Source organism: Pogoniulus pusillus, chromosome 5 (genome assembly GCF_015220805.1).
Source record: "Pogoniulus pusillus isolate bPogPus1 chromosome 5, bPogPus1.pri, whole genome shotgun sequence".
Lineage (NCBI taxonomy): Eukaryota > Metazoa > Chordata > Aves > Piciformes > Lybiidae > Pogoniulus > Pogoniulus pusillus.
The window spans coordinates 17923076-18030377 of NC_087268.1; the positions used below are offsets into that span (position 1 = coordinate 17923076).

Here is a 107302-nt window from a genome sequence, read left to right on the forward strand (position 1 = left end):
TCAAGAACTTTCATAGGGTGTCCCTGCCCATGGCAGGGGGGTGGAACTAGATGATCCTTGTGGTCCCTTCCAACCCTGACTCAGTTTATGATTCTATATTGATTAAATATTCGCCAGGACACCACCTTCTCTGGGCTGTGTATTTAACCTTGCTCATGAGTTCCTTCTACCTTTTACACGGCGGAGGAAACTTCTGCAACATGATGCCAGAAGCAGAACAGTTTGGTTTGTAACACACATGTTGGTCTGCCACAAGTAGGCTCAAAAGCAACGCGATTCGGTGGCTCCTTCAGAAGTCTCACCTACTCTTGGTTTACTCAGCATATGTCAGATCTCATCTGTTTCCTGGCCATGAGGAACCCCATTTTTAACATTTCCAAGTCTACAAGGTTTCTACTTACAGCAATACCAGAACTGAGAAGTCAGCAAATAACAGACAGACAACTGCAGAAATAGAATTTTTGTTTAGTGTTTGAAATTTGTTTTACAGCTCATCATGAAATACTGTTAGAGATATTCATACAGTTGTAGCAAAATACAATTTTGAAAACATAAGGCACTTTGAGACTTCCAAAAACAAATGTTCATGGTAAAAAAACAAAAAAATCAGTGAGAGGAGCTGGATGAGAATCCCTCTCTGCTTTCAAATGTTCAGATCAGTAAAAGATCAATCCTCTAGTCAGACAGGTAAATGAAATAATCAATAGAAAAAGGTTTCCAAGATAAGAGTTATTGCTGTATTAGTGCATAGTCTGAAGCAGTCTGCTTGAAGTGTCTTCAGCTGGGGAGGGAGGGCACGGTGTGAATAAAGATGCATTAAAACTGTGCTTTGAACTGTGTAACAAAGACACATTGCAGGGATTAAGTCTCATTACTTACATCGGATTAAATTTCTTCCACCCATTATTACCAACCAGAGTAAGGAACCAAAAAAAAGGAGCTGTTTCTCCCCTCCCATTACAATTCAACACAAGATTTCGGACTTAAAATGACCAGGACAGAAGCCCATGAAAAAAAACAAACCAACAACTTCAGAGTATGTTTAAATATTAATTACTGACTTGCTCAAGTCTCACCTCTTACTAAAGAAAGAGAACCATAAAGAACTGGCAACTGTGTTGCTTCCAGTCAAATTGATATTTTGCTTCTTTTTAACATGACCCCACTGTTCATAGGAAGTACTTGCATTCAGAAAGGCACCAGCAGCTCTCCTTGGCAGAGAGATGGCTGGGCAGAAGATGAATGCAGGCAGGGCCCCTGGCACCGTGGGGAAGAGGCAATAAGCAATTTTGCTTCACACACTTGTGTCTTGGCTTTAAGAAATTTCAAACGCTGGACTTGCTGGGCTGCTGTAGCAACAAGGGGACCGATATCAAAACACTGACCCACTGTGGAGACACATGTGTAAGAACTGAAGCAAGCTAGTTAAAACTGACAAAACAAGTGATAATGCTGGCAAAACCAGCACTTCTCAAGGCCCCTAAGGAAGGGGGAGCAGGAATCAGTCTCTGCCATCCACCAGTGTATTAAGGTTATGTCTTACCCATTTCATTGCCCAGTACTTCCCTCCACTCTTGTTGGGGAACAACTGCTGCAAAACTTGATTCCTGTTAGACACTACCATACAAAACTGCATCCCTAGTCCTCTCAAATCCACCTCCAAGGAAAAAAAAACCCAAACCTAACCAACCATCCATCTCTTTTTCTTAGAAGTCCTTGATTGGTTTAAATTCTGAGTTAATTGAATTACACTTTAAAGCCCAGCAGCAAAAAGAAAACTTGGTAGCTATATTCAGGAGTTAAGAGGTGAGACATTTTATCAAGTGTAAAAATGCAGAGATGTTAACTGCACAAGCTGTCAAATTTTGGCCTGACTACAGTGAACAAACTGTGAAAAAAGATTAGCCTATTAGCCCTATCAGAATTGGGGCAGAAATGGGATGTCTGCTCAAGAAGGAACTTAAAGATCATACTGAATTAGAACCAGCCACCACTGGTCTTTACCTACAACACACAGAGGTGTCCTATGCAGACAGAAAACTGTAGCAAAACCCAACTTCAGTGATGTGAAAAGATTTATGACTTCAAGACAGTTGCTGCTGAAGGGAAGAAAGGAAGGTGAAAGGTACCTCATGGCCCTGAGCTCAAAAGATCTTGGGATCTCACTTTGTGTGGCTCACTTTCACTAGCAGAAGAGTCAAGGTCTACAGCATTTAATTGCTCACTGTCATTATACTAACAGCCAATTTACAACTGTGACTCTGCAGCCAACATACTCTGCAGCAGCATGACAATGTTCACTTGGGACAGGAAATAGCATCTGAAAGAGGAGATGAAGAACCAACTACAGGCCACTCACTGATCTTGATTTAACAGCATGTAGTCACTTTCTCTCAAAATGTTCAAGAAAAGCCTGGCTGAGACACTTAGTGCCATGGTCTAGTTGACTGGCTAGGGCTGGATGCTAGGTTGGAGTGGCTGATCTTGGAGGTCTCTTCCAACCTGGCTGATTCTATGAAAATCTGTAGGCTCTTCTTCCCAGGCAAACCTCCCAGAGTTTCCTAAAGTGACATCCTGTTGCTTTTGCATATCTTGGTTCCTTTTAAAATATACATTAAATATACACATACATATTTGGAAGGGAACAGAGCACATTTGGTTCCTTGTGAATCTGTGTGCGTGTGGAATCTTCTGTGATTAACAACAGACAGGGTGCTATTTTACAAACAGAATAGGTTTTTTTCTCCAATTCCAGTTCAGTCCGAAGGAAAGGAGGGAAATGAACAGTGGTGCCAAGGAAAGGCAAGTTCAGCCTGCACACTGAAACAGACTGGGAGATACAAAACTTCACAGACCATGTTCTTTAGGTCACATTAAAGAAAAAACAACACATATTCTAATTAGAAAAAAACCCAAATCACTAAAGCTAGTTCCAAAGAGTAGAATTATCAAAGTGCTTTAACATATAAGTGTCAAATATAATTAAAAAGGACAGAGGTGCTAGATGATTTCAACTAGGCACGTGTATTTTTCTGAATGCAGGAGAGAGGAACACAGGCTTTTATTTTCTCCCACAGGTCCAAAGTGAGCTAAGAACAGTTTTTTCTTGTTCATTCAAGCTTCTTAGCACAATGAATTTGCTCTGCTCATGCGTTTGAAGGCACGGCTGGGTTTTCTCTATCTGAAATTGCATCAAAAGGACTGTCTGCCATGAAATATTAACAAAGGGGTAGCTCTCACCGAGTAAAACACACAACAGCCCCATAAAGACTTATAGATACCCGTCAAACTCTAATACTAATTTTCATAAGCAATTTAGTCTTTAAAATTCTGAGCTATTTTCTGCAGCTTTCCTTTAAACACAGTTCAAGATGACTGAATGTCAACAGGAGCCAGCAGTGTGCACTTGCAGCACGAAGGGCCAACCAGATCCTGGGACTGCATCAGGAGAAGTGTGGCCAGCAGGGTGAGGGAGGTGATTCTCCTCCTCTACTCCACTCTGCTGAGACCCCACTTGCAGTACTGCATCCAGTTCTGGAGCCCCCATTACAAGAAGGATGTGGAGATGCTGGTGCGTGTCCAGAGAAGGGACACGAGGATGCTCAGAGGGCTGGAGCAGCTCTGCCATGAGGAAAGACTGAAAGAGTTGGGGCTGTTCAGTCTGGAGAAGAGGAGGCTCCCAGGTGACCCTCTTGTGGCCCTCCAGTATCTGAAAGGGGCCTATAAAAAAGCTGGGGAAGGACTTTGCAGGATATCAGGGAGTGACAGGACTAGGGGGAATGGAGCAAATCTGGAGATGGGTAGGTTCAGACTGGATGTGAGGAGGAAGTTGCTGAGCATGAGAGTGGCAAGAGCCTGGAATGGGTTGCCCAGGGAGGTGGTTGAGGCCCCGTGCCTGGAGGTGTTTAAGGCCAATCTGGATGAGGTTGTGGTCAGCCTGCTCTAGGGTAGGGTGTCCCTGGGCATGGCAGGGGGGTTGGAACTGGATGATCCTTGTGGTCCCTTCCAACCTTGACCGATTCTATGAATGTGTTATTTGAACAAACCAACAGGCTGCCAAGGCTATTATACCAAGAGCAAGTGCAAACAAATAAATAAGGAAGAGGTTTCAAAATGACCTCATGCAAGATGCTCAATGTGCCTCAGCCTTCCTACCAGCTTTTCCTCTCAATGCAACAAATGAGAGAAAAAAACCCAGCCAACCTCATTCTCCATGACATTTCTCTCACTACTTCTAATTCATTAAGCTACTGCCTACTTTGAGTAAAATGACCTTAAAAGACAGAAAGTAGCTCTGTATCCAGCACAACAGAGCTAGCTGCAGCAGGGGGCATGGTCATTTAGAAACAAGAAATGTCAACCGAGACCTTTCCTGCAATTCAGAGAGATATAAAAGCAGATTTGCTCCAATAATCTGAGATTCACAAAAACCCACATAACACAGAGCACTCCCATGGTCTAGTTGATTGGACAGGGCTGGGTGATAGGTTGGACTGGATGATCTTGGAGGTCTCTTCCAACCTGGTTGATTCTATGATCTGCTCCTTTGCACTGGCCACAAATTTGAAGCAATACCTAATCTCAGTAGACTAACTTGTTTTCTGAAGGCACCATAAAGACAGAAAAGCTTCTTGTAATGGGAAAAGGGAGTTAATATAGCAAACAATAAGAAACACTAAGAGCAGCTTGGTATAACAAGGGAGGAAAAAAAAACCCATGGCTCAGTTCTACAGTGGCTGCAACACCTGTAACACCACAGCAACCTCTAGGCAGAGGAACTTTGGAAAAAATTTACTCCTGAATAGAAAAGAAAAAAACACCCAACAAACCTTAGCTCTCTCTTTTTTCTTTTTAGTAGATGGATGTAAAAATCTGTAACTGAAATCAGAAATAGCAAAAAAAAATCAAAAGGCTATATTATAAACACTGGGCTCCACACACGCTCCCGTGGCATCCTTAGCCTGTTCTAGATTTGCCATAGTGTTAACAGACCTGGACAGCCTCCTTTTGCTCTGCAGAGTAACTGAAGCCCAGTGAAGTGTCAGATATATTTAAACCCATCTCAGTGAGAACAAATTCTCCCCACCCTTTACAAAGGCAGAAAGAAGCCTCCTGAGCAGGAGTTCCTAACAACCTGGGCAGTTGTTTCTAACAAGTCTAGACACGCTACAGGGCAGGATGCTACCAAGTTAGTTCTCCCAAGTAGCACTGCACCAAGCAAGTCTACATTTGCTAAGATGTTCTGCCCCTTTTGTGGAATTTAGGACAGTTTCTTGTGAACCCTTCATGCTTCACTGTTCCATTATTGCTTTACAGATAAGTTTTCTTTCCCATCCTCCCCTGTTATCCCAGGAGGACTTTCTGCATCCTGCGAGCAGCAACGCTGGCTTCATCCTCAGAGTCAGACTCACTCTGGGAAGTGGAGCTCTGGGAGGCAGAGCTGCAGGGAGAGGAGCACTCTGGGGAGCACAGGTAGTGCATGAGCGGGAGGCGATACTTCCCACAGAAGTCAACAAACTTGATTTGCCTGACGCAGCTGTCGAAGTAGACACCTGTCAGGGCAGAGGGAACAGTAACAACACATGAGACTCTGCACAGAGAAAGGTGTAAGCTCTGATAGTTGCTGCAAATGCCTCAAACTAGGATTTAACTGACACAACACTGGACATAGGCGGACAACAGGAAACTAGAGGAAGAGAAGGAAACCTATAAGGTCTATAGGAAACTTATAGAAGGGTGAAATATCTTCACTTAGTGAAAAAAACAACAATCTACCAACAATCAAACCCACCAAACAAACTGTACTTGGTAGGTGATTCAGAACAGCACACTACATAAAAAGATACAAGGGAGCTACTTCCAAAGAATCTGCCCATTTCTTCTAACCATTAGGGAGAAATCTCAGGCTGGCAACTCACAAACTTCTTAAATGTCAAATTAATTCATCCACTTTGTTTTCAAACTTGTAAAACCTCTTCTACCAGCCAGCAAGAATGCATTTGCAAATAGACCTTCATAGCTCTACTTTTCTTCTGCTTGAGTGAAGTGACCATGCTGAGTTTGGATGCTACTATTCCCTGGCAACAGTATTGCTGTAACACACAATTACATTCCCTTCCTGTCACAGCAAGTGATTTTAGACACTGACATTTTCAGAAGTTTCCAGTGGTGTTTTAAGTCCTGGCTGGTATGGAATAAGCTTTTCTCCTGCAGTGCTACAGCAACAGCTGCAGCACTGTGCTGGTTTACAAGTGAAAATGAGCAAAATCAATCCACTGCTATGCAAAGCTCTTAAAAAAAGGGAAATGTTTCTTTCCCTTCCAACACAAGTTCCAATTCTGTCTTTGCTCACAGAGCGTGCTTTGAATACTGCCCTGTAAGAAGATTACAGCCTGCATGATGACCACAGGGTAGATAGTAATTAATGACTTTTCCACCCCCCCCTTAATTTTCTAAAGGCTAAACATGCAGATCACTTGCTCTGGATATAGCATAAGCATTGAGCCAAATTAAGGCCAAGCACTCCAGGCTTTACTACAAAGTCCTCTTCTTCCAGGAACTACATGCTAGTGGTCCCAAGCAAGAGGTAAACAAGTTGCTCTTGGTAAATGCCCGGCACTACAGCCTCTCTCCTCTTTTCCATCCAGAAATAAAGCTCGCCGTGTAGCAAGAGTGCTTGCAAAAGTTGTCCTTCTCATTACTTAGCCCGAGTCATTTCAGGGCAGATGCATCGGAAACTTCAGACCATAAAAGCATACTGGAATGCTGGGATGAGCTGCAAAGGCTTTAACAGAAATGCTGTCTTACACTCCCATGCAAATACAGCAAACCGGCACTGCAACTCTGAACATAATTCCTAAGTGAACAAGGTTCTTCAAAGACAGCTCTGCGGGAGACCTGGAGCCAGTGACATACACCTTGAATTTGGGTGTAACAACCTATCTAACCTGAGCTACTAAAGCCACGACAAGTCAAAGGGAAAGAAAACCCACCAGGTAAAAAGGAAGCAGCACAGCAGTGAAGGTGAACTTACCCCCACATTTAGGATTGGGACAGTTGCTGGCCAAGCTCAGGTACCGGACAAGATTCTCTGGGAGATCGCTGGGAGCGTAGGCAACATTGCGAGTTTTAATCGTGCGCCCAGCCAGTTCCAGCAGGCTTGGGGGGTTGTATGTCAGGTCACGGACAAAACGAACCACCAGTGGGTTCCCACGTAAGCTCAGCTCTTCTAGATGAACCAGGTTAAGGATCTCTCGAGGAAGGTAAGTCAGCAGGTTATTGTGCAGGCTAAGGGAACGCAGGGAATGCAGCCTGAGGATGGAGATGGAAACCGAGTCAAGATGTGCAAACAAGATCATTCCATGACTGCATCCCACACACCTGTGTTACTCTCCTCTCTCCCAGCAATTTCTTTTTCTCTAGACTTTTCTTCCTTTAAAACTACAAATTCATGCTAAAAGATCTGCTTTTACTCCAGAACACACAGTGCCCTGGAAAACTTGGCTCAGATCTTAACTTAAAAGTCTTAACTATGCTGCTGTCCCTTTTAGTACTGCTTCCCTCCCAAGCCCCCAGAAAAGGTAGCACAGAACAAAACTATACAACCAGAGTGCTTTTGGGGAGATAATGCCTCCTTGTATGCATCAAGAATGGGCCCATGCAATATTCTGAACAAGTTACCTGCTTTCCCTCATGCATTAAAGATGACTGCTGGAGGGCAGACAGCCCTGGAAAACCCCATGTTTTCATTGCTAGAGGCTGCAACACCTTGTGCCGTGGTACTACCAGATCGCAAAAGCTAAGCAAGGTCAGGTGGGGCTGGCACAGGTGGCAAGCAGGTTTTTGGCTTTTTGGAGCATCACGTAGTCAGCACTAGTGAGGCCACACATTGGGTATGGGGTTCAGTTTTGGGGATCTCATTACAAGACAGACATTGAGGTGCTGGAACAGATTCAGAGAAGGGCAACAAAACTGGAGAGAGGGATCTGGAGAACAGGTCTTGTGAGGAGCAGCTGAGGGAACTCGGGTTGTTTAGTCTGCAAAAAAGGAGGCTGAGGGAAGATCTTCTTGCCCTCTAGAACTACCTGAAAGAAGGCTGGAGCCAGGTGCGGGGTCAGTATCTTACCAGGAACAAGTGAAAGGAGGAAAGGGAATGGCCTCAAGGGCCGGTTTAGGTTGGCTATTAGAAGAAAATTCCTCACTGAAAGGTTTCTCAAACAGAGGAACAGGTTCCTTAGGGAGGTGGTTGAATCCCCATGCCTGGGTAGAGTTCAAAAGATGCAGAGATGTGGTGCTAAAGGACACTGTTTAGCACCAGACCTGATAGCTAAACAATAGTTGGTCTCACTGATCTTAAAAGTCTTTTCCAACCAAAACAATTCTATGATTCTATCAAGGAGACATTCTATCTTAGGAAGAACTAAGCAGTGCTCCAGTACAGTGTCCAGGGATGCTCTCAAACTAGCGCAATTTACAAGACAACAGCACATTGTACATCAATAATAATTTCATTACACCATCAAATCCCAGTTCAGAAACCTCTGTGCCATCACTGAATTGCTTTTGGGGTTACAGGTACACACCTGAATTCTTTATATTGCACCTTAGGCTACCTGTACAGAGTATGAAGTGTCCTCTCTCCCCATTATGAAACAGAGCTGTGCTGTAGTAATGAACACTAAAATAGACTGAAATCCTAGAATAAGCAATGGCATGAGGGGACCACAAGCAATAGCACAACAAAAAAGCTCACCCAGTGTTTCTGTGTGCAAAACAAAACAGACCGTCACTAAGATTATGGCAGGACTTTTCAGGACTTTCTATTAATTCACCTTCAAGTGTGTACTTGGTGATTTCCCCCGCCCCATAACCCTTTGATTGAGTTTTCCATGTTATATATGCATGGTCTGCTGCAGTGCACCATGCTGAGGATCTCATTTGAGTCCAGCCACATTAAAAAAGTGAAGGACAGATAGGTCCTCACAGGTACTTTTATCCACACACCTGAAGTTCAAAGAGTTAATTACAGCTGGTGGATGATGACAGTAAATACTCACTGTGCCAGCTGAGGTGGAATGCTCTGGATCTTGTTGTCACACAGAACTAGATAGCTAAGAGAAGGTAGGTTTGCTAATTCAGGTGGAATTGAAGTAATGAAATTCCCTCCAAGGTATAGAAACTCTAAACTGAAAAAGAGAAAGCACTACATTATTTCATTAAGGTCATCTCCAGTTTCATTTAACACCACATCCTCTTCTGTATTTCTTGAAGAAAACTTACAGACGACAACGTATGAGATACTTTGCTGAGGGGCAAAAAGCCAAGTTACACATCAAAATTACAAGAGAGCTGCTGTTTCACAACTTTGATATTTACTTCCATCCCCCTACAGCCACCATTACATCTGTAGCATAAGCACTAGTTTGCTCTTTATGGTATAACCCAAGCCCAGTGGCAAACTGCAACCTTTCAGCAGAAGTCAGAGGTAGCCAGTCCTGCTTTGTGACAAGTCACATGCCAACAAAACCATAACTGCAACAGCACAGAGTGCAAAGTCACACAAGTACATGCATGCAATTTCTCTGATTGATTTCAGTACACTGAAGTCCTAGAGCCTCAGAAGAGGAGCTAGGCTTATCTGCTGTTTGAGTCTAAATAAAAAGCACTGGATGTCCTGCAAAAACTCAGCTGATGTGAGACAGGAATAAAGGCCCTAGATCCCTTCACCTAGATGAGACAGTCAGTGTTTGCTGTGCAATCTTGCCCTTCTACGATGAAAAAATGGCAAAAATGGCAAGGACTTTTCTTTGACATAACAGCTTCAAGTCCCCATTTCACAATCAGTTTCCCTCCTCTGTTCTCAGATACTGTCTGGAAGAAGAGCAAAGGCTCAGTTTTGATACTTCTGCTTGGGAAGACACCATTGCTAATCACAGTCCCGACAACACTCTTTCTGTGCCTAAAAATGGGTGAATCCCAGAGTCCTGTATGCAGGTGCTGGGTAAGCATCTCTGGCACATACTCAGGTTAGTTGCCTAATGACAGTACACATTGCCCCCCTCTGACTCATACAATAATAAAATGCTTTAGGTCACAAGGAATCCTCAAAGGTCGTCTATTCCAATCCCTCTGTAGTCAATAAGGACATCTTCAACCAGACCAGCATTCCCTGCAGGTCAGGAAAAAGAAGATGTTCAGGATTCATCAGCCTTCAGAACAACTTACAACCTCCTTGGAATAGGAGACACCTTCACTTCATGCCAGCAATTGAGAAAGGCTGCAGATACAACTGGCAAAGAAAACACATGACCGCACCACTCAAGGAACATGGTGGTCAACCTACCCATCTGAACCCTGCAGTTGTGCTACAGCATGTGTGGAATTCTAGAAAAGCTTCTGCCTGAGGCTTCCCCTGGGACAGAGAAGAGAATAATGGTAAGAGACTGTTTCTGTTCAGTTCCTGAAAGAAGCCTGAACCCCAAAAATCTGACAAGAAGATCTGCTTGGGCTACTGGGGCCACTAGCTCAGTACTATTTAATAGTGAATAGCAAAATGACAGACTTCTGCAACACACCAGGAGATATACTCACTGCTTAGCTTTCCCTGATTTGCTCCTTTTTGGAGTGTATCAGAGGCAAGCTTCAAAAAGTGGGCACAACATTAAGCCTTAGACTGAATATGACTATATCATAGAAATCATAGAATCAACTAGGCTCCAAGATCATCCAGTTCAACCTAGCACCCAGCCCTACCCAGTCAACTAGACCATGTCACTAAGTGCCTCAGCCAGGCTTTGCTTCAACACCTACAGGGATGGCAACTCCACCACTTCCCTGGGCAGCCCATTCCAATGGCAAATCACTCTCTCTGTGAAGAACTTCCTCCTAACATCCAGCCTTGACCTCCCCTGGCACAACTTGAGACTGTGTCCCCTTGCTGGTTCCCTGGGAGAAGAGACCAAGAAACCTCCCCTTCAGGTAGTTTTAGACAGCAATGAGGTCACCCCTGAGCCACTTGCTTCAGCTGAGAGATCAAGGGGCACAGCACATTTGGAGGTTATTCTGGACACACAGAAAAAAAATCCCACACCACCAAAACCCCCCACTGTTCAAAAGTAGCCTATCATTTTACATGGACAGCCTGCAGGCAAGGAGCTGGACAGTGACCACGTCGAGGAAAGATTATCTTTAATTAAAATTTGATCCACTAACAAAGATCTGAGTTTTAACCAAAGTTCCTCCTTCAACCTCCATTGTTTCACAAAGTGGATTTGGGCTGCTTGGCTTTCATGAGGGATTTAAGAAATCGTATGATCAGCAGTTAAGACATATTTCTCCACGCTGCTGCTGGAGCCCTCACAGAAAGCTATTGGGCAAGGGAATTCTAGAAATGTGCATTTCAATGTTTAAACCAGGTTGACATGGGTACAAGTTTCCACTTACTAGGAAAAGTGAATAATTAACTCCTCACCTTCTATGTTTGAAGGCAACAATGCCCACAAAGTACAAAACTGCATACTACCAAGGAAGGGGATGAGGGGTGCAAAATACTGTACCCAGTTCTGGAGCCTCCATTACAAGAAGGATGTGGAGATGCTGGAGCATGTCCAGAGAAAGGCCATGAGGACGACCAAAGGGCAGGAGCAGCTCTGCTATGAGGACAGACTGAAAGAGTTGGGGCTGTTCAGTCTGCAGAAGAGGAGGCTCCCAGGTGATGATCTTGTAGCCTTTCAGTATCTGAAGGGGGCCTACAAAAAAGCTGGGGAGGGACTTTTTAGGCTCTCAGGGAGTGACAGGACTAGAAGAAATGGAGCAAAGCTGGAGGTGAGTAGGTTTAGAGTGGAGGTGAGGAGGAAGTTTTTCAGCATGAGAGTGGTGAGAGCCCGGAATGGGTTGCCCAGAGAGGTGGTTGAGACCCCACATCCCTGGAGGTGTTTTAAGGCCAGGCTGGATGAGGCTGTGGGGAGCCTGCTCTATGGTAGGGTTTCTCTGCCCATGTCAGGGATGTTGGAACTAGATGATCCTTGTGGTCCCTTCCAACCTTGACTGATTCTATGATTCTAAAATGCACAGCAAAAAAAATGTGGGTTTGGTATTAATTTCAAGGTGTGAAATGCCTTCAAGATGTTTCAAGAGTAGCTTACTGCACAAACAAAACATTCAAAACCACTGCCCACAAACTACTTTTGGCTTTCAAACTGGTCCTCTCTAAATTCTGTGTAAAATAACACTCATTTATACTATTTAGGATGTAAAGTCCCAATATCAAACTGTCTCCAACTAAAAATCCACCAAGTAAGAGAAGTCCTCCAGGAGCAACAAAGAGTTTCTTAAAAATTGGTTTATTTTCACCCATCTTCTGAACCACTTTCCTGAGGTCAGTAGGCTAAGATATGGAGATCTCTTCCAACATGGTTGATTCTATGTTGTGCTAAGCTTGTACCTAGGGGCCAAGGGAATGCTGGCTCTCGAGCTGTCCTCCTTACGGAGCAGTTTGCTGCTTGGTAAGATGAGCAAGAGCACTGCTGAGCTATGCTGTCCTCGCAGAAGAGCCTGTACGAAGGTAATACACAACATTTATCAGTTTTTCAGAGAAGGGCCATAGCAGAGACAGGGCTGAGCTCAGGGAGTAATTCTAACCTTTCACATCAAGACTTGTTTTTTTCTGACAAATCATTAATCTGTGTAGTCATTGGGAGCAGCCAGCTAAGGTCTCATGCATTACTGTGTACACAGAGGGAGAGCTGGCAATTTTTTTGTACTTTCCAAAGTCACTCCTGTAACTTGGTAAAGTCAGAGAGGCACCAGCCTCAAATGAACATAAGCTCAGTTCCTGTATTTCACAGAAACACAGAATTTCTTAGATTGGAAAAGGCCTTCAAGATCATGGAGTCCAATCATTAGTTTCACACTGACAAGTCCTTGACCAAAGCAAATCCCTCATCACAACATCTCATCACTATGAATTACTATGGTGGGAAAGGACCACCAGGATCATCCAGTCCAACCTTCATCCCAGCATCCTTCATCACTAGACCATAGCCTCCAGTGCCACATTCACTCTCATTTTAAACACCTCCAGGGATGGTGACTCCACCACCTCCCTGGGCAGCCTGTCCCAGTGCCTGACCACCCACTCAGTAAAGAACTTCCTCCTAACATCCAACATAAACCTCCCCTGATGCAACTTGAGGCCATTTCCTCTTGTCCTATCATTAGCAATTGCGGAGAAGTGACCAGCGCCAGCCTCACTACAACCTCCTTTTAGGTAGCTGTAGAGGGCAATAAGGTCGCTCTCAGCCTAAACAACCCCAGCTCCCTCAACACTCCTCATAGGTCATGTTTTCCAGACCTCTCCCCAGCCTCATTGCCCTTCTCTGCACCCGCTCCAGCACGTCACCCTGCAGCTATTAAAATTATGTACTTCCAACCTGTACAGACTTTGGCCAAACAAGTTTCAAGAGAGGACAGACACTAAAAAAAAAATCCAGCTCAACAAAACCTGAAAAAAAAAAATCTCATTTGACAGAGTAACAAATGGGGGGAGGGTGTTGGGGGTGGGGGTGTGTGATGCTTTCTCTCTTGCCTTTCAGAAATGCATACAGATAATCTAATGAAAAGCCAGAGTCTCTTTCAGCCTCACATCCAGCAGGCCCCTTGTTCAGCACAGGCAGCATTAATTGCTCCAAGCTGTAGCCAGCATAGCAGGGCCAACTGTGTGTCACTCCTCTCCAGCAGCAGGTTTCTTCACACTACCAGGCTGTAGCATGGTTGTGCCAATCCTTTTACACATGGGAAAGGAGTGAGGAAATACTCAAATAACTACAAATCGATGCAGTTGGTGGCAGTGAAATTTAACTCAAACCAGAATGTACAGTGCCTTAGTATGCTATGTCCTTGAGGTTTCCAGGCCATTACGTAGCACAAAACAAATCATCACTGTGTCCAGCTCTGGGCTCCTCAATTCAAGAGAGATGTTGAGGTACTGGAACATGTCCAGAGAAGGGTGATGAAGCTGGTGAGGGTCTGGAACACAGCGCTGTGAGGAGAAGCTGAGGGAGCTGGGGGTGTGCAGCCTGGAGGAGGCTCAGGGGTGACCTCATTGCTGTCTCCAACTACCTGAAGGGAGGCTGTAGACAGGTGGGGGTTGGTCTCTTCTGCCAGACAACCAGCAAGAGAACAAGGAGACACAGTCTCGAGTTCTGCCAGGGGAGGTCTAGGCTGGATGTTAGGAGGAAGTTGTTGGCAGAGAGAGTGATTGGCATTGGAATGGGCTGCCCAGGGAGGTGGTGGAGTCACCATCCCTGGAGGTGTTCAAGAAAGGTCTAGATGAGGCACTTAGTGCCATGGCCTAGTTGATTGGCTAGGGCTGGGAGATAGGTTGGACTGGATGGTCTTGGAGATCTCTTCCAACCTGGCTGATTCTATGAAATCATAAAGCCCCAAAACAGTAAGAGGAGCCCACTCTGAGCACTAGAAGTATTTGTGATGCCCTATCAATTACCATTATGCTTTCACTGTCATGTTTCAAGGGGAGAATGGCTTCTGGCATAGCAAATACCAGAATTTTCAATCCACCCTGTTTAAATTTTATCCAGAGAAGCATCTGGGTAAACAGCTGACATCAAACAGATGCATCCTAAATAAGCAATCTGAAAAGGAACTACAGAGTCTGAAACAGCTCCAAGTCCTTTTAAGATAAAACTTTCTAACAAGAAATTTCCAGGGCATTTTTGAGGCTCATGCAAGGGAGGAATTTGAAAGCAGCCCACAATACACTCCTGTTAACCCTGTTCTACAATTTGCTAATTCCTGAGAGAACTGCAACAGCCTTTGCCGACACGCAAATTTAAGATCAAACAGTCGTCTGAAAAGTATTTGCAAATCGTTTGAAGAGGGGAAGAAAAAGGCAGGCAGCAGGCACATTTCCTAATGCTCTATCTTTATCAAAGCTTCACTGGGTGTTTTTCCCACACTGTAGCAGCCCTTCTGATGCTTATGCTTGTCTAACATGCTTAATAGTACCCACAAATAAAAGCAAATACTACGGGTTTTGCTGCATCTAAGCCTTTACATAAAACTTGGGTGAATCGAGTTAGGCATTTGAGGCCTTTGATCCCAGCCCTTGCACAACTGGGTTTTACTAGAGGAATCCAAGCAAGAAGGAAAAGGAGCACACATGGCAAAAGCCTGTAAAGAGCCTGTAACTTTTCCAAGCTTTGTACTGCTGTTCCTGGTGCTCTGCCAAGTGCCAGAGTACTCACTGGAAGAATAGGACTAAACTTGAAATTCACATCAATTGCATCTCACTAAGATCTTGATATTTTTTCCCTTTACAGGACACTCTGAAGACACAGAATCATAGAATTCATTTCCCCAAACATGCATGCCGACAGGAGCAATCCATGCAACCTTAAGCCAAAAGCCACAGCTGGACAGCGAAGATCAGAAACGTGTTTTGCCAGACACACCAAACAAATTATGTCCAGAATGGGCACAAGTGTCTGATCTGGAAAACAGGTCTTCTGAGGAGCAGCTGAGGGAACTGGGGCTGTTTAGTCTGGACAAAAGGAAGCTAAGGGGAGACCTTCTGTCTCTTTACAACTGCCTGAAAGGAGGTTGGAGGAGAAGAAAGGGCCTCAATTGCCCCAGGGGAGGTTTAGGTTAAATGTTAGAACAAAATTCTTCACTGAAAGGGTTCTCAAACGTTGGAATAGGCTCTCCGGGGAGGTGATCCTATCCCCATCCCTGGAGATGTTTTAAAAGAGGCAGAGATGTGGTGCTGAGGGACACAGCTCAGCACCAGCCTTGGCAGAGTTAGGTAACAGAGGGATTTGACGATCTTAGAGGCCTTTTCCAATCAAAACAGTTCTATGATTCTAGGACCACATTTCTAGCTCACCAGCATTAATACACATTGCCCCTTAGCACGTTCCTTGCTGGATCAGCACAGAAAGGAAACACACAACCAACACATATTCCTGTTCTAGAGCTGCTGTGGGCTGGGAACCCAGTATGAGTGACTGACCATACCACCTCGCACTAAAAACACAACAAGGGCAATGCTGAAGGGAAAACTGCAGGGAAAAAAAAACAACAAAAAACCAAAACCAACACATCTACTTATGCTAAGCTTGTCTTTTATCTGTCAACAAATGGGAAGGCAATGCAAAGAGAGCTGTTCTTACCCACCTAGTGCATGTTCTGCTCCAAATCCAGAGCAACAGCCAATGCTGCAATTCAGGTGGTGTATTATATTAACACTGCTAGCTGAAAGTAACCGTGGGCGACAGCTGAAAGTACCTGTGGGTGATGGGCATACAGAATGAGCTGGCACAGCCTCAATATGATTCAGAGCCCTCTGCAGGGCCCACTCTTACCTCAGAAACCTAAGGGGCTCTTCCAAGCCACCACAAGCACTTAGAGTGGCATTAGGAGAAAGGAACACTGCATCTTCCTAAAGGAAAACATGAAGCAAAGACTATTCATCCCTGGTGCCAGTATGCTATCTATGATCAGCTGCTATGACCAGAGCAATCATGACGATGCACTTATGAAGCTGTATGAAGGAAGCTTCAAGCATCAGGACATCTATAGTTGGAATTTCTACACTGGTCTTGAAGGATAATCAGGTGAAATGCACTCACTTTTTGTGCAAGATCTTGCACTGCACAGAGATTTGTGTGGGCAAGGATAGGGCAGATAGCTGAAGCTGGAAGGACTACGACAAGACAGCAACAGGTCTGTCATCACTAGGATGATGTTAAGGAAATTTCTACAAAGTGTCTGACTCCAGCTCGCTGCAGTTGTAGATTTACTGTCTTCACATGAGTAACAACACACAGTACCTGTCTCTTATTCCAGGGTCTTTGCATCTGTAGTTGTCCAACTTCAGCAGATCAGACCCATCAGCTTTCTCTTATTTCACCTTTAACAATCACATAGACTTAGACTCCTTACCTGCTGTATTCTCGGCCTGCACTAAAACTGTTGTGCTACCTCTTCAAAAAACAAACAGGTAACTATGGGTTGTAGAGCAAAGACTAAGGCTCAGTTATCAAAAATGTCTTTAAAAAGATCTTAAGAGAGTTCAGGTATTTCCTGGAAACAAAAGAAACATTTCTAGATCTCTGCAACTCTGCTCAGCTGTATAACCAATGACTGGGGCAAATGGGGAAGCTGCTAAGGTTGACCAGGTACGAACCACTGGCTGCAGGAACTCTGGTACCAGAAGGAGGAGCACATCCTGTGAAAGTGCTGCCAGCATTTCTCTGTGGTCTGACAGCACAAGACATGAGAACTGTTTCTTTTATGTGAAGCTGGAAAAGGGCTCTAAGTCTTCGCTTGCGAGCAGCAGCAAGACAGACACTTGCAACTTGAGCTGCGATGTAACCAGAAGACCAAATACCTACACCAGACCCCATCTGCCAGCCCACCCAGAGTTCAGAAATGAAGGTGTTCCTGTGTTGCCCTACCACAACAACTAGCTCTATCTTGTGCTCAGGCTCGTTTTACTCCAACACTGTGCACTTAACGCTGCCAACACCTCTCCTGTTAGCAGGCAGGAAGGTCTGGCAATAGTTCCTCTCCAGTATGTCTTTTGACAAGGGTGTCAGGTCACTGGTTATTTGGCTCCTAGTGAGCAGATTCAGGATTCTCTCTGGAAGAACATTAGATTATATTTTCTCCAAACTCTGGCAAGCAAGTGTGCCGCACCCTTTTGTTGCTTGAGCAGTCTCAGATACAGAAGCCACTAATGGCAAGGTGGTAAAGAAGCTGACAATCCTGGTGGAGCATGTATTCACTATCTTGAGCTAAAGTTCAATTGTATAACAGTGACACATTAGAAGAGGTTCAACGAGTTGACAGTGATTACACATGTGGAAGACACAAGCTGGGTCTAGTCTAGTTTTGTTACTTGACACACCACTTTGCAATGATAAACACACAGTTCAGTAGCCTCATCCACATCTGCCCTCTCAGAATTGTCATTCCAGGGATTGAGCATCACCATCCTAAGAAAAGCTGCATAAGAGAATAAACAAGAGCCCTGCCTCATGGCAGGCCAGAGGAACAAAGCAGAGGATCCATGCAGCAGCAGTTCGACAGTGGTGCAGCACAAAGCACAGAACTCAGCCCACTGGGGCACCCCATACAGTGCCACGCAGCCTGGTACCTTCCCAGGATCAGTTAGCAGCATAGTAAAAACCACAGCTAAGGTTTGCTTTCTTGGGGGCAGGATGAGAAAGAGAGAGAGAGAAACCACAAACACAGATTGAAGAGCATGTAAGCAGCAGAAGGGAACCTCTGTCTCAGAGATAAGCACAATAATGCCCCAACTACATCCTGAATATAACCAGACATATAATGGAGGCAACGTGTATCACCTCCTACACACACTTGCATGCCTACACTGGCCTACTCTCCTGTGAAGTTGCCACTGGCCTCAATTACTTCATTATCCCTAAAGCAACTGCTCCTGAATGGAAAGCTAAGGTTTCTCCTCCTAAAGGCAGTCCCATCCCTGGAAGCATGTGAACTACGCTAAGGAGGACACGGGCATGCTCTAGCACTCAAAACGTCTCAAAGCATCTTTCAGACTTAGCTTAACCCAGAATTGCTCTAGATCCTCAACAGGTGCATGTTGCGCCATCTGGGCAAAAGCTGCACACCCATTTTCAGCTCTGGTACCTCCAACCTAGGGCCACAGGAGACTGTGCCCCACATACCACACACACTGTGCTTCTGCTGGATGCAGCTCTGTTGAGCCATTAGGGTGAATCCAGCTACTTAGGGTCAAGATTGCTAGAATTTGCATAACAGAGGCTGCCTCTAGCAAGTTCCTTCGAAAAGAGCTGGAGTGAAGCAAGTTCAGATCCAAGGTCTTAGCACAGAACCACAGAGGGCTAGTCTGCGGCTTGAGAAACCAGCAGAACACAGTGAAATGCCTGCATGTAACACGTGAAAGAACATGGACTAAAGCATGCCCAGGAGGATGCAGGCTTCAAAACTACCTATCCCAGGTCACTGCAGGCAATCAATACCCAGTCTTACCCAAGATGCGTTGTCACTTCTCCAATCCCACCCCATCAGTGTTCCTAGCTGCTGTGGTGTTCCTAGGTGCTGTATCAGCCATAAGTTTCTATGTGGTTTAATCCAGCTCCAGAGCCACCTGCATCCAGCACCACTGCACCAGAGCACAGCACAGGGTTCTACGCTTCAGAATGCTTGTCAGCTGATCCACCAGCTCTTCATAAGCTGTATGGACAAGAAGGTAAAAAGCCCCCAGTCCTGTCAGCAAGCACTCTGATGAGACTGGAGTTGTATCAGATCTTATTGTTTGTGTAACACAACCAGACCCATATTCCTCTGTGCAGTTCATCATGCAGCCAAGTAGCTGCATGACACCAGGGGTTTATTCTCCTCATGCCACAGCGTGCCTTCAGCATGCCAACGCTCACACCAACCACACTGTCATCGGAAGGGCCTCCCCTGCACCAAGGCAGCCCAAGGACCGAGAAATTCTAAACAAGTTGCCCGTTTGGTGAATGCAGGAGGCTTATAGTCCACCTGAAGGGTAGCTTCAAGTTTCAGCACCTCAGCAGTAGCAATGCTTCTTTACAAACGCCTGAGGCCGGAAAAAACTTACTCCCCAAGCAGGAGAGACATAAACATGCTGCTCTGCAGTGCGTCGCTTCTCGGCTAGAAAATCTGGCTGGGCTTGCCTGGCAGCCACTGGGGCTTTTCTCTTCTCCGTTCCCCACCCTGGGGGCAAAGGCCCAGCCCCAAAGGCGCGCAGGGCCTATCCCACCCGGCGGGCTCATCCCGCCCGGCGCCCAGCCCTCACCTGCAGAGCTCCTGGATGTCGGGCGGGATGCTGTGGAGGCGGTTTCCACCGAGGCTGAGGCTCCGCAGCCCATGTAGCCCAAAGAGGGAGGGTGGCATCTCGAGGAAGCGGTTCCCGCTGAGGTTGAGGACGCGTAGGGAGCGGCCGAGCGCGGCCTGCCCCAGACCCTTGGGCAGCGAACCGGGCCCGCCGAGCCGGTTATTCTTAGCTAGAAGCGTGTGGAGATGTGGTAAGGCCAGCAACTCCGCACCCAGCTCCGCCAGCCCCGTCCCGCTCACGTCCAGCACCTCTAGAGCCGGGAACCACTGCGACAGCCCCGCGGGCAAAGGGCCTGACAGCCGCCGCGGCGACAGCACCAACCGCCGCGTCTCCGCGCTGCGCCGCGCCGCCAGCTCCGCCGCCAGCTCCGCCGTTTCCTCGCCCTCCTCCGGGCCGCGCCGCGGTGGCTCTGCCTCCAGCTCCTGGGCCGCGCCGCCCGCTGCTGCCGCCGCCGCCATCGCGCTGGCACCCACAAACGCCGCCGCGCCGCCGCTCGTGCGTCATCCCGGGGGCTCCCGCGCCCCGCCCCGCTCCGCCCCGTCCCGTCCCGCCCCGCCCCGCCCCGTCCCGTCCCGCCCCGCCCCGTCCCGCCCCGCCCCGCCCCGCTCCGCAGGCTGAATGCCCGCACCGCCCCCTCCGCGCGCCCGGTGGCGGCCCCGCGGTCGCGTGCTTGCTCCCGGGCTCGCCGCCCAGCCGCTAGGGGAGGGCGGCCGGTGGAGGCGGGGCGAGCGCTCTTCATGCAGGCTGCGGGGCTCCCGAGGGCTGCGGCGGCCAGAGCGCCAGCTCCGCCCGAGCCCCGGAACGAGCATAGGCGGAAAGCGCGGAGGCGGAAGAGAAGGGGGTGGCTGGGGCACAGAGGGCAGGGTGTGTTCCGCCCAGCGCAGCTGAGGGGGTGTCTCGGCTGCTCTGTCGCCTCGACACTGGGAATGCAGTGTGAGAGGGAATGATAGCAAGCAGTGTATAAGCATTTGACCTTCATTCCCGCAGCTTCAGGATGCCTCCCACGGGGGAGGAAAGAGTGGGATATCTGGCTAAGGGGAAAAACAAGGTCTGGTGTATGGAAAAGACTGGGCTGTACTCACCTAGGTTATTCTAATGTGTGGGTGTGTGATCTGTGTTCAGTACTATAAAAACAAGGTCACAACCAACAGTAAACATCTCCGGTGGGATTCACATTGAATCGTGTGGAGTCTGTGTTGTCTCTCCGGCATTGCGGGACCCTCGGGTCATAGTTACAGCCCCCTCCGGCAGGTCTGGCCAGCCGTGCTACTGGAGAACAGCCTGGGTGCCTCTGATGGGGTCTGGATATGGCACCTACTCCTTGCAAAGGGTTGTACACGGAGCTCGCCAGAGTCAGGCCACACTACGGCTCTGGAGCCCTCTGGATGAAAAAAATAAGATTCTTTCCATGTTTTTTGCTCATCCTCAGGCGCTACGTGGCCTGCCTGTGCTCCAAGGCCTGTCTTTTGTGGCTGCTGGAGACAGGGTCCGGCCTTTGGTCTTGGGATTAGCCAGTGTTTTGTCCAGAGGCTGTCAGCTTTGGGCCCTGCAGACCTGCTGCTGGTGAGGTATCAAAGCTGAAGTGCCTCCACATAAGTATCTTGACATATCTCCTTGTTGGAATGTGAAAAGGTAACTTTTAAGGGAGGGGTGACACCTGGATGTGTTCCTGTATGATACATTCTAGGTGATGCTGCTCTAGCAGAGAGGTTGGACTAGATGATCTTCAGAGGTCTCTTCCAACCTCGAGTCAGTCATCAGCAAGTCTGCAGATGACACCAAGCTGGGGGCAGATGTGGCTGGGTTGGAGGGCAGAAGGGCTCTGCAGCGGGACCTTGTCCGCCTGGACAGATGGGCAGAGTCCAATGGGATGGGGTTCAATAGCTCCAAGTGCAGGGTGCTGCACTTTGGCCACAACAACCCCATGCAGAGATACAGGCTGGGGTCGGAGTGGCTGGAGAGCAGCCAAACAGAGAGGGATCTGGGGGTGCTGATTGATACCCGCCTGAACATGAGCCAGCAGTGTGCCCAGGTGGCCAAGAGAGCCAGTGGCATCCTGGCCTGCATCAGGAATGGTGTGGTCAGCAGGAGCAGGGAGGTCATTCTGCCCCTGTACTCTGCACTGGTTAGACCACACCTTGAGTACTGTGTCCAGTTCTGGGCCCCCCAGTTTAGGAGGGACATTGAGATGCTTGAGCGTGTCCAGAGAAAGGCGACGAGGCTGGTGAGAGGCCTCGAGCACAGCCCTACGAGGAGAGGCTGAGGGAGCTGGGATTGTTTAGCCTGGAGAAGAGGAGGCTCAGGGGTGACCTTATTGCTGTCTACAACTACCTGAAGGGTGGTTGTGGCCAGGAGGAGGTTGCTCTCTTCTCTCAGGTGGCCAGCACCAGAACGAGAGGACACAGCCTCAGGCTGTGCCAGGGGAAATTTAGGCTCGAGGTGAGGAGAAAGTTCTTCACTGAGAGAGTCATTGGACACTGGAATGGGCTGCCCGGGGAGGTGATGGAGTCGCCGTCCCTGGAGCTGTTCAAGGCAGGACTGGACGTGGCACTTGGTGCCATGGTCTAGCCTTGAGCTCTGTGGTAAAGGGTTGGACTTGATGATCTATGAGGTCTCTTCCAGCCTTGGTGATACTGTGATACTGTGATACTGCTATTCCATGGTTCTGTAATTCTGCATCAGGAGAAGTGTGGCCAGCAGGGCGAGGGAGGTGATTCTCCCCCTCTACTTTGCTCTGCTGAGACCTCACCTGGAGTACTGCATCCAGTTCTGGAGCCCCTATGACAAGAGGGATGTGGAGATGCTGGAGCTTGTCCAGAGAAGTGCCATGAGGATGATCAGACGGCTGGAGCAGCTCTGCTATGAGGGGGTTGGAGCAGCTATGCTGTGAGGACACACTGAAAGAGTTGGGGCTGTTCAGTTTGCAGAATAGGAAGCTCCCAGGTGATCTTCTTGTGGCCTTCCAGTATCTGAAGGGGGGCTCCTGAAAAGCTGGGGATGAACTTTTTAGGCTGTCAGGGAGTGTCAGGACTAGGGGGAATGGAGCAAAGCTGGAGGTGGGGAGATTCAGAGTGGAGGTGAGGAGGAAGTTGTTCAGTTGTTCAGTGGTGAGAGGCTGGAATGGGTTGCACAGGGAGGTGGTTGAGGCTCCATGCCTGGAGGTGTTTAAGGCCAGGCTGGATGAGGCTGTGGTCAGCCTGATCTGGGGTAGAGTGTCCCTGGGCATGGCAGGTGGGTTGGAACTAGATGATCCTTGTAGTCCCTTCTAACCCTGACTAATTCTATGATTCTATGGTTCTAATCCAAAACACCTAAGTCTATCAGGCAAAGAGGCCTTATGCAGGTTACACACTGAAACAAAGCTGACCTTGGTTGTACAACATACCGACAGGCAGGCTTAGATTTGTAATTTCAGTTCATTCCCCTTTGGACACATGTTAATATTGGTGTAATCAGTAATGTCCTACTGGAAGAATCATGGTGTAGTGGAGGTTGGAATGGACCTTGAGGGATCATCTAGTCCAACCCTCCTGACAGAGTAGGTTTGTCTGGAGCAGTTTTCACTGGACAGTGTCCTGACAGATTGTGAATGATTCCAGAGAAAGAGACTCCACCACCTTTCTGGCAAGCCTCTTCCAGTGCTCTACTACCCTTGAAGTAAAGAAGTTCCTTCTCATCTTTAGATGACGCTTTCTATATTCAAATTTGTGCCAATTACCTCTTGTCCTGTCACTGGGCACCACTGAAAAAAGATTGTCTTCATCCTCTCATATCTGTCCTTTAAATATTCATAAATATTGGTAAGATCCTCCCTCATAGAATCACAGAACGGAACCGTTTTGGTCAGAAAAGATCATCAAGTCCAACTGTTAACTAGCACCACCAGGTCACTACTAAACAGCATGTCCCTCAGCACTGCATCTACACAACTTTGAAACCTCACCAGGGATGGAGACTCCACCACTGCCCTGGACACACTTGACAACCCTTTAGGGGAAATAATTGTTCCTCATGTCCAACCTAAATCTTCCCTGGTGTATCTTGAGACTGTTTCCTCTTGGGAGATCAGAATGTTAGGAGTTGGAAGGGACCTCCAGAGATCATTGAGTCCAACCCCCCCACCAAAGCAGGATCACCCAGGGCAGGTTGCGCAGAAACACATTCAGGGGGGTTTTGAGTGTCTCCAGAGACAGAGACTCCACAAACTCTCTAGACAGCCTGATACAGTGCTCCATCAACCTCACAGTAAAGAAGTGTCTCCTCATATTGAGGTAGAACCTCCTGTGTTCTAGCTTGTACTTGTTGTTCCTTGTCCTATCACTGAGCACCATGGAAAAGAGACTGGAACCTTCATTTTGACACCCTACCCCTCAGATATTTATAGACATTGCTAAGATTAGCACTCAGCCTTCTCTCAAGACTAAACAGCCCCACTTCTGTCTTTCTTCATAGGAGAGAGGCTCAAGTCCATTAATCATCCTTGTAGCTCTCCACTGGACTTTCTCCTGCAGCTCCCCATTTGTCTTGAATTGGGGAGCACAAAACTGGACACAATATTCCAGGTGTGGTCTCATCAAGGCAGAGTAGAAGGGGAGGAGAACCTCAGACCTGCTAGATATGCTTTTCTTGATGCACCCCAGAATGCTGTTGACCCTCTTGGCCACAAGGGCACATTGCTGTGTCATGGATAACATGCTGTCCACTAGAACTCCAAGGTCAAAAACCTACCTCATTCCAACCTCCTGTCAGATGTAGACCCAGGTCACCCCTCAACCTCTTATTCTCCAGGCTAAACACCCTCATAACTTCTTCCACTTCACTCATAGTGTTTCCTAGGCAAAAAACGCCGAAGTCCCTCAGTCTTTCTTCATGCTGTAGTCTCCTAATCTTTGTAGCCCTTTGCTGTACCCTCTCAAGCCGTTCCCTGCCCTTGAACTGGGGAGCCCAGAACTGGACACAATAATGCCTCGCCAGGGCAGAGAAGAGGGACAGGAGAATCCCTCTTGACCTGCTTGCCACACTTTTCTTGATGTACCCTAGGATGCCATTGGTCATCTTGGCCACAAGGGCACATTTCTGGTTTGTCCATCAGGACTCCCAGATGGCAGAGCCACTTTTCAGAAGCAGCAGCTATGTGTGATGACAATGAGAAGATTCACAGCCTTTTTCCCCAAACGAAGTCCAGGCTTAAGAACCTGACTTGCTTCCTTGTGATGCATAGAGGAACCAAAAAGCAGGGAGCACCAATCTCCCACCTGCTTAAAACATTTACTCTCCACAAAAGTCTCTCTCAGAGTGGAAGAAAACAAGCCATGGTTGACTGGGACCAACTAGGAGTTAGAAAACAGTGCATGAAACGGTAACAATCCTGGGTTTGAAAGTATCCAGCATTATGTGGATAAAACCCTAGGTTCACTTGTCCTTCCTTTGGTGCTTCTATTTCTATTTGGTTTACACATCTGGAGATTCACAAGTGCAATGCCTATTTTCCATCCAAAGACAGCTGCATAACAGGGAGCTGGGCTTGTTTAGCCTGGAGAAGAGGAGACTTGGGGTGACCTCATTGCTGTCTACAACTAACTGAAGGGAGGCTGTAGCCAGGTGGGAGTTGGTCTCTTCTGCCAGGCAACCAGCAAGAGAACAAGGGGATGCAGTCTCAAGTTGTGCCTGGGGGAGGTCTAGGCTGGATGTTAGGAGGAAGTTCTTCCCAGAGAGTGATTGGCATTGGAATGGGCTGCCCAAGGAGGTGGTGGAGTTGCCATCCCTGGAGATGTTCAAGAAAGGTCTAGATGAGGCACTTAGTGCAATGGTCTGGTTGATTGGCTAGGGCTGGGTGATAGGTTGGACTGGATGAGCTTGGAGGTGTCTTCTAACCTGGTTCGTTCTATGATTCTAAGAGCAGATACTGGACCAGTGTAGTTATTCCTTTTCAGTGTAATTTTGCCCACTTATCAAGGCTGTGCTGTTTAGCTGGATCAAGACAGTTTGTGGCAGGGTTTATGTAAGTACAAGAGTAAAGTCACCTGGGCTTTCCTTGTCTCCAGCAGTGTTCTGCATCAAAGTTGTGTCCTCATAACTGGTTGTGTTTTGTTCAGGAACAGAATCATGCGATAGATGAATTTGTTCCCATCTTCAAGGCTAAATGACTGACAAATTAAGCTCAGAGTCTTGATTAGCCACTTCAATAGTATTTCTCAGTTTGAAGTATAACAGTGCTGGAGAAACGTGGAGTGCTTAAGCACATGCAGTAGTTACGCAGCACAGTAACTCACTGATAATCAATGTGATTAACTTGACAGACAGGCTGGGGTTTTCACCAGGCTTCTGCAAGAGGTAGACAACAGCCTTCCTGCTCTTCCTCCCTCACCCCAAAATAATTTCCCATTGGTAAGTGTAGCCATTTGAGGTAGATTTCTAGCTCAGACATAAAAATATTCAGAAGCGAGAAACTGAGAAGTGGAAGCTCTGAGGGGAAAGGTGAACATTCTAGGGATAGGCCATATAATGGCAACAATGGATAAGTTAATATAATTTAGACTCATAGAATCAGTCAGGGTTGTGTTGGATATAGTAATATTAAATGCAGTGATTTTATAGAATTGTGTGGCTGGGGTGCAGCTATTGTCCAGCCGTGGACAGGAGAGAGTTCCGTAAGCGCTGATAGAGGGTTGGAATGACCTTAAGAGACTGGTGTAGCAAATGTAAACAAGTGTAAGCCTGGAGTCTGTGGTTTTCGCCTATCTCTGCTGACTTAGAATCGCCAGACACAATATACGTATTGTTGAGAGAATATGAAGAATGTCTGTGCCAAGTAGTGTGTGATACTAACGTAGTCCTAATGCAGGTGTGTATAATCAATCAGAATCTAACATGATGTTGTAATTCTTCTTACGTGGCCTTCTGATAAAAAAGTATATAACCCTATGCTTGGGGTGCAACAAAGGGATTCAGATGGGATTTGGATTCGGATTGGATTTGGATCAGATTTGGATTGGCTTGTATCAGATCTATGCCCCGTCTCTTATTACCCCCTGACACTATGGTATCACAGCCTGTGACAGGGTTGGAAGGGACCACAAAAATCATCTAGTTCCAACCACCCTGCCCTGGGCAGGGACACCCTGCCCTAAAGCAGGCTGGCCACAGCCTCATCCAGCCTAGCCTTAAACACCTCCAGGGACAGGGCCTCAACCATCTCCCTGGGCAACCTATTCCAGGCTCTCACCACTCTCATGCTCAACAACTTCCTCCTCACCTCCACTCTGAATCTCCCCACCTCCAGTTTTGCTCCATTCCCCCTATTCCTGTCACTTCCTGAGAGCCTAAAAAGTCCCTCCCCAGCTTTTTTGTAGGCCCCCTTCAGATCCTGGAAGGCCACAAGAAGGTCACCAGCGAGCCTCCTCTTCTCCACTCTGAACAGTCCCAACTCTTTCAGTCTGTCCTCATAGCAGAGCTGCTCCAGCCCTCTGATCATCTTCGTGGCCCTTCTCTGCTCCAGCATCTCCACATCCTTCTTGTAATGGAGGCTCCAGAACTGGATGCAGTGCTCCAGGTGGGGTCTCACCTGAGCACGGTTGAGGGGGAGAATCACCTCCCTCGCCCTGCTGGCCACACTTCTCCTGATGCATCCCAGGCTCTCGTTGGCCCTCCAGGCTGCAAGTGCACACTGCTGGCTCATGTTGAGCTTCTGGTCCTCCAGCACCCCTAAGTCCCTCTCCTCAGGGCTGCTCTCCAGCCACTCACTGCCCAGCCTTTTTGCTTGGCATTGCCCTGACCTGAATGCAGGACCCAGATGCATTTCCTTGGAGCATCAAGAGTTTTATGTCTAGAAGCACAGCTTGAACCTTCCCCTTGCTGCTTCTGCCACTTCAGCTGTGCCCACTCCTATCTGCCACCACTGCTGTTTTGGTTGCTGCTGCTTTTGCTGCTTCACCACCACTTGCCCCCTTCCCCATCTTCCTCAAGGTTATTATATTTCTCTAGTAGTTTATTTCTCCTTATATTGCTATATTTACACTATAAGAAATACCATTTCATTTTCCCCTGACTTTTCAAACAACAACAAAAAAAAATCTGTGTTGTGAGTTTATTCTGCCGGGGGTGAGATCCACCCTAACCTGGGACAGTAAGTAGGCATGATGCACAAGACAGTTTTTATAGTGCCATCTAGCTCAACTCGTGGCTGACACTTCCTTCCATTTGCTTAAAATCCTGGGAAATTCTAGCAGTAGACAACAAAGTAACAAAGCATTCTCATGGCAGCTGAGCAGTGACTGGCAGGGGACACCACCGTTAAGGCTGCTTGTACAGCAACTGGTACCTGCTGATGGGGTATAGGGTGTGTAAAGTGACATGTAAGAGGCAATGTTTGGTTTGTCTTCCTTTTTTTAGGTGGCTTTGGAAGGAGCACACCAAGTGAACCAAAGTAATCATACGATCATAGAACCACAGAATCAACCAGGTTGGAAGAGACCTCTAAGATCATCTAGTCCAACCTATCACCCAGCCCTATCCAAGCAACTGGACCATGGCACTAAGTGCCTCAACCAGGCTTTTCTTCAACACCTTCAGGGACGGCGACTCCACCACCTCCCCATTGTCTCTCCTGGCCACCTGGGCACACTGCTGGCTTATGTTCAGCTACTCTCTACCAGCACCCTCAGGCCCCTCTCTGCCTGGCTGCTCTTCAGTCACTCTGTCCCCAGCCTGTAGTGCTGCTTGGGGGTGTTGAGGCCAAATTGTAGGACCTTGCACTTGGCCTTCTTAAATCTCATCTCATTGGCCTCTGCCCACCCATCCAGCCTGTCAAGGTCCCTCTGCAGGGCTCTCCTACCCTTACTGTAAGGAGCAGTCCAAACAGCATTATCTGTCTCATCATTGTTGTCAGGAATTAAAATCCTCATGCCCCAAAGACTTGGACAGCATGAGTTTTGCAGCAGCCTACTCCATAATATCTTTCTGAGCCTTTACCATGTAATGTGGTCTCCATGGATTTGCAGGTGCAGGAAAAAACGTGCCAGGTACCAATGGTCCATACTTGCCAAGTAGAATGGATGATTCTACTGTCCACAATTACTGCTTTGGAATGAAGGAACGGAACTGCTGCCGTGAGAGACTGAAGCCTTGGTGTTGCTAAGGGAACTATGAACTTTAGTGAACTTTACTTATTATAATGTCATTATAGTACCAAATACCTCAGTATAATACCTCCTGGATGAAGGCTACGCACATCCAAGGCAGATCATGGCTTGCGTACACCTTCTTGGGCCAAGACCACGCCTTGGACACTCCTCTTTGTGCATGCATGGAAGCCTTGCCCATCGAGGGGCACAAAGGGCAGAGAGAGGCAGATTTTGGACATCATCAGGTGTGAAATTGATTATAAAATATGTCTCACTATCAATGGGACTATTGGTGGAACAAGAAGAAAACTGGAAGAAGAAAAGCTGAGTAACAAGAAAAAGCAGAGGAGTTTGAAGGAAAGCCTTCCTCACTTAGATCAGGAAAAGATCAGAAGAACCAGCAGGACTGGACCTGGGACCAGAGAGACATCTAGGGACCCTTGCATTAGTGGTAGCTTTAAACCTCTTTCTCTTTTCTCTCTTCACTTTACCTTTCCTCTTTCTCCTCTCACTTTAGCTCTCACGAGCAAACAATAAAGTTTTACTATTAATGGAAGTGAACTCTCTGGAGCAGTCACCTGAATTTTTTTACACTTTGAGATCACACGTCATGAGTCCACTGCTTGGGCCGTGACACTTACCCACTTATGTTACTCCCTTCCCACACTACTATCTTTTCAGGGCAGAGCAGCCAGACCACCAAGGTGCTGTGCTGAAATACAAAGTCCCAGACATGAGTTCATGAGAGGCGGCCCTTGCCACAGGTAGGCAAAAGGCTCCAATCTCCAAGACATGCACCTATATATTAGGGAGATGCTTACATGCTTTAACTCCCTTCCCACAGCCACCTAACCTTCAGATTCAGTCTAAAACATGCTCCTCTCACTCTAGCAGGTGGTTTCCCACCTGCTTATTACCCATTCTCAGGATACAGTTTTTCACTATCACTTGATTTTCGTATCCATTCCTATATGAATCCAAAAGTTGGCCAAAATTCTTATTATCTACTAGCCCTGGGTTCCCACATCCACCAATGTGGTGACCTCAGCATAAAAAGCCACCAGATTTGTCAGGCAGAATTTGCCCCTGGTGAAGCATTGTGGCCAGGAGAGCCAATGGCATCTGAGCCTGGATCAGGAACAGTGTGGCCAGCAGGACAAGTGAGGTTATTCTGCCCTGTCCTCAACACTGCTCAGGCCACACTTTGAGTCCTGTGTCCAGTTCTGGGATCCTCAATTCAAGAGAGATGTTGAGATACTGGAATGTGTCCAGAGAAGAGTGACAAAGCTGGTGAGGGGCCTGGAACACAGAGGCTGAGGGAGCTGGGGGTGTGCAGCCTGGAGGAGGCTCAGGGCTGACCTCATTTCTGCCCACAACTACCTGAAGAGAGGCTGTAGCCAGGTGGAGTTGGTCTCTTCTGCCAGACAACCAGCAACAAAACAAGGGGACAGAGTCTCAAGTTGTGCCTGGGGAGGTCTAGGCTGGATATTAGGAGGAAGTTCTTGCCAGAGAGAGTGATTGGCATTGGAATGGGTTGCCCAGGGAGGTGGTGGAGTCGCCATCCCTGGAGGTGTTCAAGAAAAGACTGGATGGGGCACTTAGTTCCATGGTCTAGTTGACTGAATAGGGCTGGGTGCTAGGTTGGACTGGATGATCTTGGAGGTCTCTTCCAACCTGGTTGATTCTATGATTTCCACTTCTCTCTGCTGTATCTCAGGTTCCCCAGCTGTAAATTAAAGACAGCTATCTTTCGTGTCTCTCACACACATTGAGATCCATGCACAAATGTGCAAAAAGACAGATATTGTGATTTGGGGTGTTTTTGGTTGGTTGGTTTTGTTTTTGCTTAATGCAAGAGGAAAACAAGGAATGTAGCTTGAGAGAAACAAACCAAAAAGTGTTATGTTTTCAAACGTTGTTTTCATTTATTTGGCAGTAATATCCAACCCCCCACCCCCACCCCACTTCAGAACAATTACAAAATCAAGTAAAATAAGTGCACTAAGGAAACCTACAGAATACTGATAAATTTCACACACACAGGGATTACAGAGGGAGGAGTGGGACTTCTTTGTTTGTTGCTTAAATTTGGCTTTTGAGGGGGGAAAACAAAACAACATAAAAAGGCTTCCCTGCCCTTTGCAGCCTGCACAGCAAATGTCCAAGAGGGCAATGGCTGGAATTCTGCACTTCAGGGACTGGCCAGCCTGCTGTGGGGTACTGCCTGGGCATTGCTCACCCAATGGCTGCCTATCTCCTGGGTGTGGAGAGGTGAGACAGTTTGGCTCCCTTTGGGTGCCATTGCCCTTCAAGGTGGAATTGCTCCTCACAGTTGCACCATCCCTTGAGGGCATGAGGAAATGGCTTCATGTGTTGGCAGCCCTTTCCATAGTGGAGGCATGGTCACTACAGTCCTATCCCACTGCCCCAGGATGTCCTAGGATATGCTGTATGGCTTTTTCAGGGAGCTCCACTCATCCAGCCTGAGACAGCAGCCTACCCCTTTGCCTCCAGTGCAAGTGCAAGCACAATCTCAAGCTCTGCAAACCTCGAAAGCCACCACCTACCTCCCCAGCTGTCCCCAGCAGCCATCCTCATAGACTACAAATCCACAGAAAGTGGACTAGAGAATATAATGCATAATGTGGTCTATAGAAGCTCTTCAGCTGTGGATTTGCCTCCCCTTCCTGCACATGGTCTGCTTCTTCCAGTTGGAGATCTTCCTGACTAGACAATAACATATCTCCATCCAAGGAAAGCCATTAAGGCAAAACGTTGTGTTTTCTCTAAGGCACTTTAATGATCCAAGCTGGAAGGGAGTTGGGAGTCACCTTTCAGAGTGACTCCGCATCCAGCACGTGAATCTGTTTCACCCATCCCAGTGGGAAGGAACAAGGATAAGTCCTAATACCACCAACCACTTTCAATTCAGTGCCACCAGAACACAATGACTCAGTCCCTGAGCAGCATTGTCCACATTATCCTCAGTTCCTATGGTCTCATTCCCCACACCTTCACAGATGACAGCTTCTCTGATCATTATGGGAAAAGAACCAGCCTCCTTCTGTACAAATTTTGTGAGAATCTCCAAGAACGGCAGATCAGAGTATGATTCTAACTGGAAATGTGGCACTGAGTCAGTCAGTGGAAATTCTCTGGGTTCACCTCAGGGAAACAGCTCAAAAATCAGACAGCCTTTAACAAATCTGGCTCATTGGTGAAACCACGGCAGGGATCATGCTTTCTTCTTTTCCTACACTTGTTAGGTAGCAGCTCAATCTTCCTTTCCAGGGAAAGCACTGTGCAAAAAGGGAAAGGTTGGGACAAAAGTCCTGCTGATCTTCACTCAAGCAGAATGTGATTTTTCAGATGCAAGACACCTGGCAACAGCTGCTCACAAATGCAACTGCTTGGGATGCACAGTAGGGGCACGAAGGGAACATGGAAACTGGATGTAGGAGTGCATGAAGTACATTTGACAACTGCAGGAGAAAAATCATCTGGGCTTGAGGCTACAGAGGCAAATGTCAACAAAACAGTATTTAATTTCTATCTAGGACCAATGGTCTGAGCAATGTATCAGACAAAAATGACCCATGAAGGGATGTGAGGGTGATGAAAGGTAGTCTAAGTAAAGATACCTTGAGATGTAGAGTAATGAGGCTTCCAGCTCTGACTCCAAGCTCAGACTTGGAGTCAAAGAATAACCCTACTTTCTCTTCCCAGAGGGAAATGGAAAGTCTAAGATGCTGGCTAACAGCCCAGACTCCAACTAAACAGTTTTCTATGTAGTGAAGCCTTTTAAACATACCCTACTAATGGGATTGTCTGGTTCCTGTCTCTAGACTACTTGGCACTTCCTTCTGGGCAATTTAGAGAGGCATGAGCATGGACTCTGACCACATGGCCAAGGGAGCAAGAGCTAGAGTTGCAGTGTTGATCTGTGTCTGGTCAAACTAATTACAATCCACCCCTGTCTCTTCTTCCAATGAGGGGCATTGCTTGTCCCCATCTGAGAAACATCTTGTAGAGCAGGGCTCACAAGCTGCTTGTGGTGTTTGTGGTGGGTGAGTGCTGGTGCGATCCCAACTGTGCATGGGCATGGCACTGTCAACAACAAAACCACAAAGGCTGGGTTTCCATGAAAGATCTAGAACTACAAAACATATAAAAGCTGAATTACTACCATAGGAAATAAAGTAATAAAAAAACAAAACAAAAAGGGGCAGTCAGCATGTGAACATTGTAAGAAAAGAAAATATAATAGCACCTCGAAGGAGGGGGCAAGGAGAGTAAGAGTGAGATGAGGTCAAAAGGAACCATGTTGTGTTAGAGCCCACAATGTACTGGAGGAACTGCTGGGAACAGTCCAGTGGAAAGCAAGGAGGAACATGCTAGACTCACACCAGCAGCATGGTACCACAGCTTCCAGGTGTCACAGCAGGCTGACCAGTTTTGAGGAGCTTGAACCAAAGGGGAGGGTAAGCACACCAAGGTTCTTGGCTAATGATGCCCTGCAGCACATGTGCTCAGCCACAAAACTGCCAGACCTGTATTTCTGCAGTCAAGGCTGGTGCTGACAATTGATGGATTGAAGATACCCTTTTCTATCCAGCACTGACCTCTGTCCTTTCCCTCAATCCAGGGGAACAACATATCCGTGTCAGTTCTTGGAGCGAGCAGCTGTCTACTCTGAGAAAGGGTTCCAGAGGCTGCTGTAGGTCCCTCCCAGCCTTCCAAGGCCCCAGCAATGAAGCTCCCTGAACAGGTGGGCTCTGCTCCCCTTTCCTGGCCCCATTCTCTGTGTATTACAAAACAAATAACCCATCGCTATACAATGTAAATATCTGTGACTGGGCAAGCGTAACAGACACTTCCACATACTGAGATCAGCACTGGAGGACAGGGTAGCAGGTTGGGCCCATCCTCCTGGGCTCCTCCAGTGTGGAGGCCCCTTACATTTCCTTGGTGCTCATTCTCTTGGTATTCTCAGCGGTCTCCTAGGGAAAGAGAGCACAACAGTGAGGCTCTACAATGATAGAGGAACCAGCAGTACCCTGAAGCCTTTGGACCATCCACAGGAAGTGCTAACATTGGCTTGTACTTCAAAGCCTCACATCTGTATTTGTCCCCATGGACAAGAACAATGCCCCTCTCCTCTGCTGCCCTTTATATTAGAATCTCCAAGTGACAGAGCAGAAGGAACTCCTATAGCAAGGAGAGCCTTAGAAGGAGCTCCTCTAGCAAGGAGGGGCTTAGCAGAAGCAGACCTTCCCACACTAACCTGATGTTTCTGCAGTTCTTGAACGTATCTAGCCAGCTCCTCCTCAGTCAAATCCTGATTAGCTTGCTGTCTCAGAGTGGGCATCTTCTCATTCTTCCCTGCAAACAGAAAGGAGTTCAGTGTTATCACAAATAGGGGATACAAATGGTTCAGGCTCTGAGATGGTAAAACAAAAAGAGGCAGGTTGACTACAGCATACCTTAAGCTTGGGGAGACCTTGCTGGAAGGTGTGGACTGGCTTCTAGAAAGAAAATGGACCATGTAGCTGCCTGGAACTTCAGAACCTGGATATGCAGTTTGTCCTCATCTCTCTCCTCCATATGTTGTGGAAGGCTAATAGGCCTATTAGATGTCCTGGCTTGCCCCACCCTTCTGCTGATGGGGGATGCAACAGCAGGAGGAAAAAAAGGCTTGGGCCATTATGTCCCCTCCCAAAGTGATAAACGTACCCACAGGCACTTTTTAGTGTCTTGCCTAAATAAGGGTAAGCAAGCCCTAGTTCAACCTAATCTGGTGAGTTTTGCAAGTGTCATTCTGATTGGTGAATCTCTGTGGCCAAAGGAGCCAGTGCACTTGGGCAAATAGAACCATAGAATCAATCAGGTTGAAGAGACCTCCAAGATCATCCAGTCCAACCTAGCACCCAGCCCTGTCCAGTCAACTAGACCATGGCACTAAGTGCCCCAGCCAGGCTTTGCTTCAACACCTCCAGGGATGGCGACTCCACCACCTCCCTGAGCAGCCCATTCCAATGCCAATCACTCTCTCTGCCAACAACTTCCTCCTAACATCCAGCCTAGACCTCCCCCAGCACAACTTGAGATATATAACTAATATAAATAAATATATAAATAATATAAATTGTGTTAAGTTGCAAGCAGTTGAGCTGCTTCTGCCTCACTGTGTGGTGCTCTGCTCTACATGCGGCTCTGCTCAAAGTGCTCTGCTTCACTGCTCTCAGCTTGGACAATATGTTCTGCTCTGCCTTGTGCTCCTGACCAGCGTAACCCTGATGTTTTGGGCTTGAACTACCTGGAAACATAACTACCTCAAGTTGTGCTAGTTTGAGGCTAACTAGGATATTTTAGTGAGAGAAATTAGATGCTAGGCTGTGAAAAGGAAACAATGGTGATGTCTGCTGCACCCACAGGCTTGCTGAGATGTATAAGAACAAGAACACAAACACAGGTAACAGAGTTGCTGTGTGTCTCTGACTGCCTGCACTTTTCTCCCTAACCTGTTGTCTGTGTAACTAATCCTTCTGCTTCCTAACCCCCTGGCCGACCCTCCAAACTCACCTTGAATGTAAGGCAAAGTCTGGGATAAGGGAGAGGGGTGGGGAAAGGAAGATGGAAGGTTGGTTGGGAGCTCCTCCTGGGGACTCTGGTTTCCAGGAGGGCTGTTGTGTTTCTGTATTACTTTTTAACTTGTCTATTTCTGTCTATAGCTGCACAGATTGTAAATACCTGCTTGTATATTGTGCTAACTTGTAAATATAAAGCTTCATTCCTTAATTTCCATCCCGTCTGAGTCTAGTCTGGGTGATTTCATAAGAGTGGGGGGGTGGGTAACACCCAAACCATCACACTAAACCTTTCCAATTTTCTTATTCTCCTGAAGTACTAAATTGCCCATAAGCACCCTTGTGAAGATTTTCCTAACTGAATTAGAACCCGAATTCAACTAGTTTGGATATAGTTTGTGGGCAGGGCTTTTTGGAAATAAGATAACTACATATTTTTTAATTCCTGCCTCATTAATTGCCACAACTAAATCACTGTGTGATAAAGAAAATGCAGCCACAAGGAAGACACTGAGTATTACTTAAAAGAAGCATCTACAGTTAACTCAAACATCTTGACCTCTTATACAGAAAAAATGGAAGCTCAGTGCTTTCCAAGAAGGGTAGCTGATGCCTCATGAAGAGGTTATTTTGCTCAAGGGAGATGCCTCTTGCTGATGTATCTGATCTGATTCTTGGGTTTCATTCCTCTACCTCATAGCCTGTAACCCCTCTGCTGCTCTGCTACAGGCACAAAATCAAGGAGTTGTCTCACTCTGTGCTTCTGCCGAGGAAACAGGGAACGAAGTAGGCAGTAAGACCAGGATCTGTATATGAACTTTGAAGGTTGTTTTGAGGGAGACAACAAAAAGAGTCTGTCATTAATCTCTACCCACAGCTCCACTGGCAGCTCTGTTAGTATTAGCTGTCTTTTCTGTGGTGAATTTCTGCCATCACAGCCCAGTCTGGGACTAGGTAATCCCAAAGCCTCTACTACAGAAGGCCAGATGAATGTGAAAAAATACCTCTTGCCACTGTCCTCTTCCCACTGCCCAAGCTATTGGCTATAGATCTGAACCAACATACTGCTGACAGCTGCTGCATAGCACTGAAAACAAACCTGAAGCATAGCTCTGTTTCTAGGGAAAAATGCCATAAAAAAATGCAGTGCAGTGCTGACAAGGCAGCCATGGCTCCTTGAAAAGGACTGGGATGTTTCCCGAGGCCAGGTAAATCTAGCTTTCCTCTGGCCCTGGGCTGCCTGCAAAGTGAAGAAGGGTTGTTCACAATTCCACTACCAACTTCTCACAAATGTAAGCCAAGTGTCAAAGTTTATAAACTCCCTTCCAGAAGAAGCACAGACACCAAGACCCCTGTCTTTTTGTGATCACCATCTCCCTTCATTTCAGTTGTTTTTATTTTCTTCTACTGTTTTTATGGCAAGAAGCTAAAGTGCTTTCTTGGCCCTACTGGATGAAGTCTTGTATCTCCCCTCTGGGGTAAGACAGGACTCTAGCTCCTGTTGCACAGATTAGTTGAGGACACTGATTCACATACAGGAAAGTGTGTTTGCTCATACCTGCATGTATAGTTGAAGACAGTGACCTCTCTACATGCCCCAGGCCATCTGGATGGACCAGTGTGGCCAGTAGGACAAGGGAAGTTATTCTTCCCCTGTACTCAACACTGGTCAGGCCACACCTTGAGTGCTGTGTCCATTTCTGGACTCCTCAATTCAAGAGAGATGTTGAGATACTGGAATGCATCCAGAGAAGTGCGGCGAAGCTGGTGGGGCCAGGAACACAGTCCTGTGAGGATAGGCTGAGGGAGCTGGGGGTGTGCAGCCTGGAGAAGAGGAGGCTCAGGAGTGACCTCAGTGCTGTCTACAACTACCTGAAGGGAGGCTGTAGCCAGGTGGGGCTTGGTATCTCCTGCCAGGCAACCAGCAAGGGAACAAGGGGACAGAGTCTCAAGTTGTGCCAGGGGAGGTCTAGGCTGGATGTTAGGAGGAAGTTGTTGTCAGAGAGAGTGATTGGCATTGGAATGGGCTGCCCAGGGAGGTGGTGGAGTTGTCGTCCCTGGAGGTGTCAAGGAAAGCCTGTCTGAGGCACTTAGTGCCATGGTCTAGTTGATTGGCCAGGGCTGGGTGCTAGGTTGGACTGGATGAGCTTGGAGTTCTCTTCTAACCTGGTTGATTCATTGATGCAGAATAGCTGTGGTCTGGAAGAATTTTCATGACATCAAATCCAAACAACAAAGTCTCAATACCATTACACATTTTTTGACCTCTAGAACAGAACCAGCTCAGGTTTGGCCAACCTAGAGCACAGGAGGGAGATGTAAATATCACCCATATCTGAAAAGTTGGAGAGAGAAGGAATTTGGATAGCTGGTGCCCTCAGAAAGACAGAAAGCAAAACTGCCTTTTGTACAAAAACCAAATAGAGTAATTGGAAAGCATACAGACCCTCGCACGTCATCGCAGTGCACACCCAGTTCCCACAGGCACAGACGCAGCGGTTGCACTCCACCTGGGTCTCTGCTCCATCCTCATAGGTGTCATCTTCCAGGGCACACTCTAAGAGAGTAACAAAGTAAGGGCAGTGGTTGTGAGATAGTGAGCAGATGAAAGACAACATACTTTGGAGATGCCTTGAGAAAGGACAGAGGGCTGGAGCAGCTCTGCTGTGAGGACAGACTGAAAGAGTTGGGGCTGTTCAGTCTGGAGAAGAGGAGGCTCCCAGGTAACTTTCTTGTGGCCTTGCAGTATCTGAAGGGGGGCTCCAAAAAAGCTGTGGAGAAACTTTTTAGGCTATCAGGGAGTGACAGGACTAGGGGGAATGGAGCAAAGCTGGAGGTGGGGAGATTCAGAGTGGAGGTGAGAAGGAAGTTGTTCAGTTGTTCAGTGGTGAGAGGCTGGAATGGGTTGCCCAGGGAGGTGGTTGAGGCCCCATACCTGGAGGTGTTTAAGGCCAGGCTGGATGAGGCTGTGGGCAGCCTGCTCTAGGGTAGAGTGTCCCTGGGCATGGCAGGTGGGTTGGAACTAGATGATCCTTGTGGTTCCTTCCAACCCTGACTGATTCTATGATTCTAAGTACAAAGTTTTGGAGACATTCGTCATTCTTCTAACCACCAGAAGTTTCATGACTAAAATATTCACGCTGGATTTGGTGTGTGAAATCAGCCAAAAAAAATTTTGGGAAGTCAGACTTAAATTTGCTTCCTCAAAAGAATACATTTCAATTTCAAATGAAACCTCAATACTGGATCTGAATTTCCTAATTTGCTACATATATAGGAGAGAACATCTGAAGTCAAAGTTTAGGTTATTGTGAAACAATTCCTGTTACAGGTGGGAAGCTGGACAACAGATTTCTGTATTTTCTGTTGCTCTGAGAAAGAGAGGAAAAAACCAAAGGTTTCTCATTTCAACTCACATTTCTTCTCACAACTCCATTATATAAGTCCAGGTCCTCAAACCCTGTATGGCATTAAAGTCAGCTGACTGTGTTTTCTGGAGGAGGTGCAGCTGTCCTAGCTTACCACTGAAACAGGCCACAGAGATTTCAACTTAATACTCCCTAAGCAGCATAGCCTCTGCCTTCTCCTCAGTGGAATGTAAGTCTGACACCTTTGGACTGGCACCCCTGAGGAGACAATTAGGTGAATGGCTATGCATGACAGGTCAGCAGAACACTAAGCTGCTTCCACATTAACTGTTGCACTAAACAGGATTTGGAAGGATAGTGAACTTTGAGATGTACATCAAGGAGACTCTCTGTGTGAAAGGCAGAGCATAGCAGGACTTTGTTCTGACTTTCCAAAGTTACCCAGATGTGAAATCCTCAGGTGACTCATCTCTGCACTGTTAAATACAAGCCTTGACCTTCCAAGAATACCATACCCATTTGACCTATACTCTTGCTTCTAAAATCCAAACCTTTTTCATTAGAGGAGCCGTTGGAGCTGTGGCATAGAAAAAGCAGTACTTCTGACAAAGCAGGGAGAAGGGGTGCAGTCAGATGGGAGGCGAGTGTGTATCAGCATTATCTCTGGCAGTGGAGTTGCAGCATCTAACATTTCACCCAAAGTTGTTCTCTTTCCTTTCCTCTGTTCCCAGGACCCCTGTGGTTCCCAAATACAAACGAGTTCTTACTTTTCTCTGGTGGTTTGAAGGATGGGCTGAGGCACTTGAGAAATTCATTGAAGCTGAGCTTCCAGTCAGCATTTTCATCTGACAGCTCAATGAGGGCATCTACACAGAGTCCCCTGAAAGAAAAAGTAAAGGCACATTCTGCACAGGGCTGTGCTAGGCTGATCCCTGCTCTGTTGTTTTCATAGTACAGATGGGTAAAACCAATAGTAAGTAGGAAAGCTCTGAGATGCCTGGCAAAAGTGGTTCCTGTAAGGAAACCTCACTGGATACAGATAGAAGAAAAAACAGTCACAAAATACATCTTGTCTGGCAAAGGGCTGGGATACACATGCTATGCTTGTACCAGCCCCAACTGCAAGCTGCCTGTAATCAGGTGAGCAGTCAGTCACACCTCTGTGCCCAGTAAGATCATGGAGCAGATCCTCCTAGAGGCACTACTGAGACAGGAGAATAGTGAAGAGATGATTGGATACAATCAACATGGCTTCAGCAAGGGCAAATCCTGCCTGACAAACCTGGTGGCCTTCTAAGAACCATCATAGATGAGGGATGAGCAACTGATGTCATTTACCTGGGCCTGAGCAAGGCCTTTGACACTGCGACACATGGGTTTGATGGGTACAGCACTAGATGGATAAAGAACTGGCTTGATGGCTGCACCCAGAGTGGCTGTCAATTGCTCTATGTCCAAGTGGAGACCAGTGAAAAGCGGAGTCCCTCAGGGATCAGTCCTAGGACCAATCTTGTTCAACATCTTTGTGGGTGCCATGGACAAAGGCACTGAGTGCAGTCTCAGCAAGTTTGCTGATGACACCAAGCTGTGTGGTGCAGCAGACAGGCTGGAGGCAGGGATGGTATCCAGAGGGACCTGACAGGCTGGAGAGGTGGGCACAAGCCAACCTCATGAGGTTCAACAAGACCAAGTGCAAGGTCCTCCATCTGGGTCGAGGCAATGCCAAGCACAAACTGAGACTGGGCAGCAACTGGCTGGAGAGCAGCCCTGAGAAGAGAGACTTTGGGATGCTGGTGGAGGAGAAGCTCAACGTGAGCCAGCAGCATGCACTTGCAGCCTGGAGGGCCAACCAGAGCCTGGGCTGCATCAGGAGTGGCCAACAGGGCGAGGGAGGTGATTCTCCCCCTCTACTCTGCTCTGGTGAGACTCCACGTGGAGTACTACATCCAGTTCTGGAGCCCCGGTTACAAGAGGGATGTGGAGATGCTGGAGTGTGTCCAGAGAAGGGCCACGAGGTTGATCAGAGGGCTGCAGCAGCTCTGCTATGAGGACAGACTGAAAGAGTTGGGGCTGTTCAGCCTGCAGAAGAGGAGGCTCCCAGGTGACCTTCTTGTGGCCTTCCAATATCTGAAGGGGGCCTACAAAAAAGCTGGGAAGGAACTTTTGAGGCTATCAGGGAGCAAAGCTGGAGATAGGGAGATTCAGACTGGATGTGAGGAGGAAGTTGTTGAGCATGAGAGTGGTGAGAGGCTGGACTGGGTTGCCCAGGGAGGTGGTTGAGGCCCCATGCCTGGAGGTGTTTAAGGCCAGGCTGGATGAGGCTGTGGGCAGCCTGCTCTAGGGTAGGGTGTCCCTGGACACGGCCAGCGGGTTGGAACTAGATGATGCTTGTGGTCCCTTCCAACCCTGACTGGTTCTATGATTCTATAAGCTGTGTTTCCCCACAACCTTCCTTGCAGTGGAGCTAGCTAATTTATCAGAACATTTTTCAAGGGCAATTTTTCTGTCCCCCAGCTCACCTTTTGGCTGCACTTCTACTAGATTTAAGGCAAAAGAGGGATGGAATATAAGTGATGTGAAGGGTAGGGGTAGAACTGCTGCTTTTGGTGGTATTCACACCTGAGTGCAAAGCCACTTCATACAGTTACCCTTCTTGGTGTAAGCCCTAGGTGATATTTTCCAGAAGTGAATTTTCATGGCCCACTCCCTTATACCACATCTGGTCCTTTGCCCTTCTAGCATCCTGTTCACTGCCCACCTGAGCAGCTTGTTGGTCTCATGGTCCATGTAGGTGGTGATGTTGATAGCAGTCTCATTCTGCTCCACAAACTTCAGGAATTCAGTGGAATCCAATCGAGAATCACCATCATCAAAGCTCTGCAGGGAAATATGGGAGGATGTGAGAGGGTCTGAATTATCAGTTCAGGATACCCCTTTCCTTCTCATTCTTCCACTTGTACTTAGCACTTTTGGAGCTTTAGTGAAACAGGTTGCATCATCCCTGTTCTGCACAAAGAAGAGGCTCAGAGGAAAGCAGCAACATATACATGCTAGCACCCAACTGGGAGACAGAAACCTAGCCTTGATCTCACGGATAAAACACACTGACTGCTGCTTAATTTATGACTCTAATCCCATTTCTTTTTGTCCCAGCCAGCTCTTAGCCTTCTTATAAGCCTGCTTTTAAGCAGACCAGTTGCATTCAAGGAGGTGTCAGCTTTCCAAACAGTGTAAATCCAAAGCACTGCTTGGACTGGGACAGTGTCAAAAAGGAAAATCATAGGAAGTAATTTTCAGCTGATCCCAAAGAAACAACAATTTAATGCAACAGGACTCCTGGCACTGCAGACCAGGATTTTTAGCCCTGAAACCCTGCCTGTACTGCCAAGTAACTGCATTTTGCCATTCTGTTTGGAGATGTGATATCACAGTGCTGGGCACTCAGCAGGAACTGCTGGGTCCTCTCAGAGACAGCTGCATTGCAGTGAGGGGAAAATGAATTCTGTATGTAGACTGATGCTCTCTATTTTTTGCTGTGTGACTTGGACAAGTCACTGTTGTCTCCTCATGCAGTGCTTCCAGGAATGCTGGAAGAGACACCACCTGTTGTTACTTCTGTGTGGTTTAGCAGAAACCTGTTTGGATAGGAAAACTACTCTGCACACTGTAGCCAGAATATAACTGCTCCACTAACATGTTTCAGGTCTACTGGACTTCAAGGCCTCTTGTTCTGCTATTCCTTGTGGAAGTAGCTGCTGCTCCCTTAATGACTCAATCTAGATTTCTTGTCTTCCAATGCTATGGTCTGCATTTATGTGTTCCCCCAGAGACTCTCCAAAACAGAGCAGCTTCCCACTACTGGCTTCACTCATCTTCAAATAACATCCTTCAAGCTCATGGCCTGCCTGATGTACAACCCACATCCCAGTTATCCACTCAAGTCAGGCTTCCAGGAAGGAAACAGCTTATTGACACATACAAACCTCCCCATTGAGGAGAAAAGGGAAAAGCCTCACAACATCTTTGTCTGCAGGCTATAAACACTGGAGACAGGAATCAGGCCATCTGCATGTTGGGCATGAGGGCTGGGTGTGGCACAACTCCTTAAGCAACAGCAGGCCCCCACTAGTTGAACAATTTTTGTGTGTTTGAACCCACTTAAGTTTGGGTCTTACTTAAGTAAGGTCTTAGATTTATCTCAAGTTGTTCCAAGCTCTGGATTCTGTTTTAAAAGTATTTCAATGCTTTAAGGACTGTTGATATGGTGGATTAGCACCCAACAGAGAAGAAATTCACCCTTTGGGCTGAGAAAAGGCTTCAACATGGAAACTTTTCACCCACTTGTGTCTGGAATTGGTGCCACAGAAAAGTGAGACAGTAAAGAGAACACAGACAGAACCACAGCATTGTTTTGGTTGGAAAAGACCTTTAAGATCACGGAGAACAACCATTGTCTAATGGTTGCATCAAGTTTGGTGCTAAACATCTCTCTCAGCACCACATCTCTGCATCTTTGAAGAACACCTGCAGGGATGAGGATTCAACTAGCTCCATGGGGAGCTTGTTCCAGTGGTTGAAAACCCTTTCAGTAAAGAAGTTCCTTCTAATCCCCAATCTAAACCTCCCCTGGAGCAATGAGGCCATTTTCTCTCATCCTATCGCTTGTTAGTAGGGAGAAGAGACAGACCCCTACCTTGCTCCAGCCTACTTTCAGGCAGTCTTAGAAAGCAAGATGGTCTCCCCATGAGGCTCTGTCTCTGATCTATGGCCACAGTTTGACAGCAGGGCATGGACAGGCATGGGGATGGTGGTGGCAACCAGGCCATGGTGGCTGAGAAAGCTTGTGGCTGGCCCATGACAAAGCCCATGGTCTAGGGAGGCTTTCTGTGAAGGCTTCTGGAGATGCTTGCAGGGGAAGGGACTGAGTAGCTTTGCCGCACAGGACAGGAGCATCTTTCTGGTGCTGACAGGGGATGCTGGGGTGCCTCAGGCAGTAGGCCAGAAATGGGTTTCAACAGAAGGAGCAATATTAATGGCTACAAAGGAGAAGCAGCTCTCTGGAGCTTGGGGACCAGCTCCTCTGTCTCACCAGGGGTGCCACTGCCATGGCAGATTTGCTTGCAGTGCTAACTCCTGTCAGGCACTACAAATCTCTTGCCATCAACAGTTCATGATTTATACCGGGGTCCTCAAACTACGGCCCGCGGGCCGGATACGGCCCCCCAGGGTCCTCAATCCAGCCCGCCCGTATTTACAGAACTGCCCCCCTCGCCGCGGGGGGCTGGGGGGGAAACCAAGCAGCCACAGATGACTTCCTGCCACTTAATCTGCGCGCCAGCTTCCGCACCCCGCAGGCACCCGCTGGGAATGGGCTGGAACCAGCGCCTCGTCCTCGACCTGCCCCCCTCCATGGGGCGCCTCTCGGCTACAAACCGCGCCGCTACCGCCCCGTCCTCCTTCTCCTCCTCCTCCTATTTCTCATTGACACTCAACAAAAGCAATGATGTTCGTGATTCTGCACGACTTCTGATTTTCATTCATGGGACAAATTCTTTCAAAGTCACAGAGGAGCTTGCTACACTGAAAAGCATCAAAGGAACAACTCCAGGAGAGGATATCTATGAGAAAGTTTGCCAAACTATCAATGATTTGGAGCTGGACTGGGGTAAACTATTCAGTGTGACAACTGATGGTGCTCCTAGCATGGTGGGGCCCATGAAAGGAGTGGTTGAACACATTAACAAAGAGATGGACAAACACAACCATATACATCCAATAGCCACACACTGCATCGTCCACCACCAAGCACTGTGTTGTAAATCACTGAAGCTGGACTCTGTCGTGAGAATTGTGGATTCCTGTGTTAACTTCATTAGAGCTCATGCACTGAACCACAATCCGTTTCAGGAATTTCTGCCTGAGCTAAATGTTGCCTATGAAGATATTCTGTACCACACAGAAGTCAGTTGGCCAAGTTGAGGGAGAGTTTTGAAACGATTTTATGACTTACTTCCACAGGTTTATGATTTTATGCTTTCTAAAAACAAAATATCAGAGCTGAAAGATGCAGAATGGAAATGGCACCTTGCGTTTCTGACAGATGCAACAGAGCTACTCAACAATTTCAATGTCCAACTCCAAGGAAAGGGGAAGCTCATCTGTGATACATATTCACATGTGAAAGCATTTCAAGTCAAATTAGACCTGTTCATTAACCAAGTAAAGGAGGAAAACTTCTGCCATCTCCCCACAACTCAGAACCTGTCTGCAGAAAAAACAGCAGTTGCATTCCCAAACAAAACATGTATGGATGTACTAAAAATGTTGCAAAAAAATCAGATTAGATTTAAAGAGCTTTGTCTCCATGAACAGGACATAAAGCTTTTCTGGAACCCATTCGCTGTTGACACTGAAACTGTTGATCTGATTTACCAAATGGAATTGGCCAAACTACAGACTTGTGACTCGCTGAAAGATGCATTCAAATCAAGCAGCCTTACTAATTTCTATGCATCTCTCCCCTCAGAGACATATCATAATCTCAAGAACCATGCACTCAAAATTGCAGCCATCTTTGGCAGCATCTATGTCTGTGAGCAGGCTTTTGCCCAAATGAAACATGTGAAATCTCCAATCAGATCCAGACTAACTGATGAACACTTGCATCACTTGCTACGACTAGCAGTGACAAATACGGAACCTAACACCGACCATCTCATTAGCCAAACGCAGCCCCATAGTTCACACTGAAATGTTATTTGGTTTTGTTGTTTACAATTGTTCTTCATTTTAAACATTGCATTCTTTTTCCTGGTTTTTGTGCACTACTACAAATAAAATATGTGCAGTGTGCATAGGAATTCATTCATTTTTTTCCAAACTATAGTCTGGCCCCCAACATTGTCTGAGGGACAGTGTACAGGCCCCCTGTTTAAAAAGTTTGAGGACCCCTGATTTAAACACTCCACCCTTTACCCACCTACTCTTCCAGCTCTATCTTGAATGATTTGAAGTCTGTCTCAGGAGCTGTGCATGAGAGGGAGGGATGAAGGAGTGCATGTGGCAGAAGCATGGGAGAAGCTGTGATATGCTGGTTACAAAAGGGGGTGAAGCTGGGTGGGCTGACAGGGAGAAGGGAAGAACAGGTTTATTGCAGGGCTTGAGACTCACGGGTGGCTCTGCTTTCACAGTATCACAGTATTATCAGGATTGGAAGAGACCTCACAGATCATCAAGTCCAACCCTTTACCACAGAGCTCAAGGCTAGACCATGGCACCAAGTGCCACGTCCAATCCTGCCTTGAACAGCTCCAGGGACAGCGACTCCACCACCTCCCCAGGCAGCCCATTCCAGTGTCCAATGACTCTCTCAGTGAAGAACTTTCTCCTCACCTCGAGCCTAAATCTCCCCTGGTGTAGCTGGAGGCTGTGTCCTCTCGTTCTGGTGCTGGCCACCTGAGAGAAGAGAGCAACCTCCTCCTGGCCACAACCACCCCTCAGGTAGTTGTAGACAGCAATAAGGTCACCCCTGAGCCTCCTCTTCTCCAGGCTAAACAATCCCAGCTCCCTCAGCCTCTCTTCGTAGGGAGGAGAGAACTCCTTTCTCTGCAGAGCGTTTGGTAATTGCCAGCTCTTGGCCACAACTGGGCTGTACTCCTTGCAAGCACATATTCTGCTTGAAGCCCTCAAGTGTCCCCTATGCCCCATCAGCATGGCCTTGGGACTGTCTGGAACAAAGGCTCAGCAGCCTCTGCTCCAGCTTCCTGCTCCCTCTATCTGCATTTCCAGAACTTTCATCTTTTCACCTCTGGCTATTTTCTCTCTCCTGAGACCAGTTCGTCTCTCCATTGCCACAGGCAAACCTGACCTGCCCTCCTCCTTTTCTCCTGGGATGGGTTGTCCCATAGTCATGCCAATGGCTTCACCAACAGCTGCTGTAGCATGTCACGCTGCAGGACACACCAGGCCTTTCTGTCCCACAGCTTGACAAGCTCACCACGCACTGAAGCTGCTTTGGACAAGGAATGCTCTCCTGCTTTGAGGCAGGCATTGCTCTGCTTGCCTTGAAATACTTGTCCAGAACTTCACTGTAGTTGCTGCCCTTGGAAAACCAGCCATCTGGGATGATCTCAGCTTCCAGCCACTGGATGACTCGGCGACGGAGCTCATCCCTGTCTGACTGGTAGCAGACAACTGTTATGGGAAAAGGTGTAACAATAAAAAAACAAGGGTGAGAAAAATGAAGTTGACAGAGAAACCACAGGCACACAAATAGCAATAAAAAAAGCAGGTAGCCAGCCCTGATGGCAGGTTGCAGGCCACTACATCCTTGAAGATATGCCATAGTCAGATGAAAACAATCAGGCAGAGGTGCTGTGCACTGAGAGGTGTATGGGCTGTGGGTGACACCGTGTGGCAAGGCCAGAAAATGACACTCCTGCCAAATCCCTTCTGCTTTCCCATTCTCAAATTCTGTGGAATAGCAACCCAGGGTTGACCCTTCTTGCCCTGAAGTGACAGACGGAGAAAAGTGACTGACTGGCTCCAATGTTGGCATCCCCAGACTACCCTCAAGTACCATAACCTCCATCCTCTGCAAGGGCAAAGACTGGACTGAGCAAGCTGCCACCCCTAAGATTTGAATTTTAGTGTCACTTGTGCACACTAATGACCTTCCAAACCCAGTGACTACAATCACAACTGGATGGACAGATGAAAGAAAAACCTGAAGTGATTCTGCATATTTAATATGAACTTCCTTAAAACTACTTTAAGGTGGTGGCCATGCCCCAACACAGTCCCTTCTCTTAAGGCTGTACAAGGGTTTGCTCTCATGTTTCTAGGAAGCTGCAGCTGCTAATTGTACAGCTTCAGCAGTGAGAGGCCATAGATGCAAAAAAGGACCCCCTGATAAAGCACAAGCCATGGCCCCCAAGTTCATGGGCTAACTATACAAGGCACTGCATAAGGGCAGAAACCAGGCAGAGGAAATCAAAAAGACTTGTTGGCTGATGGGAGAGCTGGTTGAGCTACAACTCCTGACTCCCCAGACAATGTCCCATTCATGACCCAGTGCCGTCTCTCTGCCTCTGCACCCACTGGTTAATCGCTCCTGAAGCATCCTCCTTTCAAAAGAATGCTCTTTTAGGGCATAGCTCCAGTTAGGGCTAGTTAGGGACATAGCTCCAGTTATTACATCTTAGATTCCTCAGTGAACTATACCAAAGAGTGTCTCTTCCCCTCAGTCTGTGTGACAAACACAGCCTGTGTCTCGAGGTGTGCTAGTTTGAAGCTAGCTGGAATAATTTGGTGAGAAGAATTAGATGATAGGCCGTGAAAAGGAAACAGCGGTGGTGTCTACTGCACTCATAGGCTTGCTGAGATGTATAAAATCAAGAACACAAACATAGATAACAGAGTTGCTCTCTGGCTACCTTCACTTTTCTCCCTAACCTGCTGTCTCGATAACTAATCCCTCTACTTTCTAACCCCCCATGTCAACCTTCCAAACTCACCTTGAATGTAAGGCAAAGTCTGGGATAAGGTGGAGGGGTGGAAAGGAGGTGGAAGGGTGGTTGGGAGCCCCTCCTGGGGACTCTGGTTTCCAGGAGGGCTGTTGTGTTTCTGTATTACTTTTTAACTTGTCTATTTCTGTCTATAGCTGTATAGATTGTAAATACCTGCTAAGGTGTATATTGTGCTAAGCTGTAAATATAAAGCTTCAGTCTTAATTTCCAGCTCCGCTGAGTCTAGTCTGGGTGATTTCATAAGAGTGGGCAGGGTGGTAACACCCAAACCATCATGAGAGGCAAACTTGGTACCCCAGCACAGTGAAGATGTATGAACTCTGAAGGTAATTAAGGTGTAAAGACATTGGCAATCATATTTCAGCTGATTTATCAAATGAGACTTTGCTACATCCAGAGCAGAGGCATGACTTTTACACAGAGCTGTACATGTCCTCCAGCAGACCTTCCTCCCCATCCCATTTCCCAAATGCAGAGAGTCTCCAGCCATGCAAGAAGATGGCTTCTCACCTGGACTTGCAGCTGGATTCTCAGACTTCTTCTCTGTTAATAAAAGATAGAAGACAACATTTTTGATGCAGCATGAAGCAATACAAACTTCTTCCCACCCTGGGTGCTGCTTGGGCAAAACTAGAGTAACCTGAAAGTCTTTGGAAACATGAGTGCCATATGATTAAGGGACTGGAACATCTGTCAACCACATTGTAGACTGAAGACTGTTTAGCTTGGAAAAGGCTCAGGGGCAATCTCATTGATGTTTATAAAGGAATGAGTAAGACTAAGCCAGGCTCTTCTCCATGGTGTTCAGTAACAGGGCAAGAAGCACATACTTAAGTTCATGAAATTCTGTCTGAATGTAAAGAAACACTTTTTTTTACTATGTGGCTGGTGTGGGCTAAGTTAAACAGCCCCACTGCTGAGGCAAAATGAACTTAGATGGCAGTGTGGGCTTTGGGGGGTCTATCCAGAGAGTCTGACCTTTGCTCAGCAGGAAGACTGAGACACCTGCCTGGCTGAATACACAAGCTCAGAGAGAGGCAGGCAGGAGTAAGAAGCCCTGCTCTCCTGAATGTCCCCCTCCCAGAAACCCTGAGAAATAATAGCTCCAAGATCCCATCATGGCCAAAGTGTTACATTTCTGAGTACTAATGAGGGCTTTGATGACCCTGCCAACCTCACCTAGGGTGTCTATCTGCACTCCTTACCTATGAGCCCAATGGCTTCATTTCAACAAATGTCTTGACCCTTAGTCCTTGCCTGGGATTATTCTGTAGTTATGTCTGCCTCCATCCCTGTTGAAACCATTCCCATACCTGCCAAAGACTGTTGATCTAGGCCCTGAACTGGTGACTCTTCCCACCATGATCTCATATCTGCTATAGACTGCATTTGTCCAGACTTGTCTGGCAATTACTACCCTGTGCCTGATTCTGGTTACCATCACCACGCTTGATTTCATGGCTTCAGTTCACGCCTCTTTCACAAACATGCCTGGCAACTTGGGACTCTTGGTTGAACCTGGTTATCTTTCTCAGGCTTGCCCTGTTCACTGCACTCAGCAACTGTGGGGCTGAGTCCTGGCTGGTGAGGCCTCTGCTTGGCTTCTGATTCTCTTTCCTCTTATGAGTGCAGCTGGCCCTCATCACTGTAGTTACCTTTACAGTGACCATCGTAATCCACCTGGATCTTGGAGCCAGTGAGGCAGGCGTCACGGTGCAACTCACAGTGGTTCAGGTACGTCTTGCCATTGCTGCCACACACAGGCCTCTTGTGAGGTTTGCATTTCTGTGACAGAGCCAGAGAAGACACCATTTTACTTGTCCCTTCAGGACAGCTGGACAGAGACAGGTGAGTCCTAGCATTAGCCACCAACTCAACAAAGGCTCTTGGCACAGTCCCCTTGGCCCAAGAAGTGCTTGAAACAGGTTTAACCCACCCATCACCATCCCAGAAAAAACTGCAGAGGAAAGTCTGTGGATGTGGGTTCAAAGGCTACATTTTATCCCAGCCTCAGTGACCACCAACAGCAGGACACTTCCTGAAAGCAGAGCCCAGCATAAACAGTGAGAGTAATCCTGCAACTGCTTCTCTGAGTGCCTGCCTGGAGGTCTTTCTGTCAATCTGTTCTATGCATCTCTGCTTGCTCATCTCTAGTGCATCTCCCTATAGACTCTGCTCATTTTTCTGCAACCAAATGCAGAAGCTATCAGTCATGAGTGAGAGGGAGAGTTCACCAGCGCTACTGTTCAGGCGGTGAGTTTCTTTCTTCTGTCCCTATCAGTCTGGCCGAGCCTGCCCAGCATGATAAGACCCTACTCCTGCTAATGGTGCATTTCACTCTCCAGTGCCCAGCCTGGCTGCATCAGAGCTGCAGGCTCTGAGAGAAGTGGAAACAAAGAGCCACAGGAGCAATCCCAGGAGGTAGGCAGGAATGCAGAATGGAGCAGGGGGGCACTGTGTCTCAACATCTGGAAAAACCTCTTCTAATCAGCACTGACTCCCTGCTGGATGAAGCTATTCATCCTCCCAGCACTCTACCACAATTATTTCCATTTTACAAAAGCTGATTTTTAATATAGTGCTTGTAAACCTCCTCAAATAAGACACTAGTGAGGGCAGACTGCCTTGGAGCTCTTTCCCTAGAATGTCCTCCAAAGCCAGCTGTGTAACAATACCCTACTGGGCTTTCCCAACAAAAGGCCTCCAGCCAAGTCTCCTGGGCATATGAAGACAGAAGGCAGTTAAGCAAGCAGCACAGCTGCAAGTTCCAGGGCCAGCTCTACCCTACAGGACTGTTCCCACACACCACACTAGGAAAGGCCTCTCTATTTGAAGAGCCATTGTGAATCAGCAGCTATTCCAAAATCAGCTGTAACTTCAATCCATCATGGGATCCTTCAGCAAATGAACCCAGCTAGAAGGCGATGGTGGTGACACCTGCACCCCGAGAACCTGTGCTGCCCACCCCGTACCTCAATGCAGAGACAGGTTGGCTCTCCCTTCTCAGTCATTGCACACTCGCGCCCAGCTCCACAGAAAACATTGGCACAGATCTTGGATTTGCTCCGTGGCTCTTCCTGCAAGACACAAAGTAAGAGACACAAAATACATTCAAGTTACCCAGAAAGCAGCAACACGGCTGTAAAAAGGAACACATTTACCTTGTAGACTGGATCAAAGAGGACCAAGATAGTAAGGCACAGGTTACAGAACAAGAGAGACATGACTGCAATAGACAGACAGCTCAGAGAATAACAAGGAGCAGACACAAGAGCTAGGGCTATAGCCCCAGCAACAGAGAGCTTCCTTGAGGTAATTCTCAATCACCAAGGAGAGCTGGAGCAAACATAAGCAAAAGAAAGCCTAGCATGAAGGGCAAGAATATTTGCTCATGTCAAGGACTGCTGTCCTCAAAATTCTTTTCTTGGAGGGTAAGGAGCAGAAGTGTCTTTGCTTGAAATATTTAAGAAGGTAAACAACCCTGGAGAAAGGTGTGACACCAAACAGGTAAAAGAAATGACCATGAGGCACCAGATAATGTCCCTGGCAAAAGCAACCAAACAAACCAGAACACCTTCACAAAACTATATGATCCATTGCCTCCACCGGCCAAGAAAACACCTCAAAAGAATAACTGCTGTTACAGGTAATTATACAATAACCTGGCACAGAAAACATTTCCTGATTTCTGAGAGCCAGCAGTTGACTTATGCCTTGCAGCACAATAATTTCCTCCTAGCCAAAGTCATCACAAGTGATCTTGTTGTTAAGCTAGCTCTCATATCCTCTTTTTCGGTCCCACTTGTTCTCAAACTGGTGACACCTAGCAAGGAAGATTTCCACAGGTTCATCCTGTTTTCAATAAAGCCACTATTTAGAAACATAGAATCAACCAGGTTGGAAGAGACCTCCAAGATCATCCAGTCCAACATAGCACTGAGCCCTAGCCAATCAACTAGACCATGGCACTAAGTGCCTCAGACAGGCTTGAACACCTCCAGGGACAGTGACTCCACCACCTCCCTGGGCAGCCAATCACTCTCTCTGGCAACAACTTCCTCCTAACATCCAGCCTAGACCTCCCCTGGCACAACTTGAGACTGTGTCCCCTTGTTCTCTTGCTGGTTGCCTGGCAGAAGAGACCAACCCCCACCTGGCTCCCTTCAGGTAGTTGTAGACAGCAATGAGGTCACCCCTGAGCCTCCTCTTCTGCAGGCTGCACACCCCCAGCTCCCTCAGCCTCTCCTCATAGAGTTTGTGTTCCAGGCCCCTCACCAGCTTTGTTGCCCTTCTCTGGACACGTTCCAGTATCTCAACACCTCTCTTGAATTGAGGATCCCAGAACTGGACACAGCACTCAAGGTGTGGCCTGACCAGTGCTGAGTACAGGGCAACAATAACCTCCCTTGTCCTACTGGCCACACTGTTCCTGATCCAGGCCAGGATGCCATTGGCTCTCCTGGCCACCTGGGCACACTACTGGCTCATCTTCAGCTACTATCTGCCAGCATCCCCAGGTCCCTTTCTGCCTGGCTGCTCTCAACCACACTGTCCCCAGCCTGTAGCACTGCGTGGGGTTGTTGTGGCCAAAGTGTAAGACCTTGCACTTAGCCTTGTTAAACCTCATCCCATGAGCCTCTGCCCACCCATCCAGCCTGGCAAGGTCCCTCTGCAGGGCTCTCCTACCCTCCAACAGATCTACACCTGCTCCTAGCTTGGTATCATCTGCAAACTTACTGACGCTGGACTCAATCCCCTCATCCAGATCATCAATAAAGATATTGAACAGGACTGGGTCCAGCATGATCCTTTCGGGCACACCACTAGTGACAGCTGCCAACTGGATGTGGCATCATTCACCACCACTTTCTGGGCCCAGCCCTCCAGCCAGTTCTTAATCCATATCAGAGTGAATCTCTCCAAGCCACAAGCTGCCAGCTTTGCCAAGAGCTTGTTGTGGCAGATGGTGTCAAAGGCCTTGCTTCAGTTCAGGTAGACTGCATCCATAGCCTGTCCCCTGGCTGGACTTAGGTGCCTTTTCCAACTGAAACAATTCTATGATTCTAAGTGCTGATCCATCCATTAAAAGTTCCAGAGAACCTGGTCATCCCCTCAAGGAGCCAAAGACCAGGGGAAAAACAAAAAGGTAGTTATAGGTTGTAACCATCATCACCACTCCCCATCCACCAACGTCTGTAATACAGGTGCCTGGCAATAGATGGCACTAATCTGCCTCCTTTCACCCGTGCCAGCAGCAAGCTCCTAAGCCATAGCCACTGATGCCAAACCTGGCTCTTGCCTCTAGTCTGAGGCTTAAGGCACTGCTACAACTGCAGCCAGTCTTAGCAGGTGTCTGCAGGAAGCGAGCTAGTGTTGCAAGACTTCTTCACCCTCAACAGCTTGCTGGAAACCAGGCTTGTGACACAGATGGTTTGGCCACAGCTCTCTTCTTGTACAGCTGAAGCCCAGGAGCCATTGTGCAGCTCTCCTACTGGGACCTGGAGAGGGAATGCTGGCAGGTTGACATGGTCTGAACAGCCTCTTGCCAGGCTAAAGGGCCCTGCAAGGTCACACATACAAAAGTCTCCATGGTGTTTCAATGTCATTGTCCTTAAATTCTCATCAGGATCTGGGAGCTGCAATCATAGTTTTTACATTGCTTTCTCCCTATTAGCTGCCACTGCCTTTTCTGTCACTGTGAACTTGAAAAGCGTCACTCATCCCTGTGTAAAACAAGCTCCAGTAGGCAGAAAGGAAAGGGCAGAGAGTTGTTATTAATTGCTGCACAGTGGCATTTACACTGCAAGCCGTGACACGGCAGTTCCTTCCTTCTGTCTCAAGTAAGATGCCTAAGATCTCTCTGCTTGGCCAATGCTTTCACTTACTCCTCTGCTGCCCAGAGACCCACTAAGATGATTAAGGGACTAAAACATCTACCTTACAAGGAAAGGTTGAGAGAGCTAGGGCTGTTTAGCCTGGAGAAGAGGGGACTGAGGGGGAGGTCTCTTTAATAATTGTTAATATCTAAACAGCAAGTGTCATAATGATGGAGTCAGATTCTTCTCAGTGGTGGCAAGTGACAGGACAAGGAACCATGGATGCAAACTGGCACACAGGAAGTTCCACTTAAATACAAGGAAAAAATTCTTCACTTTGAGGTTGGCAGAGCACTGGAACAGGCTGTCTAGAGAGACTGTTAAGTCACCTTCTCTGGAGGCATTCCAAACCCACTTGGACATGTTAAGAGGAGGGTTGGATGAGATGACCTTAAGAAGTCACTTCCAACCCCTACTATGCTGTGAATTGGGAAGGTGCGAAAGCAGGGAGCACAAAGCCAGGTCAGAAGTGCCTGGACTCCAGCACATCTGTCACAGCACAGGAGCACTCCTGATTTCAACCCATAGCATTCACCAGGAGCACAACCTCCCTAGGTATCTTCTCAGGCAAACACTATGGAGAAAGCTGTCAGAAACTCAGGGTAGCCAGGCAGCATCATGTATGCATGGATCAGCCTGGCTGCCAAACGAGGATGGGAATGCACACTGCTTTCAGGGGTCTGGGAAGTGTAGCCACACGCATGAAGAGTTTCTTGCATATGAATGGGCAAACGCTATGCAGAAGACCTGAGCTAACAGCACTGTAAGCCACATTCACTGTTTTTGCCTCAGCTGTTGCTTCTCGGAGAGAAAGGAGGAAAAGAGACATTTCCAAGGCACCCAGAGGTGAGAAAGCCGGAGGCAGCATCACCATGGCAACTGGCAATGTAGGACCTCAAGGTGGAGAGCTAAAATTAGGCATCAGGAAGCGCTGTTTCTCATCACTAGCTGTAACCGTCCTCATTGGTCCTTGGCTTCGCAAGGGTGCGGCTCACTGAAGCTCTCCCTTGGTTGCTGCCTCCTCCAACCCCTGCTGATCCACAGCTTGCCTGGTGCCACTTGGTGGAAATAGAGCCTTTTCCAACCAGCCTGTAAAAGCGGAAACTACTAATAGTTCAGCAATAAAACACCTCTGTGAAGAAGAACAGCTTTCCACCTGCAAAGAAGAGCTGCGCAAGCAGCTGCACATCCACAGTGCCTAACTGCTCAAAGGGAGCAGCAGGGATTTCGGCTATTATACATGCGCTGGGAAATGAGGAGCAAGATCACCCTCTTCCCTACAAGGTGAGGAGTTGTCATGCATCTCAGATTTCTTCTGCTTTCTGCACATCCTTTCACACAAAATCTCCTCTTGGATATCTCAGAAGTTCTTTTCTCAGCAACTTGTGATGCACTGGAGAATCATAGAATCAGTCAGGGTTGGAAAGGACCACAAGCATCATCTAGTTCCAACCCCCCTGCCATGCCTAGGGACACCCTACCCTACAGCAGGCCGCCCACATCCAGCCTGGCCTTAAACACCTCCAGGCATGGGGCCTCAACCACCTCCCTGGGCAACCCATTCCAGCCTCACACCACTCTCATGCTCAACAACTTCCTCCTCACATCCAGTCTGAATTTCCCCACCTCCAGCTTTGCTCCATTCCCCCTAGTCCTGTCACTCCCCGATAGCCTAAAAAGTCCCTTCCCAGCTATTCTGTAGCCCCCCTTCAGATACTGCAAGGCCACAAGAAGGTCACCTGGGAGCCTCCTCTTCTGCAGACTGAACAGCCCCAACTCTTTTAGTCACAGTATCACAGTATCACCAAGGTTGGAAGAGACCTCACAGATCATCAAGTCCAACCCTTTACCACAGTGCCCAAGGCTAGACCATGGCACCAAGTGCCACATCCAACCTTGCCTTGAACTGCCCCAGGGACGACGACTCCACCACCTCCCCAGGCAGCCCATTCCAGTGCCCAATGACTCTCTCAGTGAAGAACTTTCTCCTCACCTCGAGCCGAAATTTCCCCTGGCGCAGCCTGAGGCTGTGTCCTCTCGTTCTGGAGCTGGCCACCTGAGAGAAGAGAGCAAGCTCCCCCTGGCCACAACCACCCTTCAGGTAGTTGTAGACAGCAATAAGGTCACCCCTGAGCCTCCTCTTCTCCAGGCTAAACAATCCCAGCTCCCTCAGCCTCTCCTCGTAGGGCTTGTGCTCGAGGCCTCTCACCAGCCTCGTCGCCCTTCTCTGGACACGCTCGAGCATCTCAGTGTCCTTCCTAAATTGGGGGGCCCAGAACTGAACGCAGTACTCGAGGTGTGGTCTAACCAGTGCAGAGTACAGGGGCAGAATGACCTCCCTGCTCCTGCTGACCACACCATTCCTGATGCAGGCCAGGATGCCACTGGCTCTCTTGGCCACCTGGGCACACTGCTGGCTCATGTTCAGGCGGGTATCAATCAGTACCCCCAGATCCCTCTCTGTCTGGCTGCTCTCCAGCCACTCCGACCCCAGCCTGTATCTCTGCATGGGGTTGTTGTGGCCAAAGTGCAGCACCCTGCACTTCGAGCTATTGAACCCCATTCCATTGGCCTCTGCCCATCTGTCCAGGCGGTCAAGGTCCCGCTGCAGAGCCCTTCTGCCCTCCAACTCAGTCACATCTGCCCCCAGCTTAGTGTCATCTGCAAACTGGCTGATGACTGACTCGATGCCCTCATCCAGATCATCAATGAAGATGTTAAAGAGGATGGGGCCCAGGACAGATCCCTGAGGGACACCACTAGTGACTGGCCGCCAGCTGGATGTGGCACCATTCACCACCACTCTCTGGGTCCGGCCCTCCAGCCAGTTCCTAACCCAGCATAGAGTGTTGCCATCCAAGCCGCGGGCTGACAGCTTAGCCAGCAGTTTGCTGTGGGGGACAGTGTCAAAGGCCTTGCTGAAGTCCAGATAGACCACATCCACAGGCCTCCCCACATCCACCAAGCGGGTCACCTGATCATAGAAGGAGATCAGGTTAGAAAGGCAGGATCTGCCCTTCCTAAACCCATGCTGGCTGGACCTGAGCTCTTTGCCATCCCTCAGGTGCGCAGTTATTGGCCCCAAGAGAACCTGCTCCATCAGTTTCCCTGGCACTGAGGTCAGGCTGACGGGTCTGTAGTTCCCAGGTTCCTCCATCTGACCCTTCTTGTGGATGGGGACCACGTTGGCCATTTTCCAGTCTCCTGGGACCTCTCCGGTGAGCCAGGACTGCTGGAAAATGATGGAGAGCAGCTTGGCCAGCTCAGCTGCCAGCTCTCTCAGCACCCTGGGATGGATCCCATCTGGTCCCATGGACTTGTGGGTGTCCAGATGACTCAGCAGGTCCTGAACTAATTCTTCATGAATTTCCAGGGGAACACACCGCTCCCCGACCCCATCCCCCAGTTCAAGAGGCCACTTGCCCTGAACTCCTCCCTCCTTACTGTTGAAAACTGAGGCGAAGAAGGCATTCAGGACCTCTGCCTTTGCTTCATCATCAGTTATAGTGTTCCCCTCCTGGTCCAGTAAGGAGTGGAGGCTCTTCTTGCCCTTCCTTTTAGCGTTGATAAATTTATAAAAGTGTTTTTTGTTAACTTTCACGGAAGTGGCCAGCCTAAGTTCTAGCTGAGCCTTAGCCTCTCTAATTTTTCTCCTGCATAGTCTGGCTACCTCCTTAAACACATCAGGAGAAGCCTTCCCCTCCTTCCAGAGGCGATACACCCTCTTTTTCTCCCCCACTTCCTTCAGGAGCTCTTTGCTCATCCAGGCTGGTCACCTCCCCCTGCGGCTCATCTTTCGGCACATGGGAACTGTCAGTTCCTGTGCCTTCAAGAGCTCCTGTTTAAAGTAGGTCCAACCATCCTGGACCCCTTTGTTCTCAAGGACTGCTGCCCAGGGGACATTGGAAATAAGTTCCTTGAGCAAATTGAAGTTTGCCCTCCGAAAGTCCAAGGTGTAGGTTTTGTTGAAGTGCCTCCCTACCTCCCTGTATATTGAAAATTCCACTAACTCGTGATCACTACACCCCAGGCAGCCTCCCACTGTCACATCTCCTACCAGCCCTTCTCTGTTGGAGAGCAGCAGGTCAAGCTGAGCTTGACCCCTAGTAGGCTCGCTTAACAGTTGGGTCATGAAGCTGTCCTCCATGCACTCCAGAAATCTCCTGGACTGCCTCCTCTCTGCTGAATTAAGTTCCCAGCAGATATCTGGCAGGTTAAAGTCACCCACAAGGACAAGATCTGAAGATCTTGAGACAGCCTCCAACTGTTTGTAAAATATCTCATCTGTTTCCTCATCCTGGTTGGGTGGTCTGTAACAGACTCCAACCAGGATGTCAGATTTATTAGTCTTCCCTCTGATTTTAATCCACAAGGTCTCTACCCCTTCATCCCTCACTTCAAGCTCAATGGCATGGAGTGACTCCCTAATATACAGGGCCACCCCTCCTCCTCTTCTCCCTTGCCTATCTCTCCTGAAAAGGTTATATCCCCCCAGTATAACAGCCCAGTCATGCCTGTTGTCCCACCAAGTTTCTGAAATGGCAACTACATCGTAGTCACCCTGGTGGACCAGGACTTCCAATTCCTCCTGTTTGTTACCCAAGCTGCGTGCATTGGTGTAGATACACTTCAGCTGGGCTCTCGATTCAATTGTCCTTAGTTTCCTTCCATCTCTCTCCTTCTCAGAGAGAGTAATTTCCTCACCCACCCCCTTCAGACTTAGTTTAAAGCCCGCCTAATGAGCCCTGCCAACTCCATTGCCAGGACTCTCCTGCCCTTCCTAGATAACTGCACCCCATCACAAGCCAGCAGGTCCGATGCAGTAAAAGTTCCCCCATGGTCAAAGAACCCAAAACGCCGCCGCTGGCACCATCCCTTCAGCCATTTGTTGATATCGTAGGTTCTGCTATTCCTCTCTGTGAACTCCCTTGCCACAGAGGGAACTGAGCAGAACACCACCTGCGCTCCTGCCCCATCTATCAATTTCCCCAGGGCTTTAAATTCCTTTTTAATTGCCCTGGTCCCCTTCTTTTCAATTTCGTCACTGCCAGCCTGTATTACCAACAAGGGGTAATAATCAGAGGACTGGATTAGGTTAGGGATTCTCCTGGTGATGTCCCTAACCCGGGCACCAGGAAGGGAGCAGACCTCCCTGTGAGATGGGTCGGGACGACAAATGGGTCCCTCTGTCCCCCTCAAGATGGAGTCCCCGACAACTACAACTCTTCTGTTCTCAAAGGAGAAGTGCTCCAGCCCTCTGAACTTACTACCTGCTGTCCTGCTACTACTGACACAAGTGAAAAGCTTTTTTGCTATCAGCAGTGACTGCAATTTTTTTTCCTTTGTTGGCATCAGTTTGTGGAAATCTGAAAATGTACCTGAGTTCTCACATAATCCTGTAAGGAGCAGCTAAGGGAACTGGGATTGTTTTGTTTGAAGAAGAGGAGGCTGAGGGGAGGCCTTCTCACTCTCTACAACTACCTCAAAGGAGGTTGTTATGAGGTGGATGTTGGTCCTTTCTCCAGGACACGTTTAGATTGGATATTAGGAAAGATTTCTTTACTGAAAGAATGGCTAAGCATAATTATAGGCTCCCCAGGGAAGTGCTGGAGCTGCCAGCCCTGGTGATGTTCTAAATATGTGTCAATGTGGCACTTTGGGACGTGGTTTAGTGGCCACAGTAGTGTTGGATTGATGGTTTGACTCAATGATCTTGAAGACTTTTTCTTACCAAAATTATTCTAGGAATCTATAATGCTCTGTGCTGTTTACTGTAAAACCAAGGCTTTGAATTTTGCCCCAGCTGATGTGCTAGAAAATCAAAGTGTTCTAGAGATGTAACAATGGAAGCTCCTCCAGGAGGCAATTATACAAACTTGAGTAGTACACAGATAAGACCAAACTAAAGGGCATCAAAATAAAGTCCAGCATTGCAAGACACTCACAGCTTCCCACACCTCAGGGAAGGCAGAAGCAAAAGCTGGGGGCGGGGAGTTTTAGGCTATGACCAGTACAATCCACAACTCACTCCCTCCATGCAGACTGGAAGACACACGCTTTGCAGCTGTGTATTTCAGTCAGTCCTTTCTGCATCTTACCATCCACATCACTTTTTCCTGTTCCCTGACATGGTCTGACACAGGAATAATTAGAATGGGTCTCTGAAGACACTAAAGTGCCACCTGTAAACAGTGTTGCCTGCACAATTTCTAAACCAACTCAACATCCAGCCACAAAACCTAGCATCTCATTCAACTGTTGTCTTGGCAATGTCTTCTCAATGTAGAAAGATTTGAAGACATGAAGTCCTAAGTTAGTGATGCAGAAAGCTAAGAGAAGCCACTCTCCTAACTCTCAGACATCTCTTCTCCCTCCCGTCCCCATGACAGAAGCACTGCACTGAAACAACAAAAAAGAGGGCTAGGCAGCAAAGCAGCTCAGGGAAGATGAGGAAAACAACTCCCGTGCAGTGGTGACACAGAGAAGGCAATTATCTTGTGCATTTCATCCCATTACTCAAACACACTTCTGGGCAGGAGAGCAATGTGGCTTAGAGAAGAGGTCCAAGGAGGGCAGATCTCATATTCAGTGGAGGGTACACAGCCTGTCACCTCCAGTCTTTCATCTACCTGTGCCAATTTACAACTAACAAGCAAAGTACTTGTTCCTCTCTGTGTAAAGGGTTAACCTTCTTGGGGGGTGCTTTAGTTGGGGCAATTATCAAAGCAGGAATTACAGAATATGTAGTTATTTTTATTTCCAGAAAGCCCCACTCACAGCTATATACAAATTAGTTAAATTTGTGTTCTAATTCGGTCAGGAAAATCTTCACAAGGATGCTTCTGGGCAATTCATTCATTTAGGAGAATCAGAAGAACTGGAAAAACCTTAGCCACAAAATGGTTTTGCCACACTTATAAATAGGCAGCCTAGAGCCCTAGGGAATGTCTGTGCTGCTCACTGCCTGGAGTAGAAATTTCAAGGTAGTTCCTGGCTCCTTTGTGGCAGTGTTGGAACTGCTTGGCCTCTGAGAGACTTCTAGATCTTCCCAAGGTGCTGGGAAAGAGGTAGAAGATCTCTGACCTGATCCTAGTTCCTCTTGGCATGCAGGTTTGCAGAGGTGCAGGCAGGATCTCTTGCAGATGTGCAGAGAGCACCATGTCAGTGGCACTTCTTGCCATGTCATGAGGCACTTAAATGCCTTCTCCTGGGAAACTTGAGTCACTTCGGTTTCCAGGTAGTTCAAGCCCAAAACATCAGGGCTAAGCTGGTCTGAAGCACGAGGCAGAGGCAGACAGGCAGAAACAGCTCAACTGCTTGCAACTTAACTCCATGTGTACTATTTGCCTGAGTGCAAAGGCTCCTTTGGCCACAGAGATTCACCAATCAGAATGCCATTTGCAAAGCTGACCATACGAGGTGAAACCAGGGCTTGCTCACCTTTATTTGGGCAAGACACCAACAAGTGCCTAAACACCTGCAGCTACCTGTTTATCACTTTGGGAGTGGACATAATGGCCCAAGCCTTTGTTTTCCTCCCACCCTTGCTTCCACCATCAGCAGAAGGGTGAGAGCCAGGACATCTAATAGGCCTATCAGCCTTCCAGGACAAGGGGTGGATCTGAAGCTGACCCCAGATGTAGTGGTTAGCCCATTCCCCCACTTCCTGTCTAGGGCACCTATAAAAAAAAACACAGGAACTACCTGTTTCTTTCTCTCTTTCACCTCTCTGCCTGCTAGCACCACCCTTGTTCCTGCTGCTCCTGTTTTACCACGTGGCCATCCTTCCACATGGTGGAAGAGCCCTTCCTGATTCTATGTCCATCCATTGCCATCAATCAGGTTGTATAGATATTTTTTGTATCTTGTTTTCCTTCCCTATACCTCTTTGTAACTCCCTTGCCTTAAATACCTTTTATTTATTGTTAAAGTTTTTTCTTTTAACTTCCAAATCAAAGTAAGAATATTTATTTGGGTGTTTTACCCTTTTCCTCTCTACATCTAATTCATTTCTTTCCAAAGGGGTGGGAGGAAGAGAGGAAGGCATCCTATTATTGGCTCTGTGAGCTATATTTTGAGTCTCTAAGAAATTTAAACTAGAACCAAGACACTTTGCAAACCTGACCTAATTCCTGCAGCAGTTCCTTGGATCTTCTAATATTCTGATGTGATGGGGCAGAAATTTGGCAGCAGCCTAAGTTGAGCAGATTAGTGTGAAACAAGCAGGCACGCCTGACACCAGGTGTACCATAAATAGACAGGTAAGGAGAGCTTTGCAATTTCTCTTCCCTAAGGCTACACTGCTTCAGGACATCTACAGACTCTGAAAAAAATCCCCCACAAATTACCTTTTAAGTCCAACATGGAAGGTTTGGCTTGCAACCATCAAAGATAGGATGGAGATAAACCCAGCATGCGGGGAATTGAACCATAACTGATTCCCAGTTCAGCCCTCTGCTGAAACCTACCTCCCAGGACATCATCACTATTAGGATGGCACAGTGGGCTGTAGAGTGTTCCATATTACCTATTCTGAAAGGAAATGTGATGTCAGAAATTGCCCCCCAGCTGCACCCTTCCACAGGTCTTGTGTTACTCTGTCCCCAACTGGCACCCACTGGAACAATCCCTTCACCAGGAGCTCCCCACCCCCTTTTCTCTGAGGAGGCACACAGTATGTGTCCTGCAGCTCAGCCCAGCAAAGGTGTTGATGGGCAGCTCAGAAAGCCAGAAAACAGGCTGCCCTCAAGCTAGTTAGTTAAAAAGAAAAAGAAAGGATGTTTGTGAGACGAAAGTCTGGACCAGAGCTGCATTTCCCAGGGCACTGTGACCACACACATATTTGACAACATGCCCAATGCTAGCAGTATCCTACTTGAGGGTGTCAGCACAAAGTCTATGCTGGATGCAAAGGGGTTGAAGCACTACTAAAAAACAGGATTTCTTCTCCCCTGTGAGCCATCCTGTGAGCAGCAGAACTAATGAAGTCCAGTTTCCAACAGCTCTCACTACACAGCCTGCCTGTCAGCTAGTTACAGGGCAGTGCATGGACTCTTTCCTGGGTTGGGGTGGTGCTCAGAGGCCCTCTCATTAAGCCAGTCACCCAGAATCACAGAACCAGCTGGATCCCATTATCTCAGAGGCCTCCACTGCTTTATCAGCTGTGGTGGAAACAGGTGGAGAGAGTCAAGACTCACTGGAAGCAAGAGGCAGGCAGACACAGCCAGACTGCTAACATAGCTCTGCTTCTTTGGGGAACCAGGCTGTAATTCCTCTGCAGAGCCCCACCAAACATTTCTCTGGCTCAGCCTTTTGTCTCGGCAGACTCAACACCACTGCTCCACTGCTTGCATCCCTGGGGTCTCTACCTCAGCCCCTCTTCAGTCTCCCACCACCTTGACCCTAGTTCTTCTCTTCAGTATTTTCCTTGCACTGGGGGACAGACCCCATCTCACTTCTGTTTTCATGTGTTCTTTGGAGCTTCCACTGCTGAAGTATTTTAGCCAGCTGCAACCCAGGGCTGAGAACTGCCACCCAGACAGTGCTGGGAGCTGCAGCAGTCCCTGTGGCATACCTGCCACAGAGGACTACACATCCCAAACCAGTTCTCATACTCCCTCTCCCAAATCCCTCCCTGAATATCTTCCTATTTTCTGCTGACATCCAGGACTGGCTCTCTACTTTGAATGGTTAATAGCTGCATCTTTAATGATAGCTGACTTTTGTTAATGGGAGGCAAGCTAGAGCATATCTCTCTGCCCATGCCTGGAATCAGGGTGTGTTTCCAGAAAACCTGGATGCAGAGACAACAAGGCAAGAGTAGGGACCTGCAGCTCCTGGAGCTGAATCACAGAATGGTAGGGGTTGAAAGGAACCTCTGAAGACCATCAGTCCAGCACCCCCTGCTAGAGCAGCATCACCTTGAGTAAATCACCCAGGAACACATCCAGGCAGATTCTGAAAGTCTCCAAAGAAGGAGACTCTACAGCCTCTCTGGGCAGCCTGGTCCAGCTCTCTGGCACACTCAAAGCAAAGAAACTTTTCCTTAAGCGAAACCTCCTGTGTTTTAGTTTGTGTCTGTTGGTCCTTGTCCTATCACTGGGCACCACTCCAAAGAGCCCAGCTCCATTCTCTTGACCTCCACCTTTTAGGTATCGACAAGCATTGATAAGATCCTTTCTTCATCTTCCCTTCTCCAGGCTAAAATGCTTCCTAAAGAGATGTCCCCTCATCATCTTCATGGCCTTCTGTTAGACTCCCTGCAGTAGTTCCCAGTCTCTCTTGAACTGGAGAGCTCAGAACTGGACACAACACTCCAGATGAAGCCTTGCCAGGGCTGAGTTGGGGGGAAGGAGAACCTTCCTAGACCTGCTGGCCACATTCTTCTTAACACACCCAAGAATACCATTGGCCTACTTGTCCATAAGAGGGTTCCCTCTCTGCAAACATCATATGCATCTGTTTGTGTATGACCCTGTGCCTGCTCAGTCCACAATCCATGAACCTGCCATATCTATCATATTAGAGTACTAAGCAGGAGCCTTACTTTGATAAGGCTCTAATCAACATCTGTGATGACAGAGGGCCCACAAAGTTTGTGACCTCTGCAAGAGGTCACAGAAGAACAACACTACTCATGGCAGTGCTTATGGATATTTGTGGCTCTGTCTGGGAGATTAAGACATCAGATGATGCTACTACTGCTAGAAAAACAACTGCCTTTACATTATTGCCCTGTGGAGATTAGTGGAGTGGATACAGAGAGTTCTGCTTGCCCAGTAACCCCAGTGGTATACCCTGAGAGGGACTGCAGCCCTCGTATTCCACAGAAAGCAGGCAGGAGCTGAGGGCTGCAAAGAAAAGGAAGCAAGAATTGGGAGGAGGCTTTTCACCTCACAAGCTAATTAAGAGGAGAACAGACCTTTGCCAAACAGCCCAATTCTTCTCTCGCAGCACAGTGCTGTGAACAGTTACAGAGCCAGGCACACCTCTCTCAGGGACTCCACTGCATGAGGACTGTTTTCCCTTTTAAGCTGGAAGGAATGTCCGTGCTCTAGCCCCCACAGCCTCATATTTTCCACCACAAGGCAATGACCGGTGAGGCCCCATAAGGGGAACAATGACATGAGAGTCTGGGGAAGAGGAAATCTCTACCACAAACAAGTCTGGAAAACGGCTGCTACAGCTTGTGCCTGGCAGCACTCTCACAGCTGCGGCCCCCACTCTGTCACCCCAACACACCCCTCATACTCAGTTTCAAAAAGGTAGTGGCCCAAACCTGCACTGTCTCTTAGCACTCCTTCACTTCTACCCAACCCTGCATACTTCAGGAAGAAGGACCTCAATGCTCTCTTGCCACAGCTCCTCTGTGGCCACCAGGAACCTTCTTGCTAACATGACCTCCTTACACAAGGCATGGAGACAGGAGATAAGAGACTGAACTGTGCCTGCTGAACCAGCTGGAGAGGCTTCAGCTGTGATCAGAGTAGGAAGTGGTGGTGGTGCTGCTGCATTGTGGCTCTCAGAAGGAATCCAGTTAATCACATTTAGTAAGAAAATAACCCTTGTACAACAGGGAAGGATCTCAGCGCACATGAGAGGACCCAAATTAAGTTAGTCTCACAGGACCAGTGGGATGAGATTGGTATCATCTTCCTCATAGGACAGACTGGAAAGGAGAGGCCCAAGGGAAGAGATTTACTCAAGAACAACCAGAAGACATCGGCTCAACTCCCTTTGCTCCCTGGTTTGGTGCCAGAACTATTTTGCAGACACACAAGCCTTGGTCCTTGTTGGGGCATGACCCTCCTTCCCAGATGCTGAGTGCCCTGGGCTAGGCTCTGTTTTGTCATCCCTGGGTTTCTGGGAACTGCAATTCTCCATCTTGGTTTTATGTTTATAACAAAACAAGACCGGCACTGACTCCTGCACTTCAGCAGGCAGGGGCCACTCTGTATGTAGGTAACACATGAGACAAATTACCTTAGGAGTAGTCAGAGAAAGCTCTTGCCAAAAGGAGGGTGCAAAGGAGCATGAGGGAGAGCTCCTCCTCAGAGCAGGCAGCCAGAGACAGAGTACTGTCCCTGGCCTCCAGACTGGAGCAGAGTTGTGAAGCACAAAATCCTCCTATCCATTAAACACAGACGCCATCACCCCTTTCATTCTCCAAGCACACCTCAGCTCAGTCATTCGTTGAATTTTTCCCAAAGGAATGCTCCTTCCACTGCAGAACACAAGAATTCCAAGTGTGTGAAGCCCAGCACCAAAACCCTGAAATAGTTTTGGGGAAGCCCCAACCTTCTCCATCACCCAGTCTGGGGTGGTTTGTGCCATATACAATCTCAAAAGTTTCCCTTCAACCCCTAAATCTGTGGTGACCCACAGACCTTTCTGTGTCAGATCAGTCCCTCTTCTTTCCATCCTACATCTGCCTAATTTCCCACACTCAGAAACCTTGCAGACTTCGCTGGTCTTGACAGAAAGTTTTGTCGCCTCTTTCTCTGGCCAGCTGGGATGATTTATTTCTGAATGGAATCCAAATCTGGCACATTTCTCAGCCATCACCTAGTTCCAACAGAGCAAGGGGAAGTGAGAACTGAGCAGCTGGAGGCAAGAATTTACAACCCTATAGCATCCCCTCACCTCTTCCAGTAACTGGATACATCAGAGGAACACATAGTGCAGGAAATGCTGAGGTCTACCAGCTAGTCTCTGGCTTCTTGTGCAAGATCTCAGTACTTTTGTTCCCATCACTAATGCAATGGATTTGATGATTCCCCCTTCCCAGCTTTGCACGCTTTGGGTCGTTCTTTACCTTCCTTCTTCCACAGCACATCACAAAAAAGCAATGAAAATCACTACGTGAGAAGCACTGAGTCAGCCTCAGTGTGGGAGCAAGAGTGAGAACAGAATTGCACATATTGCAGTTTTACACTTCCCATCATCTATCTTTGGTCACAAACATGCTCAATCCTTGTTAATTCATAACAGCTTCTGGGATGCTCCACCCAATGGCTCTGCTGGAGAAGGTGATGCCAAGAGCAAATGCCCGGGGAACAGTGCTCTCTGTCAGTCATTCTTCTCCTTTGATGCTTCCTTAATACATGAAAAGTCATGAAGTCTGCTTTATGGAGTGGGATCTCCTTTACACAGTGGGAAAAGTGAGGAAGAGCAAGAACAAACTTCATCATTGGGCATTATTTTGTCTAGATAACTTTTGTTGGTCCATGGCATTGACAGAGCATTCCCTTCCTGAAACCATATAGTCAGACTACTGGAAAAATGTGAAAATAGAAGTAAGGTAAAACAAACCTGCATGAAGAAAGAAGTTTGGGAAGACTGCAGAACTAACCTGGAATCTGCTCATTGGAATCTGCAAGAGGCACAGCTCCATCAAAGGTTAAACCACATCCCTGTATCCAAAGGGAGCTGAAAACAAGTCTGCAAAAGCTCTGTCATACTACAACCTTCAAAACTCAGACTAGGATTTCAGAAGGTGGACAGATGCAAAGTAAGCTCTCTAGATTTTTGTAACCTCAGCATTTACTACTGAAGACCTAACAACTGGCAGAAGTGTGTATGCGCCTACTCATCTCTGTTGGAAAGAGGAAAGGAAGAACATTGCTGTAAAAAATAAGTGAAAATCCTTTCTGCAAGGGGAACATTAGGAGGGCTCACAAGCGTACAAACTACAGGAAGAGATGTGCATGTGTTTTTCTTTACCCTCAGAAATATCACATCAGCAACAAGCAAATCCCATTAACTGCAGAGGCAGTCAACCCTGCAGGCCCACACAGGACTAGAGAATAGCAACATCAAACCATCCAGGATCCATCACAAGGGGAACTGGGACTCCTGAGTTATGACCACACTCTTTTCAACTCCTGTTGTCCCTTTTAACCCCTAGAAAGTCTCCATCACAGACACCAGCAACTGAAACCATCTGTGTGTGGTGATAACACCATTTCCCACCTACCCTAAAGAGGTCTCCCTCTGTGGTAGGGAAAGCACTTTCAGTTTCTCTGACTTGTGCTTAATGGCTGACTTCCTTACTGAGACAGCTAAGAAGCAGTTCTGATAAGGCCATGAGAAAATGGGTAGCATCACTATGAAACTTGCTATACATTCCAGTCTCTATGGTAACTGCCACAGCTGGAAGGAAAGAAGAAAAATTCCAAAGTCTGAGAGTTTCCAACCTTCCCATTGAGGCCCCCATGATGGGTACCACCCTGGGCTATTGGCACCACAACCACCCACAGCCCCTTTGCCTCTGCGGCTCATACTGAACCCGCTCTTGCTCAAGTTGTTTGGCCAGACACAGAGGCTTTTTCTTAGGCAAGCTGCTTGTACTCATAGTGGTGCCTTCTCATAGTCACAGAATCACAGAATTTCTTGGATTGGAAAAGCCCTTCAAGATCATGGAGTCCAATCATTAGTTTCACACTGACAAGTCCTTGACCAAACCAAATCCCTCAGCATAACATCTCATCACTATGAATCGCTACAGTGGGAAAGGATCATCCAGTCCGACCTTCATCCCACCATCCTTCATCATGAGACCACAGCCTCAAGCACCACATCCACTCTCCTTTTGAACACCTCCAGGGATGGCGACCCCACCACCTCCCTGGGCAGCCTGTTCCAGCGCCTGACCACTTGCTCAGTAAAGAACTTCCTCCCAACAGCCAACCTAAACCTCCCCTGATGCAGCTTGAGGCTGTTTCCTCTTGTCCTATCAATAGTAACTGGGGAGAAGAGACCAGCTCCAGCCTCACTACAATCTCCTTTTAAGTTGTTGTAAAGGGTCCTCTGTCTCATTTCTGATTTAACAGCTCTATTCCAGCAAGCGAACAGAAGATAAGCTGCACGGCACGGGCTATCAGTGCAGAAGATGGATGGTATTTCCTTGACACCCATTTGACCAACAGCACACTAGTCTGTTGCTTTTACATCTGCTACAACTGTGTACACAGCAGTGAAGCAGTATACAAAATGGTGTTACTAAGCAGTGAACAACCTCTGCCATGCTCATTAGAAGTAGTATGCCCTATAGCCACACAAGTAGGCTCAGAGTAGAGACAGTCACTCCCACTTCTCCCAGCACAGTGTGGGAGAGGAGGTAATATCACCTCATAACCTCTTTGCCAGCCTGACAGCACAGACGTGCCAGCATTTGCAGACTGAAGGCAATTCATACTGAGTCATTTCAGCTGGAGAAAACCCTTAAGACCACCAAGTGTAACCATTATCTAACTCTACCAAGTCTGGTGCTAAACCATGCCCCTCAACACCACACGTCTGCTACTCTGAAACACTTCCAGGGATGCAGATTCAAACACCTCCCTGAAAAGACCCTTGCAGTGGAGTTTCTTTTAGTAGCCAAGCTAAGTCTCCCCTGGTGCAACTTGAGGCCATTTCTTCTCACCTTATCACTTGTTACGGAGAAGCTAAACACCCACTTTGCTCCCACCTCCTTTCAGGCAGTTGTAGAGAACCAGAAGGTCTCCCCTCAGCCTCATTTTCTCTAGGCTAAACAACTCCAGTTCCCACAGCTGCTCCTTCTGATTAAGAAACAAGAGAAGTGATTATTCATCTCCTGTGTAATTCCTAAATAAGGCTGCATTGCATTTTTCAGAGAATAGAGCTAATTCACTTGAAAACTCAATTAAAAGTTGACCAAAACTATTTGGAAATTATCTGGAAATTTGTGCCTAGATTCAGAGAACAGTTTTGGTTTCAAAATTATTTCTGAGATTAAGTGAACTATTTTTTTTTCTTTTGAAAGGAAAGTTTTGAAGCACATTTCATGAAACATTGCATGTAAACTTAGAGAGAACAAACCAAAATACTTTTTTATAAGCTTAGCATCTTTTTGTATAGTCAATTTTATTTTCCCCTCTGAGAATAAATGACCTGAAGGTTAACTTTTGGGTTGACTCCTTGATTCAGCTACGGAATTAAAACAAATAAAAAGACCACCAACAAAAACAACTGAAAAAAAAAACCACTAAGAAAAATCCCATGGCTTTATTCCTAAAACACAATTATTTGGTGTCTAAAGCAACCTATTCTTCCCCTTCTTTCATCTCCTTCCATCTGGCTCTTTGTGGCCACGTCTGGAATGAACAAAGAACTGTTGCAGACATCTCTCTCTCCCTCCCTCTCTACAATGATGGAACTTTTTCCTGTCTAGTTGGGAAGACTGTTGATGCTGACTCCAGTGACTTAAAAAATAAACAGACAAACTGAAAAATAAATCCACAGCTCCATTTGGTATTTATGATAACCCAAATAAATGTTGCTTCAGGGAAAGTATCCTCTCCTCTGAGTCACTCTGGCAAAGCAAACAGCTCTAACAAGGCAGCTCCCAGTCCAAATGGTACAGGGGCTACAAGAATCCATCCAAACTCTGCTCCCCTCTCAAGCACTCAGTCCCATTCCATCACTTCCCATCTCTCAGAACGCAAGACACTGCAGTTTTCAGCAGAAGAAAGTATCATTCCTCCTGCTGGAACCAGCCCAATCCAGCTGGTGAGCTTAATGGTCATCAGGAGGCTTGTGTGCAGAAGCTCAAACGGTAGGCTGACACCTCCATTACGGAGAGGCACAATGCTACTTGGGCTCATCTTTAAAAGCAGAGAGCATCTGAGACTCAGGTAGAAACATCAGTGCATTGCCTGCAGCTGAGGAGAAGGTGCCTGGATCCTCTTCCCAGCTCTTGTTCTCTGATGGGCAATTTCAAAGAACTTGCTGTCAATGCCTATACATGCACTGAGAGGTGACTCGACTTGCAGAGATGTAAAGGACTTGAGCACATCACTGCAGTCACTTTAACAAGAGGCTTTTCAACTTCTGTAGCCTATCTGGCTCCGAATCAGTAGGAACAGACAACCAGTGCAATGACAACAACAACCTGAGCACTTGTGCATCTCTTTTCCCACTGCTTTGGGGGCAGCAATGAGATGCTAGGGACTTGCTATGAACTGCGGTACTGCCCCAGGCTAGAAGGGGAGGGTGCTAAGCCCTGCTAGCTACCCTGAGGCTCTCCACACCTCCACGTTCCTAGAAGAGGGACGACTGCTTGAATGGCCTGCAAAAGCACAAACTATTTTGTAATACTTCTTGAGCTCTTCCTGGGATGTTTTACTTTCTGCCCTCTGGCCTGGCCAGGCCGCATTTTGGAGATGAAAGGCTGTGAGTGCTCACAGATGCTGACATCTTTACGCATTCACATTCCTGGCTTGCAGGCTTTCCTCGAAGCAGCTGTGGGCACGATGCTGGGGAGGAGGAGCTGCCTCCAACTCAGGGAGAGGCGTGCCACTCTGCCAGCTGGCAAAACCGTGCTTGCCAGGTATGCTGCAAGGTCTTGGCACAAACTCCCTCTGCTCTGTGGCCAGCAGCAACCTCTCAGGGCCCCCCAGTCAGCCCAGCAGAAAACAAAGCGGTTCCCTTGCTTCTCTTAGGAGCTACGATGGCCTTCAGGAGACATGGTGCAAAATGCAGAGGACACGATGCTATCAGCAGGCAAATCTGCTTAATCACATGTGTTTCTCATCTCCTTTGTCTCCATGGCTCCTAGCCCAAAACCAAGCACATGAAGCATCACTGCTCACCACTGTGAAACTTGTGCTATAGGAAGGAAATCCAAAGAGCACTTGAGGTCTTGGGCAGAAATGTTAGGGTTTGTGCAACACTGAAGCAGCTGGCAGGAGCTTGGGGGTCTGCTATGTGGCCACGTGCATACGCCTTCTCTCCCCTGCCCAACACAAGCCAAATCAACTTCAAACACTGAAGGGAAGCTTGCCTGTAGTAGTTCCAGTGTTAAAGCGAGAGCCTGCCAGTGGCATGGCAGAATTTCATCCCAGCCATACTGTTGCCACCAGTGGTGCCCACTTAAACTCTCGCACCAGTGCAGAAGCTCTGCCTCAACCCTCACAACCAGCAAGTGAATGAACCTTCCTGCATGATGGCCTCTCCTGTGCCACTCCAAACCCAACCTTTCCTTCCGTCGAGGTGAAGCAGGCACAGCTCAGGAGAGCTGAAGGCAGGTCTCAGAATCACAGAATTAACCAGATTGGAAAAGACCTTCAAGATCATCAAGTCCAACCTATCACCTAACACCTTCTAATTAACTAAACCACAGCACTTAGTGCCTCATCCAGTCTCCTTTTAAACACCTCCAGGAACAGTGACTCCACCACCTCTCAAGGCAGCCCATTCCAATGCCAATCACTCTTTCTGTGAAGAACTTCTTCCTAACATCCAGCCTAAACCTGCCCTGTAGCAGCTTGTGGCTGTGTCCTCTTGTTCTGTCACTGGGTGCCTGGAATAAGAGACCAACCCCACCTGACCTCAACATCCTTTCAGGCAGTTGTAGAGAGCAATAAGGTCTCCCCTGAACCTCCTCTTCTCCAGGCTAAACATCCCCAGCTCCCTCAGTCTCTCCTCACAGGGCTGTGCTCCAGGCCCCTCACCAGCCTTGTTGCCCTTCTCTGGACACATTCAAGCACCTCAACATCTTTCTTAAATTGAGGGGCCCAAAATTGGACACAGGACTCAAGGTGTGACCCAAACAGTGCTGAGTACAGGTGAGGAATACTTCCCTCATTCTGCTGGCCACATTACTCCTGATACAAGCCAGGATGTCATTGGCCTTCTTGGCTACCTGGGCACACTTCATGTTCAGCTACTATTTACCAGTACCCTCAGGTCCCTTTCTGCCTGGCTGCTCTCCAGCCAGTCTGTTCCCAGCCTGTAGCTCTGCTTGGGGTTGTTGTGGTCAAAGAGCAGAACCTGGCACTTGGCCTCATTCAATCTCATGGCGTTGGACTGTTCCCATCTGTCCAGGTCTCTGCAGAGCCCTCCTGCCCTCTAACAGAACAACACATGCTTCCAACTTGGTGTCCTCTGCAAACTTACTGGTGCTGGACTCAATCCCCTTGTCAAAATCATCAATGAAGATACTGAACAGGACTGGGCCCAGCACTGATCCAGGGGGGATACCACTAGTGGCTGGCTGCCAACTGGATGTGACACCATTCACCCCCATTCTCTGGGCCCAGCCATCCAGCCAGTTCTTAACCCAGCACAGAGTGCCTCTGTCCAAGCCACAGTCTGCCAGCTTTGCCAGGATTTTGCTATGGCAGTCTCAAGGATCACACCAGCCTATGGCACAGGCTGCTGGCAGAGATAAGCTCAGAGCCTGGCTAGGGCCTGCAGCTCTCACTCACCAAGAATTATAATGGAATTATTATTATTATTACATGGAATTACAAACATTTCTGTTTATAAAAAAAACAAACCACCAGATAGGGTGGAGAAGAAACCACCAAACCAGCTAGATTCAACTTGACAGAGAGAGTGATTTCCCATTGGAATGGGCTGCCCAGGGAGGTGGTGGAGGCACTGTCCCTGGAGGTCTTCAAGAAAAGACTGGATGGGGCACTTAGTGCCATGGTCTAGTTGATTGGATAGGGCTGGGTGCTAGGTTGGACTGGATGATCTTGGAGGTCTCTTCCAACCTGATTGATTCTATGATTCTATAACCTAGTTGAAATAGGGATAGGGAGGTGATTGTCCCCTTGTACTCAGCTCTGGTGAGGCCACACCTCAAGTACTGTGCTCAGTTTTGGCCACCTCATTGTAAGAGGGATGTGGAGGTGCTGGAGGGAGTGCAGAGGAAGGCAACAAAGCTGGGGAATGGCCTGGAGAATAAATTTTATGAAGAGCAACTGAGGGAGGTAGGGATGGTTAGTTTGAAGAAGAGGTGGCCTCATTGCTCTGTACAACTACCTGAAAGGACATTGTGGAGAGGTTACTGCTGGTCTCTTCTCACAGGTAAATAGTGAACAAGAGGGAATGGCCTCAAGCTGCAACTGAGTGGGTTTAGACAGGACATTAGGAAACATTTTTTCACAGAAAGAGTGGTCAGGCATTGGAATGGGCTGCTCAGGGAGGTGGTTGAGTCACCAACTCTGGATGTTTAAAAGTAATTTGAGTGTGGTGCTTCAGGATATGGTTTAAGGGTGAACTCTGCAGAGTAGAGATAATGGTTGGATTTGATGATCCCGAGTGTCTTTTCCAAACAGAATGTTTCTGTGTGAAATGAGGCAGAACCTGTTCTGTCTTGGAAGATGATGTTGATGCCCTCATTTCTTTGTGCCAGCAAATCAGAAGCATGCTAAGTCTCAGGGAGAGGACCACTCTGAAAACCATGGGATTCCTTTAGCAACCAATGTTCTTGCAGTTTCTGTGTATCATATAGTTTGAGGCTCATGTTCTACTTCTTTCCACTGTCTTGACTCCAAAGTGGGCTGAATCACAAAATCCCTGAATTGCCCAGATTGGAAAAGCATTTTAAAATTATCAAGTTCAGTCATTAACCTTACACTGAAGTGGGAGCAAAGGCAACAGGCCATAGAGGAAATTTGTTGTGTTCTCTTCATACTACCATTACAGTGTTATGTTTCCAGTAAAGATGTTCCTGGTCATCAGCTCAGTCCTCTGGGGTGATTCTCTGATAGTCAACTTCTCCTGTTGTCCACTGTTGTTTAATTTCTCTCAAGATCTTCTGTTTGTTAGCACCAAGCTGCCTCCACCTGCCACCAGCTCTCATTGCTCTGTGTTGCTTTTTCCCCTCCTTGATTGACTTTTACTCCTACAACTTTGTAGCTTAGACACTTCAGTTTTCTCAAGGGTGCTTAGTCAGTCAGGATCTTTGGATCCTTTCTAATGCTTTGGAGTTATAATCTGGGGGGTTGACACTTTTGGTCAAAAGGAAACTTACCCCAGATTGGTTTTTAACAATGATTACTTAGACATTGTGCCCACATTCCCTCAAAGGCATTAGGAATAATGAACTTTGATCTTCTTTGTTGTTGAGGAGTCTCCCTGGAGACTGTAGAAAGATCATCACAAGACTTGAGTGGCAGGACTTGCTGGTGAAACAAGCCACAGAGACAGGATTCCTTGTGTACTGCCACCACCAAGCTCTGTCTCCCTACTCCCTGCCCAAATTACTTTTCTTGCCTACTTTCCCAACACACTGGTCCTACTGCCTTCCAGCAACACTTACTATCACCAGCATTTGCCTTTGAGTGACACTGCAAAGGTCCCAGTGGGATCATTCACATGTAGGGAGCACAAAGGACTGGGAGGCACCAGGACATTGATGACGAGACAGTATCTGCTCAGCCAGTTTGATGATACCAAACTGGGAGGCTTGCTGATCCAGCTGAAGGCTGTGTGGCCATCCAGCAAGACCTGGACAGACTGGAGAACTGGGCACAGAGGAACCAAATGAGGTTCAACAAGAACAAGTGCAGAGTCCTGCACCTGAGGAGGAAAAATAAACTGCACCAGTACAGGCTGGGAGGTGATTACTGGAGAGCAGTCCTGTGGAGAAGGACCTGGGAGTGCTGGTGGACAACAAGTTAACCATGGCACAGCAATGTGCCCTTGTGGCCAAGAAGGCAAATGGAATCCTGGGGTGTATTAAGAAAAGTACGTCCAGCAGATCAAGGGAAGTTCTCTTGTCCCTCTACTCTGACCTGGTGAGACCCCATCTTGAACACAGAGGGCTAAGAGGATGATTAGGGAACTAGAGGGCTGCCTTGTGAGGAGAGGCTGAGGGACCTGGGGATTTTTAGTCTGGAAAAGAGAAGATTGAGAGGGGATTTAATAAATGTTTATAAACACTCGAGGGCTGGCCAGGCAGGGGGGGACAGGCTCTGTTCACTTGCTCCCTGGGGTAGGACAAAGAGTAATGTGTGTAAGTTGCAGCACAAGAGGTTCTGCCTCAACACAACGGGGAACTTCTTTACTGTAAGAGTCACAGAGCACTGGAACAGGCTCCCCAGAGAGATTTTGGAGTCTCCTTCCCTGGAGACTTTGAAGGCCTGTCTGGATGCATTCCTCTGTGATCTGTGCTAGATTGCACAGATCCTGCTCTGGCAGGGCAGTTGGACTCGATGATCTCCTTGGGCCCCTTCCAACTCTTAATATTCTGTGATCTTGTGAGTCAAGTCCATCTCTATGCTACCAGTCCCCTCTCTGTATATGCCCAATGAAAGCCTAGTTGCAAAATCACTTTTACAGCTCTGAGTCTTCCCCTGATGTCAAGGCTCGCTGTATTCATGGCAAATTAATATCTATTTATTAATACTGTCATATAAATAAGTTCTATGCTTTAACTTAATGAATTCCACACTTCAACTCAAACAGCACATTTCCCTCCCTGGCATTTCATGCCTTAATCCTACTTATTACAGAATCGCACAGAACCACATCCAGGTGGGTTTTGAAAGTCTCCAGAGAAGGAGACTCCACATTCTCTTTGGGCAGACTCTTCCAGTGCTCTGTCACCTTTACTGTAAAGAAGCTTCTCCTCATGTTGAGGTGAAACCTTCTGTGTTCCAAATTGTAGCCATTGCTCATTATCTTACTGAATCATAGAACCAACCAGGTTGGAAGAGACCTCCAAGATCAGTCAGTCCAACCTAGCACCCAGCCCCATCCGGTCAACTAGACCATGGCACCAAGTGCCTCAGCCAGGCTTCACTTGAACACCTCCAGGGATGGTGACTCCACCACCTCCCTGGGCAGCCCATTCCAATGCCAATCACTCTCTCTGCCAACAACTTCTTCCTAACATCCAGCCTAGACCTCCCCAGGCACAACTTGAGACTCTGTTCCCTTTTTCTGTTGCTGCTTGCCTGGCAGAAGAGATCAGCCCCCCACCTGGCTGCAACCTCCCTTCAGGTAGTTGTAGGCAGCAATGCGGTTGAGCCTCCTCTTCTCCAGGCTGCACACCCCCAGCTCCCTCAGCTGCTGGCACCAGTGCAGGAGCTCTGCCTTAACCCTCACAGCCAGCAAGCAAATGAACCTTTCTACACGATGGCCTCTCCTGCTCCCCTCTAAACCCAGAGCTGACCAGAGAAAAGACATCCATTTGACACCCACCCCTCAGAGTAAAATAGATAGCAAAACCAGATGTCTGTCTTACATAATGCTCTTTTATAGAAGTAACCCATGCTTGATTGTTATCAACAGCATTTTTAACTAAACCTGAAATCAAAGTATCTCCCATTGCAGTGGAAACCTAAGGGGCAAGTCAAATAGAGGGTGAAAATATGCAGTTCACCACCATTTTATGCCTAGAAGAATGAACAGAACAAAGTTTCAAAACTGAATTCAGTACTTTTCCTACACTGCAAGGTTAGAACTATAATCAGGACAGTAACTCACAGCTGACACATTCCTGTTCCTTCAAGGGAGAAAGAATCCTCTGTATAAGTAGCCATGACATGCAAGATTAGAGGAGAAAGAAACTGGAAGGGATTTGCTTGACTGCATTAACTTAGGAAGGAACAGAAAGACAGATCCTAACAGAAGACAACTTCAGCTGTGTTTCAGAGAGGGAGCAGCTCCCTCTAGAACTAGGTTGCGTACTGCTTAGATAACCAGTATTAGCCATGCTGCTATCTCAACAGGCAGCCAAGAGGCAGAATTTTCTCCACCATGTAACCTTTCTCTAATAAACTGGGGCTACTGAGCATACAAGTAAAACCACTATGCTACAGGCAACAATTTTCGCAAAGCCTTGGGATCTCTTCACTTAGATGTGCTCATGCCCCAGACATGGAACATGTGGATAACTCAGGATCCTGGGAGAGAGGGAGGATAAGGAGGGTAGGGATGCTGCCATGGACCAGCTCACATCTAACTCTCCCACTCTGTTCCCCTAGCTTTAACTCTAATGGAAAGAAACAATTATTTTTGTGCAGCCTTTTGCAAAGCCTCTTCAGTGGGACCACATCCCTTGTGACCCTACTTCCCAGATGCCTGCTTTAGTCCAGACTCATACCCAATGCCAAGCCTTCACCTCCTGCAGTCCAGGAAGACATCCTGCATTCCTTCCCACACAGGGACCTCACCCCTGAGGAGCTGGAGTACTCCAGCAAATCCTCTGCCTCTGCTGGCATCTTCAACAGAAGGCAGCAGACCACACAGACTTACTTCTCCTTGTGTGATGAAGAATGATCCCTTCAGGACAAACTTGAGGCTTGTTTTAGGAATGCAGGAGGGATGAAGAGGATGGAATAGAGAGAAAGGGAGGGAGGCTGCATTGTTGTTTCTCCACTCTTGGCTGCACTTTGAGTAAATAATGGACTTCTGTCTCCTGGGCTGCTAATCAGCTCTAAATGCCCTCAAAGAAAGCAAACAGCACAATAGGAAAGCCTAGAAATAAATCCATTTCATTATAAATTCATTTTGTTTTAATTCCATTTTTCTTGCTAGTAAAAAATTTAGGTTAAGCACTTTCTTCTCCCAGCAATCTCTGCTGACTGTTGGCTAATGCAGCAGAAAGTTAATCTTTTGACAGTGTAATGGCTTTGTTATGAAAAAAAGCACAACCCACAACTATATTATTCCCCAAGACAAATTCTACAGTACTAAACATCTGAGCAATGCAGCACTGTCCTTGAAGCTGCTGGTGAAGGAATTTTACATGGAGACATTGGAGGACAAGAGCAGGCTTCATGAGACATATTTTACTGCACAGATCTCCACTGCTCAGAAGAAACACAGAAGATATAGTTGTGGGGACACCACCCATACATTGGATCACTGAGTTGCACAAGCTTTTCCCTCTATGCTGCTTGCAGTTGCATCACTCAACTGGAAATCATAACCTTTTGAAGATTCATTTGTGGCATGCATCACACCATGTCAGTTCATCAGTGCTGGTTCATCTCCAGGGAGAGGTGCTAAATGTCCCATCCCTGGAAACATTCCAGGTCAGGCTGGAAGGGGCTCTGAGCAACATCATCTAGTTGGGGATGTCCCTGCTTACTGCAGAGGGTTTAGACTAGATGACCTTTAAAGGGCCCTTCTAACCCTAACTGGTCTCTGTATTGGCGTTTCTTACAAACTCATTAGCACAACACTAGCTAAGCCCACTAATTCAGGGGCACAAAGAAATTTACAGTGCTGACCAGAGTGAATTCATAAGTTAAAGAAAGCCAGACACCAGCAGAAAAATCCCAGGGATTCAAGCTCAAATATCTGTGTTGTTCAAGCAGGAGCTGGGCCGATGTGTGGCCTGCAAGTTCTCAGGCACGATTTGGTAGTTAGCACAGACCATCAATAACCAAGAAGGAATTTGCACACAGCCACTTTCGTAAGGGATAAGACAGATTAACAGTGTAGATATAGGCCATTCTGTCCAACTTGGTCTCCCATTCAGTAACCCTGTGCATCTTTGATTTATTAATGCAGACACTGCCAAAGCCATGGGAGAATCTCTGTATCAGCCTGCAAGGAGTCAAGGACCATGAAATCCATCAGAGAAATCTAGTAATGGTCAAGACTAAGGCATTACACTCCACACATCCTTCTGGCTAGAAAAGAGCAAGGTACACTGAGCTGTGTATCTGAAACAGCAGCTCTGATCCATCGCCAACCCTACAAGTGCTCAAAACCAGTGTAGATGGTACTCCAAGACATGACTTAATGGGGTGTGACGGTGTTGGATTGATGGTTGGACTTGATAATCTTAGAGGGTTTTTCCAACCTTAATGAGTCTGATTTGCTTTGGATTGTACTTCGCGTCCTGACTTCCTCTAAAGGTCCTCAGAGGAATGGAGAGCAAGTAAATCTGACTGAAGTTAGGGTCTTAGCCCATGCTATGGGTGGAACATTGCAACACTTAAAAACAGCCCTGACACTTCCCATTATGAATCCGTATTTCCTGTTGCTGAGAATTTTGATGGCATTGAACGGTTCAGGTTGAAATTTTCCATGCCAGATGTTTGCCTCAGGCTGATCTTTCCTTTTTTAAGTGTCAACAGGAAAAGGTCAGTGGTTTCTGAGAAGAAGACTAAGCAAGTTTTTTTTTCTCTATGTTTTAGGAACTGCTGAAGTTGTGCTTATAACAGAGAATAGTTCTCGATGCCTCTGCAAGAGCTTGCATTTGTTGGGAGAGTCAGTGTGTTGCCTCCTGCTTGTGGGGAGCTACCCACATCTCTCAAAGATTGGCAAGCATGTGAGGAAATCACCAGTTTATGTGTGGTCAATGACCTTTCTAGCATCTGATTACTTCTGACAGTTCAATCCTTGCTAAGAACAATCCTTCCCCTTATGGGTCACAGATTTCAACTACTTTGCCCAAACATTAGCTAAACAGGATCACCAAACAAACTCTCTTCTGGGATTAGGAAACTGCACAAGCAGTTTTTGCTTGGGGTCCAGCATGAAGCAATGAAATTAAGGCAGGGGACTACATCTCCCTTGCAAGTCATTAAAGCCAGCTGGGCTGATGCCAGAAGAGAACAGTAATTTAGGACAAACAGTACAAGAGTGGAGAACCAAATCAGCACATTTTGGCTAGGAGAGGCAGCCTCAGGAAACGACAGAGACAAAAGAAAAGAGGGGAGGGCAGGCAGGACACGACCAATCCCTGGACCTGGACTCTGTGGCAGCAAGTCCTATCGTGCATTTATGTGTTCCTTCATCAAGCCAGCTCAGAGCCCGAGTGCTAGCACAAGTCTGAAAGGGGAGGTACTACAAACCTTTTGCCTGTGAAGGAGGCTGAGCTACTGCTGCTCCACTGATGAAATTGCCATCCCTCTCAGCCAGGTGGTAAGCAAGCACCATGGATCTAAGAGCCAAGCACGTGGACAGCTCAGACCTCATCTCTGACCTACAACTGTTTTGGGCTTTTTTCTTTACGTTTTCTCAAAAGAGAAACTCAGCCCTATGCATTCAGTGGTATGGAGTCAATGACTGCCACCACATCTTTAGACAGAGCATGAAGCACATCTGAAGCAATGGCTTGGTTTGCTTGTTTTTACCTACAGTAAGAGAGATGCACCCTACAGCCTTACAGAGGTCTGATGGCTACCAGTAAATGCTCTAAATATTCTGAGAGATGTTGCAGCAAATGTGACATGATCTGTACCACAGAAGAGAACCACATTGAGAAATGCAAAACTAACTGCAGCCAGAGCCCAGCACTATAGGTGGCAGGTCACTTCCCAAGAGCAGAGCAGCACCTCTCTGTGGTACTCACTCCTAGAAGGGCCAAGGTCATTCTGGGCAGCCCATTCTTGCTAGCACAAGGTACTGGCTCTGAGTGCCATTTGCACACTGCAGAAGCAGCAGCCACGCAAACAATGTGTAACTCTCAACAACGAGTTTTTCATGGCAGCTGGAGTGGCAGCTTGGCAGATTTACATCCTGGAGCTTGGGAACATGGGATGCAGGGCATCCAAGGCAAAACAAAGGTGGAGCAGGGCAAATTACAAGGCAGTGTCTCATACAAAAGTAAATAGTACCTGCGCAGCAGCCATCCCTCCCTGAACAGTGAAGGTGATTGTGCCAGACCTTGGGAAATGCCCCAGAAACCTGGCAGTTTATAGAAGCAGTAGAGGCCAAGATCTCTGTGCAGACAACAGCTCTCCAATTACCAAAGCCAGCTCAGCTGGCTTACAGACAGGTTATTTCTGTGGGGATTTTTTGCTTGCTTATTTAATGATTACATTTTTTTTGTGTGCTTCTGTTTTCCCATATAACAGCAAGGAGCCAGACACTAGGAAATTTTGCTAGGCCTCCCTAGTAGTGGAGAGTATCCATGGTATATCTTGCAAACACAACCCTAGCAATGCTCTCAAACACCAGGGTTCCCATCCATCACTCCTCCTTGAACTGGACCTGATCTTGTTGATCATAATTTGAGATTGGCTTCCTGTCTTCCTGGGAGCCATAGAATCATACATGTATCAAGTTGGAAGGAACCTTTAAAGGTCACCTAGTCCAACCCTCTAGCAGTAAGCAAGGACATTCCCAACAAGATGAGGTTCCTCAGAGCCCCACCAAGCCTGACCATGAATGTCTCCAGAGATTTGGCTTCCATCACCTCCCATACTATGAAAGAATCATGCTCTTTCCTATTCACCTCTGCATGCTTCCCTCTAATCACTTCTCTCTAATCTCCTCACTGGAAGAGAAAAATCATCAAATCTGCTTTGTTTTTTTGGCCAGAGTAGAATGTGCCCTGAGACATTCACAGATGCTGGTAAACACTTAACGGATATGGAAGGGAAAGAAAAGCCTTCAGGCCCACTGGAAACCCAGCCTGCAGCACCAGCCTAGCATTGCCTGAAAATATCCTGTCTGATCTGGTTGCTTAGCTCTGCAAAGTGAGGGCCATTCTCCTCCTTTGCTGGCTGTCATGTAGAAATGGTTGAGGTCATGTTTGTCTCCAAATCCCCTTGTTTATGGAATGCCATAGAGACATCTATGGCAGGCTGAAGCTTGGTGTTTTATGTGCTTCATGTCAAATCAAAACAAAGACTGGGAGAGTGTGGGAGAATTCTCCCGCAGCAGGACATGAGCTGGTAAACATGAGAACTCGTGCTGGGAAGTGCCCTTGAAGCTAAGCTGTAAACAGTGAGCAACCCACACACACCTGCAGGGGACTGAGCCTGCTATCCCCCTGGGGCGGACACCGCAGGTTGTTTTGACACAGGGCAACCTATCTGCACCTTACACATAACTGAGCCAATCTGTACTGTCCACTTGTGCCAGCCCCAAACTGATTGCGCATGCCTTCTCTGAGTACTGTCTAAGACATTGCACTGCCCTAATGAAGTGTACTGCGTAGCTAGCTGCTGAGTCGACCCGTCAGTACCCCGATCTCGCCTCTCACCAGCCTCCTGCCTTCGACAGGAGAGCACAGTGAGCTTGGACATATTTTAACTTAAACAAGTATAAAATATCTGGCAAATATATCTTGCTTAATGCAGCATGAACAATTTTGGTGTTCAACAGAGAAAATCTCCCTCTTCATGAACGTGGTAAGGAATTGAAAGGAAGGTCACACTAATTTGGCAATTTCAATTAAGAATAGGACAGTTGTGGCTTACGTTGCGTCGCAGGCAGAGCCTGTGCGCAAGTAAAGCAGCTCTTTTACAGCTGGGGCTAATCTGAGACGGAGACAGGAGGTACTACTGTGGGATAGTAGGTTCTCCCACAGTGAAGACAAGTGGATTTTTGCCATTACTTTCAGAAGGGGAAGAAAAAATGAACCCTGATAGACATAAAACTAAGCAGACTAAGGGTTTCAGAAGGCAGCCTCTGGCAAAATCTAACGGCAGCAGTTTAAGACATTAGCTTGCACAGCTGTCTGCCAGCCTTGGCTGTCCACCTTGTCGGCCAGCCAGAATTTATTGCTCCTCTAATAAAGTCAGCAGAAAGAAATACAGGCTTGTACCTCAGCCACTACAGTTCACAGCCCAACGTGCTAGACTGAATTGCTGACGATCACTGGTTTTCAGTAAGATCTCAGACTCGTGGCTGCATATCCAAAGAGGGGGAGACAGCCAAGAACAGAACAAAATGTTTCCTTTGCTGTGAAAGGCTTAGAAGAGACTTAGAAGAAAATGGGCAAATGAAGGGGCTAAAGAACTTATGAAATATGTTTATTCTACAGAACAGGAGGATGCTCCTATTGTTTTAATGGGCTCTGGGCGATCAGAGGCAGGAGCAGTGGTGAAAACCCCTGCAGACCTGGCTTTGTCTTCTGTGCCTTAAGACAAAGCCAGGTCTGCAGGGGTTTTCACCACTGCTCCTGCCTCTGATCGCCCAGAGCCCATTAAAACAATAGGAGCATCCTCCATTGTTTCCAGCTAGAACCAGGTATAAAAAAGCTGAAAGCATTCCTGACCTTCAGGCCTGCACTTCTGACACTACCCTCCCATCTCTAGGGCTAGCCTCCTGGATTGACATAGTCTGAGTATATATGCAGTGGTTTTTTCACAGTTCCTAATGTAACCATACCCTCTTCTCCTACACAGAGGAGAGGTTTCAGTGGTAAAATGGCATGCGTCAAAAGAAATTAAGATAGGAAATTCAGAGGGACAATAGGTTTTCTTTTTCAACAACAATTTAAGCAAGCCCAGGAAATTCACACACCCAAAGCATTTATTGAAATGTGCTCCTAGAGCTAGCTTTGACTTAGGCACACCAGGAAATCAGTGGTAGACTTGCATACTGAGAACGAACTGCTCAAGTGCATAACATTGTGTATGTGTAGACATTATTCTCACGTACTGCGTGTCGTGCTTGCCTTGGTCAACAGAGCTACAGTACAAATATGCAGGCTGCAGAACATAAACATAACACAAGCTGTTTCACCTCACATGAGGTCAGAACTAGCATGTGGTATTATAACAACACGTTGAGCCGAAATAACCAGATGTAGGGTGATAAAGGCCACCTTGAGGTTTTGCAGTTACTGGAAGTCTAGTAGTATGCAATGAAAGGCTCAGTAACGCAACACCAAACACCAGGCTTTAAGTAACGCCTTTTGGTTCATTTTCTGAGGATACACTTTTCAGCGCCCCAGTAATTTGGGTTAGTCAGTTTGAAATAAAAACACTCAGATGAACCTCACTGCTTTCTACAACTACCTGAAAGGAGGTTGTAGTGAGGTGGGGGTCAGTCTCTTCTCCCTAGTACCAAGTGAGAGAATGAGAGGAAGTGGTTTGAAAATGTGCCAGGGGAGGTTTAGACTGGATAGCAGGAAAAATTTCTTTGCTGAAAGAGTGGATAGGAACAGGCTGCCCAGGTGGGTGGTGCAGTAACTGTGCCTGGAGGTGTTCAAGGACTGTGTGTGAACATGGGACATGTTTTAATGGCCATGGTGGTGTTAGGTTGACAGTTGGACTTGATGACCTTAGAGTTTTTTTACAACTGAAACAATTCTATGATTCCATGCAAAAAAAAATGACCCAAACATCCCACTACCAAAAATTAAAAGCCCTTAAAGCTTCTTGTTGCAGGTTCTAACAACCCTCCTAGGATAAAACTCACAAAGCTTGTCCCAGTCTCTTCCCTGCCAAATGCCCAGACCTTGCAAGTGTGCAAACACTTCATGTCAGACACATACATAAGATACCAGCTCTGGAAAGTTATCTCACTGTGCTGAAGGAATGGTATTCATGTGCTCCTTTAGCCTATGGCAAGCAAGAGCAGGTAAATAATCTTAGCCTGCAATAGAAGACTTACAGGAATCACAAGTAGTCTAGTATCTTTATCATGGGTTACGCAAATCCAGCTGCTGGCTGTATGCCCCTCTAGCACTCAGCACACTGAAGTGACTCAAGTGTCATAATTCAGAAGAAAACAGCCCTGACCAAAGAGTGACTAAGTATCTTAGAGTGAACATGAGCGTCTACCACATCTGTGGTATCTGCAAGAGCTTGTCAATAATGGAGCCTTGACACCAATTTTCACTTCCCATGTGAAGCACAAACCCCTTACCCATGCAGGTATTGCTTGCACTTGGTACCCTTGACTCTGTGAAATCTGCACATAAATAAAGCCCAGTCTCAGCAGTGATCACTTATACAAGAAGCCTGTAAATGTTGCAGTGAGCAAAAGCAGCTCCAGGGTACAGAATAAAATCACTAGTCTACAAGGGTCACTGCTTGTGGCTGCTTCCTTCTCCCCTCCTAGAAATGAGCCATAGAACTGTTCTGTTGGAAAAGACCTCTAAGATCATTGAGTCCAACCATTACCTACCTCTACCAATGCTAAACCATTTCTCTCAGCTCCACATCTCTGGAACACCTCCAGGGGTGGGGATTCAACCACCTCTCTGGGCAGCCTATTCTTAAAACCCTTGCAATGAAGAAGCTTCCTCTAATACCCAATCTAGACCTCCTCTGGAGCAATGTGGGGCCATTTCCTCTCATCCTGTCTCTTGTTAATACAGAGAAGGGACCAACCCCCACCTCACTCAAACCTCCTTTCAGACAGTTGTAGAGAGCAAGAAGGTTCCCCTTCAGCCTCCTTTTTTCTCCAGACTAAATAACCCCAGTTCCCTCAACTACTCTTCACAAGACCTGTTCTCCAGACTCTTCACCAGCTTTGTTGTCCTCTTCTAGACCTGCTCCAGCACCTCAATGCCCTTTCTGAAGTGAGGGCCTCAAAATAAATCCAGTAGTTCTGAGACGTGGCCTCACCAGTGCTGAGTACAGGGGCACCATCATTCCTCTACTCCTGATTGCCACACTATTCCTAGTAGAGCCCAGGATGCTGTTGGCTTTCTTAGCCACCTCAGCACACATGGGCTTATGTTCAGATGGCTCTTGATCAACATCTCCAGGTCTTTTTCCACTAGGCTTGGGGTAGAGTGACTGGAAAGTTATATTGCACGAGGTTGTTGTGACCCAAGTGCAGGACCAGACACTCGGCTTTGCTCATCCTCATCCCAGTGGCCTAAGTCCACTGATCCACCCTAACCAGATCCTTTCCTACCCTCAAGCAGATCAACACTTTCTCCCAGATTACTATCATCTGCAAGCTTACTGAGGGAGCTCTCAATCCCCTCATCCAGATAACTGATAAAGATGTTAAAGAAAACTGGCTCCAAAACTGAACTCCTGGAGGCCACCAACTGGATTTCATTCCATTCATCACCATTCTTTGGGCCCAGCCATCCAGAAAGGATTTTACCTAGTGAATTATCCACCATCCAAGCCATGAGCAGCCACTTTCTCCAAGAGGATGCTGTGGGAGGCAGTGTCCAAGGCTTTTCTAAAGTCTAGGTAAACAAGATCCACAGCCTTCCCCTCATCCACTAGGCAGGTCATCTTGTAGAAAGAGATCAGATTTGTCAAGCAGGACCTGCCCTTCATATGATCAACCAGGTCAGAAGAGACCTCCAAGATCATCCAGTCCAACCTAGCACCCAGCCCTGTCCAATCAACTAGACCATGGCACTAAGTGCCTGAGCCAGGCTTCTCTTGAACACCTCCAGGGATGGCGGCTCCACCACTTTCCTGGGCAGCCCATTCCAATGCCAATCACTCTCTCTGGCAACAACTTCCTCCTAATATCCAGCCTATACCTCTCCTAACAGAGCTTGAGACTGTGTCCCCTTGTTCTGTTGCTGGTTGCCTGGCAGAAGAGACCCCACCTGGCTACAGCCTCCCTTCAGGTAGTTGTAGACAGCCATGAGCTCTGCCCTGAGCCTTCTCTTCTCCAGGCTGCACACCCCCAGCTCCCTCAGCCTCTCCTCACAGGGCTGTGCTCCAGGCCCCTCACCAGCTTTGTTGCCCTTCTCTGGACACATTCCAATACCTCAACATCTCTCTTGCATTGAGTAGCCCATGAACCCATGCTGGCTGGGCCTGATCACCTGGTTGCCTTCCATATGCTGCATAATTGTACTCAAGATGATCTTCTACATGACATTCCCTGGCACTACGGTCAACAAAACAATCTACAATTCTTCAGATCCTGCTTCAAGCCATTCTTGTAGATGGGCATCACACATACCCATTCTTGTTCTACAGGAGAAATACCCAGACCAGTTGTGAAACAGTTCCTGCTATGGTGCAACTCACTGTGTTATTCACCACAGTAAAGCTGACCAAAGCTGTCTTCAATGCACTCTGTGCCATAAGCAATTTTGGACATGCTTTGTGACCTCTCCAGTCATCTCTGCTGCATGATTGCGATTTCAGGCAAAGAGTGGAGCACATGTCCATGGTGACAAAACACTTTATCTGTCCAAGTTTAATCCTCCAAGTCCTTTGTTGTACCAAAGCACAACTGACTTTCACGAGCCTCATATGTTCCAAGACACTAGGATGTCAGCACAGCCCTGCTGTAGGAAAGCTGTTCCTTCGGTCAAATCAATGTTCCATTAAATCTTGAAATTTCTTCCCCTTTTCAAACACACTAAGCAACAGTCCATGAGACATAAGCTTTACTTCTGCATCCTCCATGCATGGACCTCACTGTATTTCTTCATCTTATCTGAGTTTTGTACCCACATTTGAGCCAAGGCATTGTAATGTCCCGACTTCCTCCCTCCTTCCCTGTCAGAAACAATGGAACTGCAGAGGTGAAACTACATTAGTGTGCCTGGCTTTCAACACCTAAATCCTATAAAAAATAATGGTGCACATACAGGCTCATCTCCCTGAGACATCCTGATGATTTCAACAACCTCTTAGGAACACATAACACTGCTGGATGGGACAGAGAGTGAAAGGAAAAGATTTGGGAACTCCTGGTACTGACTGTGTGAACACCTGCTGGCTAAATGAACAGCCTTAGGTCTGAAAGTAGAGATAGCACTACATAAATTCTGCAGCTGCTCTATCAGATAACTGCTTTCTGAGGATGGGCATGACCTGTACTGAATTATCATCTAAATACTGTTATCAGCTGGAAAGCTTCCTTTAGGAATCTCATGTACCAATACAGGATCAGTGTCCTACCAAAGCATCCACTCTGTAGGACTTGGGCTCAGGCCTATATCATCATTTAAGAGATTAACTCTCCTGTTCTCCATAAACCTGAGATATATTATCTGTTTTCAAAACCCTGGGTTTCAGTGGTCTTCACATTACCACAAAGGAAGTTTGTGTGAAGCAAAACTAGGTCTTGAAAGTCCTGTCAGATAAGCATATCTCCAATCCCTTCAACAACAACTACAATCAGTCCAAGACACTACCTTCTCCACCAACTGCATAAGTATGAGCAAGGACACAGAATCACAGAATCAACCAGGTTGGAAGAGACCTCCAAGATCATCCAGTCCAACCTAGCCCCCAGCCCTATCCAGTCAACTAGACCATGGCACTAAGTGCCTCAGCCAGGCTTTTCTTGAACACCTCCAAGGATGGTGCCTCCACCACTGCTCTGGGCAGCCCATTCCAATGGGAAATCACTTTCTCTGGCAACAACTCCCTCCTAACATCCTACCTATACTTTCTCCAGTACAACTTGAAACTATGTCCCTTTGTTCTCTTGCTGCTTGCCTGGCAGTAGAGGCCACCCCCCACCTGGCTACAATGTCCCTTCAGGTAGTTGTAGACAGCAATGAGGTCACCCCTCAGCCTCCTCTTCTCTAGGCTAAACAACCCCAACTCCCTCAGCTTCTCCTCATAGGGTTTGTGTTCCAGGCCCCTCACCAGCTTTGTCACCCTTCTCTGGACACATTCCAGCATCTCAACATCTCTCTTGAATTGAGGAGCCCAGAACTGGACACAGTACTCAAGGTGTGACCTGACCAGTGTTGAGTACAAGGAAGAATAACCTCCCTTGTCCTACTGGCCACACTGTTCCTGATGCAGGCCAGTATGCCAGTGGCTCTCTTGGCCACCTGGGCACACTGCTGGCTCATCTTCAGCCTACTATCTATCAGTATCCCCAGGTCCCATTCTTCCTGGCTGCTTTCTAGCCACTCTGTCCCCAGCCTGTAGCGCTGCTTGGGGTTGTTGTGGCCAAAGTGCAGAACCCTTCTTTCTAGACTTCTGTTAAAAAAATGGGATTTGACTTCACAGCAGAACACAGTGTGTAAACATCACCTCAGCAGAAGGAACCACATCCTCTCACCTCTCATCACTGACCAAAAAAGGAACTTTCATCTAGCCTGCCCACAGAGAAAGCACACGAGCTTCCTTTATTTGAGTGTCTCTGCCTTGCAGCATAACACCTTAAAGCTATGAAAGCACAAAACTTCAGCCCATCCTACTCAATTTTCCCAAGCCATGAACTGGAAAGGACTGAAGAATGAGAGATGCAGAGTTTTCTACCTTCTCTGAGGGGAGGAAAAAAGCCCCAGACATCTGTATTTAAAGACAAATTTGGAAATGTAAAGTGAAAACTATACAAGAATCTTTTTGTAACTCCTGAATCATTATTACACAGGTCCAAATCAAGAGCCAGGCCAGCCTTTGACAAACTCTATAAAGACATCTGATAAGAGAGTCACAGAATCAGTCAGGGTTGGAAGAGACCACAAGGGTCATCTAGTTCCGACCCCCCTGCCATGGGCAGGGACACCCTGTCCTAGATCAGGCTGGCCAGAGCCTCATCCAAAATTCACTCATCCAGAGTCCACACCCTTGGGACAGCAAGCAAGCAAGATTTACTCTTGGGAGAAATTCCTATATTGTTATTTGCTTAGAAACAGATCATTTTAAGAAGGGTGAAGTTAACAGTAAGAAATCCAGCTCTACCTCCACCTTTCTAACTATATCCAGTGCAGGTCAGGCTCACATGTAGTGGCTTGAGTTATCTAGAGGGGGACAGTCTGCATACTCCTTTGTGCCCCTCTCATTGGGATGTAAATCAAAAGTCACACCTAGAAGCAGACTCAGCCTCTGATATCAAAGAAAACTCTCTCTGCCACCAAAGCCTAGTTCATCCACCAGGCTGTCACGAGAAAATGAATACAAATCAGAGCAACTGCTGGTGCTCACATGGGATCTCAAAGTGCAGACACATGCTCACCAACATCAGTAGTAAAAGCTCTCAGGTCCCATTTCTGCAAACTTATCACTGCTTTTAAGTGCAGGCATGCAAGAGACCATGCAATTCCCCACTACCATGCCCTATGCATTAGCACACTGTGGAAGCACTAAGAGCCTGTGCACTTAAACTGGCTCATGAGCCTGGCAGCCAACTGGTCTGCCCTGCAACCACAGAGACAGGGCACTGGCTGGGGAGCATACAAGCTTTAGCAAGACTCAATGGAAGCTGCCTGCCAGAGGACAGGCTCCAGCTGGCTGAAATATTGCTATATGGCCCTTTGCCTACTACAGGGCATGAGCTGTGCTGAGCATGTGGCCCCTGGCCTCCAGTCCAGTAAAATCTCATCTGTGGGGTTAAGACAAGATCTTAAGTGTGGAGCTTTAAGTGTGTGTCACAGGAAACACACAAGAAGGCTTTTAGCCTTTAGACAACAGCACATTTGCATAATGGAAGACGACTCCTCGTATGAAAACCCTGCCAGCGATGCTTTCTGATTGTGTGTGGGTTAAAGCACAGCACTCCCTAATAGTAAATTACAGAATCACAGAATGTCAGGGGGTGGAAGGAGCCTCGAAAGATTATCTAGTCCAACCTCCCTGCCAGAGCAGGATCATCTACAGCAGATCACACAGGAACACTTCCAGGCGGGTTCTGAATATGTCCAGAGAGAGAGACACCACAACCCCCCTGGGCATCCTGTTCCAGTGTTCTGTCACCCTCACAGGGAAAAAAATTCCTCCTCATGTTTACATGAAACTTCCTATGCCTCAACTTCCACCCATTGCTCCGTGTCCTGACACTGGGCATCACCAAGAAGAGCCTGGCTTCATCCTCCTGGCACTCACCCTTTACATATTTATAAATATTGTTGAGGTCACCCCTCAGTATCCACTTCTCCAAGCAGCAGAGCCCCAGCTCCCTCAATCTCTCCTCTTAAGATAGATGTTCCATTCCCTTAATCTTCTTTGTGGCTCTGCGCTGAACTCTCTCAAGCAGTTCTATGTCCCTCTCGAACATGGGGGCCCAGAACTGGACACAGTACTCCAGATGTGGCCTCTCCAGGGCAGTGTAGAGGTTCAGGAGAACCTCTCTCGACGCACTAGCCACAGCCTTCCTAATACACCCCAGAATGGCATTGGCCCTCCTGGCCACAAGAGCACATTGCTGGCTCATGGTCAACCTCCTATCAACTAGGACCCCCAAATCCTTTTCTGCCTTCCAATAGGTCAGTCCCCAGCCTATAGTGATACCTGGGATTGTTCTTTCCCAGGTGCAAGACTCTACACCTGTCCTTGTTGAATTTAATTCAATTTCTTCCTGCCCAGCCCTCCAGCCTGTCCAAGTCTCACTGCAGCCACTCCACCCAGTTTGGTGTCATCAGCAAACTTGCTGACAGTGCACTCTGTGCCCTCATCCAGGTCTTTGATGAATATATTGAACAAAACTGGTCCCAGTACTGACCCCTGTGGGTCTCCACTTGTTACAGGCCTCCAGCTAGACTCCATCCCATTGACCACAACTACCTTCCTTCCTTCAACCAGTTCCAAATTCACCTCACTACCTGAACACCCAGACCACAGTGCCTCAGTTTAGCCAGAAGGATGCTGCTGGAGACAGTGTCAAATGCTTTACTGAAGTCAAGATAAACCATATCCACTGTTCTACCATCATCAATCCACCCGGTTATGTCCTCATAAAAGGTTATTAGGTTGGTCAAACATGACTGCCTCTTGGTAAAACCATGCTGACTGCTCCTAATGACCCCACTGTCCTTGATATGTCTAAAGACAGCACTGAAGATAAGCTGCTCCATTACCTTTCCAGGGATGGAGATGAGGCTGAACAGTTTATAGTTGCCTGGATCCTTCTCCTTCTTCCCCTTTTTGAAGATTGGAGTGATGTTTGCCCTCCTCCAGTGCCCAGGCACCTCCTGTCCACCATGACTTACTGAAGACAGTAGAGAGTGGTCTGGCAATGACCTATGCCAGCTCCCTCAGCACCCACGGATGCATACCATCGGGACCCATGGACTTATGGATGTCCAGATTACTCAACTGTTCCTTAACCCAGACCCCATCAACCAGGGAAGACTTTCCTCTAGTGCCTCAGGTGTCAGGGGCTCCTGAGGACAGTCTCCAACAGTATAGCCAGAGACAAAGAAGGCATTTAGTAACTTCCATCTCCTTCGTGTCCTCTGTGTGTCTTTGTGTCCTTTGTGATCCCAAGGCATCCACCTCATTCAGCAGAGGGCCTACATTGCCTCTAATTTTAGCTTTTCCTGCAATGAATTTGAATAAACCCTTTTTGTTATCAACCTCCTTTGCAAGGTTGAGTTTCAAGGAGACCTTAGCCTTCCTAGTTGCCTCCCTACATCCTTTGACAATGGTCCTATACTCCTCCCAAGTGGCCAGCCCCTCCTTCATGATTTGTAGACTCCCTTCTTCCACTAAACTTTGCTTATCAGCTCCTTACTTAACCATGCAGGTCTCCTGGCTCCCTTTCTCGATTTTCTGCTTGCTGGGATGCACTGATCTTGAACTTGGAAGAAGTCCTTAAATGTTAACCAACTATCAAGGGTCCTTCTGCCTTCCAGTACCCTGTCCCATGAGATTTCACCCAGCAATTGCTTGAAAAGGCCAAAGTTTGCCCTCCTGAAACCCAGTGCTGTAGTCCAGTTTGATATCCTGTTCTGACCAGGCAAGATCTTGAACTCCACCATATTGCAATCAGTAAGACCAAGGCTGCCCTCAACCAGACCCTCCTCATGGGTGAGGATAAGATCCAACAGTGCTCCCCTCCCAGTTGGCTCCCAATTAGGGCTGATAATGTTTTTGTCTTTTTTTTTCCCAGAGTTTGATTCTACAAATTCATGGTAACAATGCAGAGAGATGCCCTGTCATCACACAACAAGGGAACACTACGAGACTAGGAAAGGGGAGTCTCCAATGTGTGGAGACTCAGTACTGAGCAGAGAGATTAGGAGACATACTTCAACAGGGGACAGCTCGAGGGGTTCATACTGCTTAGTCTTCCAAAGACAATACTAGGAGCAGTCCTTGACACAGACCACAGTTATAATGGTGGGGGACAGATGTGTGGCACTAAAAGTTTCTTCTGTTTAGTGGATTAAACTCAAGATTCAGCATCTGGAGGTCAAAACTAGACAAATGCAAGTCAGAAAAGAGGTGTAACACAATGTGTATAATTAAACACTGCAGCAACATACCAAACACAGTGGTATTTTCCATTTGTGGTAATTACTTAATCAAGGCTAGATGTTTCTTAAGACACTTTAGAATCCAGAGCAACTGGAATAAACCAAAGAGCTGGATAACATGGGCTGTATTACGCAAGACAGAAGTAGGAAAGCACAACAGCTCCTTCTGGACTCACTATATACTAATCTATAGGGAAAGCCATCCTTTTTATTATCAGTGGAGTTGGTAGACAGCCATACTTTCAGTGATGAGAAATGCTAATCTGTACAGGAAATAGTCATAACAATGCATTATGTTGCACCCACATCTCTTAACCTGAAATTCTCCGAGCTCCTTAACATTACTATGCCAGCAAGCCAACAGATTTGCATAACCAGCTTCCTTTCCTTGGCCTTTAAGTTTGTCAGAGTAGCTGACAATGGGATGAGATTTAACAAAGCCAAGCACAGGGTTCTACACTTTGGCCGCAAAAAACCCAAGCACTGCTACAGGCTGGGGACAGAGTGCCTGGAGAGCAGCCAGGAAGAAATGAACCTGGAGGTGCTGGTAGATAGTAGCTGAAGATGAGCCAGTAGTGTGCCCAGGTAGCTAGTAGAGCCAAAGGCATCCTGGCCTGGATCAAGAACAGTGTGGCCAGTAGGACAAGGGCAGTTATTCTTCCCTTGTACTCGACACTGGTCAGGCCACACCTTGAGTCCTGTGTCCAGTTCTGGGCTCCTCAATTCAAGAGAGATGTTGAGATACTGGAATGTGTCCAGAGAAGGGCAACGAAGCTGGTGAGGGGCCTGGAACACAGCCCTGTGAGGAGAGGCTGAGGGAGCTGGGGGTGTGCAGCCTGGAGAAGAGGAGGCTGAGGGCAGAGCTCATTGCTGTCTACAACTACCTGAAGGGAGGCTGTAGCCAGGTGGGGTTGGTCTCTTCTGCCAGGCAACCAGCAACAGAAAAAGGGGACACAGCCTCAAGTTGTGCCGATGTAGGTCTAGGCTGGATGTTAGGAGGAAGTTGTTGCCACAGAGAGTGATTGGCATTGGAATGGGCTGCCCAGGGAGGTGGTGGAGTCGCCATCCCTGGAGGTGTTGAAGCAAAGCCTGGCTGAGGCACTTAGTGCCATGGTCTAGTTGATTGGCCAGGGCTGGGTGCCAGGTTGGACTGGATGATTTTGGAGGTCTCTGCTTGATTCTATGATTCTAATCATCTGCTTGCCATCTACATGGGGAACAGGCTACCTGTAATCTTGGGCACCAACATTTGGACAACCCCATGCAGAGATACAGGCTGGGGTCGGAGTGGCTGGAGAGCAGCCAGACAGAGAGGGATCTGGGGGTACTGATTGATACCCACCTGAACATGAGCCAGCAGTGTGCCCAGGTGGCCAAGAGAGCCAGTGGCATCCTGGCCTGCATCAGGAATGGTGTGGTCAGCAGGAGCAGGGAGGTCATTCCGCCCCTGTACTCTGCACTGGTCAGACCACACCTCGAGTACTGTGTTCAGTTCTGGGCCCCCCAGTTTAGGAAGGACACTGAGATGCTCGAGCGTGTCCAGAGAAGGGCGATGAGGCTGGTGAGAGGCCTTGAGCACAAGCCCTACGAGGAGAGGCTGAGGGAGCTGGGATTGTTTAGCCTGGAGAAGAGGAGGCTCAGGGGTGACCTTATTGCTGTCTACAACTACCTGAAGGGTGGTTGTGGCCAGGGGGAGGTTGCTCTCTTCTCTCAGGTGGCCAGCTCCAGAACGAGAGGACACAGCCTCAGGCTGCGCCAGGGGAAATTTCGGCTCGAGGTGAGGAGAAAGTTCTTCACTGAGAGAGTCATTGGGCACTGGAATGGGCTGCCTGGGGAGGTGGTGGAGTCGTCGTCCCTGGGGCAGTTCAAGGCAAGGTTGGATGTGGCACTTGGTGCCATGGTCTAGCCTTGGGCACTGTGGTAAAGGGTTGGACTTGATGATCTGTGAGGTCTCTTCCAACCTTGGTGATACTGTGATACTGTGACTTCTTGGTGAGAAAACATTCACATGGGTGCCTTGCAGAAGGGCTTTGGGTGAGAAATGGCCTCATCACACAGAACTGACCAGCAGCTGCCTACTCCAGAAGTTCATCCCCTGCACAATCTTTAAAACACTCAAAACCTCTGTAGTCTTTCTAGAAAAAAATCTGTGAACCACATAAATTGTAAGGCCAGAAGTCAGCAGTTAAAATGTTAATGAAAAAAAAATAGCAAGAGAGAATGTTTCCTAGTTGCTTTAACAAACATCTTCATATGTGACATATACATCACAAAAAAGTAATTTCCATTAGTTACCCTGACAACCAATGGAAATTGCTAACTCATCTTGTCTCCCTTATCAACCTTTGACAGACCTGTTGGGGAGAGCAACTATGCCCACTATAAGGTTATCTACTTAAATATAGTACACAGCTCACAGGAAAATAAATCTACGTTGCTGCAACATCAAATACTCCCCTTAATGCACATTTCCAGCTTGTCTCCTCTGAGCTACGATTGGCTGGAGAGATGCTTGTTGCTCCACTCCAAGAGTAAACACACTCCAGAACTGCAGTACACTCCAGTTGTCCCATGCTATGCCCTTCCTCTCTTTCTCTGGCTCCATAAAAACATTCAACTATCTCTTCTTTTTCATCTGTGAGCCATTTGCTCACAACTTAAATGTGACCCATATAAGCTCTTTATGCACATCTTTACTGCCTGTCAATGCATCACATAGCAATCCTAGTTTACATTTCATCTTACATTTCATGGTTGTTGATAAGGGCAATGGCCCTCTCCAGTGCCTGCTGCACCTTCTATATGAGAGCTTTTAAACTTTTCCTAACAGCAACGCATTCTGCTTCGTAAGCCCTTCTGAAGGGCACAGCAACATCATTATCCTTATTTTAAAGATGTGGTTCACTAACACTGCAATAGGTTCCCCAGGAAGGTGGTTGAATCCCCATCCCTGGAAGTGTTTCAAAGACACAAGGATGTGCTGCTGAGAGACGTGGTTTAGCACCAGACTTGGTAGTTAGATAAAGCTTTGACTTGATGATCTTAAAGTTCTTTACCAACCAAAATAATTCTATGAACACTGTGGCTTAGAGGAATTAGGTGCCCTGCCCAAAGCCTACCTACAAATCACAGCATGATAAGACTGAGAACAAATAGGCCTGGAGAAAAGTGTATCTTGATACCTATAAGTTTTGAGATTGTTTGAACCACATGTTCTCAGAGCCCCCTTTAGGCTGTCCACTGTCAAAACTCCACAGCAAACGAATATAAATAAAATCCCAACAACAGTTGTCTGTGTTTAATGCTGGTTTACTCTTGACCTTGCATCTGCAGCTCGGATGTCCTAACTCATCCCAGGGTCTGGATGCATGCTGCTGCACTGCAGAAGAGGTTGGCAGTGATTTGTGAGAAGGTATCAACGCCCAGCTGTTCTCCCATCTCTTTTGGTTTTCACGTGCACAAAGTTAAGAGTGGCCCAACAGTGCACAGGCACTGTGCTGTTTCAGGCTATTCACTTAACACAGCGAGATTCAGCACTTGCCCAGCACAATCCAAAATCCCCAAGTAACCCTCAACGACTGCAAATTTTGCTTTATTTTCCTCCACTTTCCCATCTCAGGCCTAGGTTTTAGGAGGTATTGGCTAGTTACTCAGCATGGCTCTGCACGCATGTAGATGCACACAGAGTATAACAAAACATGTTCTGTAACCTGTCATTAACTACGCTTCAGCAAGGTTTCCTTCACAACAGCCTTCTGGAGGACTGCATGCAGCTTTAAGCTCCAAAGAGAGGAGGACAATCCATAAAAAGCAAAGCCAAACAACAACAAGCTGTTCTACACACTGCTTCCCAGAGATTCCTGTCTCGAGACTGACTGCATTTGGTGGTCAGGGAGGTATAAACTATGATCAAGGCGAATACGCATAAAATACTTCTCTGGTCTATAGTAAAAGCTGATCTCATGCTGGGGCATTTCCCTTAGGTAAGGTAGTAACTATTGAAATGCTCTCTCTATTTTTACCACACTTAGAAGAACCGAATATCTTGTAGGAAATTAACATACTTCACTAACCAACCATGAAAACTGTCTCTTGGGTTTAAAAGTTCAAAAGGTACCAACAAATAGAGAATAAGAGCACAGAAAGCTTCTGTTTCTTTAGGCAGCTAGGGAAAAATGTTCTGCTTTGACAGGAGGAAGGGAGCTACAAGGATTTTAAAAGAGTTGGACTAAGCACAGAGCTGAGAAACTCCATAAAGTGGCTGCATGTATATGGTGGAGAAAACCACATGATAGAGGCACCAATTATCATTGAACACAGGAGTGTACCTAGGATCGTGGGACAGAATAAAATTATTGATGTTCTATTTGCTCATGAAGATAAACCTGCTGACTCTGAGATGCTCCAGAGCGTGGTATCATTAGTCATTGCACAGGAAGGGGGCATTACATATTAGGAATGTGAAAAACTGGATTTGAGAAGACACTAACAGCTGAGGTTTGTACAAGCAGCTAGTAATCCCACGGCATGCAGCAATACTCTATAGAAGAAACAGTCTGTTTGTCTAAAAGGGGATGCTTTGGCTGACCTTGAAAAGCATCACTGTGTTTATCACTAGCCCCTCTGAAAAGATTGGTGAATTACAGGGAAACATCCTTAACCCTGCAGGAAGACACAGAATGACAGAACAGTAGGGCTTCAAAGGAACCTCTGAAAATCATCTAAATCAAATACCCCTACTAAAGCAGCATCCCCTAGAGTACATCACACAGGAACATGTCCAGGTCAAACATGGGAGCATTCCTTGCCAGGGATATTATAGGCCACATGCCCAGATCTGGTCATGGGAAGGGCAATGATGCTCACTCTTTAAGTATGGGCTGGGTATAAAGTAGGTAGTTAAAAAATATACTCCCCCCTTACCCTTCCACATCATCCTCTACAAATAGGCCTAGACGCCAGCCCTGGGGGCGTAAGAAATATAACTCCACAAGAAACGGAGTCTCTGTTGCAACCTGACTTCTCCATTCCCCATCTGCAGGGCAACTGAAGGAGAGCAGTGCCTGCAGATTAGGCTGACGCTCTTCATGCGACATTCATCATCTTGGAGCTGGAACATCCCAGAGGTCACATCACCCAGAGCAAATATGCTGTCCTCATACAGGAATACTGCAGCTTTTCTGCCAAGCTGAAGGCAATGCCTTTGACATGAATGCTTGGTCCCCTGCCACCTTAATCTTGAAAGCCCTGGGTTTGAGTGCCTGAGCTGCAGATCAGAGTCAGTCCACAACCTTTTTGGTTATCCCTGAGGAATTTTATTCACCCAGGCAACAAAACTGATCCAGACATAACAAAAATTCCCTGAGGAAAATCACTTCCTCCTACATACAGGAAATGAGACAACAATTCCAATCTCTCATACTTAAGCTTCCTCTAACATAAACATGAAAATGTGGCCAAAACGCAGGAGGGGAAAGAAAGTCCCAGAACAGCAAGGAGTACATATGCAAAGACTTACGTCATGCAGAAGGAAAGGTTTTGGCTCCAGGCTACAATTACCAGCACTTAAATAGCAGGGGCTGCTCTATCTCAGAGCCCCCCTGCCCCCATTCCACAGACTGCACACTCTAGATCAATTCTTTGTCAGTAAAGCAGCAACGGAATTCTGCCAGGAAAACCATGCCTGGACAGTGCTAAAGGCCAACCTGGCAGATAGCCAGTTCCTACCAAAGGCTCACTCTTCCATCTGTTCCACTAGGTGGACAGAAACTCTTTGTTCTGCCCCTCTAATGGTCAAGTCCCCAAATGCCTCATCATGGCACCCCAGTAATAATGAAAGAGTGTTCAAAGGCAGCATTTGTTGTGGCAGAAGGCATATCTAGCCCAAAATACATATTTCCATCAGGGGCAGGTGCTTTTGCCAGCCCATTCCTGTTACCCCACTCTTGCTTCCCTCTTATCCAAGATTTAATATCCTATTCTCCTCTCCTCTGACTTCGAAAAGTTGAGAAGACTATTCCAGGCTTGAGTCTTACTCCTGTCACAGGTATCTCTGCAAGAAGTCCTTCCTAGATCTCCCTAGGTCTCCTTGCAGGTAAACAAAGAAGTTGTTTCTGGCAGAGAAACCATGAACATAGTCAAACTGCAACTGTAGACCTCCAGTGCTAACTAGGTAACTTACCTGAGCAGAATACAAATAACTGATTAATTTTTAATGTAGTCATTAGGTATTGCAAACCTCTCCCTTTCCCTCTGTTGCAATGGATGCTTGCAATTATTTCCTGAAAGCTTTCACTGTGGGAGGGGAAAGCTGACTAAATGTGGAAAGCTCCTTCATCACCTATATTCCCAAGGTCTCCTGACTCTGGGCAAGGAACAGGGATGGGATCAAGAGAAGCATGGATTACCTAGAGTCAACCAGGAGTGGGTGACAAACAGCTAATCAAAAGGTCTTTCTATGCTTGGAGGATAAGGTGTGCAAATCCTCTCCTACGAAGGAAATCCAGCTGATTTACTCCAGTGTTTTACTCTGTTTCTCTCCACTGTTCCTGCAAGCTGTTTTGCTGTTCTTTGCAAAGCAAAGCCCTCTACAGAGATGTGATCAGGTGAAAAAAAGTCCCAAATCACATGCTGATGGTTTTACTGCCATGTAACAGAATGAAAGGAAGGAAGGCTGAAGGAGAATGAGCAACCAGAAAAGCTGGTTACACTGGGCTCCCTTATAAAGCATTACAAGTATTTGAGGATTAGAGGTTCTTCTTTGGGACAGGAGTTGACAGGGCAGAGACATAGGAAATGCTGTACAGAGAACCATCTTGCAATGCCATACAGAGATGAATGACATCAGTTTCAACAAGTCTTCCCCCTCAACCTCATGGTGCATTGGGTATTTTCCTCAGAAGCACAGAAGAAATGGCATCCTTTTTTGAAGGACACAAAAAAACCCAGATTCCAATCCTCAAGCAGTGTTTAGTTTCTTCTGACAAAATATTTGCTTAGCTGTTAAACAACAGAAATCTGAGATCCACCTACAGCTGAGCTAATGAGATACCAAAGCCTTCAACAATCATCCAACTCAAACCCGTTGTTCTTTCCAAATGTGTTGGTCCAAGAGAAGCCTCCAAATTGTTTCCAGGTCATGGGCCAATTGATGCACTCCAAAAAAGGTGCAAGTGGCTCAAGAAATTCCAGACATGTAGACTGGAGCATGAGCTTTGTTTACTTCATCATCATTCACATGCAACCTGCATGTGATCTACTGGCCCCAAGCAACTACAGGCTCAACATGAAAACAAAAAGGTACAGAAAGTGAGAGAGATAAGGCATAAAGCAGGCAATATGATTTCAGAGGAACTTAAAAACTTCATTTCCAGGTAGTTGGTCTGCATGGCAGAGAAGGCATATGGTCACTCACCACTATTGGGTGGTGTCTTCAGAGCAGAACTGGAGCACACTTGACAGCAAGCAGTAAGAAAATGCTCATGCTACAGCTATCTGTGCTTTAACACTGCACCCAAGCCTCCCGTCCTGCTTATTTGACATTTGTTCATTTACTGCTGCAGTGCCCAGGAACTGCAAAGCAGAGCCTCACAGCCGAGAACAAATAAGGCCTAGCTCTAACCTGCTCACACCTAACTAAGCATACTGGCAAAATCTACCATCTCTGGAAAATTCGAGATGTAGATAACCCCATGTTAGCCACACAGATGCAGCTCTGAAAGGAACTAAGTTTCACATCACAGTAACAGGCTGATCTTTTCTTCTGCTAAACTCAAGAGACAATGCTGTGAAGGACAAATCTTTCTGAAGAAATGCTGGTTATTCAGATTAGTTCATGGTAGTACAGCAGAAGGCAACCTTCCCCTGCAAGAGACAGACGCAACCCAGCTAACTAAGGCCTATCTAGGAACCAACCTCATCTAACTCACAGGAAAAAAAACTCAGCCTGGTTAAAAAGTCTCATGAGCTCAGAAAGACATATCTGGCTGAGATTTGTGACAAACTCTCTTCTCTACACAAACATTCCCCAGGCTCATGTAACACCACCCAAGAAAGATCAAAGGTGTCTCGGTGCCTCCTCATGAGTAAGCAGTTGTACCATAAATGGCAGCTGGAAAATGCAACAGGACACTCTTGGCCAGTCCCTTCCTTCTGTGATGGGAGCAGAGCTGCCTCCCAGACAGCCCCCAACAGCAGCCCCCTGTTAATTACTGGCAAGGAATTTGCACTCCGGCAGATAAAGTCATTCAGTCAGCTACAGCGTGTTTGCACAAAGCCACTCCATCCAAGAAGCAGCATCAGAGTGCCAGGAGCATCTATGTGCAGCACAGAAGAAACCTTTAAAAAACAGGCTTTGCACAGATGATCCTGTGCCCAGGGCAGAAACTCTTTATCCCTGCCTCCCCATTTAAAACATCCTTACTGCTTTAAGGCAAACCTCCAGCAATGCCTGGTCTGGCACTTAAGGGCAGGATTTCAAGGAGAAAGATGTCTATCACTCTGAAACATCTCAACCATCCCAAGAAGAAAAATGGACCCAATTTTTCCTTCCATCAAAGATGTGCCTGCTAAGGAAGGCCTGGGAAGCCAGTTTTATTACAGTAGTGAATTCCACGTGACTGCTGAGTTGTATTGCATGGAGCCAGTGAATATTAAAAACAGCCTGAGTTACCCAAGTGATTGGCATAGTGGTGTCTTTTCTTTCCACTGCTATGGACAGCAAGAAGAGGATTGAACTATCCACAAAGTCTGAATCACTTAATTTCAAAGTCAAAGGGACTCTTCCTAAAATTACATCTTCAGGCCAGCCAAGCAATTATGCCAGGATCCCAGCTTTCCTATATTCAGCTTCATTTATTAAGGCAGCACTTTTTAGTTTTTATGATTGCAAAACCAAGGGAAAAGTTTAACCAAAGCAAGTTGATGACATTGGCTAGGTGATGGGACCAGCTCAGTAGGAGGAAGTACACTAGGTTTTATGCAGACCAGCTGAATTCCCAGCTCTTCTGTCCACTGGGACACACTAGCATTTTGCTGGCAAAACAGGCACAGGTCTTGGAAGCAGTTTAGTGTCAGTCTCCCTACATGCAAAACCAGTCAAGTCAGATTGAGAGGAGGGAGTTAAACAAATAGAACTTACCAAAACCTTTGTCTCTTCTGTCTCCCATAAGATCCCTTTTCAGATTATCACATGGAAAAATGACAGTGAGGGAAAATGAGGCAGTGTTAAAACAAAAACATTCCTAGGGCTACAGCAGATATGGACACTGTGCTATTAGAAAAGGTTGTATCATAGAATCATAGAATAAGCCAAGTCGGAAGAGACCTCCAAGATCATCCAGTACAAGGCCTCCAGCTGCTTGTCTTTGCTGTTGCTTGAGGGTTATGGCCTCCTCAGATCTGTCAGTAGATCTCCTTGCAAGAGGAGAGCCTCTAGCCCTTTTTTAGCCAAGATGAGACAAAGTCAGATTAAACTGTTTACATAACTCTTGACAAAGGATGGCTCACTTGTCCAGAAATGGGTAAAGGATAGTTCAAGAGAACTGCTACATGTTCCAAAGATCAGTCTGAATGGCAGAGGGCAGGACAGGGCAATGACCTCTTCTCCTGGCAAGGCTGGATTCAGGAAAGGACTTCCGTCCACAGCATTCACACTTATGCTGATATAAGCCTCTTTGCTAATACCCAAAAATTCATAGCAAAGCCAACTTTCTTTACAATTCTGAATCAGGTTCAAGCCAAAAATTAAAAGAAACTCCTCACTCTTATTTTGAACTAAATATTTTGGCAGGACACATAACAATGCTGGCAAAATTAGAGTGGTACCATCAGTGGAAGTGTTCCTTCACATGGAGGCTGAAGGGAAGTGTTCCCTTCAGACTCTACAGACAGAGTCAAACACACAACAGCTGGACTATACAGCAGTAAGTAGGTAACTTACTACAGCAAGAGATGAACAATTGATTAACTTTTAACACATCCATCAGGCATTTTGATCTTCTCCTTTTCCTCTATGCTGATGGATGCTTCCCAAAAATCACTCTATCTGCCCCAGTAAGCCCCAGCTAAGAATATAAGACATTTCACCTCTGTAGCATCCTCATTGATAAGAGTGAACAGATACTTCATAGAGAGTATGAACCAGGAAGAAAGATAAAAAGCTGTCTGAAGCTAGTGGCTGGCTTCCACCCGAGCAGTACAGTTCACCCTCTATTGCTCTTGTGACTATTACTGAACCAGGCCAAGAAAAGCTCCCACGTTTTGGCATGTCTCGGATTTTCCAGTCTGCACAAAGTCATGCCAGGAACATTTACTGAAGCAATTTCTTTCTTTCTTTAAAGACTCTAATTATGTGCCTAACAATGTTGTAAAAATGAGTGCTGTACAAAAGCCTCAGTACAGTTCAGATATCATTTTGCCGACAGAAGGATTAGGATCTTAAGGCTCAGTGTTAACATTCCAAATATACTGAAAGGCACAAAGTGCAAACTGCAGCTGAGACAAGAAAGAGAGAGGTTATCACTTCCAAAATCTGGAAGAGGGAAAATCACACAGGAAAATGCCATACTAATCTTACTAAATGCCAGTGATGCAGGATAGCAGCAATAAGAATCAGTTAGAAGAAGGCAACCATCAAAGCTGCCTCTGAATTGCAAGAAGATCACCTTCAGGCATAGCCCACTTCCTAGAAAATGAGGTCTAGATATCTTTGAGGGCAGGACACTAGCTGAGAATGAACCTCAGCACTCAGCGGCTACCAGTAACAAGGAATTAAAGGACCAGAACACAGGAAGTCGTCTGAGGTGTCAGTTTTTCCAGAAAACAACCCCCAAACCTCAGTCATCACTCCCAAACAGTGCTGAACTTGGACTGCAATCGAACCACAATATGCACTGGTTTGACACCTGAGCTGTCACCCCAGAAAATTCAAATCACTAATTTATCCACTCAAGCATGAACTAGTCTTTAAGTTTTGAACACAAGGACTGTAAAGCCGTCTCTTATTCTGCAGATGAAGCACAGAGACATTATGATACTTACACTTGGGAAGCCATCCAGGTACTCCGAGTACAGTAAGCAAAAGCAGGATCTAGCACTTTGACCATTAATATAACATTTAGAGGCACCGGTGACATCACGAACCAAGGACCAAACACATCTTGGCTATATTTCTCTGGGTTACTGACTCCAAGAGGTTTTACTCAGACCAGTGCCATTATTTAGCCATTAGTGTCATTTGTCGTATGAATGCACCACTGAGCACTTCCTTCATGTGGAGGTTTCTTTGTTCATCGATCAGAAGTGGTTTAAGCTTCATTTACAATCCCTAAGAAAATTAATAACATGGAGGTGGCTTTTTCAGGACAGTGATAGAGAGGATGTGTGAGAACACTCACTACTAATTATGGTTCAGTGGGCATGATAGTGGGTTGATGATCTGTTGATTAGCAATGGGTTGACTTGTTGATTTTATATGTCTTTTCCAACCTTAATGATTCTACAATATGCCTTGGGAAGAATGTGTATGACAATACTCTCACGAATTGGTAGACGTAAAACACCAGCCCATGTTAGAGTTCAGTCCCACTCCCTTTAGTTTTCACCATTGCCAGGACTGGAGCCATAGGCGGACAGTGTCAGCACCTCACAACCACACTGTTTCACCTCTGCTCCTCACACGCTCTCGTCTTTGCATAGTTCATCCACTCAGGGAACGGCTGGCAGTTGTGGGATGTTTGCTGATGAGCTCTGCTTATAGGTACAGAGCAACAGCCACGGGCTTCGCCCTAAGACCCCCTTTAAATCCCCTCTTTGTCCACTGTAGGCAGCGCAGTCTCCATCGGTGGGAAGCAAAAAGAGAGGGAGCAGTTTGGAAGAAGTTAAAAGTATTTATACGGGGTTTTTTGTTTCGTTATTTTCTATGTATGTGCAGAACAAAACTGTGATGCTTTAGAGCGGGTCTTGCCATCTAGGAGAAATATATAGGGAGGAAAAAATGCAGGCACGGAGGGACCAGCTGCCCCCCCCCCCCCCCCCCCCGCACCTCAAGCAGGACTCGCTTCTCTCTGAAAGCAGGCTCGGCCTCCCTCCCCAGCCCAGCTTGAGTTCATTTGCCTCAAATCACTTCCACATTTCCCCTGCCTTAATTATCAAATATTTTGCTTCTGACCTCACTTTTAAGGAGGCCGCCGCAACCGGGAATTCAGACACCGGTTATTTTCTGTCAGCAGAGGCAGGGGGGTGGGTTGCGAGCTGGGGGCTCTCCGTGGCTTTTAATGTCATTGCAGGGAAAGAAGGCAAGAAGAAAGAGAGAGAAAAAGCGGGAGGGAGGAAAAGGGGACTGCCCAGGGGAGTCTAGTCCAACGGCAGGCTGAGGGGAAGCCCAGCCCTACCCGGCCAGGAACGCGGCCCCCTCGCTTCCACAGAGGGGTCCGACAGCCCCACAACTTCCCTGCTGCCTCAGCTGCCACTTTGCTCCGTTCCAGCAGCTACTCCTCCCCTCTATGGGGTGCCGCCCGCAGCCCGCCGGCGCCGGGGAGGGGGACGCGGTAGAAAACGCCACAAAGGGACCTCCACTCCCCTCCCCAACCCCGGCCCCCTGCCCTGGCCCCTCGCCGGGGCCCCGCGCCTACCTCGGCCCGCAGGCGGGCGATGGCCATCAGGGCGCAAAGCAGCGGGAGAGTTTTCCAGATCTGCAAGAGAAGGAGCAGAGCGGAGGCGGTGAACGCGGGCCAGGCAGAGGCGAGCGGGGCCGCGGACGTCGCCGCCAAACTTCCCGCCTGGGCGGCCCTGCTTACCATGCTGCAGGCAGCTGGCAGCACCGACGGGGCAGGAGGAGTTGCAGAGGCGCTTTCCCCGGCTCGCTCGGGAAGGGAAGGGGAGGGCTCCCCCCTCACCCCGACCCGCCAGCCCCGCGGCTCCACCCCCGGCCCGACCCCCACCGCCTACCCCCGCCCCGGGGCCGGCCTCTTTCCCAGACCCACCGCCACTCGGCAGTGTCCCTGGCGTTCGCGCCGCCGGGCCTCACGGAAACCCCGCCGGGGGCCTCGGCGGCGTCTGAAGGCGACTTGTACGCGGAGGGGTGTCCAGGGGAACCTGTCGGCACGTAGCCCGAGGTCTCGGGGGCCCTAGCCTAGGAGGGTCCCACGCCCTCCGGCCGCGATGAAGTTGGGTCCGGAGAGACCCTCCGAGCCCTGTACTAAGAGATACACGGACAGGAGGAGTCAGGCAGCCATAGAAGGACACAGCTGCTCTCACAGCCATCTGCGAGCACCCCTCCGAGGATGTCACAGCAGCCCTCCATGTTGTCACAAAAAAGGGGACACCGGGGGAAAAGGTGGCTTCTTTGGAGGCTGGCCGCTGTAAAACCGGCTGGCACCATGCT

General features: G+C 47.4%; 2 protein-coding genes across 2 annotated transcripts; both read right to left on the minus strand.

Annotated features, from left to right (window-relative positions):
• Nucleotides 1–445: 445 nt before the first annotated feature.
• On the minus strand, nucleotides 446–20343 carry LRRC58 (leucine rich repeat containing 58). The gene is made up of 4 exons (XM_064143941.1): nucleotides 19847–20343; nucleotides 9057–9185; nucleotides 7034–7311; nucleotides 446–5552 (listed from the first exon to the last, which is right to left on the minus strand). Exons 1-4 carry the CDS (start codon nucleotides 20341–20343, stop codon nucleotides 5344–5346), a joined length of 1113 nt encoding a protein of 370 aa, XP_064000011.1. The 3' UTR covers nucleotides 446–5343.
• A 10481-nt stretch (nucleotides 20344–30824) lies between these two features.
• FSTL1 (follistatin like 1) lies at nucleotides 30825–106829 on the minus strand. Its single transcript, XM_064143376.1, has 11 exons — nucleotides 106716–106829; nucleotides 106551–106610; nucleotides 51462–51566; nucleotides 50145–50274; nucleotides 49000–49032; nucleotides 47025–47155; nucleotides 41721–41839; nucleotides 39730–39842; nucleotides 38041–38151; nucleotides 34292–34389; nucleotides 30825–34007 (listed from the first exon to the last, which is right to left on the minus strand). The coding sequence occupies exons 1-11, from the start codon at nucleotides 106716–106718 to the stop codon at nucleotides 33963–33965; spliced, it is 948 nt and encodes a 315-aa protein (XP_063999446.1). The 5' UTR covers nucleotides 106719–106829; the 3' UTR covers nucleotides 30825–33962.
• Between the last annotated feature and the right edge of the window lie 473 nt (nucleotides 106830–107302).

Coding starts and splice junctions, on each gene's coding strand:
- LRRC58 (XM_064143941.1), bottom strand. CDS start 20,343: ATGGCGGCGGCGGCAGCAGCGGGCGGCGCGGCCCAGGAGCTGGAGGCA. Junction 9,186..19,846: donor GACATCCAGGAGCTCTGCAG/GTGAGGGCTGGG, acceptor TCTCTTTTTCAG/TTTAGAGTTTCTATACCTTG. Junction 7,312..9,056: donor ATTCCACCTCAGCTGGCACA/GTGAGTATTTAC, acceptor CTCCATCCTCAG/GCTGCATTCCCTGCGTTCCC.
- FSTL1 (XM_064143376.1), bottom strand. Junction 50,275..51,461: donor CAACCTGTCTCTGCATTGAG/GTACGGGGTGGG, acceptor GCTCTGTCACAG/AAATGCAAACCTCACAAGAG. Junction 34,390..38,040: donor CACTGCGATGACGTGCGAGG/GTCTGTATGCTT, acceptor TTCTGTTTGCAG/GGAAGAATGAGAAGATGCCC.